The following is a 144179-nucleotide window of genomic DNA, read 5'->3' as shown; positions in this document are numbered from 1 at the left end:
GCAAATTAAGACAACACTAAGATACCACCTCACTCCTGTAAGAATGGCATTCATCAAAAAGGACAGCAGCAACAAATGCTGGAGAGGCTGTGGGGACAGAGGAAACCTTTTGCATTGCTGGTGGGAATGTAACTTGGTCCAGCCTCTGTGGAGAGCAGTATGGAAAACTCTCAGAAGGCTAGACATGGACCTTCCATATGATCCAGTAATTCCTCTCCTGGGGTTATACCCCAAGGACTCCATAACACCCAACCAAAAAGAGGTGTGTACTCCTATGTTCATAGCAGCACAATTCATAATAGCTAAAACCTGCAAGCAACCCAGGTGCCCAACAACAGATGAGTGGCTGAGAAAGCTGTGGTACATATACACAATGGAATACTATGCGCTATCAAGAACCTTCTCTGACCCATCTTGGACAGAGCTAGAAGGAATTATGTAAGTGAGCTAAGTCAGAAAGATAAAGATGAGTATGGGATGATCCCACTCATCAACAGAAGTTGAGTAAGAAGATCTGAAAGGGAAACTAAAAGCAGGACCTGACCAAATTGTAAGTAGGGCACCAAAGTAAAAACCCCGTGGTGACGGGTAGACATGTAGCTTCCTGGGCCAGTGGGGGGGGGGGGTGGGAGTGGGTGGGAGAGATAGGTCACAGTCTTTTGGTGGTGGAAATGGTGTTTATGTACACTCCTAGTAAAATGTAGTTATATAAATCACTAGTTAATTAATATGAGAGGGGGAAAATTAATTGTATGTCTCGAAGTTTTTCAAAACAAAAACTGAATCTTTTTAATATATATGCTTTGTAATTGATATGCAGACTCTCTCAAAAGCCTAGACCAAGTAGATCAGAAGCAACCAATAGCACAGCTATATACAAGATTCTGGGTGCTGTACAGCAAACCCTAACAAAAGGACTTTTCAAAGTTAACCCAATTACCAATTAATGTGATGATAACATTAACTATCGATTGTCTTTTTGAACCCTAAGACAGCAGGAACCTCACATCTCCACTATAGAGCCTCTACTTTTCCCAGTCCCGGAACCCTTGGACAGGGCCCACTTTCCCGTATGCCTCTCCCAGTCCATATCAAATAATATTGCATCTGCCGATCACAACCTAACCAACACAACGATTGCCACCTCAACATGCTTCACTTCAGACTGTGTCCAGAGACTTCACATGTGGAATGACAACCCTTCAGCTTCATTACTCCGTTGAGACCGTTCCTTTCATAGTATACTCTAATTCCATCTCATGTGGTTCACTTTCTAACAAAGTCCCAAAAAACAGTTTCTGTGAGAGAGAGCATATGTTCACATGTATCTGTAAACTACTGCAAAATATATACCTGAAAGCAGAAGTACACTAGAGTTTGCAGCGAGTACCCCCCTAACACTTCCTCTCCACTATTCCAAGCTTTGGGTCCATGATTGCTCAACAATTTGTTTGGCTTTGTATTTTAACTCTCTTTTCAGTCACCAGGTTTCAGATGCCATCAGGATGCCGGCCAGGCTTCCCTGGACTGAAGACCCCACTATTGTGCCCTGGCTCTCTGCTTCCCCAGAGACACACCTTACTAGGGAAAGAGAGAGGCAGACTGGGAGTATGGACCAATCAGTCAACGCCCATGTTCAGCGGGGAAGCTATTACAGAAGCCAGACCTTCTACCTTCTGCAACCCACAATGACCCTGAGTCCATGCTCCCAGAGGGATAGAGAATGGGAAAGCTATCAGGGGAGGGAGTGGTATATGGAGATTGGGTGTGGGAATTGTGTGGAGTTGTACCCCTCCTACCCTATGGTTTTGTTAATTAGTTATTTCTTAAATAAAAATAAAAAAATTAAATTAAATTAAATTAAAAAAATAATTAAATAAAATACATTACAGAGTTAAATCTAATTAAAAAATAAATAGAACAGCCCAAACCTGATATTTTGGTGCCAAAACAGAGAGGTAGGAAACTAGAACAGGCATTATTTTCTCTATAGTGTGAGATACTGGCTCAGTTTCTTGTGTGTGTGTGTGTGTGTGTGTGTGTGTGTGTGTGTGTGTGTTCTTTTATATATCCCTCCCCCAGCCCCCATTTTATGGTCCTGAGACCTTTTCTTTTTTTATTTATTCCTTTTTGTTGCCCTTTTTTAAAATTATTGTTGTAGTTATTGTTGTTGATGATGTTGTTTTTGGATAGGACACAGAGAAATGGAGAGAGGAGGGGAAGACAGAGAGGGGGAGAGAAAGATAGACACCTGCAGACCAGCTTCATGGCCTGTGAAGAGACCCCCCCTGCAGGTGGGGACCCAGGGGCTCTAACCGGGATCCTTATGCCCTTGGGCTTTGTGCCACGTATGCTTAACAAACTGGGCTACTGCCTGACCCCCCCTGAGACCTTTTATTTAACTTTACATTCTATAGACATGAAGATTTATCTCCAGACACTCAATTTTTTCCCACTGATCATTGTACTTTGCCCTATTCCAATATTCTCCACTTTTTTGATTAGCTTTGCAGTATAATTTGAATTTGAGGAGAATGAAATTTGCTTCTTTTACTCAATATTTCTTTGAATATTCAAAGTCTTTTATGATTTTACACAAATTTCAGTAACATCTGTTTCATTTCTGATGCTACTAGGATTTTGATAAGAATTGCACTGAATTTGTGTATAACTTTGTGTAAATAGTGCAAACAAACCTTTGCAACCACAAGTATCTTACCACTTTTCTGTGAAGTCTGTGACATGTGGGTTCCTTTTTTTGGTATTCAGGTAATCTCAACCTCAAAAAAGGAAAATAATTCCTCATTTTAAAAATAATCTTAGGATTGATGACAGGTCATGTCTGAAGGTGATGCCAGTCCATTGCTGTGGTCATCTTGTTCTGGACCTTTGTTTTAGTGTGAACTTTTGGTTGCTATTTCAATTTCCCTGCTTTTCATTGGTCTACTCAGATTTCTGATTTACTCTTGATTCATTCTTGGATAATTGTGACTCTAAGAATTTGTTCCTTTATGCTTGATTACCATATGAAGATTGAAAGCAATCTCTTGTCATTTTTAGTATTTCTGTGTAGCTCTTATAACTTTTCTTTGATATTTAATTCTATATATTGTTTCTCTTTTTAAAATATATAAAAAAAATACACTCAGTTTGAAGTAGAAGCTGAACTGAGCCCAGAGATTTGGAACCTTGGGGTGTGAGAGTTTCTTTGCATAACCACTGTATTATCTTAACAATTATTAACATCTATGCACCTAAAGAGAAGCCATCTAAATACATCAAACATCATTGAACATCTACTGAAAGAGCTACAGCAATATATTATCTATCTCTTTATTTAGCTGTCTCACTTCTTTATTGATTTTCTGCCTGGATGTTCTGTCAAGTTGAGAGAGTGGAGTGTTGAAGTCCCCTACTATTACTGTGTTGCTGTTAATATATTGCTGTAGCTCTTTTAGTAGTTGTTCAGTGATGTTTGATGTATTTAGATGACTTCTTATTGGGAGCATAGAGGTTAATAATTGTTAAGTCCTCTTGATTGACTGATCCTCTGAGCATTAAGTATAAGTAATGTCCAATATATTAAAAGCAACACGGTAATAGTAGGGGACTTCAACATCCTACTCTCTCAACTTGACAGAACATCCAGGCAGAAAATCAATAAAGAAGTGAGGGAGCTAAATGAGGAGATAGATAAAATAGAACTATTGGACATTTTCAGAGTCATTCACCTCAAGAAACTGGAATACACATTCTACTCAAGTCCACATTCTTAAAGATAGGCCATATGTTAGGCCACAAAGACAGCATCAGCAAATTCAAGAACATTAAAATCATCCCAAGCATCTTCTCAGACCACAGTGGAATTAAACTAATACATAACAACCAACAAAAGATTATTAATAGTCCCAAAATGTGGAAGCTCAACAGTACATTACTTAAGAACTACTGATTCAAAGAGGAAATAAAGAAAGACATGCAAATGTTTTAAGAGTTCAATGAAAATGAAGACAAAAGCTATTAAAATATTGGGGACACAGCTAAGGCAGTACTGAGAAAGAATTTCATAGCCATACAATCACACTTTAGGAAACAGGAAAAAGCACAAATGAACAGCCTGATTGCACACCTTAAAGACCTAGAAGAAGATCAAAGGAACTCTACAGCAACCAGAAGGGCAGAAATAACTAAAGTTAGGGCAGAAATCAATAACACTGAAAATAAGAAAACCATATAAAAGATCAAAGAAAGTAAATGCTGGTTCTTTGAAAAAGTGAACAAAATCTTTAGCCAGACTCACAAAACAAAAAAGGGACAAGACTCAAATAAATTGGTCATAAATGAAAAAGAAGATATCACAACAGACACCACAGAAATTTAACATATCATGTGAGGCTTCTATGAACAACTATATGCCACCATGCTAGAGAACCTGGAAGAAGTGGACAGTTTCCTAATTACCTATGAACTTCCAAAATTAAGTAAAGAGGAAGTGGATAACATGAACAGGTCCATCATAACAAATGAAATTGAAGTAGTTATCAAAAATCTTCCCAAGAATAAAAGTCTTGGACCAGATGGTTTTACAAATGAATTCTACAAAACCTTCAAGGAAGAGTTAATACCTCTACTTTTAAAAGTCTTCCAGAAGATTGAAGACACAGAAATACTCCCTTCCAGCTTCTATGAAGCCAACATCACTCTGATACAAAAAGCAGACAGGGACACAACCAAAAAAGAAAACTACAGACCAATATCTCTGATGAACATAGATGCTAAAACATTGAACAAAAATCTAGCCAATCAAATACAGCAGCATATTAAAAAGATTGTTCATCATGAACAAGTGGGGTTTATCCCAGGCATGCAAGGTTGGTTTAATATCTGTAAATCAATCAGTGTGATCCACCACATCAATAAAAGCAAGACCAAAAACCAGATGGTCATATCAATAGATGCAGAGAAAGCCTTTGACAAAATACAACATCCCTTTATAATCAAAACACTATAAAAATGGGAATAGATGGAAAATTCCTCAAGATAGTGGAGTCTATATATAGCAAACCTACAGCCAACATCATACTCAATGGTGAAAAACTGGAAGCATTTCCCCTCAGATCAGGTACTAGACAGGGTTGCTCACTATCATCATTACTATTCAACATGTTGGAAGTTCTTGCCATAGCAATCAGGCAGGAGCAAGGCATTAAAGGGCCATTGTAATCAATCAATTTTGATTCCTTAATTTCCATAGAAGAGATCCAAAAGGCTGAGAAACACATAAAAAAATGCTCCAATATAAATATCGCTCTCCACCACTTATTATTGGATAGAGATAGAAATTGAGAGTGAAGAGGTAGAGAGGGAGAGAGACATAGTGAGAGAAAAAAAGTGAAATTAATTAGAAACAGAAGGATGAATATGGGATGATCTCACTCTCAGGCAGAAACTGAAAAACAAGATCAAAAAAGAAAACACAAGTAGAACCTGTACTGGAAATGTATTAAAGTAAGACTCTGGTGTGGGTTGGGGGCAGTGAGGGGGTGGGGAGAATACAGGTCCGAAAAGCATGACAGAGGACCTAGTGGGGGTTGTATTATTATGTGGAAAACTGGGAAATGTTATGCATGTACAAACTATCTTATGTACTGTCGAATGTAACACATTAATTCCACAATAAAGAAATTTAAAAAAAGAAATTAATAGTAATTATACTGCAGAACATTTTTGTGCTTCTACTATGAGAACAGAAAGCTAGTAATACTGTTATTTAGAACCCTAATAATCTATTTCTATTTCTTAGGTGAATTGAAAAATTTGAATGAAGGTGGAGTATGAATAGTCTTCAATTTGAAATTATTTTACTTATACCTTTTTTTAAGCAAATTTTCTGTTTTTTTAATTTTTTTTTTAGTTTTCCTGTCATTATATCCATATATTTTGGACAAAAGTACAAGGAGGCAGATATTAGAGTGTTTTGCTTCCTGTGTTGGTACCTGTATCTTTTAAAGGAATCTGTCTTCAGAACAGTACAAACTAAGAGGATACTTCAACAAACTAGAAATTATTACTGAAATTATTACTCCATCCCTGCAAATGTGGTTACTTAATTTTACATGAGCTTTTGCACCACAACTTTATTAGAAATGATATTTGTTGCTTTTAAAAGAAGTCTGTCTTTCTGAAATTGCTTCTGATGAGAAATGAATGCAAAAAGCACACTTATCCTACCCATATTCTACTCTAGATTCTAGAGATTGATAAAAGCTGGAGAATGCAAGATTCCAAATTTGCCTCTGTGGCTGGAAGACTGGAATGTACTATTTTCAGGGCCACACAAACTTGAAATCCAACAGACTCCAGCGGCAATGGCTTTCCTAATGAGCTCTAAAATAAAGGAGAGGGACTGTGAATAATTTCGATACTGAAAGACAAAGGTCTTTCACCAGTTGCTGCTAATCTTTTGAAATATTTCTTATTTTTGCCCTACATAAAGATAAATCCTGCTGTTCCACAAAGCTTGCTTTCAATTCTGATTCACAAGAGCATCGCAGGGACTCTAAGACTTGGAGGTAATTCTCCTAGAAATACAAAAGTTCCCGTTGAATAATTAACCACTGCCACAAGAAACTTCAAATACCTAGAAATCCCTACTTTCCAGGAAGTCATGACTCTATTGGGAGAGTGGAGGAAACAAAGCCTTTATCCCAGCATGCTCTTCACTGGAAGCTGAAGTCAGCAGCCAGTGATACAGAATCAATGGATCTTGTGGGGCACAAGACAGCAGACAGACTCTGGGAAACAAGATGCAATTACCCCGTGCCCAAACTAACCTCAAATACTGAGCTGCTGAGGCTTCAGTTAAATTTGTAAACAGTTTTTGTTTTTTCACCTTCCTACTGTTGTAAAAGGATAGGCTTATGACCTGAATGATTGATTGCTTAAGATTACTACATCAGGAGTGTTCCTGAGTGGCCATGCTTTGATTCCTGTCTAGTGTCACTGAGTATATACAGACGATTCCTTTTGGGAGTTTTTCCTTGATGATTTCCCATTCCAAATCATCATTTGAGTAGACCACTCAAATATGAATGGTATATCTTACCCTATTGTATGCTATTATAATTATTTGTGGGTACCAACAGATTATTTTATTGACAGAAAACAGAAAAAAATCATGTTTACTAAGTCACACACATGAAATTATACCATGTTCAGTGTAAGACCAGGACATTGGTACTGATGTTCTTTATTTCATGAGCCATGTTAAAAACGCCTCCTGGATCTCCTCTCTCTTGGTTTCCAAGGAGATGTTTTATGTTGGAAGAGCTCTGGTTAACAACCAGATTTAATATTTCCACCAGAAAAAGGCTATTTCCTCATTTATTAAAGTATTTTTACCTGAGATTTCTTTGAAATACATCTTCTGCTCCTCAAACGGAAAAGAATAAAGTCATCTAAATGCTCCACTTGCAAGTATCTATAATTCTTTTAATAGTTTCAACTGAAAATTGTTTTAATTCCTTCTATTTCCTTCAGTTTTCTACTATGTCACATCCTGGATTACAAGTGTGGCTATTTATTTACTTATTTATTTATCTATTTATTTATTTATTTTAGTTTTAGATATTTTACCATCAATACTCTCTTTAGGAGATAGGATTCATGTCAGTGTTACACTAGAGTATGATTAATATACTGGTCAGGATTGTTATTCAGGGATAAAATGAATCTGTAGTCATTAGCAAAGACAAAAAGGAAACCCAGGCTAACAAATAGGTAGTGACTACACAAAACAACTACCAAATCTAGGTCTGTTGACACGAAGAGAAGTTAGACTTGTGAGAAGTTTGGAGGAGGGGATGCATAGCACTGACCTCCTCTTGGGGGAGTGGGGGTGAGTAAAAGGTCCATAAAGTCTTACAATAAATTTACCTCTGTAATTAATGGTGAAACTATAAATTCAATGAAACTGAGATAATAGACTGTGTTCAATCTCATCCTACTATATAAAAAGCTGATTTAGTTTAAAATATTTTCTACCTCTATTCTTCTGCCTACTTCCAATCAAATATATCAACTTCTAAGCCCTTTCTCCATGCACAACAAGCAAAAATAGACTTGTATTGTTATCTTAATTTAACCCAGCATTCCTGAGTTTGCATTACTTTACAGATATTAACAGCCCATCCACATAGTGGGTTGTGGTTGGATTATGCATCATCCATAGCATCTGCAGTTAATAATTTCTTGGATGTTTTGTTTATTTAATGACTTGCTTTCCTCCTCAAATCTTTCTTACTTGCTTTTTGGTGTCTGTAAGGAGATAAACTCATTCAGTGAGATAGCTTTCTCTTCTCCAGTGCATCCTGAAGAGACCCTCCCCTCTATCTGGGCGGGTACATCCTTTCCCAGGTTCCATTCCCCTTTAAAAACCTGAATGCTGGACCTACACCAACATGTCTTTTTCCCTAAATGATAAAGGCACAAATCCAGTGTTCTCTCCTGAATAGTACACTCCTATGAATTGTACTAGCTTGTGGTCGACTTGTTCTGCCTATCCATTCCGGTAAGACTCTTCTCTTTTTGTTTTCCTGAAATGCTGTAACTGCCTAACTAGATTTCAGGATGTCCTAAATATTTAGGAGGGGACTGTGTATATATCATTATAAAACCAATGTTTCTTTTTTTTTAATTGCATTTATTTATTGGATAGAGACAGTCAGAAATCCAGAGGGAAGGTGGAGATAGAGAGGGAGAGAGACAAAAAGACCTGTAGCATGGCTTCACCACTTGTGAAGCTGTCCCTCTGCAGGTGGGGACTGGGACTCAAACCTGAGTCCCTGCACACTGCAACATGTGCGTTCAACTAGGTGCACCACCACCCAGCCCCTAAAATTAGTATTTCTATAGAAGCCCAAAGCCTAGGCCTTTCATTACACCGTCTTGCTGCTATTACTCTTTTCAATGATTTCATATTATATTTGGCATATTTAATTTATATCAGTGATAACTGATGTCCTTATTTTTAATATTTTTACATTTAAATTCATGTTTACTATAGTTTTTGTTGCTTTTCTTTACCTTCAGCTGGATTAAATAATTTCTTTCTTTTTTTTTTTTGCCCCCAAGGTTATTGCTGGGGCTCGGTGCCTGCACCATGAATCCACTGCTCCTGTAGGCCATTTCTCCCCCTTTTTGTTGCCCTTGTTGTTGTAGCCCTGTTGTGGTTATTATTGTTGCTGTTGATGTTGTTCATTGTTGGATAGGAGAGAGACAAATGGAGAGAGGAGGGGAAGACAGAGAGGGGGAGAGAAAGACACCTGCAGTCCTTCTTCACCGCCCATGAAGCAACTCCCCTGCAGGTGGGGAGCTGGGGGCTCGAACCGGAATCCATGTGTGCTTAATCCGCTGCACTATTGCCCGACCCCCTCTTTGTTTAATTTCCTTATTAGGGAATTAATGTTTTATATTCGACAGTAATCACAATAGTTTGTACATGTATAACATTTCTCAGCTTTCCATATAAGAATACAACCCCCACTAGGTCCTCTGAAGGACCTGTATTCTCCTCCCACACCCACCTAGAGTCTTTTACTTTGGTGCAATACGCCATGGATTGAATAATTTCTTTAACATTTTTTCCTTAATTGAATTGAAGACTATATATTATTTTCAACAATTTTAATTATGATTACGTTCTAACCCAATGTCAAGTATCACTTTATTGAGAAAATGTTAATTTACAGACTAGTTGTCACATAGGAACAGCCACATATTTCCCCAAGATCAGGATCAGTGCTTGTCACTCATTAAAATGAAATGTATCACTTTATCTTAGTAAGCACTCTGAACTGTTAAATTTCAAGCTATCATCATCATTATTATTGCTATACTTAAGATTAAATTTGGGGTCAGCTTTCATCAAGCAATAGTTTTCCTTTTGTTCATATACCTCGTGTTAGTGATTTCTCAGACATCCTTCACTCACATTTGTGTTTCTAGTGTGTGACCAAGAGGTCTGGCTGCAGTGCCATGTGGGAAGTTGTGTGGAAACTACTCCACCCTGGTGAGTTTTCTGTCCAGTTTCTGGTCACAGGTGCTCTTTATTTTCTCATCTCTTTAGTTCCAGTGTGCCAGCACAAAACCCCTGTGGGTTTTTGTTTAGCTGAATACTTCTGACTTGAGAAAGTGGTACTTGTTCTTCATCTTCTGGAGCTCATTTTAGTTTCCTTTTTATCACAAGTTCCAATCCCGGGGTTGGGGCTAAGCACTCACAGTACAGTGTGCAAGTGGGTCAAGCCCAGGCGCCAGTGGTGAAGCAGGGCTGTGGGTGTGTCTCTGTCTCACTCCCTTCTCCCTTCCCTTTCCTCTCAGTTCCTGGTTGTCTTTACCAAATAAATACATAAAAAATTAAAACAATAAGTTAAAGTGACAAACTCTGACTTCCAATTACTGTGACTTTTTGTCCCTTTTCTGATCTTAGTGTGACAGGTCCTGGTGACACCTTTAAAAATTCCTGGTTTTATTGTTTCATACTTCAGGAAGAGTAGAAATGTGGCTTCAAATATGATCATACTGGACCTAATGAAGGAATGTTTCGCCTGCCTTTTCAGTGCAACTTTTTTGCAAATCCCATTTATCTGAATTTGAATTGGAATGATACACTTCACTACATGTTAGCTATTTTCATTCATCTTCAAATATATCAACAGTGCTGAAAAAAATGGGTACTAAAATTTTAAGCTCCTGACTTTTTTCCAGAACATATATTTATTTCCTCATTTTAATCCTCTTCCCAAGTAGATAAGTTACAAAATTAAATGCCTATAGGGCTAGAAAAATTATACAGTACAGGTCAATTTGATGCCTGTAATAGGATTCAATATAGCTACAATAAGATGATTTATCTAGATAAAGTCTTTATAAAACCTCTGCAAAAATCGATATTACCAAAAACATATCATTAAGTAAGGACCAATATGACTTTTATGTAGAGTCTATATACAATTTATTTGCCAATAAAGTTTTTATGACATCTTTTAAGTAATGAAAACTATGTCTTCAACTCAAGCTAATTATTGCTAGGACTGGAATTAGAGTTCTAGTTTATATAATTCCACACTGCAAGATCCTATTTACATGACTTCTACTACATTAACTTGTGTACTATTTTGAATTATTTTGATGTTGACAAAAATTCCCTGTCCATAACTCTGTGTGTGTGTGTGTGTGTGTGTGTGTGTGTGTGTGTGTGTGTAGATTCTTATATCTGGGGAATATTATAATAATCTGCCCTTAGAAATGACTTTATTTTTTGAAATGTTTTATTATATTTATTTATTTATTTATTGGATAGAGACAGCCAGAAATTGAGAGGGAAAGGGTAGGGGAGGGTGGGAGGGAGAGAGAGAAAGAGAGAGAGAGAGAGAGACCTGCAGTCCTGCTTCACCATTTGCAAAGCTTTCCCCCGTAGGTGGCGAACAGGGCCTCAAATGCTGGTCCTTGAATATTGTAATGTGCACTCAACCATGTGTGCCACCACCTGGCTCCAGGAATGGCTTTCTTTAGGTTCAAGTAGCATTACTTGGAATGTGGTTTCTCTCTATTCTTGCTTAGGGGCTCTATGAATTGGCTTTATTCTATGGATTTGTGTGGTAGCAGATTGGCTACAGTAACCATTGCTTCACATAATCTCAGGCTCTTTTCTCAAGAAGAATTGCTCTCTTCCCAGCAGCTCTCGTCTCTAATGAGAGTCAGTAGAATTGTGAGCTCAACTACTTACTAGTCACTGAAGTCAGGCAGATGATGTAAGCCTGGCTAAAATCTGTCACTCTTATGAAAAAGAAGAAATCACACCCAAGGGGGCAGATGATAACTCCCAATGATTAGCAATTAGACAGTAGACAATGTATGGAATTATATGATATATATCATGCAATATATATATATATATATATATATATCACTTACCATTAATAATTGAAATGATATTTAAAATTAAAACACACTATCCAAGGGGTGAGGAGCTTGTTCAAATTGTTGGAGCACAGAATTTGAATGCCTGAAGCCCAGAGACATAAGCTTATGTGTAGGACCAACTTATGCCAGAGTCAAGCATGGCCTGGTCCTCTCCCATTCTCTTCTGTCTTATCATAAATAAATGAATAATTCTTAAAGTGACTATTCATTGCCATTGAATGACTTTTCCTTCTGCAAGAAGAAATAGTTTTTAAAATAGTTTTGGAGTTGGGGAAAATCTCAGTTTTGAAAATATTCTTGGGGTGACATTTGTAAGGAAACAGCATGAGGCAGCATCATGAGTCTAAACTGATATCTGCCTTTCATTCACATGAAAGAAGAGACTTAGATGTGCAGCAGTTGAAAAGGAGTTGTGAGGGATGCTTAGCTTGATTGAGAAAGGTTAATTACATGTGAAATGAGGCTGAGATTCAGAGGATGTTTGCTCTAGAATTTGTGTAATTTTATATTAACATTGGGATTCTCTTTATTCTATTAACAAAATAAACTCATTTTGTTTAGTTTCATTTTACAGTTGCTTTAATCCTGCTGAACACTTATATTATTATTGAATTTTACCAAGCATTTGTGGATAGTGAAAAACCTATAGAATTAAGCAAGAGCAGGATATTAAAGACATCCAGTTCTTACAGAGATTTGACCTGCTAATTAGCCACACCAATTTTATGGATCATTGCATCTCACTTAAAATGTATTGTTATACGTTTATAATCTTTCCATAATGAGCTTTTATTGAGTGCATGGACCAACTTCTGTGTGAAGTACAAGACTAACTTCCCAGCCCTCAATCTAAAAATGTAATGCTTCTGTAGAGTAACTCACAGTAATGTTTCAATGAAGATGGTTAAATTGGCTTTATTAAGTGTAATACAGATCTAGGTGTAAATAGCAGGAGCTGTACCCAAAGAAAGCTAACAAAAGGAAACCAAGTGTGGTGACGCTATATGCCCTGACACAGTGCTGATGCCAGCCTTGGCGACAGAAGGCTGACAGTATGCAATGATCTGAGAAGGCTCTTGGTGGACTGTCGGTGAATCCAGACTGTGCTGGTGTTCAAAGCATTGTGGGTAGGCTGAATAGACTTAAAATGACAGCAGCCAGAACTCTCTCTCTCTTTGGCTGCTGCTTCTTCTCCTGGTCAGATGCCTCACAGTGGAGGTGCTCCAGGCATCCATCCACCATGTCTACTTCTCCTGGGAACTGAACACGTGTGACTCTGCTAGCCAGTAAACTTTTAGACCCCTCTACAGCCATGAGCAACCTTTACCAGAGCTGATAATTGTTTATCTTATGGGACTAAACTTTTGATGACTATACTCAGACTTTATAGACAGAGCGTACGCTTAACCCTTGATGATAATTGCTTATTTTGCCTTTTACCTGTTTCACCCTAATAAACCGTGTATTGATTAAACCAGTTCCCAGCTCCTGCTGTGAATTCTTCTATATGTGCCACAAGCAGCCCCAACCCCCACACCTCTTTTTAAGTTAATTTACAACAACCAAAGAGAGGAGGAAGCCCAACCATTAACTGGTCAATATGAATTTATCCAAAGACATTTGAGGGGCGAATTTTATTTCACTATAACAGTGATCTTATTGAATCTTTTAATTTCAGGCTTCCTGCTACTTAGATGGGACAAAAAGAACCTTCTAGATTTTCCCCAAGTAATTAATTTAAAAATTTAATTATTGACTTTGAAAAATCACTTTTAAAACCTTATATTAAGTGCTTCTTGAAAAAAATTGTTAAGCTGAGATATTACTGACAAGGCTAAACCTCAGTAAAGACCCCCCCTTTTTGTCAAAAAATGACTAGGGTGGTGCACATGCACAGGGCACATGGTACACTGCACAAAGAACCAGGTTCAAGTTCCTAGTCACCAGCTACAGGAGGGAAGCTGCAGATCTGGTGAAGCAATGTTGCAGGTGTCTCTCTTCTCTCTTCCTCTACATCTCCCCCTCCCCTTTCAGCGCACACACACACACACACACACACACACACACACACACACACACACACACACACACATAACTTAAAAAAGCTACCTTTTCTTTTTTTTTTTTTAGATATATTTATTTATTGGATAGAAACAGCCAGAAATTGAGAGGGAAGGGGGAGAAACAGAGGAGAGAGAGAGGCAGAGAGACACCTGCAGCCCTGCTTCACCACTCATGAAGCTTTCCCCTTGCAGGTGGGGACCAGGGGCTTGAACCTGGGTCCTTGTGCACTGTAACATATACACTCATATACCTGATCCCAAAAGCTACCTTTTCTCATGGGACTTTGATAAGACTCATAAATTTACCTATGATAAGATAGATACAGACTCTACAAAATTTTATTCTTTGACTCACAAATACATCATTTATTATAACTGACCCTTCTGCGTGCAATACAGACCAACTAAATTTGGCTAAACTGTCGTCAGATTTTCTTTTCTTTTTCTTTTCTGTTCTTATTTTCTTTTCTTCTGGCTGCCAAACTCAGAACCATCATCCAGCATGAGGATAGAACAACCTCTCCTTACTGGTCTGTTTGGAGACTAGCCTTATTTACTCCTTCTTTAAAAAAAAAAAAAGAAGAAGAAGAAGAAGACAAAGAAAAAGGAGAAGTAAAAAGAGAATGTTTGCCTGATCTATGACTCAGATGAAATGGTGTGGTCACTCTTCTACTGCAATAAATCCTCTTCTGTTTCACAATAGTCCCACACATGTTGTAATTTTTTTTTTCATTTTTAGTAATTACTTTTCTTACTTAGTTTAGATTTATTATTTTATTTGACACTAAAAATATTTAGATGAGCTATAATATTTTCAGAAATTATTTTCTAGAGGAAAAAAGCATAGCATGTGTTTCTTTTAAAAAATATTTATTTATTAGTACAAGTTAAGGAGAAAGAGAGAGAGAGAACTAGAGCATCACTCTGACATGTGGGATGCTAGGAATTGAACACAGGACCTCGTGTTTCCAAGCCCAGCACCTTAGTGTACATCACATCCACTTGTTTCCTCTTATCTTAATAAACATTTGGTAGTGTATTTTTATTTTATTTTTTAAAATACTTATTTATTTCCTTTTTGTTGCCCTTGCTGTTCTTATTGTTGTAGTTATTATTGTTGTTGTTGTCCTTGTTGGATAGGACAGAGAGAAATGGAGAGAGGAAGGGAAGACAGAGGGGGGAGAGAAAGATAGACACCTGCAGACCTGCTTCACCACCTGTGAATCGACTCTCCAGCAGGTGGGGAGCTGGGGACAGGCATCCTTAAGCAGGTACTTGAGCTTTGTGCCATCTGCCCTTAACCTGCTGTGCTACCTCCCCACCCCGGATTCCCCAGTAGTGTATTTTTAAAGATACCAGTACTGCAAGTAAACTTAGTGACAGAAAAACATGCTTCCTGTATGCTTAAATATTGAACAGCATTTTTTGTCACAGACTGAACAACTCAGTCTCACACTACTTTCTTTCTTACTGTTATTCATGAGCCCCCACCCCCTCAAGCACCATGCTGGAAATTATAAGACCAGTTCTGAATCTTCCCTCAGCCCATTCTCCATAATTAGTCACCAGGTCTGTTGACACTAGCTCTAATCAATGTTCCTCAATTTCTCTCCCCTCTAATCTAATATTTCACAGTCACCATCTTTCTTTCAAGCACTCTTTGATTCTTTATGCAAAACAACTGTACTACTTGCATCATCTTTGTTTTTTTTCTTTAAGGTTTTTATTTAAGAAAGCATTAGTGAACAAAAGAGTAAGGTAGGAGGGGTACAACTCCACACAATTCCCAACACCCAATCCCCATAACCCACCCCCTCCCATGGTAGCTTTCCCATTCTCTATCCCTCTGGGAGCATGGACCCAGGGTCGTTGAGGGTTGCAGAAGGTAGAAGGTCTGGCTTCTGTAATTGCTTCCTCGCTGAACATGGGCGTTGACTGGTCGGTCCATACCCCCAGTCTGCCTCTCTCTTTCCCTAGTAGGGTGTGACTCTGGGGAAGCTGAGCTCCAGGACACATTGGTGGGGTCTTCAATCCAGGGAAGCCTAGCCAGCATCCTGGTGGCATCTGGAACCTGGTGATTGAAAAGAGAGTTAACATATGAAGCCAAACAATTTGTTGAGCAATCATGGATCCCAAGCTTGGAATAGTGGAGAGGAAGTGTTAGGGAGGTACTCACAGCAAACTCTAGTGTAGTCCTGCTTTCAGGTATATATTTTGCAGTAGTTTATGGATACGTGTGCACATAAGCTCTCTCTCACAGAAACTGGTGTATATCTAGGTTATGGGACTTTGTTAGAAAGTGAACTACCTGAGATGAAATTAGAGTGTACTATTAAAGGAAAGGTCTCACCCGAGTAATGAAGCTGAAGGGTTGTCATTCCACAAGTGAAGTCTCTGGATACATTCTGAGGTGAAGCATGTTGAGGTGGCAATCGTTGCGTTGGTTAGGCTGTGATCGGTGGATGCAATATTATTTGGTATGGATTGGGAGATGCATACGGGAAAGTGGGCCCTATCCAAGGGTTCCAGGACTGGGGGAAGTAGGGGCTCTATAGTGAAGATGTGAGGTTCCTGCTGTCTTAGGGTTCAAAAAGACAATTAATAGTTAATATTATCATCACATTATTTGTTAATTGGGTTAACTTTGAAAAGTCCCTTTGTTATGGTTTGCTGTACAGTATCCAGTATCTTGTATATAGCTGTGCTATTGGAAGCTTCTAATCTACTTGGTCTAGGCTTTTGAGAGAGTCCGCATATCAAATACATAGCCTATATATCAAAAAGATTCAGTTTGTCTTTTGAGAAACTTTGAGACATACAATTGATTTCCCCCTCTCATATTAATTAACTACTGATTTATATTTCTACATTTTGCAAGGAGTGTACATAAACACCATTCCCACCACCAAAGGACTGTGACCCATCCCTCCCGCCCACTACCACCCCCCACTGGCCCAGGAAGCTACATGTCTACCCCTCACCACTGGGTTTTTACTTTGGTGCCCTACTTACAATTTGATCAGGTCCTGCTTTTAGTTTCCCTTTCAGATCTTCTTAGTCAGCTTCTGTTGATGAGTAGGATCATCCCATACTCATCTTTATCTTTCTGACTTAGTTCACTTAACATAATTCCTTCTAGCTCTGTCTAAGATGGGTCAGAGAAGGTGGGTTCATTGTTCTTGATAGCTGCATAGTATTCCATTGTGTATATATACCACAGCTTTCTCAGCCACTCATCTGGTGTTGGGCACCTGGGTTGCTTGCAGGTTTTAGCTATTATGAATTGTGCCGCTATGAACATAGGAGTACACACCTCTTTTTGGTTGGGTGTTATGGAGGCCTTAGGGTATAACCCCAGGAGAGGAATTATTGGGTCATATGGAAGGTCCATGTCTAGCCTTCTGAGAGTTTTCCAGACTGCTCTCCACAGAGGCTGTACCAATTTACATTCCCACCAGCAATGTAAAAGGGTTCCTCTGTCCCCACATCCTCTCCAGCATTTGTTGCTGCTGTCCTTTTTGATGTATGCCATTCTTACAGGAGTGAAGTGGTATCTTAGTGTTGTCTTGATTTGCATTTCTCTGATAATCATTGACCTAGAGCAGTTTTTCATATGTTTGTTAGCCTTTTGGATCTCCTCTGTGGTGAATGTTTTGTTCATTTCCTCTGCCCATTTTTGGATGGGGTCATTTGCTTTTTTGCGGCTAAGTTTGCTGAGCTCTTTATATATTTTGGTGATGAGTTTCTTGTCTGATGTCTGGCATGTGAAGATCTTCTCCCATTCTGTGAGGGGTCTCTCTGTTTGTTTAATAGTTTCTTTGGATGTGCAGAAGCTTTTCAATTTGATGTATTCCCATTGGTTTGTTTCTGCTTTGGTCTTCCTTGCAATTGGGTTTGATTCATCAAAGATGTCCTTGAGGTGTATGTGGGAAAGTGTTTTACCAATGTTTTCCTCTAAGTATTTGATTGTTTCTGGTCTGACATCTAGGTCTTTGATCCATTTGGAGTTGATTTTTGTTTCTGGTGAGATAAAGTGGTTCAATTTCATTCTTCTGCATGTTTCAACCTAGTTTTCCCAGCACCATTTATTGAAGAGAGCCTCCTTTTTCCATTTAATCCTTTGGGCCCCTTATCAAAGATTAGATGCCCATAGGTGTTGGGATTTACTTCTGGGCTTTCAATTCTGTTCCACTGGTCTGTATGCCTATTTTTGCTCCAGTACCATGCTGTTTTGACGATGATGTCTTTATAATATAGTTTAAGGTCTGGGAGTGTGATGCCTCCATTTCTGTTTCTTTTCCTTAAGATGGTTTTGGCAATTCTAGGTGTTTTCAGGTTCCAGATAAATGATTGTAGTGTTTGTTCTATTCTCTTAAAGAAGCCTGGTGGAACTTTGATGGGTATTGCATTAAATTTGTATATGGCTCTGGGGAGAATATTCATTTTGATGATAATTATTCTTCCAATCCATGAGCATGGGATATCTTTCCATTTCTTGGTATCAGTTTCTATCTCCTTGAGTAGCGACTCATAGTTTTCAGTATACAAGTCTTTCACTTCTTTGGTCAACTTTATTCCTAGGTATTTGATTGATTTTGCTGAAACAGTAAATGGGAGTGATTTCTGGATGTCTTCTTCTTCAGATTTAGTGTTTGCATAAAGAAATGCCACTGATTTTTGTACATTGATTTTGTAGCCTGATACCTTGCTATATTGCCTAACAACTTCCAGTAATTTTCTACTGGATTCTTTAGGTCTTTCTCTGTATACTATCATATCATCTGCAAATAGTGAGAGCTTGACTTCTTCCCTTCCAATCTGTATTCCTTTGATTTCTTTCTCTTGCCTGATTGCTATGGCAAGAATTTCCAATACTATGTTGAAGAGTAACGGTGACAGTGGACAGCCCTGTCTAGTCCCCGATCTGAGGGGGAATGCTTTCAGCTTCTCTCCATTGAGTATGATGTTGGCTGTAGGTTTGCTATATATAGACTCCACTATCTTGAGGAATTTCCCATCTATTCCCATTTTTTGTATAGTTTTGAGCATGAATGGGTGTTGGATTTTGTCAAAGGCTTTCTCTGCATCTATTGAGATAATCATGTGGTTTTTGGCTTTGCTTTTATTGATGTGATGAATGACATTGTTTGATTTACGGATGTTGAACCAGCCTTGCATTCCTGGGATGAATCCCACTTGGTCATGATGAACAATCTTTTTGATGTGTTGCTGTATCTGGTTGGCCAAGATCTTGTTTAATATTTTGGCATCTATGTTCATCAGAGATATTGGTCTGTAGTTTTCCTTTTTTGTTCTGTCCCTATCAGCTTTTGGTATCAGGGTGATGTTGGCTTCATAAAAGGTGGAAGGGAGTATTCCTGTTTCTTCAATCTTAGGGAATAGCTTAAGAAGTATGGGTATTAACTGTTTCCTGAAAGTTTTATAGAATTCATTTGTGAAGCCATCTGGTCCAGGACTTTTGTTTTTGGGGAGATTCTTAATAACGGTTTCAATTTCTTTGTCTGTGATTGGTGCATTTAGATTTTGTAGTTCTTCTTGGTTCAGTTTTGGAAGTGCATAGGTTTCTAGGAATTGTTCCATTTCTTCCAGATTCTCTAGCTTGGTGGCATATAGTTCTTTATAGAAGTTTCGCAGAATTCTCTGGATTTCTGTGGTGTCAGTTGTGATATCTCCTGCATCGTTTACAATTCTATTAATTTGAGTCTTCTCTCTTTTTTGTTTGGTGAATCTGGCTAGGGGTTTGTCAATTTTGTTTAATCTTTCAAAGAACCAACATTTGGCTTCATTGATCTTTTGTATGGTTCTTTTATTTTCGATGTTGTTTATTTCTGCTCTAACTTTAGTGATTTCTGTCCTTCTGGTTGCTTTAGGGTTCCTTTGTTCCTCTTCCTCTAAGTCCTTGAGGTGTGTAGTAAGGTCGTTCATTTGGGCTTCTTCTTGGTGTTTAATATGTGATTGTATGGCTATAAGTTTCCCTCTCAGTACTGCTTTCGCTGTGTCCCAAATATTTTGATAGGTTGTGTCTTCATTTTCATTAGTTTCAGGAACATTTGAATTTCCTGTTTGAGTGAGTCTCTGACCCAGTGGTTCTTAAGGAGCATGTTGTTTAGTTTCCAAATTCTATGTCTTTTAATAATTTTCCGTTTGTTGTTAAATGTTAGTTTTACTCCACTGTGGTCTGAGAAGATACTTGGGATGATTTCAATGCTCTTGAATTTATTGATGCTGTCTTTGTGGCCTAACATGTGGTCTATCCTTGCGTATGTGTTGTGTGGATTTGAAAAGAAGGTGTATTCCAGTTTTTTGGTGTGGAGGAGTCTGAAAGTGTCCAAGAGGTCTAGTCTGTCAATCTCTTCATTCAATTCTCTTGTATCTTTATTGGTTCTCTGCTTTGTTGATCTGTCTAAGTGTGAGAGTGGGGTATTGAAGTCTCCCACTATTATTGTATTACTATTGATGTATTTTTGAAATTCTTTCAATAGGTGTTTAATGTATTTAGATGGTCCCTCGTTGGATGCATAGATGTTAATAATTGTTAAGTCTTCTTGGCTGATTGATCCTCTAATCATTATGTAATGTCCTTGCCTATCTTTTATTACTTTATTTAATTTAAAATCTATCGTGTCTGAGATGAGAATGGCTGTTCCTGCCCTTTTTTGTGAACCGTTAGACTGTATGATAGTTTTCCATCCTTTCACTTTAAGTCTGTGTTTATCTTGTTGTGACAGATGGGATTCTTGCAAGCAGCATATGGTTGGGTTATGTTTTCTGATCCATCCCCCCACCCTGTGCCTTTTGATGGATGAGTTTAAGCCATTGACATTTATTGATATTATGGATTTAATGTATTGTAGTGCCATTGTTCTAAAAAACAATTTGTTTACTCTGATATATTACAAGTATTATAGTGATTTTCTTGTTTATAAGAGGTCTTTTAGTACCTCTTTCAGGGCCCGCTTGGTGGTAGTTGCCTCCTTTAATTGTTGTTTGTCTAAGAAGGTTTTGATCCCTCCATCTAGCTTGAATGAAAATCTAGCAGGATATATTATCCTTGGTTGAAACCCTTTTTCATTCAGGGCTCGATAGATATCTTGCCACTCCCTTCTGGCTTTTAGAGTTTGAGTGGAGAAGTCTGCAGAAAGTCTTATGGGTTTTCCCCTGTATGTGACTTTTTGTTTCTCTCATGCAGCCTTTAGGATCCTTTCTTTATCCTTACTTCTCATTGTGACTATGATGTGTCTTGGTGTTTTCAGGTCATTGTTGATTCTGTTTGGTACTCTCTGGGCCTCTTGCACCTTGATATCCTTTCTGTTATTCAGGTCTGGGAAATTTTCTTGTATTATTTCCTCTAGAATGTTTGCTTCCCCTTCCTCTCTTTTTTCCTCTGGCAGGCCAATTATACGAATGTTACTTCTTTTGAGATCATCCCATATGTCTCTGTTGTTGTTTTCAGTGTCTCTCAATCTCTTTTTAAGCTCTTTCACCTCTTTATTAGTTTTCTGTAACTCATCCTCTGTCTGACTAATTCTGTTTTCTGCTTCTGTTAGTCTGCTTTCCCTTGCCTCAGCTTCTTTCTTCATTACAGCTATTTCAGCTTTCAGTTCTCTAATTACCTCAAGATAATCAGCATTTTCCTTGGGGGTCTCAACTGTTGTTTCCCTAATACTGCCGTTCCTTTCCTCTAATGTTGTTTTCATTTTTGTGATTAATAAGTTTATTATTGCTTGCATACTTTTCTTATCTATGGTTACTTCTGGCTGATTTGTAGTTTCTTCTGGGCTCTTGTCTTCATTCATTGGAGTAGCAGTTTTATTTGTTTTTGATCAACCCATTTTTTTATTTATGTGTTTCTTTTTTTTATGCTCTGTTGTTCCTCAGTTGTTGTGTCCTGAGTAAAAGTAACACTGTACTAAATACCTTTATGACAATTGCACTCACCAACCTCCGGAATTACAGTAGCAACTGAAGTAAGTATTGAAGTAGTTTAATCATTACCAGTTAGCCAAACAATTTCTCCAGCCCATTAAAAAATAGTAACCAAATCCCAGTGAAGAAAGAGAAAAGAATGAAAGGATAGCAAGAATAGACAGTTATGCAAATCTACTATCCACTGTATATTCTAGGGGTAACAAGAGGGGAAAGGGAACTAGAGCAGAGATACACACATAGAGAGTCCACTCTGAGTCAGATTTCTTCCCCAAAATAATTCACAAATTCAGAAAGGCAAAGAAGAAGGAAGAAGTGTATGACAAGATTAAAGGAAAAAAAGAGAGAGAGAGAGAGACAAGAGAGAGAAAAGGGAGAAGATAAGAAAAAGAGTTGTAATTAAAGAGCAGTGCAAGGAAATTCCCAAATGTGTATCAATGAATTCAAAAAAGCTCCCTGTTTGGTGGTGTGGGGTATCCTGCTAGGAGCTGGTCCCCAGGGACTGCTTATGGGGGAGGGGGAAAGGAGGTATGCTTGAAAATTAAAAGGAAGAAAAAAGAATTTTTCCCCCTACTCTAATTCTTAACCCAAATTAAGTTATATTCACTTCCTTGGTGTCACCGCTATGGCCCCTTATTGGCTGGCCTGCTAAAGGCAGAAAATCCTATTGTTTACACGAGATGTGTCCGGAGCTCCAAGGCTAGCCGCTTCTCAGTCCGCCATCTTCTGGGAAACCCCCCGCTCCAGACTTTTTTAAAGGATTTCTCAAAAATGAAAACTAGCTCCAAATCCTTTGATCCAATGAGAGCTATACTCAAGAAGTCTTTGGATCCACTCTCAGGGTCGCGGTGGACCCTGGAGACTCCCAAGAGGAAGCCCCTGAGCTAAAGTGCTCTCTCCGGGTCCTCTTTCCACCACGCTCTGCAACAGGCAGAGGAGCCGCCTTCCTGGGCGGGCGGAGGACAATGCCCGGCGCACTCGCCTTGCCTGGCGCCCTGCGAATTCTGGAGCCCCGCTAGTCCATGTCACCTTTACTCTAATTCTTAACCCAAATTAAATTGTACTCACTTTTTGGTGTCACCCCTTATTTACTGGCCTGCTAAAGGCAGAAAATCCTACCGTTGCCGACGATGCGATCAGAGTGCTCGCTGTTAGCAACTTCTCAGTCCGCCATCTTCCTCTCCCCCCCCTTGCATCATCTTTGTTAACAAGTATCTTTTGTGATTTGTTTATTTTTATTTTACCACTCCTCTACTCTGGTTTATGGTGGTGCAGAGGATTGACCCTGAGGCCTTTTGTGCCTCAGGGATGAGAGTCTCTTTGCATAACCATTATACTGTTCATCCCTGCTGTTTTAACTAATGCCACCCTCTCTCATACTTTGAAGACTGAACTCTGGGAGTGTTTGAGGGCAGATATTGGATCTTTAAGGTCAGAAGTTTCTCTCAGAGCTCCAGAGTGACTGGGAAAAGACTGAAATTCCTTTTTTCAATGTCTTTGTTTTTAAATTTTCAATGAAGGGAAATATTAAATGACTCATATAAAGGAAACAAACTTAAGAATGCAATCAAGACCTGAACGTTAAGAATAATTAACAGCAGCAAATGCTGGAGAGGGTGTGGGGTCAAAGGAACCCTCCTACACTGCTGGTGGGAATGTAAATTGGTCCAACCTCTGTGGAGAACAGTCTGGAGAACTCTCAGAAGGCTAGAAATGGACCTACCCTATGACCATGCAATTCCTCTCCTGGGGATATATCCTAAGGAACCCAACACATCCATCCAAAAAGATCTGTGTACACGTATATTCTTGGCAGCACAATTTGTAATAGCCAAAACCTGGAAGCTACCCAGGTGTCCAACAACAGATGAGTGGCTGAGTAAGTTGTGGTATATATACACAATGAAATACTACTCAGCTGTAAAAAATGGTGACTTCACCGTTTTCAGCCGATCTTGGATGGACCTTGAAAAATTCATGTTAAGTAAAATAAGTCAGAAACAGAATGATGAATATGGGATGATCTCACTCTCAGGCAGAAGTTTAAAAACAAGATCAGAAAAGAAAACACAAGTAGAACCTGAAATGGAATTGGCGTATCGCACCAAAGTAAAAGACTCTTTGGTGGGTGGGTGGAGAGAATACAGATCCATGAAGGATGATAGAGGACCTGGGGGGGGGGTTGTATTGTTATATGGGAAATTGGGGACCGTTATGCATGTACAAACTATTGTATTTACTGTTGAATGTAAAACATTAATTCCCCAATAAAGAAATAAAAAAATAAATAAATAAAAAATAAAAAAATAATTTTTTTTAAATTAAAAAAATAAAATAAAAGGAGAAGTTGTTTTAAAAAAAAGAATAATTAAACAAATCAAGGGAAAATAAACTAGGGAAAAAAACTACCTTTATGTTAGAAGAAAATATCAAGAAGTGTATGACTGTTCCTCTGTCCTTGTCTCCAGTGAACCAACATTTTAAAGTCTTGGGGGTCAGTGTGGCTTTTCTTGAGTTAAATAGTGAGTCTGGTTACCAGGTGGGAAATTACCTTCTGCTGGTTCTTTGTCACCACACTGTTTTTAAAACATCAAATATTGTGGTTAGTTTTAATACTATGATGGGACACTTTCCCTTTCTTCCATCCCTTCCTTCCATTCTTCTATCCTTCCTTCCTTCCTTCCTTCCTTCCTTCCTTCCTTCCTTCCTTCCATTATTTATTTATTTTTAAAACACTGCTTAGCTCTGGCTTATGGTAGTGGGCAGTGAGGTCACTGAACCTGTGACTTTATAGCCTCAGGCATGAGAGTCTCTTTGCATAACCATTATGCTCTCTGCCCCACTCCACCCCACAGTTCTTTTTTTTTAAGGCACTTTGTTTCCTTAGGGTTGCAGACTCAGTTGGGGGGTCATCCTGGAGAGGAGCAGAGAGCATATTTATGAGTTAGAAAGTTGTTCTACTTGTGGTCTCTTATTCACAAAGTAGCTAATCCTGATGAAATAGATGGCCCATATTCTTAGCCTGGCAATAGTCTCTGAAGCTGGTGCAGTTCAGGAATCAGAGGTCAGTTTCTGTGTGTCTCTCTGTGCTACAGAGTTCTCATTTCTCATGCCTCAGTTGCCATTATGCTAAGAAGGACAATGAGCCAGACTTCAGACATCACAGGAAGAGCTGCTGCTTTGCACTAAATTTCTCCCAGACTTATGCCTGACCCACAGAACATTAAAGACAGCTGTGATGCTATGTCTTCTCTGTTCCTCTGCTTCTCTGTATCTTTCTATCTGAAAAAGTCAGCTGATAAGGAATCCCCAAGATGAGGAAAAAAAAAACATGAAATACAACATACTTCAGTATTTATTTATTTACTCACAGTGCTCAATTTTCTTAGACAAAGTCCTGCTTCGTGAATATTAGCTCTAGAGAATTTTAAATGACTTGAGATATAAAACACACAACTATATAAAATATAAAAGTATTATATATAATATAATATAATAAATATAATATAATATAATATAATATAATATAATATAATATAATATAATATAGCATTAAAGTACAAAGCAGGACACATTGTTTAAAAATCTGGAGGCCAAAGGTAAGAATAGAGCAGCTAGAACTAAGGGTCTTGGTGTGGGAGGAAATTTGAAGTCCATTTTAGGTATGCTCCAAGGGGCCCATGACTTTAGTCAGTTTTGTCCACCTGACAGCTAACATGCAGGTGGACTAAAAGCATTGTATGGGAAGATGGTGTCAGACTTGAGGATGGGACTAGAAAGCTGGATCAGGGTGGAAAGAAGCTCCCACCAAACATGAGGAAAGTATATAAATACCATTTACTGTTTACCCTGTGGATCTGACCTAGGACCCATGTCTATTCATATTTAGCACAGGAGTATAGCTTGACTAGACCTTCCAAGCTGGAGAAATTGAGGCCAGACTAGTTCCATGAACACATGTCATTGTTCTACAACATGCTTAAAATAAAAATGATTACATTTGTACCATAGCAGATTCCACATAGACTTTCCTGGTATCAGACCTCTTTACATAGCTCACTCATCAACACACAGCCCCCATGGCAGGTGTCAGCCATGACTCAGAATGGTGTGTTTGCTGTCCTGTGTTCCTGTGTTCCAACAGCTCCACTCCTCTGTGTGTGCCTACCCGTGGGACCGAGGGGCAGAGGGGCTGAGTGAGTTTCTGACCACCCATGTAGCATTCTAATAAAAATAAAACCTATACTCCTGATGGGCACATGCTGCTACATGCACACTAAGGAATAGTCCAAAGTAAAGCTGTTTTACTGCAGTTCCTTCTCTGATGAGTTTTGCAGGGTGGGAGCTAATTACCCTTTGCTCTTTGTCTTTTAAGCTGACTCTGGTGCAAGCCACAATTCTCAGCTGTTTTATGGTCTCTAGTCTAATTGAAGGCAGGGACAGGGATGCCACACCTACACAGGTTTCATCTCTCAGACCCAGCTCTCAGCATGAGCTCAGCATAAAATGGCAGGTGACCTCTGACTGGCTCTCCTCAAGTCATTTTTCCTAGAGACATGCTAATTGCCTTTTACGCACAATAGATAAATGCTGTTAATAGTTAGAATCCACCTCCAGTCTGTTATGATGCTCATAACCAGATCAAACCCTAGGAACAACCAGGATCTTCAGTTGGCTTAAAAGTTCTTTCTTGACACTACAAATACTGACACTTGGAGTATAAATTCTGGATGTATCATTGAGGAAGAGTTACTAGAAACAAGTTAAGGTGGAATCAATGTTCTTTCTTTTAACTGGAAAGAGTCACTGACACCTGGGTAGGGGTGAGGGGGGTGATGATAAGAGGGTCTGACCATATCTCACTTCCTGAGATGCTTACCCAAAGTATTGTCCTTGCGTGAAGATACCTGCACAAATACAGACACCTCATGAGGAGACTTCTGATTCTTTAATATTTGCTTAAGTTAAAAAGAAAAAAAAAAACTAGCAAGGAATTATACTTAAGATTCATTATGAAATAACCACAGTAATTTATATAATAATTTATGGGGTTCTATTTAACTAACCAAATTCTTTTTTCTCATACATACATATGCCTGTATCAGATAACTGAAAATGAAATAGATAGCAAAAGCAAGGGGTAACAATGAGGAGAGAACAAGGGCAAGAGATAAGAAGATTATCACGTGTGTAGTTACTATTTGTCTGTGTTTTTACCAGAGTCCTGTTCAGCTCTGGCTTATGGTGGTGTAGGGAATGGAATCTGGAACCCCAGAGACTCAGGCATGAGAGTCTGTTTGAAGAACCACTGTGCTATTTCCCCTGCCTTGCACATTTCTTTTTTACTACCTGCTTTAGAGTCATGCACGTTGCCTTCATGCACTTTTACAAATAATGAAAAAATAAACGTAGTCATTAATTGCATCTGATGATCCAGTACCAGATATGTTTTAGTTGTTAAGTTATTTAAAAATATTATACATACAGATATTAAAATATTTTGTTTTCAAAAAACTAAAATTAACTTAAAAATCTAATTGTAAGACACACCCTCATTATGACAGTTTGATAAACTTCAATGTTGCAGAGTTGTCAGAAATCATTATTTCCAGGATTATGTAGTATCATAGAATCTTGTGGGACAAGTGATGGAGCACATGGCTGGGCTCACACATCCCAATTGCAGGGTCTCGGGTTCAAGCTTCTCTCCCTTCTGAAGTGGAGAAGCTTCCTGAGTGATGAAGTAGTGCTGCAGGTGTCCTCTTTGTCTCTTCCTGTATTCACTTCCTCTTTCAGTTCTCTCTATCTTATCAAAGAAATAAATTAACATAAACAATAACAAAATTAAAAAATATATTTTTATTTGTTAATGAAGGGCTATACCTTCTTTAATTGCAAACATAATTACAGCCAATATCCCATTAAGTGACTTTCATTTCTTGGTCTACCAGTGAATAGTTTTCTTTTCCTCGTTGTTCCTTTTTTCTCATTCAATTTTTATAAATTTTATTTTATTTGTTAGTAAGAAAGATGAGAGGAGAGAAAGAAAGAGCCAGAGGTCACTCTGGTACATGTGCGGATGTGCTGGCAGGGATTGAACTCATGCTTTAGAGTCCAGTGCTTTATCTATTGCACCACCTCCTGGACCACCACTTATTTGTGTGTGTTTTAAGCATTTATTTTCTTTTCTCTTGCTATTTTTCTATTATACCAGTAAGGCAAGTGTGCATTTCAGATTATTAACAACTTTCTGAAAAATTCAAATAAACAAGATTTTATCTTCAAGTTTCCTCAAATCACCTTTGCCATGGAAAATTTTCATTTCTCAGTTTTCTAGTTTACTTCTTCATAATATTCAGTTACCTAGAAAAACATGTCTGGGAAATCCCACAGTGCACAGGAAATCTCTCCTGGTCACTCACCACTTGCCTAGGGTCTTGTCTCTGGTGTTCTCATCTCTCCCTGTACAAGGTGAGACCCTCACTTCTCTTTTTTCTACATACAACATTTGAGTCACCATGAAGTGGAATTTGAATGATAAGTGATAAACTATAAATTCTTGCATTCAACCCCAGGTAGAAACCCCACAATTTTATGCCAGTCCTTTTTATGCCTTCAGAGTTTAGTTTCTTTACTCTTTTTAATACTTTTGTTACAAAACATGTTATTGTCTTTTGTACAGCTATGTACTGTTTAGCAGATTTTCATAGTGCAAACTAAGCTATATGTTACAACACCCAATGATGGGTGTTTAGACTTTTATTAGGAAAGTTGATTCGAACTGTCAGCATCTCTTTATGGGTTTATAATCAGACCCTATGAGTTACCAGGTGATTACATTTTTTGTATTATTGATTATTAAATTGAATTATCCTTGTAAAAAATGGAGGTGAGAAACTGAAAGAGAAGGAGGGCAGGGGAAAGAGAGAGAGAGAGAGAGAGAGAGAGAGAGAGAGAGAGAGAGAGAGACACCTATAGCACTGCTTCATGCCTATCATGCTTCTCATCTGCAGTGGAAACCAGGGGCTTGAACCGGGGTCTTCATGCATGAGCAGGTGTGCACATTACAGCTGTCCCACCAGGCTAGACCTTCAACTGTTCTCCTTTTTATAGACAGACCTACATTTCAGTTTATTGCTAGATGACTAAATCACATTCTAATTTTACAGAAATAATTTTGACTCAAATTATTATAGCATAGCATTCTTTCTTCTAATATGGGATGATCTCACTCATAGGTGAAGTTGAAAAATAAGATCAGAAGGGAAAACAAAAAGCAGAACTTGGACTGGAGTTGGTGTATTGCACCAAAGTAAAGGGCTCTGGGGTGGGGAGGAGGGTTCGGGTCCTGGAACATGATGCCAGAAGAGGACCTGGTGGGGATTGCATTGTTACATGGAAATGTTATGCATGTACAAACTGGTATATTTTACTGTTGACTGTAAATCATTAAAAATTAAAAAAAAATTAATTCTTCTATGAGCATTATAAATGTGTACACTGACTTTATTGCCACTTCTGTTTTCTTGCTTAGTTTCCATTTCCTTTTCAAATGCACTAGGCTGGGCATATATGAACATTACACTGCTTCCTCAATATAATCAACTCAATATATTTTGACTTGACTTCTATATGAACATTACACTGCTTCCTCAATATAAATCAACTCAATACATTTTGACTTGACTTCTATAGCTGACAAGCAATGATTTGTTCATTTCTTATTTAAGTATATTCTGTAGGGACATTTTCAAAGCTAGGCTTATTTATCACCTTAGCCATCTATGTCTTCTTGATTGTGTAAAATAAATGTCTTAAGACAAAAAAGCAATTAGTTGGAAATCAAATCACATTACTTACCAAATAATTAATAAAAGTATTTGACTCCTAGTGTGAGGAATAGTAGAAACACAATGCATTCATTGGGTAGTGTTATTTTATGTGTGTTGGACGTGACTACTGCCTTTTCCTTCAGAAAATGACTACCTAGAAAAGCTATAATAACATTCATGTTACCTTAAAGAACATTTTCTACAAAATGAAAGATTTCCTGGACATACAGGAAGTTACACACACACACACACACACACACACACACACACACACACACACACACACACACACCATATTGTTTTAGGGTCATACTTTTAATAACCCCAGCTCAAAGTGAAGCATCATGACAGTTTCCATCCACAGTGAGTCCCTGTTTCAGCATATTCCATTCTTTTTATTGGAGGGATTCATGGTTTACAGTCGACAGCAAAACACAATAGTTGGTACATGGGTAACACTTCTAAGTTTTCCACATGACACTCTAACCCCCACCCAAGTTCTCCTCTGCCATCATGTTCCAGGACTTGAACATACCGCCCCTCCCCAGAGTCAAGGACTTTGGTGCAATCCACCAAAGGAGTGTTCTATTCTTGATTCAAACCGTCTAAGCTTTCTTCCATTGCAAAACTTGCAAAACTTCAAGCAAGCCAAGAAAAACTCTAGTCCTATCCACTTAAGTTTTTCTTTCTGAGAAAAACATTATACTATCTGAAAAATTGGATGCATGTAGTGATACATGACATAAGAGTATATGTATGTTCATGCACACAATATTCATGTGAGAGTTTTAGAAAGATCACCAGTCAATATGCTTGAAATTAAAAGACTTGCTTTTATGATGTAGAGGGTGAGCTTCGTATCCACAGTCTGCGGAGGGGAGCAAGTAGGGCAGTGTCCAGGTGCTCGACTAACAGGAATTCTCCATTCGCTGCTCTCTGGGGGACTTATATTTGATAGGAGAAAAATATCAAGCCAAGATGTTTAGTAGGTGCTTTGCCTATTCGTACAAGTTAAGAGGACTGCACTTCGAAAAAAAAAAAATGAGTAGGAGGGGATAGAATTTACTCCTCCAGAAGCACACTAAGGTGTCTCCCATGTAGATGGTGTTAAATGAATTTACATAAGGTAGAATTAAAGCATTTCTTAACTACTCTTTGGAGACAGAATGAAAATATATGTAGAGAGTCCGCTATGGTTGTTTTAAAGTTTGCTTTTAATGACGTAAGAGCAATATGTTAATATCTAACACAGTATTAAGCACTAAACACTACTATAAGTAGTATAACAATATTACTAATATAAGATTTATGCTATTGAATTCACATTTTTGTACAGAAAAGAATTCCATAATGCCCTATTCAGAAATCTTTTCAGATGCAAAGATGCAAAGGAGGCATTTTTTTTCTTTCAGTGAAAAAAGTCATTAATATATTCAAGGTTTAACTTCCCTTTTACAAGTATTCTGGGTGTGCCATATGGAACCAGTTAGATTTGAAGGTTTTCATTTGCTTTTAACAAACCGGAGAGATTCCGTTCTTAAGCTCATACATACTGGTTATTTTTTAATAAGCATAAAACTTCTATAACACAAAATACATGATTTAATAGGAAGGGATAATGAATACATGGGGATATAATAATTGGCTCATTCTGTGAAGAGCTGTTCTGAACCCTGATAGAAAACGATAAGCAGTCATTAGCTTATTAGCTCAAATTGGATCCAGCATTTATTTTTATAGACAAGTGCTGGAATGCATATTTTGACAAAATGTAAAATGCCTCTCCTCTCTCTGAGCTCCCTTCCCTCACTCTATATTCACAAAGAAAAATGAGCTTGTTGCTGCCAACAAAGTCAGTTGGGATGGAGACAAGATTGCCTTGAGCAGACGTGTGTCAACAATACTATACAGGAAACAAAGTTGCCTGCATTCTGCATCCAAAAAAGTAAAAGCCAGCAAGACTGTGAACTCCCGTTAGGACTCTCTTGTGAACATACAAGTTAAGGCTGCTATACAGAAAATGACAAGACTGGAATACTTGTGTCCAAATCCTTCACAAGTAGGCCCTGCTAACAGCAGTGGGAGAAGTTCAGAGATATCCTCAGAACACTCCTTAGGCAAAGAGAGAAGCCTTGTAACTAATTGTTAAGCAAAACTGTCTTTATCTTTGACAAGACTTAGTGTCACAGTCTACTGTAAAGCAAGGCATTTAGTTAATTTACTTCCTTTTTGAATGGGGAGTTCCAAATTCCTGTCTATTCAATTTTCAATTCCATTTGTATTAACTGGCAAAAAAAAAAAAAAAGCTCCTACTCAGCTGTGGAGAAACTGTGCCTATTTTTCCTGCATACTTTACCCAGCAAAATCAGTGGGATGAAATTAAATGTAGTAAGACTATTAGAACATTAAAACATTGGGTGTGTAAGGCAAAATGGCTTCTTTCATCCCCCAGTGCCAGACACAGAAGTCCTTGAAGAGTTACATTCAAATGAGTAAAGCTGACTTTCAAAGAGCAAATGTAGTGTTTAATGTTCATTTGACTTTTATGATCTTATCTATCTGTATATTCAATAAATATTAACTGAACAACTATTATTTGCTATGTATCATTTGGAACTTTTGTAACTGGTGTGAATGTTAGGATTCATAGTCTCAAGAGAAAAGGAAGAGGCAAGAGGCAGCAACAATTAGAAAGAAAACTGTATCGCACCAAAGTAAAAGACTCTGAGGTGGGTGGGTGGGGAGAATACAGGTCCAAGAAGGATGACAGAGGACCTAGTGGGGCTTGTATTGTTATATGGGGAACTAGGGAATGTTATGCATGTACAAACTATTGTATTTACTATTGACTGTAAAACATTAATTCCACAATAAAGAAATTAAAAAATAAAAAAAGAAAACTAAACTAGAGATTAGTAAGCAGATGTCTGGTTATTCAAAAGATGTCACTTTTAAAAATCTATTGGGAGAGTTTAATGAACCACAGCACATTTGTGAGTGCCTGCGTGTGCTTCCCAGTTCTGTGTAACAGTGTCTGCTATGTACGCATGTTTCTCGCCAAGGTCCACAGCCTCTCTTTCCCCCAGAACCTTTCCCCCTTCTTTCCCTCTCCCCAATGTCCCTCACTTTGGTGAGAGTACCCCAGCCTCAGTCTAAGTTTCATCCCGAGTTCTCCCTTCCCAACTCTATCTCCTAAGTTGCACCTGCAAGTAGAACCTTCCCTCATTGCATTCCTCTCTCCCCTCTTGACTAACCCCTGCAACACTCCCCCTTCTGTTTCCAGTGAAGCTGAGGCAAAGACTGAGATTTTTAGAGTTTCTGTTCTGCTGCCTAGGTCTTTGAGACTTGGTCATGGTTCACCCACAGTGGTCATATCCCTCTGTCCTTTTCTGCCTTTTCTGCCCTCTCTTTTCCTGTTTGCTTCTTTTGTTGCTGTTTGAGATTCCATTTGTATTCTACCAAAGATCACCTCATATGAGTGAGAATTCCTTTTACAGGGTTTTTGGTAGTGGATTCCTTCAGTTTCTATATGCTTGGGCAGCTTTTGATTTTTCTCCTTCGCATTTGAAGGAAAGTTTGGCAAGGTAGAGTGCACATGACTAATGATTTTTATTTCTTAATACTGAACATGCTCTCTGCCCTTCCTTCTCTTCATCAGCAGGCATCCTAATGACTTTCTTTTTTCTTCTGATGGAGTCTGCTATTTCACAGATAATTGTTTGATTTTTCACAAACATTTCCTCTTTGCCAGCAGCTTTGCACTCTGAGAGGGTGGTTGGTTTACCTTATGGCCCTGCTATACTTTCCTCAAGATGACTTATTCTAGATACAAGGTCCTTTAACTGCTGTATTTCCTTTCAGGGCTCTCTTTGTGAATTTCCTAGCTCTTTGATGAAGAGATCTCTGGAATCCTTAATTTGAATTTGTGTGCTAAGATTGGTGTCTCCCATTGTCTTCATAATTAGCTTTGTGAATTCAACCTCAGACAATTTTTTTGCCCTTTTTTTCATTTTGCTCCCAATTTCTTTTATTTTTTATTAGTGATTCAATAATGATCAACAAGATTGTAAGATCACAGGGGTACACATCCATACAGTTCCTAAGACCGGAGTTCCCTGTTCCATCCCCTCCTGTGGAAACTTCCCTATTCTTTATCCCTTTGGGATGATGAACCAAAGATCTTTATGGGGAGCAGAAGGTAGGAGTTCTGGCTTCTATAATTGCTTCTCCACTGGGTATTGGTAGGTGGATCCACACACCCAGGCTGTTTCTATCTTTCCTTAGTGGGGCACGGCTCTGGGAGGTGGGGTTCCAGGGCTCAGTGGTTGACAGGCATTAAGCCAGCTCCCCCTGCTCCACCCTGCAATGCTGATACTATGGCCTATTTACACAATCATTGTTTTGCCTGAAAGATCCCCACCCATTCCATTCCTCTGATCTATCTTCTTCAAGACCTGCCCTGCCTGCAGGGTAGCATTAAACCCACCAGTTAAAACCATCACAACAGTTGCTAAGGAACTTCCCAGCCCACTTTCGCCTTTCTCCACCCCCTTTCCTATCCATTTCCATTTCCGACTTGCCACTTCTGGTTCTATCCTATAAAAGTGTTGTCTCTGATCAATAAAGGCTGCATTAACTCACACCACGTGTTTGGTTCCTGAGTCATCTATCTCCTGTGTCGCTGAGGGAGTAGCAGCCCAGGTTGGCTCCAATCGAGTTCTCTCCAAGCCAGAGAGTAAGCACCTGGGAAGAAGCACCCCCACGCTAGCCTGGCAAATGGTGAGGTTGTCTGCTCAGGGAGGTCAGGATGGAATCATAGTGGCATCTGCAACTTGGTGGCTGAATGGCAGTAAGATATAAATCAAGAAAAATTATTTAATAAACAGGTAGGAAGGACTAGGTAGGGAAAGAACAGATGAAATTAGGTGTGTTCATGTAGGAAGAAGCTAGGAAGTCTATTTTAGGTATTTTCCTAGAGGTCCATGACTTTAGCAATTTTTGTTTGAGCTTATTAGCTAACATGCAAGTGGATTAAAAGTACTGTCTGGGAAGATGGTGTCAGAGTTGAGAATAGGACTGAAAAGCTGGATTAGGGCAGAGAGTGTCTCCAAAACATGAGGAAAATAGATAAATACCACTGACTGTTTACCCCATAGATCTGAACTAGGGCCCATGTATATATAGCTATTTAGCACAGAAGCCTGTGTGGCCTCTCAGAGATGTTTTCTTTTCTTTTTTTTTTTAAATTTTTTTAATATTTATTTTATTTATTCCCTTTTGTTGCCCTTGTTGTTTTATTGTTGTAGTTATTATTGTTGTTGTCATTGTTGGATAGGACAGAGAGAAATGGAGAGAGGAGGGGAAGACAGAGAGGAGGAGAGAAAGATAGACACCTGCAGACCTGCTTCACCGCCTGTGAAGCAGGGGTGCAGGTGGGGAGCCGGGGTTCGAACCGGGATTCTTATGCTGATCCTTGTGCTTTGCGCCACCTGCGCTTAACCCGCTGCGCTACAGCCCGACTCCCTCAGAGATGTTTTCTAAGTGACGCTGAACTTTGGAGTTGTCAGCCATGTTCCAGTTGGGTGTGGCTTGTGCTGTTTAGTGGCAAGTGAGTCTGTTACTGTTTTGTTTACTGCGATGGTGAGGCAGGGCTGGGCATTTGTTTCAATAGGCTTCATCTGTTTCTGCTTTTCCAGTGTCTGAATCAAGACAGGTGGCATGAAAGCTGCAGCCCACAGCCTGGGGCTGGGCAGGACTTGTCCTCTTCAGACAGACAGAGCTCTGGCCTCCGGCTCCCTGTTTCACTGTCTCTGCTGTCACAGATCAGAGTGGCTCTAGTGCCACTCTGGCCTCAAAGCCCCTCTGTCCCAGTTGCTCTCCCCTGCACCTGCCTCTCAGCGAGCTTCCTCTGACTTTGTAGAATGTGTTCTTGGCCAGTGGGTTCCATTTTTATTGTTAATTTGGTTTTCTCTCAGCGTGATCTTTCAGTCTGTCATTCCAAGAGATGTAACTTTAGAGTATTTATTGTTGAAAGTTTAGCCAAGTGTTATTCTGATGGGGTCGAAGTAATGGCTCATCCAGTAGAATGTACATGTTACAATGCACAAGGAACTGAGTTCAAGCCCTTAGTCCCTAGCAGGGAAGCTTTCGGAGCAGCAAAGCAGGCTTGCAGATATCTTCCTCTCTATCTACCCCTCCCTCTTGATTTCTCCCTTTCCATAAATAAATAAATACATAACTAAACGTTTTAAGGAAGTTATCCTGGTAAAGTAAAGAAGGGAAGAATAATGAGAGAAAGCTGAAGGTAGTAAGAGAACATATTACAGACAAGAGAATTGATGGGCCTGAATCTTAGTAGAGGAGAAAAATTGCAGCCAGTAAAGGTTGCACATCTCACATTTATATAGTCAATCTTTATTGACCAACAGCACCAGGGGATTTCAATAATTGAAGAGATACATTAAGAAGGCGGGAATAGATAAGGTAGATTAGCAAAAGGAGAAGTTCCAGGTAACTTCCCATTCTTGTCTAGAGATTGACTAGGTGCTAATACTAGGTGATTTTGTTAATCTTTCCTTTATTAAATAAATAAATAAATTTTAAAAAGAAAGAAAAAAATACTAGATGATTAGTACTAGAGGAATGAAATAAGGTCATGCTTTGTTGTAGACCCACTTTTGGTAATGAGGATGCAGGTTTTCAATTAGTAAAGAGGATCTGGATAGAGGGTTATAAGAGATGGGGCCAGGTGCTGGTGCACCCAGTTTAGCACACATATTGCAATGCTCATGGATTGGCTTCAAGCCCATGCTCCATACCTGCAGGGGGGACACTTCATGAGTGGTGAAGCAGGTTTGCAGGTCTCTCTCTCTCCTACTTCTCTATCAGTTTCTTCTGTCCTGTCAAATGAAAATAAAATAGAAGGAAAAACAATAAAGGAAAAAGTGGCTGCAGGGAGTCATAGATTCATAGAGCTGGCATCGAGCCTCAGCAATAATCCTGGCGACAATAAGAAAGGGTAAGAGAGAGAGAGAGAGAGAGAAAGAGAGAGGGGGTATGGATATTTATAAGAGGGAAAAGGTAGGGTATTCAATTCTGAAATTTTACTTCATTTTAGTTTTTAAAATATTTTATTTATTTTAATGAGCGATATAGATAGATGATAGAGAGCATAGATCAGCTCTGGCTTATGCTGGTGCTGGTGCTGGGGATTGAACCTGGGGCCTTTAGTGTCTCAGGCATGAGAATTTTTGGCATAATCTTTCTTCTGTCTCCCCAGCCCTCAATTCTGGGGTTTTACAAGTTGAGTATTAGCTCAGCAGCATAGACTCAAAGGCATGAGACCTTGAATTCAGTTCCTGAGACACACATAGGAACACTGTGAACAATAGTGCATGGATGGAAGAACAGTGCTTTGTATGTCCTATCTATCATCTATCTATCTATCATCTATCTATCTATCTATCTATCTATCAATCATCTATCTATCTACCTATCATCATCATCATCTATCATCTACCACCTATCTTCTTTCTCCCTCTTTCTTTTAAAATTTTATACATTATTTTTTTTTATTTTACAAAATTACATGTCAACAGGGGTTTAAATCCATACCATTCCCACCACCATAGTTCTGAATCTTCAGTCTCCCCACTGCAATCAACTGCAGTTCCCTGAAGGTTGTAGACATGGGCTAACCATCATCTTTACAACTATTTGTCTACATTTATACATTGTTGCCCCCTTTTTTTCCCTTATTCAGTCCTCTCTCCCCTCCAAGCCACTCATGGCAACATTAGTACCTCCATGTGTTCCTTTCCTTTTCCTCTTAACTCTCCCAGTGCTGATGGAGCTGTAGTTGAGAGCACCCTTTTCTTCATCCTGTCTCTTATCTTCCACTGGAAGTATGGATCAAGGTTGTTTTTGGGGTGCAGAAAGTAGAAGGTCTGGCTTCTGTAATTGCTTTTCCACTGGACAAGGGTGTTGGCAGGTGGATCCACACCCCCAGCCTATTTCTGTCTTTCCCTAGTGGGATAGGGCTCTGGAGATGCGAGGGTTCAGGACACATTGTTGAGATCATCTGCCCAGAGAAGTCAGGAATCATGGTAGCAACCGCAACTTGGTATCTGGAAGGTGGCATGACCTAAATTGAGACAAAATAGTTAATTAATGGGAACCAAAAAGTAGGATTAGAGCAGATGATATTATCTCCCTCTATTTATTTACCTCTTTCTGTCCCTATAAAATAAAAAAAGTTTTTTTCATCAAGGAGGCTGTTCTGTGATATTGCACATATCCAAGGCACTCGGTCCATTACACAGAACCAAAAAAAAAATGTTCCTCAAATATTTAGTACGAACATTCAGTATATGTGTAATTAACTCAAGAAAGACCTCAGGTATCTGGGATTATCTCTGACATATCAGTGGTAATGACAGCTCACAGATATTAGGACTCATGGAAGAGCATGTGTTGAGAAGGAAAGAAGACCAAGGGCAAGCTGCTTGGAAGATTGCTATTCAGAGAGAAAGTGGACAAAGAGCACAGGGGAGTAAGGGGGAGGAAGACAAGGAAAAGGAAGAACAGACTTTGTGGAGGCCAGTGTGGGTAAAATCAAGATGGAGAGACTGATGGCATTCATTCAATACCAGACAAAAGCAAAAAGTCAGGAGTAGAGGACATAGAGAGGAACTGAAAGGTTCCGTTTAAGATTTCAAAAGCAATTGTGGTCCGGGAGGTGGTGCAGTGGGTAAAGCGCTGAACTCTCAAGCATGAGGTCCTGAGTTCAAGCCCCGGCAGCACATGTACCAGAGTGATGTCTGGTTCTTTCTCTCTCTCCTCCTATCTTTATCATCAATAAATAAATAAAATCTAAAAAAAAAAGACTTCAAAAGCAAATATTGTCTTTCAGGTAAAGAATATAAGGCAGAATTGGATACATAATGCAGAATTGGAAAATGGTATTTTCCTTGTAAAGTTGAATAATGGTGACTTGCCGCTGCCTCATTCAGACTTTTAGAGAAATGTCTAAAGCAGGATATTCTGCTATCAGAATCTGATATCAGATTTGATTCTGATATCAGAGTTCTCAGTTTTGGGATAGTTAACAATAAGATAAACAAATGACCAAGGTAAATAGATTTAGTAGAAGTAAAAGGAGACCAAGGAAGTTCATGGTTTGAATAAAAAACAAGAGGAATTTCATTCCTCTTCTTCTGAAGAGGAATGAAATAAGACACTGGTTTTATTGGAGATCCACATTCTGTTAAATTGCAAATGGGGGAAGAAGGTTCTGTGTTGTGTATAGGAATTTTTTACAAAGAAAGAGTAATCAAGATTTTATCAACTAATATAAAAAATAAATCAAATAGCTATATTGCATTTTTTGTCATCTCTGGGGCTTTAATACTCTCGGCTAACATTTCAGATAATCATAGAGAGAGAAATCCTAGTGCGGGAGCTCCCTTCAGTATTGTGGGCACCAGGCTAAACCTGGGCCCTGCCCGTGGCAAAGCAGCAAAGTCCTCTGCTAAAGCACATCACCAGTCCTAGCTACATTTTAAAGGTTCTCTAGTAAGTATTTGAGTTATTTCTGATTACTGCAAATAAACTTAGTACTGCTTTCATTCTGATAATAGGCACTGAACACATACTCATTACTCCAGTGAATTTTGGTCAATTAAATGTTAAACTTCAATCCTAACTATTCTTTATTCAGATTTGACTCTCAGAACTTGGGGTTCCAGGTGACCTAACTCATCACAGGGCCCATTCAGATAGTAGACTGCCTTCCGAAGACTTGGAAATGCATTTTTTTAATTTATTTAAAAAAGGAGACATTAACAAAACCATAGGATAAGAGGGGTACTCCACACAATTCCCAACACCAGATCTCCATAGCCCATCCCCTCCCCTGATAGCTTTCCTATTCTTTATCCCTCTGGGAGTATGGACCCAAGGCCATTGTGGCATGCATAAGGTGGAAGGTCTGGCTTCTATAATTGCTTCCCAGCTGAACATGGGTGTTGACTGGTCGATCCATACTCCCAGCCTGCCTCTCTCTTTCCCTAGTAGGGTGGGGCTCTGAGGAAGTGGAGCTCCAGGACACATTGGTGGGGTCATCTGCCCATGGAAGTCTGGTCAACATCATGCTAGCATCTGGAACCTGGTGGCTGAAAAGAGAGTTAACATACAAAGCCAAAAACATTGTTGATCAATCATGGACCTAAAGGCTGGAATAGTGCAGATGAAGTGTTGGGGAGTCCTCCATTTTGTAGATAGCTAGTAGGCATATTTCAGTTATATTCCAAAGGGTCTATAGCTATACTAGGTTGTTTTTTTTTTCCCTGAGCCTGAAATCTGATATGCAGGTGGATCCTAGTTATTTTCTGAGGAGGTGATGTCATGAATGGAAATGCATTATTTTACAACAGTTATTGTTGAGAGTAATCACCAAATTTGTTCTTAGAATGGATAAGAATTAACTATAAACTGATGCTGCAGCTAACAGTTAAGAGAACTGTTCTGGAAACCATTAATGAACTATTCATCAATCTGTGTAACTGGGCTTTTAACTGTTTGTACATGTAGACATCTTCTGTAGGTTCAGCCCTTAAAAAATTCCCTCTTTTGAGGCAGACATACCAGTATGCTATTCAGTTTTTAAGCTATGCTTTGCCATCTGCCTAGTTCAAATTGTTGTATGGATTCATCTTGTGTTAAGTTTTATTAAGTTTTCACTAACATAACATTTTAACCTCTAAACACAGGAAAAGAAACAAACAGGTGAGGATCAACAAACACTGAAGGAAGATTTTAAATGACTGATCCGATGGAAGAAATGTCTAAAAAAAGTAGGCAGGGAAGGGGAATGCAGTTGTAACCACAAGCTTGAGAAGATGAGAATAGGTGGCTGCCTGCCACCTAAGGAGACCTCAGGTCCTGTAAACTCAATGTATTATTACAAATAGAAGCACTGGGTGCATGTTCCTGCACCCTCGAACACACACACACACACACACACACACACACACACACACACACACACACACACACGGGTGGTGGAGAGAGATGAAGGAGCAAAATCTAACAAGGACCTGTGAAAACTAAGAGTTTTTCTGGAGAAACTTCCACAACCAAGGTTTTGTTTCACAAGGAGGCATTATCAAGAATATTCTATAAAGGTAAATTTTTAGAGGAATTCTCACTAACTGGCCCATTCCCTTACACAAATTCTTTAACGTTTTTAACTGCTACGTCCTCAACTTTAAAACAGAGACTTGGGAGTTGGGCTGTAGCACAGCGGGTTAAGCGCAGGTGGCACAAAGCGCAAGGACCTGTCTAAGGATCCTGGTTCCAGTCCAGGCTCCCCACCTGCAGGGGAGTCACTTTACAAGCAGTGAAACAGGTCTGCAGGTGTCTTTCTCTCCCCCTCCCTGTCTTCCCCTTCTCTCTCTATTTCTCTCTGTCTTACCCAACAATGATGACAACAATAGTAACTACAATAATAAAACAACAAGGGCAACAAAAAGGGAATAAATAAATATTAAAACAATTTTTTAAAAGAGACCTAAAAATGTCCCTATGTCTAGGACTTTAATGGAGGTTGAATGTGGGGATACAGGAAAGATTTTGAACTAAGTCTTAGAGTAAGCACTTCATATACTGGCAATGATCAACTAATAGGACTCTTTCTGTACATTCTGCCCTTCTACAGTGTTCTTCTTTCTCCTTTAGAGTGGTCATAGTTCCACATGGGTTTGTCTTGTCTTTCAAATACTGCTCTGACTATGCAAAGTGAAATAACTAAATAGGTGGACAGCTATAAAATATTTTTGTTCATATTTGGAATATAGAAGAGTAAAACTAATAAATTTGCAAAAACAATGTTAACCCAACTGTGTCCTGGTCCTAGTAGCATCAGGTCTATAGGGGGGTGGTGTCACACAGGAAATTATACCTGGACACGTTCTTTGAAGTGAAACTATTTTATTTAATGGTGATTAAATTATTTTGACATTGATTCTGGAGATAGGGATGAGGAGAGATAATATTTTAAGACAAACATAACATATTCACTTTAAAAAAACATTCATTTTTATAACAATATTTAATTAAATTTATCAATTTTTTCTCTTCTTAAAGAGCTGCTAAGAATCTCTAAACATGGTATATTGCACAAAAGATAAGGACTATAGGGAAGGGGAGAGAGGGACAAAACTTGGGAGCTGTTACATAATGAAAGTAAGTGTATGATGCCTATGTCGGTGAATCCACAGTAAAGCATTAACCCCCCCAATAAAAAGAAAAAGAAATGCTTCTCTAGTTTTTCCTTCCATAAAACCCAAATGTTCATGTCACTGAGAGTCTTCCATCTCAATTTAGAAAGTTATATCTCCCCCACCTCTTCTTCTTACAAGAATTATCTTCCTCTCTTTCCTTTCCGCAGTATCTTCTGAGTCACAACTGGAATCCAAGCACCTCCCTTTACTGAACTTTCATGTTGGTCATTTGTTTAATCCTTTTTAAAATTCCCCGAATACCTAAATACATGTGTCAGATAGCACACTACTAGTCATATGACTGTTTATCCTTTTTCCTTAGAGTTTTAGAAAGCTTGTGTGGTTTAGTGGACATAGTACATATGTTTTATTTTTCACTAGTGATTTCTGAAGTTAAAGAATGGGAAAACATATTTTTGAAAATGATTCTTCAGTGACAGATGTCTGTAGAAAGACATGTTTAAATTGAGAGAAAAATCTAAGATTATCAGGTAAAGAAAGGACTACAGAAGTTGGATAAGGGCAAGAGACTGGCCCACTTAATAATGGCCTGTTTGGTCAACATCACATCATCTGATCATCTGGGATGCTAGTTAGGGAATCCTTGGATTCCCATACACATATAATGGGCCTTGACCTCTAAAGAGTCCCTCTCTCCACTACCACTGGTCACTTCCATAAGGAACAGCATCTTGTGGGCCTTCTGAGGACCTTGGCTCTACCATAAAGCAATGATGGTAGGGATAGCCCCAGTTTCTGAAGGGAGGCTAGGGGTATCCTGCCCTGCCACTTGAAAAAGACTGGTCCTGAAATGAGTGTGGTCTGCAGTGTTCCTCAGATGTGACCATGAGCTATAAACTCAGACTAGTAGGGACTTAGAAGTTACACAGGCTCTGGCACTAAATATAAACATGCATTTACATATGGGCCCTGGAGCAGGTGGATGGAGGTAAATAGTTAATTTTAGCCACATTTTTTTAAAGGGAGCTACTCCCTTCCATAATCCAACTTTCTAGCCCCTTTCTCCACTCTTACACCATTCTCTCAGACAATATTCCCATCCAAACTCACGTTAGCTACCAAACTCAAGCAAAACTACTATAGTTGTATGCCCCCAGGAACATGCCTAAAATGGTTTCCCTAGCTTTCCTCTACCCTACAATCCCTAATCTAATCTGCTCTGATCCTACTTTCTGGTTCCTGTTCATTAACCATCTTGTCTCAAGTTAGATCATGCCACCTTCCAGACACCAGGCTATATAGATGCTGCCATGACTTTTCTGGGAAGATGACCTCACCAATGTGTCCTAGTTCGAGGATCCTGGTTCGAGCCCCTGGCTCCCCACATGCAGGGAAGTCACTTCACAGGCGGTGAAGCAGGTCTGCAGGTGTCTTTCTCTCCCCCTCTCTGTCTTCCCTTCCTCTCTCCATTTCTCTCTGTCCTATCCAACAATAATAAAACAACAAGGGCAACAAGAGGGAATAAATAAATATTAAAATAATAAAAAAAGAAAAGTTGTTTGTGATTTAAATACAAGTGCCTGATTCTTTCATGTTTAGTGACCATTTGTATCTCTTTACTTGATATCTGCTTTGGCAACTTAATTTGTTTTTTCCAAAGATAACATCAAGTTTCTCTTTTGTAAACAAAGTTGCTTATAAACTGTTCTAGATCTGTCCTTTATATGAAATATTTATAGTTTGTGCTTATTGACTTTTTATTCTTATTTATTGTTTAAAAATATTTCTGTACTATCATGGAACAAAAAGGAGAGAGAGAGAGATGGAGAGAGAGAGATGGAGAGAGAGAAACAGTAGAGCACCATTCTGGCACATGTGATGCCAAGGACTTAAACCATTTTTGTCCAACATAATAGCCACTTGGTGCTTCCCCTTTTTTTTTTCTCCCTTCATTTTCTTTATTCATTTTTTTTTTTGCAAAAAGAAAATTTTTAATTACTAAAAGTAATTTCATAGGCATTTTGACAAAAATTATTTATTGTCTATGAGAAAGAGAGTCTCATGTAAGACATATAAACAGAGAAAACTAGGGCAGGAGTAGATAGTATAATAGTTACACAAAGACACTCTTATGCCTTTAACTCCAAAGTGCCAGGTTCAATTTCCTACATCAGCATAAATCAGAGCTGAATAGTGCTCTGGTTAAAAAAAAAAAAATGAGACTAACCAAAACTTCCTCTGGTCTTTGCTCTGCTAAATTTTGGGACAGGAATTTGAGGCATGCAAGTCTGAGGTTCTACTAGTGAGGCTGGGTTTCCAGTCTCTCTATTTATTCATGGTTTCTCATTTTAATAGACCTCTAGTTACCTTACTTATGTTCTAGGAAAAATGCTGGCTGCTATAACTTAAGACTTAGAATGAATACAGCTATTTTCAGAGTGGATTTACAATATAATTTTTGCAAGGTCTGTTGGCAATAACAATCTAAGCCCCAACTTTTCTCAGTCCTGGTTGTTGTTCATCTTGCAATAGTTGCTATGCTCAGTCACAGCTTTTGGTTTCCATTGTCTTTCTGGTTTTTCAGGCTAGTTCTCTCTTGAAGATACATGAGGGTGGAATTGGGGAAATAGTGATCTAATTATCCACTATGGAAAACAGATTTCAGTGCTTTACTTTAACCATTGAAGGCCTTACCTGCTTGTTATAAAATTAAGTGGGGGCCCCAATGTGGTTGTGCGGAGAGACATTCATGCTTGAGGCTTCCAGGTCCCACATTCAATCCCTGGCAGAACCACAAGCCAGAGCTGAGCAGAACTCTGGGGAAAACAAAACAAAACAAATCAAACAGCAAACAAAAGATCTAAGTGGCAGTATTTAGAGGGTACTTGGATACATGAATTTGAAAGATTAAAGCAGAGTACAGTATTAGTATTAAAACTGATGAAGACATGGATATATGGGTGTCACAGACAGAGAGCTGATGAGGTCACCTAAGATATTAACATAAGTAGAGAAGAAGATCAAAAGCCAAGAGCCTAGTAACCTGAAGTACAGAAAGCAGAGTGAGAAAGACTACTATGAAAAAACAGTAGAAACCAGCCTTCTTTGAGGGAAACCAGAATGTCATGATGTAATGAAGTGAAGAGGAGAAAGAATTTCAAAAAGGGAAGATAACCTCTATCCATTATACTGTGTTCAGTAGTCCTGATAGAGAAGAGGAGGAAAAACAAAACAAAACAAAAACAGAAACCACTGATTTTCACAATATGGAACTCAAAGATGAGAGAGAAAGAGAGAGAGAGAGAGAGAGGAAATGGAGGAAGTATGACTTTGGCTTCATAGTAGTCTATGGAGGTAATAGGACAAAAAACAAAGACTCTGAGTACTGAGAGCCTAATACTAGTTTTCCATGAAAGACAGTAACAGTAAGTAGAAAAAGATTTATCAAGGTGGGCTGATTTCAAATCACAATTAAAAAAGTATTTAGTAACCAAAAATCCACAGTAATGATGTCTAAAAGTTCTTGTCACTAAAAAATGTCTCAAGTGGCTGCTGTCCTTGAGGCCTCTGTGGAGGCAATGCATATATTGTGGTGAGACATTATCCTAGACAATGTCAATCTGTATCTGAACGTGCACCCTTCATCTATTCAAATATTTTTATCAGCAGTATCTTTTTCTTCCATATGCTTTGCTCTCAACTGTATCATTTCAGGATCTCAATAGAGTTTTTTTAAGGTTTTGCAAAACAGTTTTGGTGAGATGGAAAATACAGATCCACTCACTTCTTGCAGTCAAATTTTGAAAAATTTTGAAAATTCTACAGACAAAGCACTTGGTAACAGAATTCCTCTAAGCCTGGATTATCCAAGAAACTGGAGGACTCACATAGCTAATTTCAAATTCATCCTTCTCCTTTTTATGTTTTTTTAACTTGAGTCTATGCATAAGATACTTCAGTGGGGTTATTACTTAATTAATTAAAGACAAGAGACAGATAAAAATTTAAAGAGAGAATTGTAGATTACAGAGTCTGCTGTTCAGCATTGACATGGACTAATTTGACAATTGAAGGGTCAGTACCTGCAGAAGTAAGGACACAGCTTACAAGTATTCGCACCCAACCAGCAGCAATGTGCATGCCGGGATAATGAACTTAAAACAATAGTAATTAGGAGGCTAAGACAAAGGATTAAAATTAAAAATGAATAGTGCAGGGCTTTCTGCTTGCTTGTAAAACAGCGTTAAGCCAACTTAATCCATTTTAATTCATTGTGAAGCCAGTAGTGCAAATGAGATGTATTCAAGGGTCAGGTTCAGCTCCTGAGAAAGTGCGATACATTCACCTGTGACAATTCTTTCTGGAATGATAAAGTAAGGGAAGTCTCTGAAGAACTCTGAGTTCCACAAGGTCCCCAGAGATCAGGTGTCAAAGTTGTCTATCAGACGCCTGAAAAGAAGAAAGGGAAGCATTACTCAATGCTATTGTGAGACAGTTGTCATTGACTGATCAGGCCTTTGAAGCCTGCTTTCACAGCCCATGAAGCCACCTGAATAGATGGAAACAGACAGTTTCTGACAAACAAGAGTCCATGGAATATTCATTGTGCATCTGGGAGGGAAAGATTAATGTATTAGAAATTAAAATGGGACCAGAATGTATGATCTTGCTCTAACACTTGGCCAGACCTGTGTCACCCACTGCTGGAGTCTGAAGTCGACAGACAATTCTGCCAAGGTAACTGAGAATCATTAAGCATCCTGCTATTGTGCGTGGTGAATAATAAAACTTTTTCCTATTCTTTGCCTGGAGCTGACAATGAATAATTCTGGAGCGATTTGCAATGTTAACAGCACCTATCTTGCCCATCCATTCCTTTATGATAAGGGTAGAAATATGCATTTCAACAGTCTGTACAGATACTGATTCATAGCAGTTTCAAAGGACAGCTGTCACTCAAGTGAAGGGCCTGTCAGTCTCCACTGTATGACAGTGCCAAGGAAATGGCCAAAGAGATTATCTGTATTTTATTTCTCCTCTTTTTCAGATTAAAACACTGTTACATTTACCATGAACTGACAAGTGATTTACACTGGCAACTGTAATGTGTTTAAAATTAGGGTAAAAAAAAAAAAGCTATTCTCTTAGACAGGCATATTCTTCCAAAGTTTACAACTGTATCAAATAGACTATCACAAATGTGATCTAGACCATACAGAATGTCATTGTGCTGGGTATTACAGACATCAAATCTGTTTGCTGACATGAAGGTGGTATTGATAGAGTTGTACATTTGATGTCAGCACCCATCCAGCTTGTGAGAGTCCTCGGAGTGCTCCCCAGTATGTCCTGGAGATCTCCTGTGGTGAGCACCTCACTGAATGTGCAACCTGAGTCAGAGCTGCAGCTTCTGTAATCAGGAAAAATTCATGGCACATATTTGAAAAGTTAAGATCTGACTTCCAAAGAATTCCTTAAAAAATGTGTTTCTCTAGATAAACTTTATGACCACACTATATATTCTTGAGGATGTTTAAAAACTTACTCCCCATAACTAACATGCCAGTTGTCCTACTGAATAAACTCTGCTACCCGGTTCAGTTACAGAGAAGTGAGTAGTTGTGCTGTAACACAGTCAACTTTAGTGACGTCCTGATTCCTCGTTCCTGCTAAACGTCACAAGAATTCTTCTGACCAGTGCAGGTGTCCTCACTATTTTTCTGATAGTATGAGCCTGTATACCAGAAAGTAGTTCCTCTCCTTCTCCTTCTACTCCTTCTCCTCTTTCCTCTCCTTACTCCCTCCCACCCCCTTTCCTTCCCCCCTTCCTCCTCCTTCTCTTCTTCCTCTTCTTTTTCTTTTCTTCTTTGCTGAGTTGGGTAAATGATAAACTACCCACCGAGTGATCTATCTTTTGGAACTCAACCACAAGGTCTTTTTTTAGAAGACGTTGCTCAAAAGGACATCACATTTTGAAAATTAATCTTAAGCAATAAGCAGGTTGACATTCTTTTTCTTGGAGAATGCTGCTGAATTGAAAGTCCTAGGACTTTGGGATGAGAATTTGGAGGAATTTATTAGCAAGTGACTTATACCTATAACAGAGCTTAATAATAACAGAATGAGTGCTTGGGTTTTAATGGGATCATGGTTAAGTGGAAATGTTAATCCTGCATTCTTTCCTTGTTTCTGCACAATCCATATTATTTTTTCAGTGCTACTGTGAATTATCTGATTCAAATTATATTTATGCATCTGCTGCTTAAGTTAAGTAGATGTGACTTGGTTTGCATATAGACTTCTCTAGCTCATCTTTAAAACTATAAAAGAATGAGAAAACTGGATGTACCCATTACTGAATGAGGTAGTTTTTAGTGCTATCTGTTACACAGTTGCACAAATATATATTTCTTGAAGTCTATTTTTAATATGGATTAAGCGGTTTGTGATATGCACATCTGGCAATGTTTTCCTTTTGGAGATATGTCCCAAGAACTGTGAGAAAATTATAAATTTGTTAATTATCACCTTGTTTAGTTTTGTGAAAAAAAATAGTAATGATTTAAGTCTTTATCATCTAACTATAGATTTTGTAGTCAGCAGTATTGGCACCCAACATGTTCTTGAAATAAAGTGTAAATAGTATATCATAAAACTTATTAAACTTAAAAAATAATATCCCAACTACACTGTGATAGTTATTCTTAAAGATGCCACCACTCAGAGTTTCTTACTTTTTTTTTCCTTTATTTCTCCATTTGCATCTAAGGACTGAGGAAATCCACGTTTCTCTTAAAACCTTCTCCAGAGAAGCTGGTCTGCTCTTTCTTTCTCCACATGAAACACACAAAACTCAAAGCAAAACAACAACAACATTAGACCAAAGATTCTTAATTGAAATATAAATAGAAAATTCTATCAATCAAAATTTCAATAAATTTCATAATAATCTAGTATGTTTCATCAAAAGTAATCCTATCTGTAGTGACCTTATTTCCAAGGTGACAAGTTTGTGTTCTTCAACATAGTTTTAAGGAAACAAACTGTTTTTAGGTGTGCCTCACTTTTTAATGTTATATAGAGGCTGAGAGGCAAAGAGAGTGTGTAAGAAAGGTCACAGTACCTTCAAGGTGATGGTGGCTGGACTCAGAGCTGGGTTGTGCACTTGGCAAAGTAGCACAGAGTTCCAAGGAGCTATTTCATGGCCCCTCACCCCCCATTCCTATTGACAGACTTTTCATTTTAAACATTTTTAAAATTTTTATTATCTTTTTTTATTGAATAGAGACAGCCTGGAGTCAAGAGGGAAAGGGGTGATCGAGAGGGAGAGAGACAGAGAGACGCCAGCAGCCCTGCTTCACCACTTGCAACACTTTCCCCTTACACATGGGGACTGGGGGCTTGAACCCGAATCCTTGCATATTGTAACAGGTGCACTCAACCAGGCGCATCACTACCACTGACACCCCCCCCTTTATTTTTTAATCAGAACACAGCTGGATGATGGTGGTGCAGGTGATTGAACCTGGGACTCCAGAGCCTCAGGCAGAAGAGTCTGTCTGCATAATCATTATACTATCTACCTTAGTAATATGTTGTCTCCCCCACCTCAACTGACTAGCTTTTGACTTTTTGTTTCTCTGCATTATATCTTTGACAGTAATTAATTCAGCCTCAAATTTAACTTTATTATTATTATTTCTTGTCTAATTTATTTGGTATTAATTTACTGATTTTTTAAGCTTTACTTAATATATAACTTTAGAACATTAAGTTCCTCTTTCTTCTTTTACAGTATATGATTACAGGGTAATATGGCATTCTGCATGTTGTAATATGTCATGATTGTGTTCAACTGAACATCTTTTGAGTCTCTGTTAAAGTTTTTCACTTTAGCCATGTGATTTTACACTATAACAGCTTGTATGGTAAGCATTTAGTTTGATATGTGTTGCTCTCACATGTCCACTTGATCCTTAGACACACTCAAAATGAGTCTTAGGTAGAATCAAGCTTGACTTCTTCTCAAAGGAGGAAAAGACTCAGGATAAACACTTGAAACTCCAGCTCCTCAGACAGTTTTCAAGCTGAGACCTCATTGGGAGTTGGGATTACAATGACTAACTTTGTGAACTCAGTGAGCAAGCTGGGGCTGTTGAGCTCTGGGCTCTCTTAGCTTTCATATTTCATTAGTCACTTGGCCAGGAGGATGTGACTAATCCCCACTTCCCAGGACAGCAGTGACCTGCTTGTCCAGAATATAGGCATTTTGTGATGAAAACATTTTTCAGATCAAAAACCACACACATGAAAACCTCTTTTAAAAATATCCTTTTTTATATAGATAATAAATTCTGCCTGTTAACAATTAGTTGAGGGGGGCAGGCTGTGGCACAATGAGTTAAGAGCACATAGTGTGAAATGCAAGGACCCTCACAAGCATCCTGGTTCAAGCCCCTGCTCCCCACTTGCAGGGGGGTTGCTTCTCAAGCAGTGAAGCAGGTCTGCAGCTGTCTGTCTTTCTCTCTCCACTCTCTCTTTCCCTCCTATCTCAATTTCTTTTTGTCATATATTTAAAAAAAAAAAAAAAACACTGTACCAGTGGATTTGTGGTGCATGCTCAGAGCCCCAGTGATAACCCTGGAGCCAAAACAAAGAAACAAAAAAACAATTAGTCTAAATTTGGTTAAGGTCAAAATCCACCCCCAGCTTCTTGACAATAAAGGAGTTGGGTATAGACCCACTCCTAGTTCTTTTTCACTCAGTTCCACTGAGGTCAGGTGGCGCAATTTCATTTCTGTTTAAATTGCTAATATAAATGTATTTCTTTTATTGCTGGGAGCAGAATTACATTTATACAGTTGGATTAAGTCTATTAGTGATGCTTAGCTTTTTTGTATCTCAGTTATATCTTGCTTGCTTGCATCCTCTGTTTCCTGTCCAACTTGTTAATTCTTTTAATTTCAGGTGCAGAGACAGGCTGAGACATAACTACAGAGAACTTCCCTGAGGCCCATGGTTGTTACCTACCTACCCTGTGGTGCAAGGGTGTCTAACTAGTCAGGGTCCCCAAACGGCAAGATTGACGCCTTAATAAGTGATCTCCCTCAGGCCCAGGAGATAATCACGTTAAAAAGTAATTCACATTAATGCCCCAATAAAATAAAACAGGAGGGACAACGGCCTGTGCCTGTGTGAGATAATGTAAGTACTAAGATATTGCCAAATCCCGAGTACATTTGGAAGGGTGAGAATATCCAGTAAATTGTATTAGAGGACAGATTCAAAGATGCAGGGACTCACAAGCAAATGAACAATGGAAACTGCCTTTGTTGAGATGAAGAGGTCTGGGGAAGACAAGGCAGAGACCCATCAACACAGTCTCTGATTGTCCTCATCAGGACTAGCAGGATGAAGTTTCTACCCATACCAACTAAATAAAGAAAATCTTTTACTTATTTATTTTTATTAAAGACTTAATACTGATTCACATGATTGCATGTCAGCAGGGGTATAGTTCTGTCCCCTCATTGCAAACCACCCTGTTCTCCCAAGGTTGCAGAAATGGGTTAACCATCATCGCTACAACTATCTGTCTACATTTGTACATAATTGCCCCCATTTTCTTCCATGTCCAGTCCATTTTTCCCCTCCATGCCACTCATGACCCTATTACTACCTCTAGATGTTCCTCCCTTTTTCCTCCTCTCTCTCTCTGGGTCCTGATGGAGCTGAAGTTCAGAGCCCTCTTATCTTCTTCCTCCTATTGCTTCTTCCTCACTGGGAGTATGGATCCAAGTAGTTTCTGGCTTCTGTGATTGTTTCTCTGCTGGACATGGGCATTGGCAGGTTGATCCAAACCCCTAGCCTGTTAAGAAAGAAAATCCTTTTCTTTCTTTTTTTTTTAAAGAAAAAAAATCTTAACTAAAGTGTTCACAGGCAACTGGACCCCTGCATATAGCTTCTTTCTTGTTTTCATAAGACAGATATCAATAAATGAGCAGGAGGGGAGAGAAATAGATAAACAAATGTTGATAAGAAAATCAAATCATGTGGCCTCACTTGTTTAAAAAAGTGATCTACATATTTTCCCCATGCCATTAAAGCAACACTGTAATGTCAAGTCTGGCTTTTCAAAGTGTCAGCCAGGGCAGGCTTTATTTTCAGGAACCCTGGGATGCTTTGCATTTACTTGATTGTGTGTTCACTCCTATGTAAGAAAGACATGTTCTGTGACAATTCCATTTCTTGCACACCCACATGAAATGAGAATAGGAATGAATGACCAACTGCTGGCTTATTTCAAATATTTTCCAGATATTTGATGCAAATCCTTTTTCTACAATATCTTATTGTCATTTTTAAATGACCTTGGCAAAGCTAGGAACAGTGACTCATGAATGTTCACTTTCTTCCTAGATCAAGTGGGTTGTCACAGGCAAAGATGTCCAGTGACTAAAAGTTTCTATGAGTGTGTTCAACAACTATTTTTTTCTCTTTTAGAAATCTCTCTGTGTACAAGGGAAATAAATGATGGATGATGTGCTTTCTGTACTTTCTGTTTCCACTCTGTCATTCCTATCCAAACAGTAGATTTTTCAGGACTTGTCTTTTTTAAAAAAAATTTTTTATTTAAGAAAGGATTAATGAACAAAAACATAAGGTAGGAGGGGTACAACTCCACACAATTCCCACTACCCAATCTCCATAACCCACCCCCTCCCATAATAGCTTTCCCATTCTCTAGCCCTCTGGGAGCATGGACCCAGGGTCGTTGAGGGTTGCAGAAGGTAGAAGGTCTGGCTTCTGTAATTGCTTCCCTGATGAACATGGGCATTGACTGGTCAGATCATACTCCCAGTCTGCCTCTATCTTTCCCTAGTAAGGTGTGTCTCTGGGGAAGCTGAGCTCCAGGACACATTGGTGGGGTCTTCAATCCAGGGAAGCCTGGCCAGCATCCTGGTGGCATCTGGAACCTGGTGATTGAAAAGAGAGTTAACATATGAAGCCAAACAATTTGTTGAGCAATCATGGATCCCAAGCTTGGAATAGTGGAGAGGAAGTGTTAGGGAGGTACTCACTGCAAACTCTACTGTACTTCTGCTTTCAGGTATATATTTTGCAGTAGTTTATGGGTACGTGTGAACATAAGCTCTCTCTCACAGAAACTGGTGTATATCTAGGTTATGGGACTTTATTAGAAAGTGAACTACCTGAGATGAAATTAGAGTGTACTATAAAAGGAAAGGTCTCACCCGAGTAATGAAGCTGAAGGGTTGTCATTCCACATGTGAAGTCTCTGGACACAGTCTGAGGTGAAGCATGTTGAGGTGGCAATCGTTGCGTTGGTTAGGTTGTGATCGGCGAATGCAATATTATTTGGTTTGGATTGGGAGATGCATACTGGAAAGAGGGCCCTATCCAAGGGTTCCAGGACTGGGGGAAGTAGGGGATCTATAGTGGAGATGTGAGGTTCCTGCTGTAATTTGATCAGGTCCTGCTTTTAGTTTCCCTTTCAGATCTTCTTACTCAACTTCTGTTGATGAGTGGAATCATCCCATACTCATTTTTATCTTTCTGACTCAGTTCACTTAACATAATTCCTTCTAGCTCTGTCCAAGATGGGTCAGAGAAGGTGGGTTCATTGTTCTTGATAGCTGCGTAGTATTCCATTGTGTATATATACCACAGCTTTCTCAGCCACTCATCTGTAGTTGGGCACCTGGGTAGCTTCCAGGTTTTAGCTATTATGAATTGTGCTGCTATGAACATAGGAGTACACACCTCTTTTTGGTTGGGTGTTATGGAGTCCTTGGGGTATAACCCCAGGAGAGGAATTACTGGATCATATGGAAGGTCCATGTCTAGCCTTCTGAGAGTTTTCCAGACTGCTCTCCACAGAGGCTGGACCAAGTTACATTCCCACCAGCAATGCAGAAGGGTTCCTCTGTCCCCACATCCTCTCCAGCATTTGTTGCTGCTGTCCTTTTTGATGTATGCAATTCTTACAGGAGTGAGATGGTATCTTAGTGTTGTCTTAATTTGCATTTCTCTGACAATCAGTGACCTAGAGCACTTTTTAATATGTTTGTTAGCCTTCTGGATCTCCTGTGAGGTGAATGTTTTGTTCATATCCACTGCCCATTTTTGGATGGGGTCATTTGATTTTTTGGTGCTAAGTTTGCTGAGCTCTTTATATATTTTGGTGATTAGTTTCTTGTCTGATATCTGGCATGTGAAGATCTTCTCCCATTCTGTGAGGGGTCTCTCTGTTTGTTTAATAGTTTCTTTGGATGTGCAGAAACATTTCAATTTGATGTAGTCCCATTGGTTTGTTTCTGCTTTAGTCTTCCTTGCAATTGGGTTTGATTCATCAAAGATGTCCTTGAGGTGTATGTGGGAAAGTGTTTTACCAATGTTTTCCTCTAAGTATTTGATTGTTTCTGGTCTGACATCTAGGTCTTTGATCCATTTGGAGTTGATTTTTGCTTCTGGTGAGATAAAGTGGTTCAATTTCATTCTTCTGCAAGTTTCAACCCAGTTTTCCCAGCACCATTTATTGAAGAAAGCCTCCTTTTTCCATTTAATGCTTTGGGCCCCCTTATCAAAGATTAGATGCCCATAGATTTTGGGATTTATTTCTGGGCTTCAATTCTGTTCCACTGGTCTGTGTGCCTATTTTTGTTCCAGTACCATGCTGTTTTGATGATGATGGCTTTATAATATAGTTTAAGGTCTGGGAGTGTGATACCTCCATTTCTGTTTCTTTTCCTTAAGATGGTTTTGGCAATTCTAGGTGTTTTCAGGTTCCAGATAAATGATTGTAGTGTTTGTTCTATTCTCTTAAAGAAGCTTGGTGGAACTTTGATGGGTATTGCATTAAATTTGTATATGGCTTTGGGGAGAATATTCATTTTGATGATATTTATTCTTCCAATCCATGAACATGGGATATCTTTCCATTTCTTGGTATCAGTTTCTATTTCCTTGAGTAGCGACTCATAGTTTTCAGCATACAAGTCTTTCACTTCTTTGGTCAACTTGATTCCTAGGTATTTGATTGATTTTGCTGAAACAGTAAATGGGAGTGATTTCTGGATGTCTTCTTCTTCAGATTTAGTGTTTGCATAAAGAAATGCCACTGATTTTTGTACATTGATTTTGTAGCCTGATACCTTGCTATATTGCCTAACAACTTCCAGTAATTTTCTACTGGATTCTTTAGGTCTTTCTATGTATACTATCATATCATATGCAAATATTGAGAGCTTGACTTCTTCCCTTCCAATCTGTATTCCTTTGATTTCTTTCTCTTGCCTGACTGCTATGGCAAGAACTTCCAATACTATGTTGAAGAGTAATGGTGACAGTGGACAGCCCTGTCTAGTCCCTGATCTGAGGGGGAATGCTTTCAGCTTCTGTCCATTGAGTGTGATGTTGGCTGTAGGTTTGCTATATATAGACTCCACTATCTTGAGGAATTTCCCATCTATTCCCATTTTTTGTAGAGTTTTGAGCATGAATGGGTGTTGGATTTTGTCAAAGGCTTTCTCTACATCTATTGAGATAATCATGTGGTTTTTGGCTTTCTTTTATTGATGTGGTGAATGACATTGATTGACTTACGGATGTTGAACCAGCCTTGCATACCTGGGATGAATCCCACTTGGTCATGATGAACAATCTTTTTGATGTGTTGCTGTATCCGGTTGGCCAAGATCTTGTTTAATATTTTGGCATCTATGTTCATCAGAGATATTGGTCTGTAGTTTTCCTTTTTTGTTGTGTCCCTATCAGCTTTTGGTATCAGGGTGATGTTGGCTTCATAAATGGTGGAAGGGAGTATTCCTGTTTCTTCAATCTTATGGAATAGCTTAAGAAGTATGGGTATTAACTGTTTCCTGAAAGTTTTGTAGAATTCGTTTGTGAACCTATCTGGTCCAGGACTTTTGTTGTTGGGTAGATTCTTAATAATGGTTTTAATTTCTTTGTCTGTGATTGGTGCATTTAGATTTTGTAGTTCTTCTTGGTTCAGTTTTGGAAGTGCATATGTTTCTAGGAATTGTTCCATTTCTTGCAGATTCTCTAGATTGATGGCATATAGTTCTTTATAGAAGTTTCACAGGATTCTCTGGATTTCTGTGGTGTCAGTCGTGATATCTTCTGCATCGTTTACAATTCTATTAATTTGAGTCTTCTCTCTTTTTTGTTTGGTGAGTCTGGCTAGGGGTTTGTCAATTTTGTTTAATCTTTCAAAGAACCAACATTTGGCTTCATTGATCTTTTGTATGGTTCTTTTATTTTCGATGTTGTTTATTTCTGCTCTAACTTTAGTGATTTCTGTCCTTCTGGTTGCTTTAGGGTTCCTTTGTTCCTCTTCCTCTAAGTCCTTGAGGTGTGCAGTAAGGTCGTTCATTTGAGCTTCTTCTTGGTGTTTAATATGTGATTGTATGGCTATAAGCTTCCCTCTCAGTACTGCTTTAGCTGTGTCCCAAATATTTTGATAGGTTGTGTCTTCATTTTCATTAGTTTCCAGGAACATTTGAATTTCCTGTTTGAGTGAGTCTCTGACCCAGTGGTTCTTAAGGAACATGTTGTTTAGTTTCCAAATTCTGTGACTTTTAATAATTTTCTGTTTGTTGTTAAATGTTAGTTTTACTCCACTGTGGTCTGAGAAGATACTTGGGATGATTTCAATGCTCTTGAATTTATTGATGCTGTCTTTGTGGCCTAACATGTGGTCTATCCTTGAGTATGTGTTATGTGGATTTGAAAAGAAGGTGTATTCCAGTTTTTTGGGGTGGAAGAGTCTGAAAATGTCCAAGAGGTCTAGTCTGTCCATCTCTTCATTCAATTCTCTTGTATCTTTATTGGTTCTCTACTTTGTTGATGTGTTTAAGTGTGAGAGTGGGGTATTGATGTCTCCCACTATTATCATATTACTATTGATGTATTTTTGAAATTCATTCAGTAGATGCTTAATGTATTTAGATGGTCCCTCGTTGGGTGAATAGATGTTAATAATTGTTAAGTCTTCTTTGCTGATTGATCCTCTAATCATTGTGTAATGTCCTTGCCTATCTTTTATTACTTTATTTAATTTAAAATCTATCGCATCTGAGATGAGAATGGCTGTTCCTGCCCTTTTTTGTGGTCCGTTAGCCTGTATGATAGTTTTCCATCCTTTCACTTTAAGTCTGTGTTTATCTTGTTGTGACAGATGGGATTCTTGCAAGCAGCATATGGTTGGGTTATGTTTTCTGATCCATCCCCCCACCCTGTGCCTTTTGATGGGTGAGTTTATGCCACTGACATTTATTGATATTATGGATTTAATGTATTGTCGTGCCACTGTTCTAAAAAAAATTTTGTTTGCTCTGATATATTGGAAGTATTATAGTGATGTTCTTGTTTATAAGAGGTCTTTTAGTACCTCTTTCAGGGCCGGCTTGGTGATGGTTGCCTCCTTTAACTGTTGTTTATCTAAGAAGGTTTTGATCCCTCCATCTAGTTTGAATGAAAGTCTAGCAGGATATATTATCCTTAGTTGAAACCCTTTTTCATTCAGGGCTCGATAGATATCTTGCCACTCCCTTCTGTCTTTTAGAGTTTGAGTGGAGAAGTCTGCAGATAATCTTATGGGTTTTCCCTTGTATGTGACTTTTTATTTCTCTCTTGCAGCCTTTAGGATCCTTTCTTTATCCTTACTTCTTCTCATTGTGACTATGATGTGTGTTGGTGTCTTCAGGTCTGGGTTGATTCTGTTTGGTACTCTATGGGCCTCTTGCACCTTGATATCCTTTCTGTTATTCAGGTCTGAGAAGTTTTCTTGTATTATTTCCTCTAGAATGTTTGCTTCCCCTTACTCTCTTTCTTCCTCTGGCAGGCCAATTATACGAATGTTACTTCTTTTGAGATCATCCCATATGTCTCTGTTGTTGTTTTCAGTGTCTCTCAATCTCTTTTTAAGTTCTTTCACCTCTTTCTTTGTTTTCTCTAACTCATCCTCTGTCTGACTAATTCTGTTTTCTGATTCTGTTAGTCTGCTTTCCCTTGCCTCAGCTTCTTTCTTCATTACAGCTCTTTCAGCATTCAGTTCTCTAATTGCCTCAAGATAATCAGTATTTTCCTTGGGGGTCTCAACTGTTGTTTCCCTAATACTGCCATTCCTTTCCTCCAATATTGTTTTCATTTCTGTGATTAATAAGTTTATTATTGCTTGCATACTTTTCTTATCTATGGTTACTTCTGGCTGATTTGTAGTTTCTTCTGGGCTCTTGCCTTCATTCATTGGAGTAGCAGTTTTATTTGTTTTTGACCTACCCATTTTTTTATTTATGTGTTTCTTTTTTTTATGCTCTGTTGTTCCTAGTTGTTGTGTCTTGAGTACAGTAACACTGTACTAAATACCTTTATGACAATTGCACTCACCAACCTCAGGAATTACAGTAGCAACTGAAGTAAGTATTGAAGTAGTTTAATCGTTACCAGTTAGCCAAACAATTTCTCCTGTCCATGAAAAAATAGTAACCAAATCCCAGTGAAGAAAGAGAAAAGAAAGAGAGGATAGCAAGAATAGACAGTTATACAAATCTACTATCCAATGTATATTCTATGGGTAACAAGAGTGTAAAGGGAACTAGAGCAGAGATACACACATAGAGAGTCCACTCTGAGTCAGATTTCTTCCCCAAAATAATTCACAAATTCAGAAAGGCAAAGAAGAAGGAAGAAGTGTATGACAAGATCAAAAGAGAGAGAGAGAGAGAGAGAGAGAGAGAGAGAGAGAGACAAGAGAGAGAAAAGGGAGAAGATAAGAAAAAGAATTATAATTAAAGATCAGTGCAATGAAATTCCAAAATGTGTATCAGTGAATTCAAAAAAGCACCCTGTTTGGTGGTGTGGGGTATCCAGCTAGAAGCTGGTCCCCAGGGACTGCTTATGGGGGGTAGGGGGGCGGGAAGGAGGTATTCTTGAAAATTAAAAAGAAGAAAAAAGAATTTTTTCCCCTACTCTAATTCTTAACCCAAATTAAGTTATAGTCACCTCCTTGGTGTAACCACTATGGCCCCTTATTGGCTGGCCTGCTAAAGGCAGAAAATCCTACTGTTCCAGGAGATGTGTTCGGAGCTCAGCAGCTAGCAGCTTCTCAGTCTGTCATCTTCCGGGAAACCCCCCTTGTTTGTCTTTAGACCTGATCCTAGACTATGAAGTTCCTATGGCTCAGTCATTTTAAAAAAAGTAATAAGTATTTTTTCAAGGAACTAACCTTAAAAAAGTATATTCTAAATAATTCAAATTAAGCAGGATAATTATCATTCAAATTAGAAAAGAATTAGGTCAATAAAGTAAGTGCAAATTGCTTCTTACCTTAAACTGACTATATGCAGTTATCGTTTATCAAGCTAAATATGACCTGATGAATGTCTAATTCAGAGGGTGGAACAGTCTTATTATCAGCAGATAGATAATAAGCAGATAGATAGACTACTAGGGGTGGAATAGCCTTATCATCAGCAGCTAAACTAGTCTGTTTACTAAAAAAGGAGGGAATAAGAATAAGTTTACTTTTCTTTTCTTAGCATTAAAACTTAAAATTTGTCAGATATAAAAATGAAAAAAATAATATCTAACTCCTTCAATAAAGTCACTTTTCCTCCTTTGAATCATAAGCCTCCTAACTAATGGATTTATTTTTTCATTTCCCAAATGTCCAGCCACTCAAATTGAGAATTGGCTGTACACTGTGTTTAACCCAGAGAGAGGATTTTTACTATTTTTACTTAGATATTTCCATGGATTATCACAAATGCAATGGAAAGTGATGGAACTCCAAACTTAAAGCTGATCAGAGCCACTGAACATTAATTTCACCAAAACATAAATAGTAATGAGTTGAACATTTTAGTCTGTATGTTAATAGACATTAACTATAGATGAAATCTTGGGGCCAGAGAGTGGGTGGAGCATCTGCTTAAGTGCACACCTATGCCTAATGACCCCTGGTTGAACCAGAGTTCCAGCTCCTGGTCTCCACCTGCAAGAGGAAAGCTTCATGAGTGGTGAAGCAAAGCTGCAGGTGTCTATCTCCCCTTCTCAGTATCCTCTGTCTCAATCCAGTAGTAAATTTAAAAAACTGAAAAAGTGGGGGCAGAGCCAAGATGGCGACTTGGAAACAACAGCTGCCATGAATTCCAAACAGAAGCAGCTTACAACCTGGGGTTCTCTTTATAAAGTAAAGTACTGGGTTGTCTATAGGAGGGTGAACAAGGGGTGGTCAGTATGACACCAAAATAGAGTCCTATAACTCACTCTTGGGCTGGCAAACAGAGGCCAAAAGGACAAACAAAGGAAAATCTTTTTGGCTTGATTATTTATTAACTCACCCCTCCCCCACTCCCAGAAACAGCTCCCAGAGGCTGAGCAGCCTCTCTTAGCAGGCTTCCCTCTGAGCTATTTTCTTTACCAAGATCCCTGGCTCATCAGGGGTGTCATTCCAAGCCTTTTCCTTTTTGTTTTCCTCCTTTTTTTTTTTTTTTTTTTTTTAGGTGGCTGGAACTCTATTTGAGTGACAAAATACTTGACCAGAGCCTCAGCCCTGTCTGGGAAAGTCTACCTGGAGGTTTTTTTTTTTTTTTCTTTTGATACTTCATATAATTGGATGACTTTTGTCAGGCTACCTGCAGCCAATCCGGAGCAGTCCAAGCAGCAGACTATTAGGATTTTTTACTGTATTTTATTATTATTACCATAATTATATACATGTGTCCCTTTTCCCTCATCCTTCTTCAGGTTGAGCAAAATTAGCTGGTTTTTTTTTCAAATGATAGGTGACTGGGTGTCCTATCCATTGTGAGAGGAAGGTATTTCTCTCCCACTTCCCTCCACTTTCCTTTTTCTATCTTCCTAGCTAATTAAAAAAATAGATAAATAAATAACTCTTTCCTTTCACTGCTCTTTTTTTTTCACTTTTTATTTTCTTCTTTCACTTTCTGAATTCACTGTTACTCATTTGGGAATTATTTTGTGGAATAAATCTGACTCAGAGTGGAGTGTGTGTGTGTGTGTGTATGTTTTTCTCTCTCTTTTCTACTTTCCTCTTTCCTCTTGCAATCCCTAGAATTTACAGTGGACAGTAGATTTACATGATTGTCTATTCTTGCTCTCATTTTTTCCTTTCCCTTTCTTTTTCTTTTGGTTTTGGTTGCTATTATTTTCTTGGACTGGTGGTGCTGTTTTTATATTGTAATTTGTGAGGATTCTGACTGCATTTGTGAAAGGGATTTAGTATAGCATGGCTTGTACTCAAAACACAACAACTGAAGAACAACAGAACAGGAAAATAAAAAACACATCAACCAAAAAAATGGTTAAATCAAGATCAAATAAAACTGCTACCATAATGAATCAGGACAGGAGCCCAGAAGAAACTCCAAATCAGACAGAAGTAACCATAGATAAAAAAGTAATTAGAGAACTGAAAGCTGAAATAGCTGAGCTAAAAGGCCAATTAGCAGAACAAGCTAATACTATAACTGAACTAAAGAAAGAAGCTGAGGGAAGGGAAAGCAGACTAACAGAATCAGAAAACAGAATTATCCAGACAGAGGATAAGCTAAAGAAAACTAATAAAGAGGTAAAAGAGCTCAAAAACAGATTTAGAGACACTGAAAACAACAAAAGAGATGTATGTTATGATCTCAAAAGAAGTAATATTCATATAATTATTCTACCAGAGGAAGAAAGAGAGGATGGGGAAGTAAACATCTTAGAGGAAAAATAGAAGAAAACTTCCTAGATCTAAACAACAGAAAGGACATTAAAATCCAAGAGGCCCAGAGAGTCCCAAACAGAATTAGCCCATACCTGAAGACACTAAGACACATTATAGTTACAATGAAAAGAAGTAAGGAGGTGATTTCCAGAGGCAGGGCTACGGAGCAGCAGCAGCTGTGTTTCTCTCCTCTCCTCAGTCAACTAGGAATACCAAAGGAGACCCCTGGGACCTCAACAAGACAGGACTAGAATGACTTCACGAACCTACCAAATCACCAGTGAGTGCAAACACGTGTGGCTCATGGACTGAGAGGAGCCTAGGGAGAGATTAAGTGGCTGGTGACAGTCTGGCAGTTTACCAGTTGAGACACCACTTTGAGCCAGCCCCCAATCATTCTCCATTGGCAGACACTGCCCTCCCTTCCAGCCCTCAAGTGTAGATAGAAGGACCCCCTCGATGGCCTTTGGAAAAAAACCAGACACACTGCTAACCATGGGAAGCAGATTTGCATGTGTTTCTTTCACAGGAATCCCCAGAAACCCATTTGAACCCCTGCCCTCTGACATTGCCCACAAGATGGCACAACTACAAAGCCCTCCAAAACCCATGATGCAACCTGGCAGGATCTGAAGAACCTGATTCCCAGAGTCCAAGGACAAAAACTTTCTCATCACCCTAGTTCCCAAAAACTTTCCTACTGCCCTTCTCTCACCCATCGCTGTCTGCCCTTCTTGCTTCTGCTTCACCTGTCACCTTTTGGCAGTTTCAACTCACTCTACAGAAAAGCAAAATTCCAGTGGCTGTCCTCCCCTATCAAGAGAAGATGTGTGGTGTTTCTTCTCCTGCTCATTGTCATTGGACTGACACTTCTATCGGACTTGCTGGTGGAGCTCTTGGGCACTCCCTTTACACTGCTTGACTTCTCGAGGATCGATCGACTGCAGCAGTCTATGGACTTTGTAGCTGGAAGCCTCGGGGTCCCTTCACCTGTCAGGCCCTGTGCCCCATCGACTGACAGGATATGCCCCTTGCATGCCAGGCCATGCCCCTCGTCGGCAGGCCAAGCCCCTCACCACCAGGCCAAGCCCCTTGCCTGCAGGCCAAGACACTTAATCTGCCAGGCCAAGCACCTGGCTTGCCAGGTCAGGTGCCCTTTGCCATAAGGCCCCAACCCTTCGCCATCAAACCCTGGCCATGGGCCCACCAGCCCCCTTCATCTCAGCACACCAGGCTTCCCCTTGGCCTCACAATGGCTCTTACTGCTCTCCTACTTGTCGCTTCCTGTCTTATTCCAGTTCTTTAAAAAAATCCTGCATGATATCATTCAGGTTTATGCCTAGAAGGTTTCTGTTAACCCCATACACTGCTATTCCTCTGATAGAAATGGAGTCTTGCAGACATTGACCCATTTAAATATGGCCATTAGATAAAAAGAAAGAGGCAGATGTAGGGAAATTGTGAGGATGTGGTAGAGCCTGGCAGGGCTTGACCTGAGGGGTGTGTCTGTCCTGTGAGTTTCTCTCTATCAAGAGGTTAAGCAAGGGGACACAGGTACCACAAAAGGTTGCCCCATCTGTCAGAGTCCCTATCTCACAAAACACCCTGCATTTTTCTGCCAGGCATTCCTTAAAACAATAAAACGGCTCCCCCTGCTCCACCCTATATTCCTTGACACTATGACCAGGCCTTTTATTATCTACGTATCAATCTTCTGCTTTGTCTTACAAATAACTAAAGGTCTCCTTCCTAATTCCTCGCCGGGCATTATTAATCCTACCAGTTAAATCCCTAGCATCAGTTGTTAAGGAAGTCCCCTACCATTCTAAGCCCCACAAAAAAGGACAGGAATAGGTATTTTCATATCTGACATGCTAGAATTTAAAATAAAATTTAAAAAGATAGGGATGGACACTACTTAATGCTCAGTGTATCAGTCAGTCAAGAGGACTTAACAATTATTTACATCTACACAACCACTGAGAAGCCATCTAAATACATCAAATGTATACTGAAAGAGCTACAGCAATATATTAACAGCAACACAGTCATTGTATGGGACTTCAACACCCAACTCTCTCAACTTGACAGATCATCCAGGCAGAAAATCAATAAAGACATGAGGGAACTGAATGAAGAGATAGATAAACTAGAACTATTGGACATTTTCAGAGTCATTCATCCAAAGAAACTGGAATACACATTCTACTCAAGTCCACATGGGTCATTCTCAAGGATAGACCATATAGGCTATAGGCCACAAAGACAACATCAGCAAATTCAAGAGCATTGATGTCATCCCAAGCATCTTCTCACACTACAGTGCAATTAAACTAACACTTAACAATCAACAAAAGATTAGTAATAGTCCCAAAATGTGGAAGCTCAATATTACACTACTTAACAACTACTGTATCAAAGAGGAAATTAAGGAAGAAATCAAAATGTTTTGAGAGTTCAGTGAAAATGAAGACACAAGCTATCAAAATATTTGGGACACAGCTAAGGCAGTACTGAAAGGGAAGTTCATAGCCATAAAAGTACACATTAGGAAACAAGAAACAGCACAAGCAAACAGCATTATTGCAAACCTTAAAGACCTAGAAGAAGAAGAACAAAGGAATCCTAAAGCAACCAGAAGGACAGAAATCACTAAAGTCAGAACAGAAATAAATAACATATAAATAAATATAAATAAATAACCATATAAAAGATCAATGAAAGTAAATATTGGTTCTTTGAAAGAGTGAACAAAATCAACAAACCTTTAGCCAGACTAATAAAATAAAAAAAGACCCAAATAAATCAGATCATAAATGAAAGAGAAGATATCACAACAGACACTGCAGAAATTCAACATATAATGCGAGACATCGATGAACAACTCTATGACACCAAGCTAGAGAACCTGGAATAAATGAACAATTTTCTAGATACCTATTAACTCCAAAACTAAGTAAAGAGGAACTAGATAACATGAACAGGCCCATCACAGCAAATGAAATTAAAACAGTTATCAAAAACCTTCCCAAGAATGAAAGTCCTGGACCAGATGGTTTTACAAATGAATACAACAAAACCTTTAAGGAAGAGTTAATACCTCTACTTTTCAAAGTCTTACAGAAGGTTGAATACTCCCTTCCAGCTTCTATGAAGGCAACATCACTCTGATACAAAAATCAGACAGGGACACAACCAAAAAAAGAAAACTATAGACCAATCTCTGATGAAAATAGATGCTAAAATATTGAACAAAAATCTAGCCAATCAGATACAGCAGCATATTAAAAAGATTGTTCATCATGAACAAGTGGGGTTTATCCCAGGCATGCAAGGTTGGTTTAATATACGTAAATCAATCAGTGTGATCCACCACATCAATTAAAGCAAGACCAAAAACCATATGGTCATATCAATAGATGCAGAGAAAGCCTTTGACAATATACAATATCCCTTTATGATCAAAACACTATAAAAAATGGGAATAGATGGAAAATTCCTGAAGATAGTGGAGTCTATATATAGCAAACCTACAGCCAACATCATACTAAATGGGGAAAAACTAGAAGCATTTCCCCTCAGATTGGGTGCTAGACAGGGCTGCTCACTATCACCATTACTATTCAACATAGTGTTGGAAGTTCTTGCCATAGCAATCAGGCAGGAGCAAGGAATTAAAGGCATACAGATTGGAAGAGAAGAAGTCAAACTCTCCCTACTTGCAGATGACATGATAGTATACATGGAAAAACCTAAAGAATCCAGCAAGAAGATTTTGGAAATCATCAAGCAATACAGTAAGGTGTCAGCCTACAAAATTAACATTCAAAAGTCAGTGACATTCCTCTATGCAAACACTAAGTTAGAATAATTGAAATCCAGAAATCAATTCCTTTTAACTATAGCAACAAAAACAATAAAGTACCTAGGAATAAACCTAACGAAAAAGTGAAAGACTTGTATACTGAAAATTATGAGTCACTACTCAAGGAAATTGAAAAAGACACGAAGTGGAAAGATATTCGATGTTCATGGGTTGGAAGAATGAACATCATCAAAATGAATATACTCTCCAGAGCCATATACAAATTTAATGATATCCCCATCAAGATCCCAAACACATTTTTTAGTAGAATAGAACAAATGCTACAAATGTTTATCCAGAACTAGAGAATTGCCAAAACAATCTTGAGAAGAAAGAACAGAACTGGAGGCTTCACACTCCCATATCTCAAATTGTATTATAGGGCCATTGGCATAAAAACTGCTTGATACTGGAACATGAATAGACACACAGACAAGTGGAATAGAATTGAGATCCCAGAAGTAAGCCCCTACACCTATGGACATCTAATAGTTTAAAAATGTATCCAAACTATTAAATGGGGAAACCAGAGTCTCTTCAACAAATGGTATTGGAAAAAATGGGTTGAAACATGCAGAAGAATTAAACTAAACCACTGATTTCACCAAATACAAAAGTAAATTCCAAGTGGATCAAGGACTTGGATGTTAGACCAGAAACTGTCATGTACTTAGAGAAAAATATTGGCAGAACTCTTTTCTGCATAAATTTTAAAGACATCTTCAATGAAACAAATCCAATTACAAAGAAGACCAAGGCAAGCATAAAACTATGGGACTACATGAAATTAAAAAGCTTCTTCACAGGAGAAATCACTACCCAAACCAAGAGCCCCCTCATGAAATGGGAGAAGATCATTACATGCCATACATCAGACAAGACGCTAATAACCAGAATATATAAAGAACTTGTCAAACTCAAGAACAAGAAAACAAATAACCCCATTCACAAGTGGGGGCAGGACATGGACAGAATATTCACTACAGAATAGATCCAAAAGGCTGAAAAACAAATGAAAATATGCTCCAAGTCTTTGATTGTCAGAGAAATGCAAATAAAAACAACAATGAGATACCACTTCAACCCCAGTGTCCAACAACAGATGAGTGGCGGAGCAAATTGTGGTATATATACACAATGGAATACTACTCAGCTATAAATAATGGTGACTTCACTCTTTTCAGCCGATCTTGGATGGAGTTTCAAAAAATCCTGTTAAGTGAAATAAGTCAGAAACAGGGTTGCATTGGATCGACCTTCTCGTGGTGCATTCCGTGAGTACCCATTCATTGGGGAAACTGACGATCCTTCCTAGCTGACTGAATCCACATGGATCCCAGTCACTTTCAAAGCCAGCAACAAGCAGCTCCTGACAGCTTTCAACCTGACGCTGTTGACTGGCTATGGAAGAAGGGCAAACGCTAGAAGAAGAAGAAGTCAGAAACAGAAGGATGAATATAGGATGACCTCACTTTCCAGCAGAAGTTGAAAAACAAGATCAGAAGAGAAATCACAAGTAGAACATGAACTGGAATTGGAGTATTGCACCAAAGTAAAAGACTCTGGGGTGGGTGCGGGAGAATACAGGTCCAAGAAGGATGGGGGTTGTATTGTTATATGGAAAACTGAAAAATTTTATGCATGTAAAAGTTCTTGTATTTACTGTCTAATGTAAAATATTAATTCCCCAATAAAAAAACTAAACAAAAAAAAAAGAAAGAAAAATGAAAAGAAGGATAAAGAACGGATCCTAAAGGCTGCAAGAGAAAAACTAAAAGTCAGATACAGGGGAAAACCTATAAGACTCATCAGACTTCTTCACTCAAACTCTAAAAGCCAGAAGAGAATGGAAAGATATTTATCAATTCCTGAATGACAAAGGGTTTCAACCAAAGATCATATATCCTGCTAGACTTTCATTCAAACTAAATGGAGGTATCAAAACCTTCTCAGACAGACAGCTGTTAAATGAGGCGACTATCACCAAGCCTTCCCTGAAAGAGGTTCTACAAAACCTCTTATAAACAAGAACATCACCATACTACTTGCCATATATCAAAGAAAATTTTAAAAAATTGAATAATGGCACTAGAATTTATTAAATTTATAATATCAATAAATGACAATGGCTTTAAGTCACCCATTAAAAGGCACAGAGTGGGAGGATGGATCAGAAAACACAGCCCAATCATATGCTGCATGCAAGAATCCCACCTGACTCAACAACACAAACACAGACTTAAACTGAAAGGATGGAAAACTATCATACAGGCTAATGGACAACAACAACAACAAAAAAAAGGCAGGAACAATCATTCTCATCTCTGATATCACACACTTTAAATAAAGTAATAAAAAATAGTCAAGGCCATTACTTAACGATTAGAGGATCAATCAACCAAGATTTAACAATTATTAACATCTATGCACCCAAGGAGGGACCATCTAAATACAACAAACACCTACTGAAATGCTGGTACTCGCATGGGGAGCCTTGCAGTAGAGGTAAGCCTTGTTACTGCCTAACTCTAGTGGCTAACAACAGAAAAGGACCTGGAGACCACTTTAATCACAAATGATCTACTTTATTGTACAGAAGGCAGGGTTTAAGTAGCAGAAGGGAACAAAGTGTTGTTGAGCCAGATATTGTTGTGCACGGGCCGCGGAGAAGAGAGAGAGGAGGGGTCCAGAGCAAAGAGGAAACACAAATCTTTATTTGCGCTGGCACCTCAGAGTTGGGTGCTAGAGAGGCAGGTTGGGCCACGTGGAGGTAGCAAAAATGGCCACCTCACGCAGTAACCTTTCCTGCGTCTGAACACTGGAGCGGAGTGCTGGCAAGAGAATGAGGTGTGGAAGAAGAAGGCTTTTATAGGAGCAGCTTTAGTGAGAATGGGAAGGGGGAGGAGTAACCATAGCACTCCAGGATAGGATAATAACTCTCATGAAAATGGGAGGGGGGAGGAGTAACCAAAGTACTCCAAATATTGCGGGGATATAGACAATGTCCTGAGGGCACAACATGGCTGAACAGGCACTCCAAGAATGTCCCAACTCTCCAGGGAACTAGCAGTAGCCTGAGGGAACAACATGGCAGATGTGACTGCATCGGCTCAATTTCCTAGCATCTCCCCCTTTCCTTTTATCTAATGCCCAGGGCAACAGTGTGTAAAGTCTATGAACTACTCAGGGTCAGTCTATGAAAAACCAGCAACATGAAGGGAAGGAAGCTGCTGTAAAATTGTCTAAAGTGTCCAAAGGGTATACCAGCAAGTCTGATAGAAGTCTCAGTCCAAAGTAGGAGACTAGGGGGAGAAATGGCAAGGGATGAAATGCTGCATGAGTAAGGTCAGCCTCTGGAATTCTGCTTTTCTGTAGAGAGTGAGCTGGAACTGCCAAAACGTGACAGGTCAAAGCGGAAGCAGGAAAGGCAGACAGGCAGCAAAAAAGTTCTGTCCTTGGAGTCTGTGAATCAGGTTCTTCAGATCGGTCAGGTGACATCTAGGGTTTCGGGGGGGTGTGCCACTGTAGTCATGCCATCTAGTGGGTGATGTCAGGGTGTGCAGGGGTCCAGATTTTTTTGGGGGGGATTCCTGTGGAAGAAACACAAACAATCTGCTTCTCGTGGTTAGCAGGGAATCTGATTTGAATGCTTTATAGAAAAAGAGGTTTGGTGCCTTAGCCAACTGAGTATTGGGGGATGTATCTTTCTTATTCATTTATTATTATATATTCATGGGAAAAAACTTATCTTTTAACAAAGACTCTAAGGTGTAGGGAAGCTATCTTATCCCTTTTTTTTTTTTTGTATCTTGCCTTTTGTTGCCCTAGTTGTTTTATAGTTGTAATTATATTGTTGTTATTGCTGATATTGTGGTTGTTGGATAGAACAGAGAGAAATGGAGAGAGGAGGGGAAGACAGGGGGAGAGAAAGACACCTGTAGACCTGCTTCACTGCCCATAAAGTGATTCCTCTGCAGGTGAGGAGCCGGGTGCTCAAACTGGGATCCTCAAGCCAGTTCTTGCACTTAGCGCCACCTGCGCTAAACCCGCTGCACCACCGCCCGATTCCCAGGAACTATCTTTTAACATAAACTCTATGGCCATGCCCATAGCAACCTTGAGGGAACATGTGGCTCCCCACATGTCTCCCTGTCTTATATCATGTTTTGATGTTCGGCGGGCTTTGTTTTGTGGCAGGGTGGACTGTGCCTGTCTTAGGTTGGGGATCAGCCTTCCGTCTTACCTGTCATTGGAACACCTGGTCATTTTTGCCGAGTAGTACTAGGTGCCCTGTCTTAGGTTGACTGGATAGCACTAGTTTCCTCTTACCCATCATTGGCTAGCCAGCCCTCTACATGGTGGACGTTCTGATGGAGGGGGCAAATCCTCCACAGCAACTCAATATTCTGCCATGTCCAGCCTATGATAGTGAGTTGTATAGGTTGCATCTTTATGGCATCAATCTGTTGCCACAAAAAGGCCATGAGCTTGTTAAGAATTATAGGACCGTGGTCTGGGAGGTGTCGCAGTGGATAAGGCGTTAGACTCTCAAGTGTGAGATCCCAAGTTTGATCCCTGGCAGCACATGTGTACCAGAAAGATATCTGGTTCTTTCTTTCTCCTCCTCTCTTTATCATTAATAAATTAATTAGAATGTTTAAAAAAATTATAGGACCTATTGTGAGCAGAAGAAGTAAAACAAACTAGGGTCCTACATTTTTCACATGAGGCAATAGTGGTGGCCTTTGAAGGTCAGAACCTTCATGGCAAAAGTTCTAAGGAATGAAGAGAATTAATAGTGGTAAAGGGAAGTTCTGGAGTGATTAGTGGCAAGAGAGAAGCAGACAGAAAAGAGCCTTGAAGGCAGAGAGATAAGATAGAGGAGTTAGACCAAAGTGGAGGAGGTAAATGGAATAGAAAGAAAGGCCTTTTAGTCAAGGTGGAATGGAATATATGTGATCAAAAGCTGGTATAGTGAACTTTAAGCAGGCAAACCATTTGGTTTATAACAAGGAAATGAGTTAATTGTTAGGGGGTGTATGTTCTTGTGATGCTTGAGAGACTGACAAGGGGAAACTGAGTCAGGAAAGCTTTTTCTCCTTGCTCAACCCCTGAAAGGGAGAGACTGACAGGTAGGGTGTCTTTTAAGACCTCCATCTTTATAATGGGAGTTCCCCTGTGCTCTTACCATGCTTTAACAATTAACCCTACACTGAAAGAAATACATCCCATCATCATCATCAGAACAGCCTGGTACTGGAGCAAAAATAGGCACACAGACCAATGGAATTGAATTGAAAGCCCAGAACTAAAACCCCACACCTATGGAAATCTAATCATTGCTAACAGGGCCCAAAATATTAAATGGAAGACGGAGGCTCTTTTCAGTAAATGGTGCTGGGAAAACTGAGTTGAAACATGCAGAAGAATGAAACTGAACCATTTTGCCTCACCAGAAACAAAACTTAACTCCAAATGGATCAAAAACCTGTATGTTAGACCAGAAACTATCAAATACTTAGAGGAAGACATTGGAGGAACCCTTCCTACCTAAACCTCAAGGACATCTTTGATGATACAAACCCAATTGCAAGGAAGACTAAAGCAAAAACAAATCAATGAAACTACATCAAATTTAAAAGCTTCTGTACAGCAAAATAAACTATCACACAAACAAGGAGACCCCTCACAGAACTGGAGAAGATCTTCACATGCCATACATCAGACAAGAGACTAATCACCAAAATATACAAAAATCTCGGCAAACTTAGCACCAAAAAAGCAAATGAGCACATCCCAAAATGGGCAGAGGCCATTTTGAACACAACATTTACTACAGAAGAGATCCAAAAGCCTAACAAACACATGAAAAATTGCTTCAGGTCACAAAAAACTTATATAGCCACAGACCCTTTGGAATATAACTAAAATATGACTACTAGCTGTCTATAGAATGGAGACATTCCCTAACTCTTCATCTGCACTACTCCAGCCTTTAGGTTCATGATTAGTCAACAACTTGTTTGGCTTTATATGTTCACTCCCTTTTCAGCCACCAGGTTCTAGATTGTCAGAGAAATGCAAATAAAAACAACATTGAGACACCACCTCACCCCTGAGAGAATAGCATACATCAAAAAGGACAGCAGCAACAAATGCTAGAGAGGCTATGGGGAGAAACTGCTGGTGGCAATATAAATTGGTACTAACCTTTGTGGAGAGCAGTCTGGAAAACAAGGCTAGGCATGGACCTTCCATATGACCGAGTAATTCCTCTCCTGGGGATATACCCCAAGGACTCCATAACACTCAGCCAAAAAGATTTGTGCAGACCTATATTCATAGCAACACAATTTGTAATAGCTAAGATCTGGAAGCAACCCAGGTGCTCAACAACAGATGAGTGGCTGAGAAAGCTGTGGTATATATACACAGTGGATTACTATGCAGATATTAAGAACAGTGATCCCACTTTTTCTGACCCATATGGACGGAACTAGAAGGATTTATGTTAAGTGAGCTATGTCAGAAAGATAAAGATGATTATGGGATGATCCCACTCATAAACAGAAGTTGAGAAAGAAGAACAGAGAGGGAAATCAAAGCAGGATTTGATGGAATTTGGAGTAGGGCACCAAAGTAAAAACCCTGGGTTGAGTGTAAGGGTGTATATTTGACTTCATGGGGTGGGGAGGTTGGTGGTGGTGATATGGGGTGGGCGATGGGACACAGTCTTTTGTCGGTGGGAATGGTGTTTATGTACACTGATATTAATTTGTAGTTATATAAATCACTATTTAATTCAGATGAGAGGGGAAAATTTATTGAGTGGCTCAGACTTTTTAATGCACAGACCATAGTCTTTGATATGTTGACTCTCTTAAAAGCTTAGACCAGGGAGAAGAGAACAGAAGCAACTGGTGGCACCACTATATACAAATAAATGTCAAAAGACACAAATCATGGTGATGTGCTATATAATACAGTAAATCCTAACAAAGGGATTTTTCAAAGTTAACCCAATTGCCAAATAATTTGATTATAGCAATAACTATCTATTGACTTCTTAAACCCTAAGACAGCAAGAACTTCCCACTTTCTCTATAGAGCCTATATTTCCCCAGTCCTGGAACCTCTAGAGTAGGGATCACTTTCCTGCATGCTTCTGTCAATTCATACCAAATGATATCGCATCTGCTGATCCCAACCTAGTCAACTCAGTGAGTACCACCTAGGAATGCTTCACTTCAGACTGTGTCCAGAGACATCAGGCACGGAATGCCAACCTTTCAGCCTCATTACTCATTTGAGACCTTTCCTTTAATAGGATTCTCTATTTCCATTCCAGGTGGTTCACTTGCTAACAAAGTCCCAAAACCTAGCTATAGACCAGGTCCCATAAGATAGGGCATATATTCACATGTATCCATAAGTCAGGGCAAAATATATACCTGAAAGCAAAAGTACATAATAGTCTACAGTGAGTCAGTATAAAGTTCATAATGAAATAGTGTCTACTTAGGCTTAAATACCCTCCTCACCTATTTCCTATTATATTTCCTTCACTCACTCCAAAGCTAACCTTATCAAAGCAAGGACTGCAAAAGCTGAATAAGGGCAAGAGACCGGCATACTTCAATGATGACTCTAGTCACTATCAGGCGACCCCATCAGCTGGTGCCCTAGTCAGGGAGTCCTGAGATTCCCAAATAGACATGATGGGCTTAGACCTTGAATAAATCCCTCTCTCCATTGTTATCGGTCATCTCTATCAGAAACAATAAAATAGACCCCTCTGTGGCCCCTCATTGGACCTTGCCCTCAACTTGGATCAACGACAGTAGAGAATGTTCCTTCCTCTGAAGGAAGGCTGGACAACATACTCTATGCTACACTTGAGGAAGATGGGTTGATATTGGGGCAGCCTGGAATGTTCCTACTCACGACCACAGAATGTGAGCTCAAATCTAGAGGGATGCAGAGGTCACATAGGCTCCTAAGCTGAATATGGGCCCCAGATCACATCAAATTGATGGGGTCTACAGTTAACAATATTTATATACCTTTCCCATATTTGGGAGCTACTCTCTTCCCTGATCCAGTTTTCTAGCCCATTTACCAGCCATGACATCATCTCCCCAGACAATAACTAGGATCCACCTGCATATCAGATTTCAAGCTCAGGGGAAAAGAAAAAAAAAAAAACTTATATAGCCACAGACCCTTGGAATATAACTAAAATATGCCTACTAGCTATCTATAGAATGGAGACCCCCCTAACTCTTCTGCACTACTCCAGCCATTAGGTTCATGATTAGCCAACAACTTGTTTGGCTTTATATGTTAACTCTCTTTTCAACCACCAGGTTTCAGATGCTAGCATGAGGCCAACCAGGCTTCCCTGGACAGACAACCCCACCAATGTGTTCTGGAGCTCCAATTCCCCAGAACCCAGACCCACTAGGGAAAGAGAGAGGCAGGCTGGGAGTATGAATTGACCTGTCAATATCCATGTTTAGCAGGAAAGCAATTACAGAAGCCAGACCTTCCACCTTCTGCATCCCACAGTGACCTTGGGTCCATACTCCCAGAGAGTTAAAGAATAGGAAAGCTATCAAGGGAGGGGATGGGATATGGAGTTCTGTTGGTGGGAATAATGTGGAGTTGTACCCCTCTTATCCTATGGTTTTGTCAATCTTTTCTTTTTGTAAATAAGTAATAAAATGAAATAAAACTGAAAAGTGGAGAAAATCATACATAAAAATCACAATTAATTTTATGCTGACTTAGCTACAAATTGTGATGGTGCTATTTCTGACTGGTCTTCAAATGTGTCTCATTCACTATTTGAAAATACAGAAACACCATCTATTAGACAGCTAGTATTTGTAACAAGCTAACTGCAAATAACTTCTGCATATCTGAATATATATATATATTAAAAGGCACAGAGAGTATAAAAAACCACAGCACCCAAGTTCCCTTGCAGTGGGAGCTGGCTTCAAAAAGCTGCTCACTATCCAAATGAGCTATTTTGCTGGCCCATGAAGCTTATTTTAAATAAATCGGCATTGTTGTTTTAAAAATGGAATTTGCATTGCTATAATCTATCATCTATCTATCTACATCTATCCTCTGCCTGTGCATCACCTATATACCCACTGAGATAGAACACAGCACTGAAGCTTCCTGAAGGAAGCAGTGGTCTTGGCTCCAAACTGGGCCACACAAAGCAAAGCAGCACAACACCCCAGAGAGCTCTTCAGCAAGCCTCCTGTGCTGATTTTTAAGAGCTGTGCAGATACTGAGCATTGCTCTTGTTATTCAGAGCAAAGGGACACAAGATTTTAAAACATTAGTATGTTTTTATCTCATCAAAGCTTCAAAAACAATTTCATCTCACCCCTAGTCTCTGATTTTACTTAAAATCCTTTCATATGTAGTGATGCAGATTTGTATCAGTATTTTAAGTCACTAGCAGTTTGTGGCTTTGTTTTTTTTCTTTCTCTACTTGCAATGACAATTGGCTAATTATCTGATCATTAAAAATTAAAAAGCAAAAACTAGCACTGTAGAAGAGTCAGTTCTGAATATGCAAGTGTTTCTATGTATCAAAAGAGACTATTATTTTTAACACCCTTCACCTGGCTCGGTGTTCTAACTTTTTCCCCCATCTTCACTTCTGAAAGGTCAGCAATGGCACTTTTTTTTTATTAAAAAAAATATATATATATATATTTATTTAAGAAAGGAGACATTAACAAAACCATGGAATAAGGGGGGTACAATTCTGCACAATTCCCATAACCTGATCTCCACATCCCACCCCCTCCCCTGATAGCCTTCCCATTCTCTATCTCTCTGGGAGTATGGATCCAGGGTTGTTGTGGGTTGCAGAGGGTGGAAGGTCTGGCTTCTGTAATTGCTTCCCAGCTGAACATGGGCGTTGACTGGTCGATCCATACTCCCATCTGTCTCTCTCTTTCTCTAGTAGGGTGGGGCTCTGAGGAAGTGGAGCTCCAGTACACATTGATGGGGTCGTCTGTCCAGGGAATTCTGGTCAGCATGTCGCTGGCATCCGGAACCTGGTGGCTGAAAAGAGAGTTAACATACAAAGCCAAACAAATTGTTGAACAATCATGGATCTAAAGACTGTAATAGTGCAGATGAAGTGTTGAGGGTATTCCCTGCATGCTCTTGTGTACTTCTACTTTCAGGTATATATTTTTCCCCTAGTTTATGAGCATGGGTGAATCTATGGTCTATCTCAGGGGACCTGGACTAAATAGGTTTGGGGACTTTATTGGGGAGTGGAACACCTGGAATGGAATTAGAGAATACTATGAAAGGAAAGGTCTCACCTGAGTGATGAAGCTGAAGGGTTGTCATTCCACACCTGAAGTCTCTGGTCACAGTCTGAAGTGAAGCATGCTGGGGTGGCACTCGTTGTGTTGATTAGGTTGCGATCCACGGATGCAATACTATTTGATTTGAATTGAGAGCAGCATGCAGAAAAGTGGGCCACACCCTAAGGTTCCAGGACTGGGGAAAATATAGGCCCTATAGTGGAAATGTGAGATTCCAGTTGTCCTAGGGTTCAAGAAGACAATGGATAGTTATTGTTATCATCACAATATATGGTGATAGGGTTAACTTTGGAAAGTCACTTTGATAGGGTTTGGGGTATAGTACCCAGCATCTTGTATATAGCTGTGCTATTGGTTGCTTCTGTTCTCCCTGGTCTAGGCTTTTGGGAGAGAACATATCAAGGGCAGCCTATGTAGTAAAAAGACTCAGTCTGTGTTTTAAGAAGTTCTAGACATATCATCAGTTTTTCACCTCTCATATTAATTAAATAGTGGTTTATATAAGTTTACACTTTAATAGGAATGTACATAAATACCACTCCCACCACCAAAAGACTGTGTCCCATCCCCACCACCCACCCCCGCCCTCCCACCCTCCGCCATGCCGGGAAGCCCAATGGCCACCCTCCCCTTCACCACAGTGTTTTTACATTGGTGCCCTGCTTTCGATTTAATCAGATCCTGCTTTTAGTTTCCCTTTCTGTTCTTCTTTCTCAACTTCTGTTGATGAGTGGAGACATCCCATACTCATCTTTATCTTTCTGACTTAGTTCACTTAACATAATTCCTTCTAGCTCTGTCCAAGATGGGTCAGATAAGGTGGGCTCATTGTTCTTAATAGCTGCATAGTATTCCATTGTGTATATGTACTACAGCTTTCTCAGCCACTCATCTGTTGTTGGGCACCTGGGTTCTTTCCAGGTTTTAGCTACTGTGAATTGTGCTGCTATGAACATAGATGTACACACATCTTTTTGGTTGGGCATTATGGAATCCTTGGGGTATATGCCCAGGAGAGGAATTACTGGGTCATATGGAAGGTCTATGTCTATCCTTTTGAGAGTTCTCCAGACTGCTCCCCAGAGAGGCTGGACCAATTTACATTCCCACCAGCAGTGTAGAAGGGTTCCTCTGTCCCCACAGTCTCTCCAACATTTGTTGCTGCTGTCCTTTTTGATGTATGCCATTCTCAGTGGAGTGAAGTGGTATATCAATGTTGTCTTTATTTTCATCTCTCTGACAATCAGCAACCTGGAACAGTTTTTCATGTTTGTTAGCCTTTTGGGTCTCCTCTGAAGTGAATGTCTTGTTCATATCCTCTGCCTATTTTTGGATGGGGTCATTTGCTTCTTTGGTGCTAAGTTTGCTGAGTTCCCTGTATATTTTGGTGATTAGTCTCTTGTCTGATGTTTGGCATGTGAAGATCTTCTCCCATTCTGTGTCTCCCATTCTGTGTCTCTTTGTTTGTGTGATAGTTTCTTTGACTGTGCAGAAGCTTTTCAATTTGATGTAGTCCCATTGATTTGTTTCTGCTTTAGTCTTCCTTGCAATTGGGTTTGTTTCATCAAAGATGTCCTTGAGGTTTAGGTGGGAAAGTGTTTCACCAATGTTTTCCTCTAAGTATTTGATAGTTTCTGGTCTGACATCCAGGTCTTTGATCCATTTGGAGTTGATTTTTGTTTCTGGTGAGATAAGGTGGTTCAATTTCATTCTTCTGCATGTTTCAACCAAGTTTTCCCAGCACCGTTTACTGAAGAGAGCCTCCTTCTTCCATTTAATCCTTTGGGCCTCCTTATCAAAGATTAGATTTCCATAGGTGTGGTGGTTTATATCTGGGCTTTCAATTCTGTTCCATTGGTCTGTGTGCCTATTTTTGTTCCAATGCCATGCTGTTTTGATGATGATGGCATTATAATATAGTTTGAGATCTGGGAGTGTGATGCCTCCATTTCTGTTTCTTTTCCTCAAGATGGTTTTGGCAATTCTAGGTGTTTTTTGGTTCCAGAAAAATAAATGTAGTTTTTGTTCTATTTTCTTAAAGAAGCTTGGTGGAACTTTGATGGGTACTGCATTAAATTTGTATATCGCTCTGGGGAGAATATTCATTTTGCTGATATTTATTCTTCTGATCCATGAGCGTGGGATGAGCAATGACACTTTTTAATGTTCCACAGAAATATTTTATGTTTAGATTCAACACAGATTTCCAAGATGAAATGACTTAAGGAGTGTAGTTCCACATTTGATCACCTGTCTGCATGACCCAGAGCGCTTATCACTAGTTTCTGTGTCCTGACCCTCCTGCCATCTGTTAAACACCAAAGTTCCAAGAGACAGTTTATCCACTACTTCTTTTGCCCATTCACTGTCTTACTTACCTGTGGTGCACACACGAGGGAAGCCACCCTGTGCTGGGTCTCACCTCTAATTATTCACTCAGCATCAGAGCCTCCAGTTCCATCCATTCTAATGTCATTTTAAAAACTTGCCAAAAAATAAATAGTGACTCATATGATTTATGAACTTTATATTTTTCAAATTAGTCTATCATTCTATCTATTTCTGAGAGAGGTTTTACAGATATTATTTCATTTGACCCTCCTAGAAGTTCCAGTAAATATTAAGAGCAATTCAGCAAATGTGTTGAAAGAGAGATAGAATTTGAATAACTTGATAAAGTGACACAGACACTAACTGACATGACCTCATGATTCAAAGTCTGTGTTTTCAGTTCTACTATAGTTACCCCCGTGGACCAGTTACTGTGATGAAAAACACAAAGTGAATTTATAGCTGTTAGAGTGAGAGACACAGAGACAAGGGATAGGAAGAGAGATACTACTGCATGAGAGCTTCCTTGGGCGAGGTGGAGGCAGGGCTCACATGACCAAGTAGGTGTGCTACTCAGCTGAGCTGTCTTGCTGGCCCTCATTCAGATTTCCTCCAGACAGAGAGAGGTCAATGTTCCATTGATTTCAGTGCCCAAAACAATACTGTAAAGTTTTCTTTCCTCCTTTGGCCCTATGAAGTAACCTATTTCTATAGAGAAGTCAAGTGACATAGCTCAGTTGGCTTGAGCACAGCTTTTTGAATTGTGGTATCTGAGCTGTAAGATCCAACAAAAAGTGTGAGTTTATCATCTGGAAATACAGTTCAAAGCTTTAACTTACAGGGATGCTGATGGCTACTTGGGCCTGTTCTATAGACTTTTCTAGCAATTTTGAATGGAGAAGTACAGGGAAGTATGGTCACTTAGTGGTTTGAGCAGAAATAGAAGTTTCAAGGAGAAGAAGGTAAAAGGTGAGTGGAGAGAAGCAGAAATAGACAGTACACCCAATGCCATTGTTCAACTATAAGACACATGGATACCTTGCCATGGCAGAAAGGTCTCTTGTGTTTTGAGAAAGTCTCTTACACCTTTGAGATGTTTTAGTTATCTGCGAAATAGAATGGATATACTGTGATAAGGTCATGTAGAAATGTTATTTGCACTCACAGGTGAAACCAGCCACTGTGCACTTGAGCTCCTGCTCAATGGAATGCTGCTTCTGGGACAAAGCCCCCTTCCTGTGCCCGCCTTTTCCCTCTTTTAGCCAGATGGCAGGAGTAGAGGGAGTTCTGATGAATTTCCTTCTGCTAAGTTGTCTTCTGAATTTCCTGCTAGGTTTCTGTGTTCACAATCTATGGTAGAGTGTTCTCTTTTAAAAACAGTAAAAATAGTATGAATACCAGTGCACTTAAGGTATCTCTAGTTTCCTTTAAATATCTGATAAATACTTATATTAATCAGGTTCTCTTTGATTACTTCCATCAGCCTTATTTACTATAAAACACAATTTATATAACCACACTGGTTGAGAAGAGCTTTTTTCTTTATTTTCCATTGGTTCACAACGCCATATAATTCCAAGGGGTATGGATTTATGTGTGTGTGTGTGTGCGCACACGCGTGTATGTGCACACCAATGTTTCACCATAGAAAACTACTTACACTTAAAAATAATGCAGAAAAGGAACAAACAGAATCCACTGTCTAACCATTCATTTCACTGTCCTTCCCCTTCCCTTACAGCACCTGACCAGAGTTTTCTCCATGTTCGGGAGTAAGTCTTGTTTTCTGAAGATAAGATTTCTCTCTGAGGCCAGAAGCAGTATGCCAGATATTTGGTATCTCTATACAGGTAGAACACTGTGCCTGGAACAAAGCTATTCAGTAAATATTTGAGTCGGAATGCAGTATGCTGAGGCTGGGGGAAGCCTTCTGCTTGAACAGAAGCAGTTACCAAATCAAAAGGGTAGGGAACTGCTTGTCTTCTTACACAAGCCTGCAGTGCTTCCTGGAGAGGAAGGATTCACCCCTTTGTGCTGGTAGATTTGCTTTGCCACCGCCCAGAGTGCAGGTGCAGATATTAGCATTGAGCAGATTTGCACAAGCAAGAACTCTTCAATTTGTCATGAAAAGCTCGACTTCCAAGAAGGGAGGTGATAAGCTGAAACATTAGGAGGAAATATGCTGTAAGAAGAATCTGGCACACCCTTCCCCACCTCCATATTAATGAAAGGGAAATGGTGGGGGAGGGAAATGTTATGCTATCCATTGGCAGGAAATTGGTGTGTGTCCTGTGAGCAGATGAACATGGGACTGTGAACAGGAAGCTGATTATTCCGACACGTCACATTTCTCGCTGGAAATATCATCCTGAGGACAAGTCCAATATCTCTACTTTTGGAGCACCTACTACTCAGAACTTTCTACATAGCCTTGGACTGGAGATACTGAGGAGATATGTAATTACCTCTGATGAAAGACCTTAAAAAATAGGTAGATAGGTATTTTTGATATGTTTATGTTCAGTCCAGCACACATTTCCACTTACCCATCACCACAACTTCTGTGTCTCTTTTTCTTTCCCTTCAACCAACTAAAGAATATAACTGAATTTTATAGAATCTCTCTTTTTAAACTGTTTAAAATTATCTTTATTTATTTATTGGATAGAAACAGCCAGAAATTGAGAGGGAAGGGGATGATATAGAGGGAGAGAGACAAAGAGATGCATACAACCCTGCTTCACCACTCATGAAGCTTTCCCCCTGCAGGTGGGAACCTGGGACTTGAACCTGGGTCCTTGAGCATTGTAACATGTGTGCTCAACTAGGTGCACCTGACCCCTGTTTTATATAATCTCTGTCCAATGTGGACACCTTCTCTACCTCCTCTGATGCCTTAGGCACATTTGATTTTTCCAGGAGTAGGAACAGAAAGAATCTAGACCACTTAGCGTATTTTTTCTATAATTGAGAATGATATAATCATCTCCTATAATTGAGGTAGGACCTAGCCTTTAATATGAAGCTGGTGCTCTTCTTTCAGTATCATTCTCTACCTTATGGACAACAGACAAAGAGGAAACTAAGATGATGGAGAGATTAAACGTATGCATGGAATATCTACAAAGACAGGGAAATCATATTTGAATCCTTGATTCTGAACTCTACCCTAGAATTGCTTGTTTTCCATTTCTTGCTTCATGAAATACTAGTATATCTTTAAAAATGACTCTTGTTACTTTTTTTTAAAGTTAAAATGTACATTTCACGTTTATCCAATAGAAAAGCACAATCGACTTCAGCATTAAAAGCAACCTCATAAAGGTTTAGAGTTTAGTCACTGAAAAGAAAGCCAAAGGTAACAGTCTCAATGGCTGTTTCAAACAAGAAATAGTATTTAATAAGTCACAGAACAAAACCAGCACCTAGTCAGTGAAAACAGCCACCTTTCTTAATCAGTAAAATGTTTTGGGTTTTGTTGTTGGATTCTGTGAGGCCAGCTTCAATATTGTGTTCAAACTCTGATGTGTAATGATGTCCCTAGTTCCCGTGGTTAGGGGTGGTATTTTGGAGAACTGCAGACACAGGTATGTATACTCTGGAACAGGACTCAAGGATAGTTTGCACTGTTTTACTCAAACGCCATAGTCCATGGACATCAGGCACAGGAAGCACAAAAGCAATTTTCAAATGAAAGGGCCGTGGGCTTGAGAACATAGGCAATATGGCCCTTGCTGGCTGATTTTCCCCGTGGGACAAAAGAAACAATGATCTTTTCCTCATTTCAGTCTATTTCTGGTGTCATGGAGGATCTAATCTGGTGACAGACCAAATTACCTGGTGAGGGATCAACTCTCTTTTTCTTTGGAGGGGAAAATAAAAAGCCCCAGAAAAATAAAATGATTTCTAGTTCTGGGTTTCTAATATACAACAATTCTGACCACTTAAAGCAGTTTTTTTTCAGGAAATATTTTATAGTTAGAGAAATAGTTTTTGACATTTTGGGGGGTAAGAACAATGGGCCATTTACAGGTCTACACAGCAGATTAATGAATCTAATTGAGTCTGTAGGGAAATGTTTCAGTTTAACTACTGGAACTAATTTATACATTCACTCCATCGTAATAAGTCAATTTAAGTTTCTGGAAATAAAACTGGATATCCTGGGTATAGATTTGAACTATAAATTTCTGCAAGGAGAGAGTCTGTGTGTTCATTATACATTGTAAAATTACCATATGGACCTGTCAACACTTCTTAGCACAGCTTTGTAATAATGTCATTTAGTTTAACATTGTAATGTGCCAACTGAATTAATGTGTATGACACAAAGCGTACCTCCCTCCCAACCTCTGCTTCTGGGGAGCTGTGCAACTTTTAAAGATTTTTTCTCAAGGCAAGAACCTCCTACATTTGCATAGAGAACTTCAATCTGAAGATTGAGTGTAATCACATTTACCAGAAGCTGTTGAAAAACATGCTACAGGGCTCTGGTGCCTAAACTTTCCAGAAATATGTGCTTTCTACAAATGGGAATAAATCTTTACCTGGCAAGCTTTCCTTTACAACCAACAGTAATTTACATCTCGATAGCAATAGCTTTCCTCATTAATTTATTTTCTAACTCTGTAAAACTCTTAAGAAGGAGAGCAGAGAAAGCATTCTACATCTAACACTTGGCATGATTTTGTTACTCAGAATGTTCAATCTGGTTATTTATGGCCTGGTGTGAAAACATCTTCTATTCAAATATCATTAGATCATGACATGATATAACCCTGCAGGAAAACAGCACAGCAAAATGGGGAAAGTGAAAAGCAAATAGCAACATCATGTGTCATCCTCTGCATGTATGTTCTGATTAAATTCTGTACCCCATTTTGTAGATGAGAAAATTGAGAATTGGGTAGATCAGGCAGTTGCTCTAACTTTCTATACTTACCAGAACTTGGATTTGAATACACATAAACCTAATGAAAAAGGCAGAACTCCTGATCAGTATAGCTCTCCCTCTTTCCCTCCCTCTCCCCCTCTTCCTCTCTCTCTCTCTCTCTCTCTCTCTCTCTCTCTCTTTTTCTCTCTCCAGAATAATATCTATTAACTCTTATACAGACCTGTCACTGTCTCAGGTAATTTAAACAAAAATTTTATCTTCAGAACAACCACATAAACCCTCTCTTTAATGCCAATTTAATGGATGGAGAATCTAAGGCCTGGAGAGAATGTATAACTGGTTCAAAGGCACACAGCTAATAAATGACAGAGCAGGGACTCGCACCAAAGCAAACTGACTGTAGGATTTTGATGTCTACCACAGCTATGACATAGAGATATTCTTTCCTCAATGTCTTAGTGAAAAGAGTGGATTTCACCCCTTTTAGATGACAATGTTACCTTTACATGTCCTCACATACATAACTTTGCCCCAGTGCATCTTTGGGTTAAACATACTCTCTTATAAATCCTTGTAAGACACAAGACACTCTTGCACAGAGAACCACATCTAAATGAAGGAAACATATATTAAGTATTTTTAAAAAACAAAACAAGTTTCAGGACATGTCTAGCTGCTCAATATATAGCACCTGACAGGGGATGCAGTGACACAAGGTCCTACATAAATATATTTTGTACTAAGAGAAGAAAGTGATTTTACAGAAGTAGGAAAACAGTGTTGGCCTCAGATTTGGAACTTTGACATAGTGTGACACACCCAGAAGTACAAAGAAAATGACTTTAAAAAAAAAAGAATTGAATTTTTCACAGAAAATTTCCTGGTTCCAGACCAAACTTTCACCACCTTCTTATTGCTTTCTTCCCACTCTGTTCCTTGATTTGACTGTTTTAGTAACTTAGGCTTTCTTATTTTTAATCACTGGTGCTCTAAGAATATGCTGCATGACTTACTCTCTATATCTGGTCTCCAGGAAATAACCAGTAGTGTAACTGATGACTAATATCTCAGAAGTGAATATTACAGGCCTTGTGATGAAGACCGGAGGCCTTAGAGTCAGCTTCATATTTTGCTGTTGGAATTCTCTTGTTTTGCAGTGCAGTACTAGATGAGGAACCTAGGACCCTGCCCATGGGACATTCTGCTAGGTGACCGTCTTAACCAACTTTCATGTCCTTAGAATAGAAGGAAAGAGGGTAAGACAGAAGAAGAGAAAGAGAGATGTATAAAAGAAAGTGTGGGAGACACCCAAGTATTACTCTACTGCCCAAGGAGTTCCTGTGGTGCTGTCTTTGGCACTCTTGGTTCACTTAGTGTTAGAGACTGAACCCAGGGGTTCACGCATGGCTCTGCCTGTGAAATCATCCCCCAGTCCACTGTTTCTGAAGTTCTGGTTTGCATAGTTGGCTCTGACCAAGATGAATGTAGCATGAAGAACAAAAACAATAGTGGTCCCCTTGCTATCACCAACTTTACCACAAACACCGCCATTGATACTTGTCCTCTATACAACTGTCCTGAAAACTGTTTGTCATTTATAAAGGATTACCCGCCACTCATTCACTAGTGATAATTCTTTTCTTTCTCATAGGAAGAAGATGGAATAAACATCCTATGAAACAAGTTTAATCAGAATATATGGACGTTTTTCAGCAACAAAACTTATCTTTCTAAGAATTTCCTAGATAGGTCTCCATTTTTTCCAGAAATCATGCTCTTAGATTTTTCTCACCTAGACTGTAGAGAAAGCCAATCCTGAGGAGGTGGCCAAAGTGAGATGATGCCATTTACTTCACCTCAAGAGGAGTTGTGACTCTACAAGAAAACATTTTTGTCTGAGGCCCCAGAAAATGCAACATTGCACACAGCATTATCTGTGGTGAGCAGTCCCTTGGCAAAGTCCACAGTGGTTGAGGGCGAGTTAAAATAAAGCCCCTTTAGCCAAGTAAATAGAGTGGGTCAGATATATTTCTTGGACATTTACAGGGAAAACAATTTATGACCAGCTGTGAAAACAATAGGTATACCACCAGAGTTGTGAAGTGTGATGCTTTCTAATTGATTTTTCTGTCTTGCATTTTGGAATGTTTGTCTCTTTATTTTATTTTATTATTTTATTTATTTTTAAAAACTTTTATTTGTAACTATAGTTGGATAAGATTGTAAGATTCATAGGGTATAGTTTCTCCTTGGAGGTGATTATGTGTTTTTATTTTATTATTATAATGTTTAAGATAGAGGGAGGGAGAGAGAGAGCGAGAGAGAGAGAGAGAGAGCAGCATGATAGCTTCCTTCTTTGTGGTGAGTCAGGGCTTCAACCTGGGTTGCACATGTGGCAAAGCAGCACTCAGGTGAGCTTGTGACACACTGTCCAGTGAGCCTTTCAGCAGCCTGTCTACTGACATTGAAAGATAGCGAAAGAAGGAAGAGACTTCAAGATTGCCACTGTCACCCTGGACAAGCAGATATGATCCCAGGAGAGTTGAATTTCCTATATGACCCATTTTGAAGAAGCTACTTATGGAATTAATAAATTACTTGAGTACTTTTCCCAAGTTCAGAAATCATTAGATCAGAAAATTCACGTTGCACCATACATGTTCTGGCGCAGATTTCTACACTGATCTGTGTGAGGCACTGAGCTTGATTCCTCTCTTGGTCTTTCCTGTTGTACTTGTACGCTCTCAGGTCACAAAGTCATGGTGAGGGAGTTGCGCTGTAGGGCAGTGGGTTAAGCGCAGGTGGTGCAAAGTGCAAGGACCAGCATAAGGATACTGGTTCCAGCCCCTGGCTCCCCACCTGTAGGGGAGTGGCTTCATGGGCGGTGAAGCCGGTTTGGAGGTGTCTATCTTTCTCTCCCCCTCTCTGTCTTCCCCTCCTCTCTCCATTTCTCTCTGTCCTATCCACCAACAATGACATCAATAATAACTACAACAATAAAAGGGCAACAAAAGGGAATAAATATTTTTTTTTTAAAGTAAATAAATAAATATATTTAAAAAAAGTAATGGTGAAGGAACTGTTCAGTCATCACGTGAGTTTAATCATCACATACCTAGACCATGTGATGCAGATACCGAACTGAATGTTTTAACTTTGGAATTACAGTGCAAGTGACCTCTACTGTATTGTCCTAACTCAATTCACTTACAGAAGTATAAGAAAGAATAAGAAACAGGGGAGAGGATAGGATACGGAGCTCTGGTGGTGGGAATTCTACTCCTCTTATCCTATGGTCTTGTCAGTGTTTCTTTTTTATAAATAAATAAATTTAAATTTAAAAAGAATATAATCCTTTATCATTCTGCATAGATGTATTCTCCTTCAGCAGTTTCACCAGTAGTACCCATGCCTTTCATTTTTATGGTGATGAGCACTGGAGAGAAAAGTAAACAATCACTCTGTTTTTCCATTACATTTGGACTTTTCTTTTTAGCTTCTCCTACTAACTCTTGCCCTTCTCTGTTTCATTTAGATGAAATGTAGTTTGTTTAAATTGTGCTTTACAAACTTTAAGAAATTCTTTCTGGTATACAAGGCAACACGTGGCTTTAAAGTACTTAGCATTTCTATGACACAACTTCTCTTCCATGCATTTTAGAACTATTAGCTAATTAATTAATTAGTTCCTGATTATACAGGGGTATAAGTTCAAGGAGGAAAGTGACAACATTTCTTCACGATTATAAAGAAAAGATTGCTTATTTTACAGAACACTACTTCTCCTTTCCAGTAATCTATACTGTCATAAAAAGTGTTATAAATGCTCTTTGCTGGGAGTAGGTGTAATAATCATTAAAAATGAGGAATAGTCATAATAATACTAGTACAAAGTCGACAATACTTTGTAGATTCATATTTGTTAAATTCTGTAGTCTGTAAGAGCAAGAGCTATGATTTGTTCTCCTTTGTACTCTGACATCTGACATAGTACCTGACACAGAAACAATAAACACATTAATTTTTTGATGATGATGTCTAAGTCATAAGTATTTATTTCAAACAGTGATTAGAAAGATGAGAGTCAACACAAACAGAATACCCATGTAAAGTGGAGAGTGTAGAACTCAACACTCCACAGAGTACTGTTAATTTTCTGACAAAAATATGTGTACATGTCATTAAAACTCAGGAGAAAAACTAAAAGGAGAAAATACCAAATATGAGAATAATCTGTCAGAATGTAAAGGATAGGTTTAGCTTGTGATGCCATTTCATGCAAAGAGCAAGATATTTCATTCTGACATAGACTCAAAAAAACATTTTCTTGGAATAGGTTCTTTTGTATCTTAATAGTTGAATTGGGTGAAAGCATGAGCCACCCATATCCATTAATTGTCAAAGCAGCTAGATATTTCAAATTTACTATTTTGTTTTATATACAAGTTCCTGAATTGAGATAGAATCAAAACTAGCCTTCTGCATCTATAAATAATACCATTCTTATGGCAAGATTACACACTAGGCAATATACATATTCTTATTTATATTATATTTAATATAAATGTGAAGTCAGCTTCATAATATTGTGAACTAAATCATGATGTATGCATGTATTCTTTTGGGAGAGTGAAAGATTTTCATTTTCTCTAGGCCTGAGCAAAATCAAACCAATAGTTAGTATATATCCTGGTATATAATGACAACTAAGAAATGTAGACATTGCAAAGCAATCTAAATTTTTGGACTTGTGGACCTCTTTTAACATTTACATGTATTTTAATTTGTCCTTACTTTTTGGTCAGGACAGAGAGGAAAATAATATTAAGACATCAAAAGGGAAAAATGTGACTGGAAAATCTGCCCATTGGGGAAAAGAAAGTCTCTTTAACAAATGGTGTTGGCAGAATTGGACACCCACATGTAGAAAAATGAATCATGTCATCTGCAAATAGGGAGAGTTTGACTTCTTCTCTTCCAATCTGTATCCCTTTAATTCCTTGCTCCTGCCTGATTGCTATGGCAAGAACTTCCAATCCTATGTTGAATAGTAATGGTAATAGTGGGCAGCCCTGTCTAGTACCTGATCTGAGTGGAAATGCTTCCAGTTTTTCACCATTGAGTGTGATGTTGGCTGTAGGTTTGCTATATATAGACTCTACTATCTTCAGGAATTTTCCATCTATTCCCATTTTTTTTAGTGTTTTGATCATAAAGGGATGTTGTATTTTGTCAAAGGCTTTCTATGCAGCTATTGATATGACCGTGTGGTTTTTGGTCTTACTTTTGTTGATGTGGTGGATCACATTGATTCATTTACATATATTAAACCAACCTTGCATGCCTGGGATAAACCCCAATGGTCATGATGAACAATCTTTTTAATATACTGCTGTATCCGGTTAGCTAGAATTTTGTTCAGTATTTTAGCATCTATGTTCATCAGAGATATTGGTCTGTAGTTTTCTTTTTTGGTTGTGTCCCTGTCTCCCTGTCTGCTTTTGGTATCAGAGTGATGTTGGCTTCATAGAAGCTGGCATGGAGTATTTCAGGGTCTTCAATCTTCTGGAAGTCTTTTAAAAGTGGAGTTACTAGTTCTTCTTTGAAGGCTTTGTAGAATTCATTTGTAAAACCATCTGGTCCAGGACTTTTATTTTTGGGGAGGTTTTTGATAAGTGCTTCAATTTCATTTGTTATGATGGGCCTGTTCATGTTATCTACTTCCTCTTTACTTAGTTTTGGAAGTTGGTAGGTATCTAGGAAATCGTCCATTTCTTCCAGGTTCTCTAGCTTGGTCGCATATAGTTGTAGCAGATGATATGATAGTATGCACAGAAAAACCTAAGGAATCCAGCAAGAAGTTTTTGGAAATCATCAGGAAATACAGTAAGGTGTCAGGCTACAAAATTAACATTCAAAAGTCAGTGGCATTCCTCTATGCAAACACTAAGCTAGAATAAATTGAAATCCAGAAATCAATTCCTTTTACAATAGCAACAAAACAATAAAATATCTAGGAATAAAGCTAACCAAAGAATTGAAAGACTTGTATACTGAAAATTATGAGTCACTACTCAAGGAAATTGAAAAAGACACAAAGAAGTGGAAAGATTTTCCATGTTCATGGGTTGGTAGAATTAATATCATCAAAATAAATATACTACCCAGAACCATTTTTTACAAATTTAATACTATCCCCATCAAGATCCCAACACATTTTTTAGGGGAATAGAACAAATGCTACAAATGTTTATCTGGAACCAGAAAAGACCTAGAATTGCCAAAACAATATTGAGAAAAAAGAACAGAACTGGAGGCATCACACTCCCAGATCTCAAATTATATTATAAGGCCATTGTCATCAAAACTGCTTGGTACTGGAACATGAATAAACACACTGACCAGTGGAATAGAATTGAGAGCCCAGAAGTGAGCCCCCACATCTATGGACCTCTATCTTTGACAAAGGGGCTCAGACTATTAAATGTGGAAAGTAGAGTCTCTTCAACAAATGGTGTTGGAAACAATGGGTTGATACATGCAGAAGAATGAAACTGAACCACTGTATTTCACCAAATACAAAAGTAAATTCCAAGTGGATCAAGACTTGGATGTTAGACCAGAAACTATCAGATACTTAGAATAAAATATTGGCAGAACTCTTTTCCGCATAAATTTTAAAGACATCTTCAATGAAACTAATCCGATTACAAAGAAGACTAAGGCAAGTATAAACCTATGAGACTACATCAAATTAAAAAGCTTCTTCACAGCAAAAGAAACCACTACCCAAACCAAGAGACCTCTAAAAGAATGGGAGAAGATCTTTACATGCCATACATCAGACAAGAGTTTAATAACCAACATATATAAAGAGCTTGCCAAACTCAACAACAAGACAACAAATAACCCCATCCAAAAATGGGGGGAGAACATGGACAGAATATTCACCACAGAAGAGATCCAAAAGACCAATAAACACATGAAAAAATGCTCCAAGCCTCTGATTGTCAGAGAAATGCAAATCAAGACAACAAGATACCACTTCACTCCTGTGAGAATGTCATACATCAGAAAAGGTAACAGCAGAAAATGCTGGAGAGGGTGTAGGGTCAAAGGAACCCTCCTACACTGCTGGTGGGAATGTAAATTGGTCCAACCTCTGTGGAGAACAGCCTGGAGAACTCTCAGAAGGCTAGAAATGAACCTACCTTATGATCTTGCAATTCCTCTCCTGGGGATATATCTTAAGGAACCCAACATATCCATCCAAAAAGATCTGTGTATACATATATTCTTGGCAGCACAATTTGTAATAGCCAAAACCTGGAAGCAACCCAGGTGTCAAACAACAGATGAGTGGCTGAGCAAGTTGTGGTCTATATACACAATGGAATACTACTCAGCTGTAAAAAAAAAAAAATGGTGATCTCACTGTTTTCAGCCGATCTTGGATGAACCTTGAAAAAGTCATGTTGAGTAAAATAAGTCAGAAACAGAAGAATGAATATGGGATGATCTCACTCTCAGGCCGAAGTTGAAAAACAAGATCAGAAAAGAAAGCACAAATAGAACCTGAAATGGAATTGGCGTATCACTCCAAAGTAAAAGGCTGTGGGGTGGGTGGGTGGGGAGAATACAGGTCCAAGAAGGATTCAGAGGACCTAGTTGGGGGTTGTATTGTTATATAGGAAACTGGGGAATGTTATGCATATACAAACTATTGTACTTACTGTTGAATGTAAAACATTAATTCCTCAATAAAAAAAGAAAAAAGAAACTAGACTACCAATTAACACCATACAGCAAAATTAACTCAAAATGGATCAAAGATCTGGATATCAGACCTGAAAGTATATAATACATAGAAGAACATATCAGTGAAACATTTCCTGACATTAACACTAAAGACATATTTGGAGACTTCACCCCATGGGCAAGGAAAACAAAAGCAAGATTGAACAGTGGGACTATATCAAATTAAAAAGCTTCCATACAGGAGTCAGGCTGTAGAGCAGCAGGTTAAGTGCAGGCCGTGTAAAGACTGGCATAAGAAACCCGGTTCAAGCCCCTAGCTCCCTACCTGCAGGGGAGTCGCTTCACAAGCGGTGAAGCATGTCTGCAGGTGTCTATCTTTCTCTTCCCCTCTCTGTCTCCCCTCCTCTCTCCATTTCTCTCTGTCCTATTCAACAACAAGGGCAACAAAAGGAAATAAATAAATAAATATTAAAAAAAAACTTTAGAAAAAAAGAGCTTCCATACATCAAAAGAAAACTCCATAAAGATGGTTCCAGATGCTATCAGGATGCTGGTCAGGCTTCCCTGGATTGAAGACCCCACCAATGTGTCCTGGAGCTCAGCTTCCCCAGAGACACACCCTACTAGGGAAAGAGAGAGGCAGACTGGGAGTATGGACCGACCAGTCAATGCCTATATTCAGCGGGGAGGCAATTAAAGAAGCCAGACCTTCTACTTTCTGCAACCCACAATGACCCTGAGTCCATGCTCCCAGAGGGATGGAGAATGAGAAAGCTATCAGGGGAGGGGGTAGGATATGGAGATTGGGTGGTGGGAATTGTGTGGAGTTGTACCCCTCCTACCCTATGGCTTTGTTAATTAATCCTTTCTTAAATAAAAAAAAAAAAAAGGAAATAACCCTGGAGGAAAAAAAAAAAAAAGACTGATACCTGAGTTCAACCCCTAGCACCACATAAGCCAGGACTGATCGACGCTCTGATAAATAAAATAAATAAATAAATAAAATAAAAATTAAAAAAAAAGATAAATAGGAAACCCAGCAAATGGGAGAACACATTCTCATATCATTTTTCAGACAAGCACTTGATATCAAACATCTGTAAATAACTCATTCAACTCAACAAAACGAAAAAGAACAACCCAATAAAAAAGTGGGCAGAGGACATGCATAGACAGTTCTCCAAAGAAGATATATTCATGGCCCACAGACACATGCAGAAATGCTCTAATTCACTCATGACCAGAGAAATACAAATTAAAACCACACTGAGATACCACCTCACACATGTAAGAATGGCCTTCATCAACAAAACAGGAGAAAATATATGTTGGAAAGGATGTGGGGAAAAAGAACTCTAATATACTGCTGGTGGGAATGCAAAATGGTACAACCATTATGGAGAACAGTATGGATAATCCTTAAGCAAATACAGATGGAAATACCTTACTACCCAGCAATTCCACTCCTTGGCATTTATCCAAAAGAGTTAATATCACTAAATCAAAGAGATATATGCACCCCCATGTCTATAGCCGCATTATCTACAATAGCAAAAATTTGGAAGCAACCAAAATGTCCCTTCACAGATGAATGTTTAAAAAAATTTATGGGACATATACTCAATGAAATACTACTTGGCAATAAAAAAGATGATTTTACATCCTTTGGGATAAAATGGATGAAAATTGAGAACATTATGTTTAGTGAAATAAGCAAGGAGGTAAAGGAAAACTACAGGATGGTCTCCCTCATATGTGGAATTTAGAGAACTAAACACACATACATAAAATCAACAACCAGACACAACACAACCCATATTTAAAATGAGAAAACTATAGTGGTTACCTAGGGAGAAAGAGAGGAGGGCACAGATTTTCAGTGGTGGGGAAGATGTGAAATTCTAGTCCTAACAATAGTCGTATCAATAGCAATATGACATGTGAGAGGGGTGGATAGACTTAATATCTCAAGTTCCCCAACTTCCTAGACCATAGCCCTAAGCACAAATACTAGCTCTTGCTAATATTTATCTTAGATTTGCAAAATGATCAAACTCTGATAAGATGATTGTTTATGGATCTCTAAAAATGTATCTGAAAATAAAGCTCTTCAGATATCTAAATCAACTATAGCTTTAGGCCAGATAGGTCAAGACCTTTTGACCTTGTAAGTATTTAAAATACAAAGAGGCTCAGATACCACTGAAAAGCATTCAGATCATTGTGAAGTCAAATATACTAATACAGATACTAACTCCCCCAACTAACCTGCCTATAATAATTAATTATTGATATTTTAACTCTCTCTAAGACTGTAAGAAATCTCTTGCATCCTTTTTTAAAATTTTCACTCTTTTTATGTTTATTTATTTCCTTTTTGTTGTCCTTGTTGATTTTATTGTTGTAGTTATAATTGTTATTGTTGTTGTTGGATAGGGCAGAGAGAAATGGAGAGAGGAGGGGAAGATATAGAGGGGGAGAGAAAGATAGACACCTACAGACCTGCTTCACTGCCTGTGAAGTGACCTCCCTGCAAGTGGGGATCCTTATGCCAGTCCTTGAGCTTTGCGGCATATGCGCTTAACCACTGCTCTACTGCCCGACTCCCTGGATCCTCTTTAAGACCTGCATTTCTCCTAGACTTGGTACCTCTATGATATGCCTATACTCCTTGAAATTCCTTTTCTATGATTCCTTACATCCATACCAACTCTGTCAACTTCAACCAAATTGCTACTGGTGCTGTCACCCCGCATTATGCTGCTGTTGAAATCCTAATGTGGACTGTAACCTGAGATATCAGCCTGAGAAGTCAATCTCGCAACTCTTCAAATCTGGTAAGACCTTTCCTAACACATGGGACTACCTACATCTATGTTAGATGGCAAGTCATTTAACTAAGTAACAGATTCCAGATTAGGCTAGGGTTTAGGTTACCAGATACAGGCGTATACATAGCCATAAACAAGGGGCAATCATTCAACTCAAAGTGTTTACTAATGATTGAAGTGCCTAAAGAAGGCATCATAATTCTGTAATTGATTGGATTTAGACCAAATTAGCAGGACAACCTATCAGAAAGGCCCAAAGAAGACAGATCCCCAAAACCTAACTCTGGTTGGGCTCAACAAATAATACTCAATGCCTAAACAACAGAGAGAAAATCTAAGATTATCAGGTAAAGAAAGGACTACAGAAGTTGGATAAGGGCAAGAGACTGGCCCACTTAATAATGGCCTGTTTGGTCAACATCACATCATCTGATCATCTGGGATGCTAGTTAGGGAATCCTTGGATTCCCATACACATATAATGGGCCTTGACCTCTAAAGAGTCCCTCTCTCCACTACCACTGGTCACTTCCATAAGAACAGCATCTTGTGGGCCTTCTGAGGACCTTGGCTCTACCATAAAGCAATGATGGTAGGGATAGCCCCAGTTTCTGAAGGGAGGCTAGGGGTATCCTGCCCTGCCACTTGAAGAAGACTGGTCCTGAAATGAGTGTGGTCTGCAGTGTTCCTCAGATGTGACCATGAGCTATAAACTCAGACTAGTAGGGACTTAGAAGTTACACAGGCTCTGGCAAAGGGTGATCTTGTGTGGGAAAAATCTGGTAAGAACATTGACATTCAGACTCAGTCAGTTCCTCTTTTCTTTTTTTTTAATTTCTTTATTGAAGGATTAATGGTTTAGAGTCGACAGTAAATACAATAGTTTGTACACGTATAACATTTCCCAGTTTTTTTACTTAACAATTCAACCCCCAGTAGGTTCTCCTCTCCCATATTGGTGAAGACCTAAACACTTCCCCCACCCCAGAGATTTTGACTTTGGTGCAATACACCATCTCCAGCCCAAGTTCTGCCTTGTGTTTCCCCTTCTGATATTGTTTTCAACTTCTGTTGATGAGTGAGATCATCCCATAGCCATTCTTCTTAAAAATGGCGATTCCACTGTTTTCAGCCCATCTTGGTTGGAGCTTGGAGATATGTTATGTGAGATAAGTCAGAGTGGTTGGGAAGGTGGTGCAGTGGATAAAGCTTTGGATTCTCAACCATGAGGTCCTGAGTTCAGTCCTGGCAGCATGAGTACCAGAGTGAAGTCTGGTTCTTTCTCTCTGTTTCTCCCCTTTTTCATGAATAAATAAATAAATAATGTAAGTCAGAAACAGAAGGATGAATATGGGATGATCTATCTTTCATAAATAGCTTCAGTAAATATTTGATTGTTTGGCTTGGTACTTTCTGAGATGTCATATGATTTGTTGTATTTTTTCAGACATAACAAACAAATGTATAGAGGTTCAACCTGAAGATATTAATCTAGGTCTGACTACTAGAGGTGTTTCTTTTCTCAGATAGAAATGATTTATTGGTTTCAAATTCATGTTGTAGAGATAAAACATTCTTGGTAATATATCTACCCTGGTATAATTCTTGGTGGACTAGTTAGTACAAGACTGTGCCAAGAGCACTGATTTTTTTTGTTTTGTTTTTGTGATGTGCCATTTTCAGTTTAAATCTCCATTGTAATGCTAACAACTTTTTTTGTGATGTGTAACACATGATATTCCTTGCTAAGAATTACACACTGGGTTATGAAGCACAAAGACCCATGCAAGGATTACGGTTCGAGTCCCTGACTCCCCCACGTGAGGAGGGAGTCACTTTGCAAGTAGTGAAGCAGGTCTGCAGGTGTCTTTCTGTCCATCTCTATCTTCTCCTCCTCTCTCAGTTTCTCTCTGTCCTATACAACAACAACAACAACAATAAGCACAACAACAACAATGGGGAAAAAAAGGCCTCCATGAGCAGTGAATTTGTACTGCAGGCACCTAGCCCCAGGGATAACCCTGGAGGCAAAAAAAAAGATAGGAAGATCAAAAGTTCATGTGGGTGATATTTTTCCAGCATGCTACAGTCATGCCTGTGGGTCTTCTGCTTGGATATCTTCTAGCTCACTAAGTGTTTTCCTCAGATAATATAATTTCAAGATCATTCTGTGAAATATTCTATAAGCTGCAATGAGACTGTTTTGTGAGCCTGTGGCTGAAAGTTCTATTTTGCTTTTCCTTTCTACTTGTGAGTCTCTTTAATTGAAATTTCTCTTTACTGATGCTAACCAGATCAGCTCAAGTTAAACACTTGACAGGTCTATCTGTGTCCATAGTCACACACAAACATGGGGAACTGTCACCCATCTGTCTCCCTGTGCTCGAGTTTTGTTCTTTCCCTGGTTATTTCCTACTCTTGTAGGTACAGGGGACAGTAGTACCTTCAGACCTTTAAGAAGTACTAGTAAGAATGCATTGTCTACTAGTCTGTTCTTCTGAGGAAGGGTACTGTGAAAGTGTCACACGCCATAGTCCTGTTGTTTACTTGTCTTCGGTTTCTCTAGCAATATTCTGTTGACCATATTCCTTCACTTGAATTCCAATTAGTATTTCAGTTCAAATATATCCATTAAATGTTTTGTGCTTTCTCCAAATAGATTGTTCTCTATCTTTTAAAAAATATTTTGTGTATGTATTTATTGGATAGAGATAGAAATAGAGAAACCATGGGAGATAGAGAGGGAGAAAGAGAGACTTTGCAGCTTGACTGATGGTGAAGTTCCCCTGCAGCAAGATAAGGAGGTTTTGAGCATTTTAACATGTGCATGCAAGCCATCCTACCAGTGCTTGGCTTCTAGATTCTTCTTCTTTAGTGACTGTACACATTATAGATTGGGGAACACTTTTATATTTAGTGAATTCCTGTTCTATAGCCAGACTTGTATAATATTAGTAACTAATGTTAACCAAGAGTTCAATATTTGGCTAGTTCCTTTTTGGTTTTTGAGGAAAACAATTACTCTGGTATAAGCAATGCCAGAATAATTTTAAAACAAGTAAACTGAAGAAAAACATCTTGCTGATGTAAAACAACTTGATTTGTTCTCTTTATTGCATTCCAAAAGACATTATTTATGAAACCTCAATAGTAACTAATGAGTCTAAAAATAACACCAATGATTCAAATTCTGTAAATATGATAAGAATTCATAATAGCTGTCAAAATGCAAAACAAAACAAATATGTCACTGTATTTCAAAAAAGATAATTTCAATCAATTTTAGTCACTTATTTTTTCAGATGTAGTGCAAGGAATGAACCCAGTCTTACTCATGTGTAGTGGCTTCCCTCAAACAATTTATTACTCTTTATTTTTTAAAGAAAGAGGAAGAGAAAGACAGGAAAGGGAGCCGCAGAGGTCTAGTTCAGTTTCTAATGTGCTCCTGTGATGTAGTGTTAGGGCTGGAACCTCAGGCTCATGGACAGAAATCAGACGCTCTTTGCTCTCTCAAGGTAAGCAATTTCCTAGCCCTGATCCCTACTTAAAAATGTGAGTTTTAATAGACAGCCACAGGTTATATCTTATTATATAACCTCTCAACCTTGTCATATGAATGAACAGTTCTGTATGGTATTCATACACTCACCATTGTCCTGAAGTTTTGGAGCAAGCACTGTAGTGAGTCACTTCATCCACCATCTGCCAACCATTTTCTCTAAGCTTGTTCTCCACAGTAAGTAATGCTATACACACTGTAAGAAGATGTATTAAAATGCAGATTATGATAGTGCAGATATTTTTAAATCTAATTTCTGTTTAAAATTTTATTTATTTGTAATTGGTAATATATTATGAGGATAATTTCTGGAACCATCCGTTCCACCCCGGTTCCATGGCTGCCAGTTCTTAGCAACATCGCCCCGCCAGATATTCGTTGGGATGCGGCATCATCTAAGTTCATTTCCCACGTCTACGCTCGACCGGACCTGCCAATATACGCGGATATCTTCGCCCACCCTGTCCAACGCTTGACGTCTCGTCACCCAATCTGGTCCCCTACGCCTACACTGAACTTCTCTGTTCCAGACTCTTGGAAACAGAGTTGGCAGTCAGCTGAGGTAAAGAACAAACACCTCATCACAGACCCCTGCAAGGGTCAACCCGGCTTTGACCTAGCACGTTATGATTGGGACCTCCTCAATCAGTATCGAACAGGCCATGGCCGGTGCGCCGCTATGTTCCATCGCTGGGGAGCCAGAGACGACTTGAACTGCCCCTGCGGCTACAGACAGACTATGACCCACATAGTCAACGACTGCCACCTCTCCAGATTCAAAAGAGGTCTCAAAACTTTACATCAGGCTCAACCTGACGCTGTTGACTGGCTACGGAAGAAGGGCAAACACTAGAAGAATTGGATAGACTTCTTAACAAAGTCCCAAAACCTAAATATAGACCAGGTCCCATAAGATAGAGCATATGTTCACATGTATCTATAAATTAGGGCAAAATATATACCTGAAAGAAAAAATACACAATAGTCTATAGTGATTCAGTATCAAGTTCATAATGAAATAGTGTCTACTTAGACTTAGATACCCTCCTCACCTACTTCCTATTACAGTTCTCTCACTCACTCCAAAGCTAACCTTATCAAAGCAAGGACTGCAAAAGCTGAATAAGGGCAAGAGACTGGCATACTTTAAGGATGACTCTTTAGTCACTATCAGGCCACCCCATCAGCTGGTGCCCTAGTCAGGGAGTCCTGAAATTCCCAAACAGACATGATGGGCCTAGAACTTGAATAAATCCCTCTCTCCATTGTTACCGGTCATCTCTATCAGGAACAACAAAATAGAACCCTTTGTGGGCCCCCATAGGGCATTGCCCTCAACTTGATCAACAATGGTAGAGAGTGTTCCATCCTTCAAAGGGAGGATGGACAACATACTCTATGCTACACCTGAGGAAGATGGGTCGATATTGGGGCAGCATGGAATGTTCCTACTCATGACCACAGAATGTGAGCTCAAATCTAGAGGGATGCAGAGGTCACATAGGCTCCTAAGCTGAATATGGGCCCCAGATCACATCAAATTGATGGGGTCTACAGTCAACAATATTTATACCCCTTTCCCATATTAGGGAGCTACTCTCTTCCCTGATTTGGCTTTCTGGTCCTTTTTCAAGCGTTCATATGATCTCCCCAGACAATAACTTGGATCCACTGGGATATAAGATTTCAGGCTCAGGGGAAAAAATAAAAAGGAAAAAAAAAAAACTAGTATAGCCACAGGCCCTTTGGAATTTAACTAACATATGCCTACTAGCTATCTACAAAATGGAGGACCCCCCAACTCTTCATCTGCACTATTCTAGCCCTTAGGTCCATGATTGGTCAACAATTTGTTTGCCTTTGTATGTCAACTCACTTGTCAACCACCAGGTTCCAGATGCTAGCATGATGCCAACTAGACTTCCCTGGACAGACAACCCCACCAATGTGTTCTGGAGCTCTGATTCCCCAGAGCCCTTCTCCACTAGGGAAAGAGAAAGACAGGCTGGGAGTATGGATTGACCCGTCAACGCCCATGTTCAGCAGGGAAGCAATTACAGAAGCTAGACCTTCAACCTTCTACATCCCACAATGACCTTGGGTCCATACTCCCAGAGGGTTAAAGAATAGGAAAACTATCAGAGGAGGGGATAAGATACAGAGTTCTGGTGCTGGGAATTGTGTGGAGTTGTATCCCTCTTATCCTATGGTTTTATCAATGTTTCCTTTTTATAAATAAAAAATTTATTTATTTATTTGTAATTGGATAGATGAGGATAAGCTAATGGGGGGAGGGAGAGAGAGAGAGGAAGAGACAGAGAGACATTTACAGACCTGCTTCACCACTGGTGAAACTTCCCCCCTGCAGGTGGGGACCAGGGGATTGAACCTGTATCCTTGAGTACTGTAATGTGTGCTCTTAATCAGGTGTGCCACCGCCTGGCCCCCAGTCCAAATATTTTTATGTTTGGTGAAGACCTTATTTTTATTTTTTAAAATCTGCAACTTTTCTTAAAAAGAGGTTTTGGTTATGGTTTCTTCCTTCCTTCCTTCCTTCCTTCCTTCCTTCCTTCCTTCCTTCCTTTCTTTCTTTCTTTCTTTCTCTCTTTATTTCATCTGTTTCTCTATCTCCTCCTTTTTATTGCTCAAAAATCTTTGAAATATCTAAAAACCTGCATAAGTTTTTGAACACACAGTTAATTTAACATATACAACTAATGCAAAGTTAATTTTTCTCCAATGAAATTCAATTTGCATTGTTTCAAATGGTAATTGTCATTCTTTACTGGAAAACTGATCTTTAGGTTTCAAAAGTAAGTTTGCTATGTAAGATAGCTTTAATTAATCTTTTAGAGGATAAATTACTGTTGTAGTCATTGAGTCCTTCCTTGTTTTATGTAAAAAAATTAGGAGATATTCAAAATTCTCATTTTTTAATTTCTGCATATGCATAATTAACTCTATTTCTGTGTAAATGCAATAGCACCCTCTGGAGGTCTGAATAAGTTCTATAAATCAATGTCTTCTTTGTTAATACTATATATTTTTGTTAATGTTTAATATTCTGATAATAATGTATCTGTTAAAATAATTAAAAGTTTTAATCTCTTCCAAGTAAGCAATTTTCTGGCTCTAGTCTGTACTTAAAGAAAAACATGTGATTTTAAATAAGTATCTACAAGTTAGAACTGAGGATTCAACTTCTCCACCTTGTCATACGAATTCACAGTTCTGTAAGGTCACATCCACCCACCATTACTGTGTAACTTTGGACAAATATAAATATTATTAATATAATTATTACTTCCTATCATGCTTTCAAGATTTGTGTGTCATCTTATTTGTAGTGACACACTGTAACAAGAAAACACACAATTCTGATGTTTTAGTAATGTCTCCAAAACATGTCTGTTTTTAACCATGCAAAAATATTTTCCAAACAAGAAATGACTAATTGTATTTCCAAAATCCCTTAGTATCTGGTCACATGTAGACAATGGGGAACTCATTTTACCTCCTTTGAAGATTCTTCATAGAAACAATTACTTTCATTCTTCAGGCTCTTGATCAACAAACACAGCTGTGGTTTTGAAGCAAATTTGTAGAATATAGAAGGAGCAGAGGTCAAAAAACATCAGAAAAATATCATGAGTCACTGCAACACATTCAAGGACCAAAGTGAGTCCTATTGTGCGGAAATAATATCAATAAATGATCCCATAAGCAATGGACTCTCTGTAGCAGCTCTGCGCACAAAGATCTTTTTGAAGTTTGGGAGATGCAGAAAAAGTTGTTCACTATTAAGAAGAAGAAGAAGAAGAAGAAGAAGAAGAAGAAGAAGAAGAAGAAGAAGAAGAAGAAGAAGAAGAGGAGGAGGAGGAGGAGGAGGAGGAGGAGGAGGAGGAGGAGGAGGAGGAAGAGGAGGAGGAGGAGGAGGAGGAGGAGGAAGAGGAAGGAGAAGGAGAAGGAGAAGGAGAAGGAGAAGGAGGAGAAGGAGAAGGAGAAGAAGAAGAAGAAGAAGAAGAAGAAGAAGAAGAAGAAGAAGAAGAAGAAGAAGAAGAAGAAGAAGAAGAAGAAGAAGAAGGAGAAGAGGAAGAAGAAGAAGAGGGAGTGGGCATATGACTGGGGTGGGACAAGAGGAAATAATGCCATTCGATGCTGAATGAAATCCAGAATGTTGCTTAAGAGGCCACATCTCAACTTGGTGGGGGAGGGGAGAAGTTGAAGACAGACTCAGTGAGGCGTGGGACATGCTTGGGCTGATCTGTGGAGAACTTATCTCCCTGGATTCTAGTCAGGGGACCATTCATCACAGAATTTCTGAAGGCAAGAGGAATGACTAAGACAAAAACTACTCATAATCTTGGTACATGCAAAAATAAGAAACATAAAGATAAATGTAGTTCTAATGCTAGTCCCAAGTACCTGAATACATTCAGCATAACACAAGGATGTATGGAAAATCATAATCACAAAAGAAACCATACAAAATAATGAGTTACTGAAATATTAAATTATATCTAGTAAACAGAAATGAGATAAGAGGAATCTGAATTCCTCTGATTAATATCTCCTCAGTATACTCTGTTTCTTTGTTCTTCCCCCCCTCCCCTATTAAATAATATCTCATCGTTTAAAAGAGGGTTAGAATTTTGATAACAAAACTTGAAATCTTAACCATACTAATAACTATAGAAGGTGTGTGCATGTCACCTTATATGGACTTTGCCACTGTTTTTTTTTTTTTTCTTTCTTTCTTTCTTTCTTTCTTTCTTTCTTTCTTTCTTTCTTTCTTTCTTTCTTTCTTTCTTTCTTTCTGAAAGAGAAAGAGACAGGAATAGAGAGGCAGAGAGGCTGGTGTGCACCTGGTGGAGCACACCTGTTATAATGTGCAAGGACCTGGGTTCAACCTCCCAGGTACCCACCTGTAGGGGGAAAGCTTTGTGAGTGGTGAAGCAGGGTTGTGGGTGTCTGTCTCTTCAGGGTCATTTCTGTAGTGAAGAAGTCATATACCACCTTTTGGGATTCTTCTTTTTTTTATTTTTTAAAGCTTTTTAAAAAAATATTTATTTTATTTATTTATTCCCTTTTGTTGTCCTTGTTGTTTATTGTTGTAGTTATTATTGTTGTTGTTGTTGGATAGGACAGAGAGAAATGGAGAGAGAAGGGGAAGACAGAGAGGAGGAGAGAAAGACACCTGCAGACCTGCTTCACCGCCTGTGAAGCGAGTCCCCTGCAGGTGGGGAGCCGGGGTTCGAATCGGGATCCTTATGCCGGTCCTTGTGCTTTGCGCCACCTGCGCTTAACCCGCTGTGGAACAGCCCGACTCCCCTGGGATTCTTCTTTAAGTTATGCTTCAGTAATTTATTTTAAACACTGGGATTTCACACTGTGTGCTTTTGGTGGCAGAGTGTTAGAGAGGGACTATGGAGAATGAAAGGGAAATTATTCTAAAATTTTACCTCCCAGATCAATATCAAGGGATCCACTGAGGTTCTCAGTTACTTTTGATTCTTGTGAATCAGTTTTGTACCAATTTCTGCTTCTTCTTCTGCAGACAAAAGGTGTTACTTCAGGGAGTGTCTTAAATCATGGCGTCTCTGAATCTGGGTGTTGATGAGAGGGATGCAGGAATCTGGTAATTTTATTTTACGTCCACTACCTGACTTGAACAAAGAAATACTTTTAATTTCATGATTATAAAAATTCTGTGGAATCATGAAAGTCAATAAGCTGACAGATAAATCCATAAGTTCATTAATGTGCTATTTCTACTCAGCTATTCACATGCAGAAAAAGGAAATAGGTTGATTTATTCTCTCAAAATCTCTAAATTAGCCTGTGAGTTGAACTGAATATTCTATTTACTTCTGTTTGCAAAATGACAAGGTTGCCATTGGACCAAGAAAAATGTTTCTGCTGTGATTATTAATATCTCCTAACAACCCAAGGTCTGGACTGTGACCATAAAATTTATAATAGGAAATTGATAGTCTGTCAAATATTAAAGTAAACAAACTAAAACAGGAAACAAACTAAATGTAAAAATATAAGTAAACTAGAGAAACAGAGTTCACCACTTTCTTGACAAATTGTATTCTTTTACTTTTAAGGCTTTTTGACTTGAATAGGATTACCTTGGAGCTTAACATCCATGAACTGAAGTAACTTGAAGAGGAGACTTATAGTCAGAACTTCTTGTTGTGACACACAGGTAATGGCTATCATTGATCAAGTAGGCTGGGAAGATTCAAATCCACTTAGACCAAGTCTGGCCATTCTTCTCCTCCATTTTACTTCCTTCTCATAGGAAGTTGAAATATTTGATATGAACTTCATATACTTTATTTCCTTCTCTTTCTATAGTGAAAAAAAAAAAGCATAGATTAAAAAAAAAAGCAGGGACACATCTCAAAGTTAGAACCTAAACAGAGAAATAATACAAGAAAATGTGCTGTACTGAAGTCAGAGTGTTTTAAAGCTTCAGAAGTTTTATATTTGAATGTTCTGTTGAGTATCATTGTCTCTCCACCATGTGCCTGGCATGCAGAGGCAGAGATGAGTAAGAGGCAGTTCTTCATCACACAAGAGAATGCATCTGATCAGGAAAGGTAGATTTTTAAGTTGTGAAATCAGTCTATCGGGTCATAACCAACAACTGAAAAATGAAAGCAGAAAATATCAAGTATATTGTTAATAGTAAGAAAATATATTCTTTAATGGAACTTGTATTTGAGTCTGTGTGCATGTGTGAATGTATATATATGTATGTGTTTATAAGCATGTGATTTTATTAGAGTGTTTGTATACCAGTGAGGCTGTAAAACAGGGTAGGGAAAGATAAAGCATGTGACAAAAAATGGGGAAATGAATATAGACAAGAATGAACTTTGAAGACGTGAAACCAAATAAATAAAATAAAATAAAATAAAATGAGAGCAAAGGAAATGTGTTTCCAACAGATCTTGGTAACTGGATGAATTTGAATTAAAAATAAAACAGACAAAAGTCATAAAGAACTTTAGTTTGGGCACAGTCTCAGAGTCCCCAGGTGGAGAGCAAAGACAAAGGGAGTACTTTGACTCTTCTTTTTAGAAAGGGTTTATTTGAAAATGCCTCTAAAAGTGGCGGGCTGTGTCCTTTTCATTAAAACATGCCTTCTCTTGTTCACCAGAAAATGTTGATTTTATAGTTTCAGGCTTGTCTAAAAATGATCAATAATACTTACTTGCTTCCTAATCTGAATGTAGATGGGGAATACAGGACAAACTAAAACTCCTTCTTTCACATTTTCCATATGCAGAATTTCTTAAACTTTTGAAAGCCATTAGCCAATGATGGGGGACATTGTCTTTGGGGATGTGTACAGCCTAGTCTTCACCAACTGAGTGAAAACTAGATAAATGTGAATAAGATACACTTGTGGGCATTTACCCATTTTCTCCAAGGAAGTAAACACACACTCACTGAAGTGTAAGGTGAGGTTCCTCTATTGACATACTTGGAATCTTGGGGCTTGGGATATAGTTTTCTTTTCTGGATTTTCATTTTTTTAAAAAAAAATTATATGGATCCAATTATTGTCTGGGGAGATGATGTTATGGCTGGAAAAGGCACAGAAAGCTGGAACAGGAAATAGAGTAGCTCCCTAATATGGGAAAGGGGTATAAATATTGTTGACTGTAAACTCCATCGATTTGATTTGGTCTGGGGATCATATTCAGCTTAGGAGCCTATGTGACCTCTGCATCCCTGTAGATCTGAGCTCACATTCTGTAATCATGAGTAGGAATATTCCATGCTGCCCCAATACTGACCCATCTTCCTCAGGTGTAGGATAGAGTATGTTGTCTGTCCATCCTCCATTTGGAGGATGGAACATTCTCTATCATTGTTGATCCAAGTTAAGGGCAAGGTCCTATGGGGGCCCACAAAGGGGTCTATTTTGTTGTTCCTGATAGAGATGACCAATAACAATGGAGGGATTAATTATTGTTCAACAATTTGTTTGGCTTTGTATGTTAACTCTCTTTTCAGCCACCAAGTTCCTGAGCTAGCATGATGCCAACCAGACTTCCCTGGACAGACAACCCCACCAATGTGTCCTGGAGCTCCACTTCCCCAGAGCCCCACCCTACTAGGGAAAGAGAGAGGCAGACTGGGAGTATGGATCGACCAGTCAACACCCATGTTCAGTGGGGATGCAGTTACAGAAGCCAGACCTTCCACCTTTTGCATTCCACAATGACCTTGGGTCCATACTCCCAGGGGGATCAAGAATAGGAAAGCTATCAGGGGAGGGAATAGGATACGGAGGTCTGGTGGTTTGAATTGTGTGGAGTTGTACCCCTCTTATCCTATGGTTTTACCAATGTTTCCTTTTTATAAATTAAAAAAAAAGAAAAGAAAAATAAAAATGAAAGAAAAAATTCTATGGACAGTAAAAGTTTATAGATCAGTCCAGAAAACTTAGTATTAATATTTGTGCTGAATAATTCTCAGTATGTGGCCATATAAGATTTTTCCAGCCTGAAATATAGCTACAGTTCTTTTTTCAGCTTTAATCTGATAGTTAATAGTAATATGATTCTGTTAACTCTTCAATAAGAAATTAACAAGGCAAAATGAAAATGCTATTGCTCTGAATTATTTTTTCTTTTAATTCTTTTCTGGGATGTTAATGATTTACTGTAAGATTAATTTCTCATCTCACCAAGATAGATATCTACAGAACACTGTCACTTCCAAATTAGGTTCTTCATCCTCTATCAGAACCTGAAAGCCCCATCCCTACTTGCCCCCCCTTCTGCATTCTTTCCCCCAGAGTTCTTTGCTTTGGTGCAATAAACTATCAGTCTAATTTTTATTTTATATTTCCCCTTTCTGTTCTTGTTTCTTAAGTTTGCTTTAAGATGATCTCAAAGTTTCCTTCTCTGACTCATCTCACTTAACATGATTTCTTTAAGTCCCATCCAAGATGAGGTGAAGAATATGACTTCATCATTTTTGTCAGCTGAGTAGTATTCCATTCTCTATACAGACCACAACTTTCTCAGGCACTATTCTGTTGTTGGACACCTGGGTCACTTCCAGGTTTTGGCTATTACACATTGTGCTGCTATGAACATAGGTGTACACAGATCTCTTTGCATGGGTGTGTTTGGTGTGAAATCTCCCATCCTACTTTGGTTTGGGCATATAAAAAACACCATTTTGAGCTTTCAGTGGCATTTCATTGCTTATCATTTTACTTTTGCTAGAAGGAGTGTATTTTGTTGTTTAAAGAAAGGGGGTTTTATTTTCAGGGGATGTGGGGGAACCTGCCACAAAGTATGTGATTGATTTTGAATATGTGTCCCTCTTTGGTGGAACTCTGTAATATGGTACTCACAGCCACTGACATTTGACATGAATGTGAAAGACTGGCCATGATACTGAGCTATTGTTTATATGTCAAGGAACAGAATAGCTTTTCAACTTTCAAGGCTTTCAGAACTAATATACATTACCTGTTAGATATTTCATGCTTACATGATACCAGAACTGACTTTTGTTCAATTTTTCCTCTACCGGCATTGCTAAGGAACCATACATAGCTAAGGGTTATTGTACGGGGCAGTGTAGACCTAGAGTGTTGCACTGGACAGTGGAGAACTGTACTTTGACATGAAAATAATCCTGTAGTTTTGGTCAGTGGCCACCCAGATCCAGAAAAGCTCAAGAATTGATCCTGACTATCTGCCATTCTTTGGCTGCTGAAAGAGTTCTTTTTGTCTTGGGTAGTATAACTCAATGTCAAGGGGGTTTATGTAATATTTAGACTTGTAATACATGAAATTAATCTTAACATGAAAAATCTTATGATTACAAAGTATGTGTTGTCAGTGATTTATTGACTAACTCATTTATTCATATAATAATGTCACCATTTTCTTCTATTTATATTCTTGAGCTTAAACAGAAAGTTTCTGTGTTATGCCAGTAGGTGGGTTACACAACAACCATAACCTCTTCACCTGCTTTACTAAACTTCCCAGAAGTGACCTCTCATTTTGTTTGTTAATTAACCTCAAATTTCTTTTGATCATACAGATTCAAAATATAGGGAAATGATGATGTCACCTGTAAGGATTCCTATTCTTTCTCCAGTTTGAGCCTTTACTTCTTCTTCATCACCATGGCAATGACCTTTATTCTCCATGCCGTCTTCCTTAATATCCGTATTTTGAAGACAAAAGACATGCAAAGCTTGTATATAATGTATAGTAATAACACATATGCATACAGCAAACTTACAGTTAGAAGACAGTTGCCAATTCATCTCAGGCATTCTCTTACTGCCTTTCAGCCACCAACTTGCAGTCACTACCATGATGCCATCCTCACCTCCCTGGGCAGAAGACTTCAGTGTATCCTGGAACCTCCCCTCCCGAGACCCCTCCCCCACCAGAGAAAGATAGAAACAGGATGGGGGCATGGATCCACCTGCCAATGTCCATGTCCATCAGAGAAGCAATTGAAGAAGCCAGAACTCCCACCACCTGCTCCCCATAAAGAATTTTTGTCCAACCTCCCAGAGAGATAAAGAATAGAGAAATTTACAATGGAGGGGATGGGACACAGACCTCTGGTGGTGAGAACTGTGTGGAATTGTACCCCTGTTTATATTACAATATTGTTAATCATTACTAAATCACCAATAAAAATTTTAAGAAACAAATAAAGTTACATACCTGCTTGCTAGTGAAAGTCCTTAATTATGGTCTTTACTTGCTGACAGACAGGTAAAAATAATAAAGCTTTGTAGTTTGACTCGATAGCTTCGGTTATACACTGTGTGAGGAAGAGTCTCATCTCTATGCAGTTCGGACTCTGGATCTTGATCCTAGTGCTTTGCATGGTCCTTTCCTGACTTCCCTCGGTGCACAGAATGAAGTGAGTATGATACTGATGCCTTCTGATTTTATTTTCTAATGGGATAAGTAATGGATGTGCAGTAAGTTCATGAACCCCAGATGTTGGTTTCTTTGTTGGCAAAGATCCTTAAGGAAAGAAGCCAAGAACATATCCATTCATAAAATAACTAATCAGCATTTGTTCATTGTCTGCTGAGTACTCTGAATTAATAAATATATAAATAAAGACAGATTGCAAGTTCTGAAAAAAAAACTGCATGTAGTTTTTAAGAATATTAAAAAAAAGAGTACTACCTAAAGAGCTATTGTGGACTGAAATAATATGCCAATACTCACTGCATTTGCATCGAGCACCTAAAAGTATTGTATTCATTGTGGCTATAATATGACTTTAGAAATCAGGTTGGTTAAGCCAGAAGTATGGGGGCCAGTTGGTGGTGCACCTGACTGAGTGAACACAGGTTGTTAAACTATGATACTGTTGAACCAAGCACAAAGATTGCCCCACCATGTATCTGCTGCACTTGCAGTTAGCATCTACTCCCCAGTCTTCTGTCCAAGGTTTCCTCCCAAGCTGATCCTCTTGGCCAACATCGCCTTTGTCCAGACATTGCATTTAGAATCTCTGTATCTCGCTCTACCTTAATCTCTTTCTGGAGGTCATCAATATTCCTCGTGCCCACATAAAATTTTATTTGCAGGGGTCTGGGCAGTAGCGCAGTGGGTTAAGCACATGTAGTACAAAGTGTAAGAACTGGTGTAAGGATCCCGGTTTGATCTCTGACTCCCCACCTGTGGGGTCACTTCACAAGTGGTGTAAGGCTAGGTTCCAACCCACACTCCTCACCTGCGGAGGGAAAGCTTCACAGTGCAGGTCTACTATTTCTTTCTCTCCCTCCCCCTCCCCCTCTCAATTTCTCTCTACCCTATCAAATAAAACAGCAAGGAGTAAAAGGAAAAAAAATAGCTGCAAGAAGTTGTGGATTCTCATTGTTGGCACCAAGCCTCAGCAGTAAAAAAAAATGTTTTTTATGGAATACGTCGTATTTTTTTAAATGCAGCACCAAACACTAAAATGAGAGCCTTCACACTATTCATATTTTCTCAGGATAGGGTACGGAAGATACAGTCCTTAATATCATTCTTATTATTTACGTATTACTAAACCTATACCTTTATACGGAAACATAATGAATATTTCACAAAAAAAGACTAAAGTATGACATACCAGCTGTGCCTTGGTCAGCAATTTTTTTTTTTGCCTCCAGGGTTATTGCTGGGGCTCAGTGCCTGCACTACTAATCTACTGCTACTGAAGGCTATTTTTTCCTTTTTTGTTGTTGTTGTCCTTATTGTCGTTGTTGGATAGGACAGAGAGAAATTCAGAGAGGAAGGGAAGACAAAGATAGGGAGAGAAAGATAGACACCTGCAGACCTGCTTCACCACTTGTGAAGTAACCCCACAGGTGAGGAGTCAGGGATCAAACCGGGATCCTTACACCAGTTCTTACACTTTGTACTACATGTGCTTAACCCACTGCACTACTGCCCGGACCCCTGCAAATAAAATTTTAGGTGGGCATGAGGAATATTGATGACTCCAGAAAGAGATTAAGGTAGAGCGAGATACAGAGATTCCAAGTGCAATGTCTGGACAAAGGCGATGTTGGCCAAGAGGATCAGCTTGGGAAGAAACCTTGGACAGAAGACTGGGGAGTAGATGCTAACTGCAAGTGCAGCAGATACATGGTGGGCAATCTTTGTGCTTGGTTCAACAGTACCATAGTTTAACAAATATAAAGATATTTTTTGGATCCATAGAGCTTCACAGAAACACCAAGTGGTAGAAGCAGCTTCTCACCTGTCTTTAGTTTCTGTACTTAAGTTTTATTCATGCACTGTATGTCATAAGCCACTTGATATCAGAGGATTCACTTAGTACTTTTTTTTCTTTCAACACAATTTTTATTGGGGGGGAATAATGGCTTACAGTAAATATCATTGTTGATACATGAGTAAAATTTCTCTGTTTTGTGCAAAACACTCTCCCCCCAGCCTAGGTCCTCCTCCACCATCAGGCACCAGGGCTTGAAAGACCCCCACCCCACAGTCCTTTACTTTGGTGCAATACTCCAAACCCAGTCTACATTCTGCTTTGTGTTTCCTCTTCTATTCTGATTTCTCAACTTCTGTCCATGAGCTGGGTCATCCCATGTTCATCCTTCTCTTTGTGGCTGATCTCTTTTAGTCAGACAGTGCTTTTACACAGAGTTGATCAGAAAGCAAGCTGGTGTTGAGAACAGAGAAGCAATGACCCAGAAAGGCTTCACAATTTGGGTTCTGGCCCTCAGCAATTCTTTAAGCACAGTCTGCAAAACAAATGTCTCCTAGAACTGGACAAATATGGAGGCTAAAAAAATCCAAAATATGGAACTCTACCCAAATTATGTTTGACATCAATCTATAGCCAAATGTCACCATGCCATTTATGTGATTAGTCTCTTACCATAAGTAGGAAGATCAATGCATACATCACTGTAGAAACATAATTCTCTTTATAATTAGATTATTTAGGATAGCTGAAGATCTCAAGGAAGAAAAAATTGAAAGTTAAGTATTATTTTTTTGCCTCATGACTTTCTTTGGGGAGTTGCAACTTCAGTTCAGTCATTTTCAGTACTTGTTGGTCATATTTTTTCCAACTTGAAAAAAAATAAAACCTAAAACTCTTCTACAAACACACTGTTCATATACAAAGACATATGGAAGATGTATGGGTAACACAGGATAACTGTGTGCCCAGAAGCCAATGATATGTAGGTTTTGCTGTAACTTACTTTCACCACTTGTCAGCATGCCAGCAAAATAGTAGCTACCCTAGACTGATAATAATAAAACTTTGATGAATAAAATAATAATAGAGTATCTTTATCCTGCTTTTGTAAAAGGAATATGGATGAATTAAGCTAACATCACTATTGTTATTAGAAACCACTTAATTATAAGTTAAAAACCTAAAGAAAATAAGTAGATTTCTATTTTCCAAAGCATTTGGATGGCAGATTTGAAAGCAAGATATATAAGAACATGGGAACAATCTGACCCATCACTTAAAGTTAAACTGTAGCTTCTGAATTATCTTCATTGTTAACCTTTTAACTAATTTCATAACTTTCTTATCATAGTTTGTCCCTCCTTGATTATTATAGAATCAGTTCAGACTGAAATTGATTTTAGCTATGTAAGCACTCATAACAGTTTCCCATCAAATTCTAAGAACTATACACTCCTGTAGATGATTCCAGTACATGGCAGCTTAGGTGTGTTGTGGGTGTAAAAGCATGTAATTGCTTCTTCTGCTACAGTGAATAATGTTGTAGAATCACATGGAGACCCACCCTTCCTAACAGGCCTGTTACAGATGTTCTGTCAGTTCCTAAGTCAGCTTGGACCTAGGGAATGAAAGGGGTGCATGCCAGTTTAGGAAATACTTTTCAGTAGTAGAGTTAAGAAATAGTCTTGGTATAAAATGTAAAAACTGCCACTTTCTCAACTAGTAAACTTAAGATTCTTAATAATTATCTTGGTTAGCTATCTATTTGGCAACAGTGTTTAGGTCACTGATGTCCATTTAGAATCATCATGATAAAGAACAACTTTTTCTGAGAGAACCCTAGTCCTTTATGATATTGTACTGTGCAGAAACATTTATTGGTGAACTTTTAATATGAGAGTTTATACTGTGATATAAAAATATCAGAAATATATCAGGAAAAAATATTCAAGGAAAGAGAGAGAATAAAGAAAATGTGTTAAATTGAACAAGATATATTTCTGGCACTAATATTAATATGATTGAGCCCTGACCTTTGGAATATTGCATGCATTATTAATCCATCGAAGATAGTAGGTAATATGACTTTATTGCTTTTTAGGTTATAATTTGCATTATAATTTGGATGTAGTTTATTTTTCAGTACCTTGAAGGCTATGAGTGGCCAATAAATACTAAACAAGAATAAGATGGCCTGGAGTGTATGCCTAAGCCTTCACTTACAGGCCATCTGGCAGGCTCTCGTGCTATAAACACTAGTTTTATTTTGAGTAAAGATGAAATGATTGCACAAGTTGTTTAGAATTCTTGATTCCCACATCTCCCCCCAACTTTTTACTCTCTCATTTGATATAATATGTGAATGAGACCAGAGAGTGCAGACTTTTTGATGTAAGAAGTAAAAGATTCAGATAGGTTCTACATATGTGGTAGCAGGTAATTCATTAAATTAGAGTTTGATGATTCTTTAGCAATGAATATGCTTTTTGTTTTTATAATTCCATTTTGCTTTAATATATCCTTCAGCTGACCAGTGATATATTTATATATATTTAAGCTACACATATTTACTAAATAGAGGCTTATTGACCTAGTCATCCATGTATCTTTATTTTTATAATTGAGATATAACTCATATGTTAGAAAATTCACCGTTTAAAATGTGCAATTTAACTATATATATATATATATATTCACAGAGTTGTACAATAATCACCCACCAACTTTAAAATATCTTTATTTTTCCCCCAAACAGACACATAAATGCCTACTAGTAGCAACTCCCCATTGTTCTCCAACTATCTCCCAGTCCTAGTCACTAGCCATTCATCTACATTTTGTTTCTGGAGATGAATCTATCCTTATTATTTCTTATTAACAGAATTGTATAAATGTGGTATTTCATGACTGTTTTCTTTTATTTAACATTCTTAAAAGGTCATTTATAATACAGCAAGCATCAACACTTTTTAAATACTTTATAACAGATACCATTCCACTGTATGGATATAGCATTGTTTATTTATCCAGTAACCAGTGAATGGATGGTGGGTTGGTCCCACTCCCAGGCAGTTGTGAATGATGCATTAGTTTTAAAGTATACACAGATGAAATTCTCTTGGAAATATGTGCAGAAGTAGAATTGTGGGCCACGTGCTAAATTTATATTTGAATTTCTGAAGAACTTCAGACTAGTGCCATACCATCTCATGTCCTTGCCAGCTGTTCTTGAGACACTCACATTTTAGACATGTAAGACCAGGCCAGTGGGCCAGGCACATGTGTCACCATGTTTGAAGCCCATACCACATGGACATATTAGGGGGAGCATATACTGTTTTTCCTTTTGTCTCTCTCCCTCTGTGTATTTCTCTCTCTGTGTGTCTTTCTCTTTCTGAATTAAAATAAAAAGAATCCTGAACAGTGAAATTGTACATGAAGCGAGACATAAGTGATGAACACACACACACACACACACACTCATATACTCACAGATGTACACACACATACACTCACACACATACAATTCAAGTATCTTTAGTGGTTAATAGTTTTGTAAATATTTGATATTTTCTGTTTTATTTATTATAGTCAATGAAGAACAGGCAAGATGGTATTTCAGTTAATTTTATTTGAATAGTAATTATCCTTACTCTGCTGAATTACTGATAAAGTCAAAAAGTTGTTAGAAGGGGAAGAACAGTTTGTATAAGAAGTAGAGAAGTCAGTTGAGAGGTAAAGGAAAAGGTGTCTTTCTTCCTCCTAACAACTTGAACTAGAGTTAAAAATCACCTTTAACAGGTAGGGTGACTAAGGAAACAACAATGAAAAAGAAAATAAGTAAGATCCAAGGTCCAAAATTCCCAGGAGAGCAGAAATACATTAGTAGGCCAAGTTTTAATAGTAGTTGTTACTATCAGGAAGAGAGAGTTTTTGTGTTCAGATATCATCAGCCAGAGTCCTGGTAAGAAACAGCTATCATATTGCAAGAGGACAGCCAGAAAGATTGTATCACAGGTATCATTTACAAAGATATAGACTGAGGTAAGGAAACCAGCTGTGAAGATTACAGCTGCACTGAGCCATTAGATTATATATAAACCATTAGCTTATATCTGAAGGGTCAGAGGCAGGATACAGTATTACTCAAAACTATAAAGGCTCTAATTGTGGAAGGTAAGCCACACCCTACAGGAACAGTGGTCTTGTATGTTCAGATGAAGGTGCCACTGAAGTCCTGTCCCAGAATGAATGTAGGGAACAGTGAATGCCTTTGCTTTGCTCTTTCCTAATCTTACAATAGCGCCTCCTACTGGTCAAGCCAAGCAAAAAAGTCATCAGTGTATGAAACTTATTATCTTTTTCTTTTAAAGGTAGAGGCAGACAAGACAGAGGTAAAGTGAGAAAGAGATGGAGGGGAGGGAGAAGGGGAGAGAGGAAAGTGGCAAGAGGGAGAGGAAGAGAGAGAGAGATGATAACACCAAAGCTGCCTTGATTTTGGTGGGCACCCTGTCCAAGTGAACTCATTCACCAGCCATACATGCATTCTCACCAGGCATGGGACACATTAGAAAGCTGGGTCTGCAGACACAATGAGGTAATTCACTCAGGGAGGAAACAATGGAAATGTGTCCTACATTCTAGCAACAGCAACAGAGACAAGAAGAGGGATGTTTCAAGCTACACATTAGTTCTGACTTTCTCTAATCTCTGGAGCTTTGATAGTGGCAGTGGCAACATAAAACCCTTCCCCCACATCCACAACTAGTTAAGTTCAACTCTAAGTGAACATCAGAAGGCTCTATACAAAGAGAGAAAGAGAAACAGATTATTTAGCCAATTTTCAGCACAAATGTGAAATTGAGAATTGAGCTTGAATCCTTTGGATTTCATCTGTGACCATCTGATCTAGGGCACAAGATATGTCAACAAAGGTGGGAAAATTCACTTCAAGAAAATACCTCCAGGTTACAAGGATAGATTATTTCTAATGCAAGGAGCATGTCTGCACCTATAAATGGGGGGGGGGATGTCTGGTCTTGGGAACTTAAAATGCTCTTATAGTTTTATTTCAGCTGTGACATGAATGAGGGCCCACACAAGGATCTTATTTGAGCCCCCACTCCCTACCTGCAAGGCAGAATCTTCACAAGCAGCGAAGCAGGTGTTCATCTTTCTCTCTCCCTCCCTATCTTCCCACTCCCTCTCAATTTCTGTCTCTATCCAATAAAATGGAAAAAAGTGGCTTTCAGGAGCAGTGGATTTTTAGTGCTGGCACCAAGTCCAATAACCCTGGATGCAAAAAAAGAGAGAGAGAGACAGAGAGAAGAAAAAGATGAAGATGAAGAAGGACGAGGAGGAGAAGTGAATGTGAATGACCCACAGAAGAAGAGAATTAATGGAATCCATGCCATTTACTTTGGTAGGACCTTCAACTGTACAGAAGATTGCTATGACTGAGCATCTAGTTACACATCTACAATGAGTATCTATAGCTTATATGATATGATAACAAAATGTTGCTGCATTTAAAATAAGTTACTCACTGCTTTAATAAATCATGTATCTTTTATTAGCTCTTTGTACAAAAGTGAAAAATAACAACCTAGTCTATGTATTTGCTTATAACAATGACAATGAATCTTGGCTATGAACATAATTTAAAATTTTACTTTCTCTCACACATACTGTAACAATTAGGTATAGTTTATGTAAAAAAAAGATCATAGTTTCAAATCCAGCCCTCATCACACTGGAAGAAGTTCTGGTGCTATGGTGACTTTTCTCTCTCCCTCTGTCTGTTGCTCTTTCTATCTGAGAAAGTCAGCCAGGTGGTGGTGTACCTGGTTAAGCACACACATTACATGCGCAAGGACACAGGTTAGAGTCCCTGGTCCCCATCTGCAGAGGGGAAGCTTCACTAGTGGTGAAGCAGGGCTGCAGGTGTCTCTCTGTCTCTTTACCTCTCTATCTCCCCCACGCCTCTCAACTTCACTCTGTCTCTATTCAGTAATAAATAAATAATTTAAAAAAAGTCGTCCTGGAGTGGTCAGTCCCAGCAATGAGAAAACATGAAATGAACACATTTCCAACCAGAATTATAGAATACATGCAAAGATATTATACAAACCAATGAACTAGAACAAAGATCAAAGTCTTAAGGAAAGAGTTCTACTTAAACAAGTTAATTGTTTTGATCTATATCATGAGGGAGGGGCTATTTCCTGGAAGTAAGACATAAGGAGAAACATAACATAAGGAGAAACTTGAAGGCAAGTTCAGGTTGAGAAACAAAACAGGAAAGAAATAAACAAAAACTAACATTACATTTACTTTTACTTATCTTTATGACATAAATGTTTATTGTTATAGGAATCTCCTCTTCCTGTAAGTAGATCTGAACTGAGAAAGTTCAATTTTCAGAAGAATTGAAGCTCACATTATTCATCTTGGAGACTTCCTGTTCAGTAAAATGGCAGGGCTCTTTGGGTTGCTTCCCTCTCCATGGATAATTTGTTTCCTAATTTTCACCCCTCCTTTCACCTTAAGCACAAAATGCCAAACCGTGTCTTGTAATTAGTTATTTCCATAATCTAATATCTAACTGACTGGCACTCTACAATGTCTCACTTCTTCAGAGCATGGATGTGCCAAGAAACCAGATCATTCTAGCATGGCCCCAGCCTATCAACACATTCCCTAATTGGTGGCAAATATGTGTATGTGTTTATGACGCCTGGAATGTTTTCATTTAGAAGAACTGTATCTTGTGGGTGGTCTATTTATTATTTTGCACACACACACACACAGAAATACACACACACATAGGTGATCCTATTAATCAACACTTTGCACAGCACGTGTACTGTTCCTTCATTTTTATGCAAATTCTTTTTGCAACCAGACAGGTGCATTGTCTGCTTTCTATTCACCATCAAGAAATCCAATAACTTGGCTGTGTACCTACATCTGGTTAGGGTTTGACCCAATATGTACTTGACTATGGATTTCAAATACAAGCAGGTGCTGAGACCATCAGAACTACCAGTAGTGGGAATCTCATTAGCCCTTACATAAGCAACTGGTGATTTGGAAAAAAAAAAAAATCACAATTTCGAGTTTGATGTTTAGGTTCTTCTATTCGTTTTTCTTTTTGGAAGGGGCATAAGGTCTGTTTTTTTAAATTACTAGAGTACTACTGAGTACTAGGTCCTCCACAATTTTGTTATGCCAGGACATGTAGCTGCACACAGTTTGAGAGGACTGAAACCAAATTTTTAAAAATTAATTGTACTTCAAAATCAAAGCAAAAGAAGCAGTGGTTTCTGGAGTGTATTTTAATTTACTTTTACTGTGTATGCTTATAAAAGTGGCTTTCTCAGTATAGCTGAGAAGTCAGAAAGGTGCTGGGCTGGTGATGAAGACAAGTCATCCATTAAAAATAGTGGAGTTGCAGCCTGCTTCCCCTGCCTCCCCTGCTTCCCCTGCCTAGCAGCCACCCCTGCCCCCACACCAACAGTGTCCTGCAAAGCAGGAGACCGATGCTACCACATACAGGCAGCTATTAATCAGAGCCCCTTTCAGACCCTCACATGTTAGAAGATTAGGGGCTATTTTTAGTTCTCAGGGAACAGAACTGTTAACACATAAGGTCAGATCAGTTGCTCTATAGCAGTGAAGACTTAAATTCCCTCAAGAGAGGAAGTAGAAAACAAGAAAGACCAAGAATGCTTTGAAAACTCTTTTGTTCCAAACCCATGCAACAAACTTAAAAGTCTGGGAGAAAAAAACAAAATAGATAAAAAAAATGTGATAACTCATGTATCAATGACCAATCTATACTCTATTTATAAACTTGTGCATTTCCTTTATTTCTGAAGGCAGATTCCTTGAGCAGAACAAGACTTGGGGAAGGGAAGAAGCTAGTTTGTGTCTGAAACAAAAACAGAGGGAAGGAATAAGGGGATAGGGTTCAAGAAGGAGTGGCAGGCAAGGGTTTAAGAATGTCTGAAAATATGAGAGAAGAGGACAAAGCAAAGCAAGAAACAGATTTGACATATTTTATAAAAAGGCAGAAGAGGGAGGGGGAAAAGAGAGAGAGAGAGAGAGAGAGAGAGAAAGAATAACTCGCTATTGTAGAGGATTACTTCTAGCAGACCAGACAGGGTATTATTTCTAGAATCAATCAAGACAGAAGTCAGAATCCCTTTATTACGACTACATGACTCATAGCTGATACCTCTTTGGCCAAAGACTTAATAAATAAATCAAGACTTAATAAACCAAGATCGATGAAAGGCTACCTTGTTTGGGTAGAATGTTCTAAATGATGAACAAAATTTAGCTATTCATTTTTTATTAAATATTTTATTTATTTATTAATGGTAAAGATAGCAGGAGAGAGAGAAAGAACCAGGCATCACTCCAGTACATGTGCTGCCGGAGACTGAACTCTGGACCTCATACTTGAGGGTTTAGTGCTTTATCCACTGTGCCACCTCCTGGACCACTAAAGTTTAGCTATTCCTTCATGGCAAAAAAATCACTGCTCAGACAATGATTGTGAATTAGGCATGACTGACCTAAACTGGAAAAGGAAACAAAATTGACTGAATGCCATTGCTATTTAAGTGTTGTCTTGACTACTCGAGAGTAGTCTACTTAGAGTGCTGAGTGGATGCACTAATTTAAACCCAGAAAGTCTGCCTGCAGGGGGTAGTAGTTAGTCTGGTCCATCAGTGCCCACAATCAAGACATTAAACCTATGAGTGAAATAAGTAAGGAAAAAGCTTAGCTCAATAGCCAAAGGTGGCTAATTCCACTCAGAAAGACATTGACTGCAGTGCAGGAGTGGGATGCTGGCTTAAGAAATTTCAACTCACTCTGCTTTATTTTTGGGTCAGTAGTGACTCTGCCCATTATTATGTAGCTTATTTCATCAATAGGTATATAATACAAGTGTCCTGAAATCATTGATTAATCTTAAAAGTTTTTTTTAATTGAACCTAGAGATGTATAATATGAGCAGAACTGACACTCTAGGTATATCCACAGTCCCTTCAAATTATTGATGAATCATCACAATTTAGTGTGTCTATGGAATGCAGAGTATATATCATATATCCTATATGTTTTAATACTAAACAAATGTTTATAGAAACATTATTTACATCATTTTAAGCAAATATAGTAATAAAGTGATCTCTCCCCAGGAGTTAGGACCAAAACAAAACAACAGAGTTAAAAAAACAAAACAAAACAAAACAACAACAAAACAGGGCTTGGGTTGGGGTTGGATTGTAGCACACCTGACTAAGTGCACAACTACACAAGGACCCTGGATCAAGCCCCTGGTCCCCACCTGCAAGGGGAAAGCTACGAAATGGTAAAGCTGATCTGTCTTTGTCTTTCTCTCTCTCTCCCTCTCTATCTCCCCTCCTCTCTCATTTTCTATCTGTTAAATAAAAGAGAGAGAGAGAGAGAGAGAGAGAGAGAAACTATCAACCCCCTAGTTTAATGGTTAACAGTATTTGAATTAAAAACAAATCCTCAAAATTATACCTTTTTCTGACTTTTCCTAGGGGTGAGGTAAATATTTAAGTATATTATAAAAGATCACATTCTCTGTACTATATATTTTTTTCTTTTTTACATCTGAGAGTTCCCATCAGCATAGCAACTGGAAACAAGTTTGTGGTTTCTCAAAAATATCACTGACATCAGCATGCTTAAAAGAACCCCAAAAGGCATATATGTTTTTCATTTATGCACCTTCTAAACTCTCTCTCCCCTGCTCCTGCACAGAAAAAAAAAATCTTATAGCTATAAACTGGTCTCCTGCTTGGATTAATTTTCTTCCCCCAAACAGTGACCATTGTCAAATGCCTTCCATCTCCATGGATACTGTTTCCTCGGTCATAGACAAAGGTCTGCCTATAATACATTGCCACCAGAGTGTCTGAGCTATAGCCCTTGCTAAACGCCACAGTATGAGGGTAGAATGTATATTCTATATTATTTCTTCCTGTCCATTGCAGCTGGTAGGCCTTCATACCAAAAAATTTTTTTCAGATGAAGTAGCTGAACACAGCTTTACATTTTTGTTATCCCTTCCAGCATAAAATAAAAAAAATGCCGGTGCAGCCACTACCTGATTCAATCAAGTGAAGTCCATTCGATCCCCACAGGCTACAATGCTGGGAAAGCTGACTTGTATTTTAATTAATAATGTGCTACGCTTTCTCAACAGCTAGGCCGCTGGCGATGGGATTTGCTTTGTTCATTATTTGCTGTAAACAATTTTCAAACAACATGTAGGCAGCTCTACTTCTGAATATCTCCTGCTAATTCATAACATTAACAAAAATGCAGAGATTTCTTTCCCTTCTCCTTTCAAAATAATATCCATTAAATTTTGATCATTTCTAATAGAGGCTTTTGGAGGAGAATACTGGAGTCTGCAGGTCCAGGAGATCAGATCAAGTGTAAAATAAACAGTAAATATAATATATGCATATACCTAGGTACAGGGACAGGCATACCTGTGCACAGACAGATGTCCGCCAGTTCACAAAGACATTTGTCACCAGAGTCAGAGATGGTGTCCACCAAAGGACACTTGGTGGAGAAACTCCAGGATAGACATTGTGGTGCACTGTACTGACCTGGGCCCTTCCACCCCAAATGTATACACTGACACCTTAACACAAAATAAGGTAGTATTTAACCATAGCCTTTACAGAAGTGATTATATTATAGGTAATTATATTATGGGACCTACCCATAAGGGTAGGACCTTCATCTAATGGGACTTGTGCTCTTATAAGAATACTAGAGAAATGTCTGTTTTCTTACAATGGAAGTTCAACGTGAGATGGTAGCATTCTATATTCTGGGAAGAGAACTGTCATCAGTAATCAGTTGGTCAGCATTTTAATGCTAGACTTCTCTACCTCTGCAAAAATGAAAGTTGAAATTTCCTTGTTTATGGTGTCCTATCTATGATATTGTGCATATGTGTGTGAGAGACACAAGTCAAGATGGTTTATACATTATATATATGGAGAGAGAGAGAGAGAAGAGGAAATGTCTTACGTAGCTCTATATTCAATATCCCCACTCCCCCACATGGAAGTAAATGGCTAATCTTCTTTTTCATAAGATAGAACCTACATAAAGTAATATTAAAGTGTTGATTCAGGGGACCAGGCAGTGGCACACCTGATTAAGTGCACACATTATGGTGCAAAAGGACCGGGGTTCAAGCTCCTTTTCCCCACCTGCAGGTGGAAAACTTCACTAGTGGTGAGGCGGGCCTGCAGGGGTCTGTCTCCTTCTCAGTCTCACCCTCCCTTCTCAATTTATCTCTATTTCTATCCAATAATAAATAAATATTTAAAAGGATAGTGATTCAGTTACAAAGAGTAACTTTAGGGATTCAAGGTGAGCATGGCATGTTTTTCTGTGACACTCAGTGAATAGCATAACAGGTTCCAGCTTATTGCTTTATATCATCCCTGCAAAGTCAATGTGAATTACCTGTCAAATAAAGAAGCTGATCAAAATGAAGCAAATCATAAGTGGTAGCATAAGGAGAAGGTAATAAAGCACATATATGGCAGGACAAGGATTAAAATTCTTCTGACTTTGAATTCAGTCATAGCAAGAGGCATAAAGAATGATATTGAACCTCATTTTTTTCCCTTTTTTATTTAATGTGGCACCAGAAAATTAACCCAGAGTCTTGTCTGAATGAAATTACTGAGGACTTTACCCAGATCAATTTTCTATTTTTCTAGAAAGAGAAGAGAGAGGTAGAGATACCGGAAGCACCACCCTCAGAACCCATGGTGATCCCTGGAACTCCCTTGATGCTGTGATGTGGTGTCAGGGCTCACCCCTCACACAAGCAGCCCCCACACGATACACTATAGGGTGAACACTCTGCTGGTCCTCAAGTTCATTCTCTATTTACACATTACTTAAGAGAAAGGCTTCAGTTTTCAGCTTCATGTTCCCCCTTTCAAAGTGAATCAATAACATTTCAAAGTAAGTCACCATTTCTTTCATGATTACTCCATCTGCTAATTCATGAGTGAGATCATCCCATGTTCCTCCTTCTCTCTGGCTGATCTCACATCACAGGATTCCTTCTTTGCCTCATCTTGAATGGAGATTGACGTAGTCCCTGTCCTTATAAGAGGAGCACTTGGCAGGACTGGAGCCTCTTCTGAGTCTGAAAGTTTACTTCAGAGCTACAAAATAAATAAATAAATAAATAAATAAATAAATAAATAAATAAATAAATAAAACTATTTTGGATAATTCTAAATTACTGCATGGAGTGCTATTTTTCTATTCCACTAAATCTTGTCTTTCCAATAAATACTTTTGCAATTTAATCTAAATTGCATCTGATTCTCACAGAACAGAATAGTAACTCAGTTCTACATATTGGCATTGTTAGAATTCAAAACATTAATCTGCACTGAGTAGACTTAGTAACAGAGAGCAATAGAGGATTTATGTACACATAAAATCCAGTTGCTCAATCTGCTGAGTTTAAAGATACTACTTGTACTTGTTCTACTGTGAGAACAGAATTGTACTTTCAAATTTCTAAGACATTTAACTTTTATTCTTTTATAATACAAACTTAGAGTCCCTGCTAACTATCTTGGCCAAGAATTCTTGAAGTTATGTTACTACAGTAATTTTCACGACTCTTTATATAATAATGATGATTGACTTTAATATGAGTGATATCAGATATTCTATGTTAACAGAAGACACAATAAAATAATTTTTTGTTCTGGTTCTGACACCAGTGATAATAAGCTGACTTTCTTTTCTGTCTAAGTGCTTCGAAGTTTTCCAAGTTCTTTTTTTTTTTTTCCTATGGAAAGGGAAAGTTTTAGTGTTTATTGTTAGGTAAATGGAGTATAGAGCCAAGATCCCTGATCTTCTTATAGTATATTCACCTTCCACAAGAAAAAAAAGTAGACAAGTTTGATTTTTTTTTTTCCTTACAAAAACACAGTGTTTTTCTGAGACATTTGAGTGGTAGTTATGACCAAAGTTAAATGACCTACTCACTAGTCCAAATCAGATAATCATTTGGTACCTTTGTAGTCAGAAAGTATTACGAGTAGTTGCAGTGGATGTTAGAAAAAGTTTTTCAATGTCAGGCTAGGCTTGTCCTCCTCAGCTTCTTCCGTGTTCTTTAATTGACGCTGTGAATATAAAAAAGTGTTTAATATAAACAATTAAGTCTGGCATTACTTACAAAGAACTGTATGCTACAGGCCATATTTGAACACTGAGAAATGCCAGTGACTATTATCAGGTGCTATTTGCACAAAGTAACATACTGGTTTACCAGCCGTGTTAAAGGCACTGCACAGAATCACATGTCAAAATCTCTAATGTGAGGACTTACTTTGCTTCCAAAACTTGTTTTTTTTTTGTTTATTTGTTTGTATGTTTTACCTCCAAGGTTATCACTGGGGCGTGGTGCCTACACTATGAATCACTGCTCCTGGCAGGCCATTTCTTGCCATTTTATTGGCTAGGACAGAGAAAACTTGAGGGAGGAGGGGGTGATGAAGAGACACCTACAGAGCTGCTTCATCAGTTGTGAAGCATCCCCACTTCAGGTGGAGAGCTGGGGCTGGAACCCAGCTCTCCTTGAGGCTCCTTGTGTTTAGTGTTATGTGCACTTAACCCAGTGCACTACCACCCAGCTCCCAACTTTTTAATTATTCAAGTAAGACTCTTTATATATATTATAAAATATATATATAAATATAAATATTTATATATATAAATATATATATATTTATATATAAATATATATATATTTATATATATATTTATATAAATATATTATATATATTATATAAGTGAGGTACCGGCATCAGAAAGACATTTCTTCTCTGTGTTGCTGCCTCGGTCCCAGGAAATGTAACCTTTATTCATGTCCTCCACACATCAACATTCCCTGAACTTTCAGCTGGAGTTTGTCCCAGAATAGTTTCTGTATTGACTGTTTAATGTTAACATCTATAGAAAAAATGTTTTTTTTTAATTCTTTACAGTTTCTGATCTGGGTACTTGTAGGATTAGTAATTCACAAAAAACATAATTCTTGTGAGAAGTATCAGGAAAAAAATGCCTGTGGCAGAATGTCTTGGCAACCTGGACTAAAACAGACACAGTCCTCATAGCAGTAAACCCTGGCTTTGAGGTGGCAGCACGTGATCTGAGGTTCCCAGTTTTCACGTATGCAGAAACCCAAGGTCTAAACTTAACTCTTAAGTATAATTCTCAATTTTAATTAAACATATTTTTATCCCAATAGCACATTATATAACTAGGGGAGCAATTATTTCAACATTTTTTATTCCTTATTTTGGAATCAAGACATCAATAGATACCTATGATGTTATTTGTCTTAGGGTCTGAAAGGAAAAAACCAACTTGTCAAGTCATTCTTTTACTAACATTATAGTAAGCCAGAATTATATCACATTCTTATGGAAATTTCATAATCTTTCATAACTAGAAAATACAGAGATAAATAGAAATTATCAGAGGATTCCAGTTGCTCTAAAGAAATTAGTTGACAGGATTTTAAAAAAATTATTGTTAAAAAAATCCAAACAAAGTCTGTAACCTCATTGTTAGTATAATTCTTACACTATTTTTGGGCATTTTCCATGGTTCTGTACACAAGAATAGACATCAGAGACTCGGCACAATTCTTTGACATGACACTGTGACATATGACTAAATGAAGAAAAGGGAATATCTTATTCAGCTTCTCTGCTATCTGATCAACGGCAAGACATTCATTACAGCTCAGCAGCAGGCCACACCTCTGTGTAACAAAATCTTAACTATTAGTCTTGGAACTAGAGTTCAAGGAACGTGAGAAAGAGAAGGGACAGAGAACAAAGCAAAAAGATTCAGATGGAACAAGAGGAGATGGATTTACAGGTGCAAGTGGTTAACAACAGTAATAATAGCTCCTAGAAAAAGCACATACTTGAGAGAAATAGAATACTATTGGAATGACTAGATTAAGTAAAAGTATTTTAAATATCAGTGAGACAGCACACTGTGGTCATTTCAAGGTACTCAGGCAAATGCCACATGCACTTACAAGAATGATCATAGAGAAATCCGTGGAAAACCTGAAGAAAATGGAAGCAGACAAAGAGATTTAGACTTATTATTATTATCATTATTTTGTCCTCCAGAGTTATTGCTGGGATGCTGTGCCATCACTATGAATCCATTGCTGCTGGTGGACATTTTTCATTTTGATTAGCTAGGACAGAGAGAAATTGAGAGGGTAGGGGGAAATAGAGGGGGAGAGAGAAAGAGAGAAACCTGCAAAGCTGCTTCAACCCTTGTGAACGGATCCCCTGCAAGTGGGAAGCAGGGACTCAAACCTGGATCCTTGTGTGGGTACTTGCGCTTAGTACTGTGTGCACACTTAACCTGGTGTCCCCAACTTCTTTCTTAACTTTCTTCTCACATCTCTCTCAAATGGCTAGAGTCTTGATAGCTAAGCCAATGGTAAGATATGAGACAATACCACATGCTCTGCAGAATGGCCTCTTCTGAGATAGAATAAACCTCAGGGCCACCCGAAAGCCAGACTCCACTGCAGCACCAGGCTTCTGGAGGACTTTATCTTCACTGCCACCCTTCCCTGCATGGGCACAGCAGCCCTTCAAGTGGGCTGGTACTCCACCATGTTTTCTTCTGAAACTGTGTGCATCATTTCAGACATTTCAAAGAGCAGCAGTTTGAACCTCTTACTTTGAAATAAGTAAACTCAGTGCTTCTAGTAGTTACTGTGTGAGCTCTCGCATCAGCCATGACTCTTAACACTGAAGATAAAGTGACAAGGTGTCACTTTAAGGTAGTTTAGCTATCCCATATGATGTCTAGTTTTTCACAAAATTATATATATACTTTCCCTTAGACTGAGCTATAGTGCATTTTTCTCCCTTCTTTGGAGTTCACTGGGATTACTTAGTAAACTCTGGCAAATGATTTCTGCAAAATCTCTTACATAAGGACCCCCATGCTTTCTTCCTTTCACTCTAGGAGTGGGGTGTTTGGGTACCATGTTGGAAGAATGCAAAAGTCACAAAAAGAAAGTAGTGTGGTGAATCCTGCAGTTAGCAGAAGGTACTCATAGCAGATAGCAGTAGAGTACAGCTGATAAAAGGTGAGTATCACTTATTGAAAAATATAGTTACACACACATCCAAAAGGATAAACACATACAAAGACATCTCAGTTAATTCAATCCCAAATAAAGATAATACAGGCACATATATCTTTAAAAATTCTACAACTTTTGTTTAAAGACTAAAAAGATATAAATAGTTGGAAGCCTTTCGAGACTATAAAGTCATTTTAAGTGGTAGCTAACATAGGAGGAAGGCACAAAGATCTTTTTTCAACAAGGAGAAAGTTGAACTAGGACAGAGATGGATGATTTACAGGTCATTCCTGCTGTCAGTTAGCAGAATACAATTGACTGGCTAATCTCTATTCTTTCTTCTGCTATCTCCTTTCCTTCATTGTTTTGTTGAGAAAGAGAAATGTTATGGAAACTGTCTTTCCCTTCTCTAGTGAATATCTATAAGTCACATGTGTTATAATACATTTGGATTCTTAAACAAACAGAACCCAGACAAACAAATTAAAAATGATTATTTATGCCCTAAGAAGTCACATCACCCTGGAGTGCCATTCCAAGGTCAAACATTGCCTGCAACTCTGTTTTGTACACCCTGACCTGGAAGTACCAGTGATGATGACCCCTTGGCTGCAGGGTTTGAAGACTTCATCATCTGACATATGAGTAGCCCTGGGCATTCAGAGCTGGCATTTCCCTTTCTGGGATGTACACAAACAATATGCATTTTAAACAATTCAAAGCCCTGGTGCCTAAAATAGATCTGGCACAGCTCTCTTCCTCAGGAGCTGCTTCTCACCATCTCTGCTCTCATTCAGAGGAGGAGGCACAAGCCTGGGGATGTGAGGCTGGCTGAGGCAGCATGATTGGCAAGTCCCCCACTTCTGGGGTGCGCTTGGCATCTGCATCATTGGAAACGCAATTACAGGTTGATAGCACCCCAACCACTTGGGGGAGGAGTTTTGACACCTCGTTCAGAAAAAGAAAACTCTTTGATGAGAAAGCTACCTTTTTTTTCCCCATTGATGGATACGGAGAAGGCAGAGGGAGATGAAGATGGAGAAAGAGAGGGAGAAGGAGGTAGAGAGGGAGGTGGAGAGGGGGAAGGAGAGGGAGAGGGAGAGAGAAGAGACCCACAGCCTGGAATTTTCCTTCACTGTATTGGGGGTGGGCTTGAACCTGGGTTGTATGCATGGCAAAGCAACACAACTAATTAAGTGAGGTAGTTTGCTGGCTCTATGGCTTCTTTTTCTAGGTAGCCCCTTCATTGAATGCACTTATATAATATCTTGAGTACAGTCGTCCTTTGTTGTATCACTATGTCACTAATTCTAAATATTAAGAGAAATGACTTCAAGCTGATCAGTTGGAAATCTGTACCTTAAAGAAAAAGCATGTGTCTTCAACCCGAAAATGAAAGTGGCCAGGGATGCTTCTGCTTTAGTTGCCATCTTGTCTTTTTTGTGTATCCAGAGCAATAGAAACCCACCTATCACTTTTTTAAGACAGTGTGAAATCTCACTTGTATTAGCTAACATTTTTAACTGAGTGTACTTACTCTGTGATTCCAGTCTTTCATGGGTAAAATGATATACCACCACTCCTTATTGTCTGCAGATGCCTGGGAAGTAAGACCTGACTTTTGAGTACAGTGAGATGACAGGAATCAGTATCAGCTCTAAGGATGTTTGGCAGCAAATCCCTAGCATTCGACACTAATTCAGCTGTTTATTCATTCAGTAAATGTTTATTAAACTTTAACAAAGGTGCTGTGTTTAGGAAGGAGTTGACTCCAGGGGAACAGAGCCAATCACATATGCTACTTTGTAAGAACTTGCCATGATGCCCATACTATTTATCTATCTGCCTATCTGTCTGTCTGTCTATCATCAGTCTGCCTATCTATCTATCTATCTATCTATCTATCTATCTATCTATCTATCATCTAATGCCAAGGTCATTGGCCACAGGTGTTTGATTATTTTTTGTTATGTAATCCCCTTGATTATTTGTTTCAACCATTGAAGGGTTTAATCTTCATCAAAAGAAGGAGAGAGAAAATAAAAACAAATCACACAGAGCTTAGCACCATGAAATGTGATCTTTCTCCCATTTTTCCCCTTGCTCAACACCAAAGCAATGCAGCCTTTCTCTTACCAAGTGTTGTGTTTTAATAAACTGTACATTAGTTTCATTCAACTGCTCCAGCCCCTGGCTATCCACTTTTCTGTATATTAGTTTTAAATACACATGACTTGCAATCACTCTGTAGCTGGAGCTTGTGCCTCAAGTCACGAAATGGTTAGAACTAGTGTACATTCATGGTCCCATTGAAAACATTTATTCAATCAAAGGGAAAATAAATGTGGTCCCTCAGCTCTGTCAAGTATAAACTGTTATTGATCCCCTAAATGAAATTTGTTCATGCTGATCGATCAAACACATTATCTTTGTTTCCAGTCTATTACCAGTAATCGGAAATTCTCTGGCATCAATAGTTATTTGACCACATACAGCTGTAAACTGAGATGATTGCTTTCCAATTTGGATTACTTCTCCCTATCCACCTCTCCCCAGAAGTGACATCAACAGAGATGTGGTTTCTCTCTGAGCTGATGGGTTAAAAAAATAATAATCAAATAAAATTTTGACTGTAGTTTGTGTCTTTCCCTCAAACATTCCATAGTAGGAAATAGTGAAGCCATGAAATAGGGTGTGAGCCTCACAGACAGAAGGTGAAAAACAAGGTCAGAAGGGAAAACACAGAGCAGAACTGGGACTAGAGTTGGTGTATTGCACCAAAGTAAAGACTCTGGTGTGGGGGGAGGAATCAGGTCCTGGAACATGATGGTAGAGGAACTAGTGGGGGTTGTACTGTTATGTGGAAAACTGGGAAATTTTATGCATGTACAAACTATTGTATTTCACTGTTTACTATAAACCATTAATCCCCCGATAAGGAAAAAAATGTTATGAGGGACAACAAATGCAGGAGTCTCCCCTGCTTGGTTTCCTTAACTGAAGGCCCTCTACATCTTCATACATGGCCAACTAGGTTGGACACAAATTTATTCTTTCTTGAACTTCCCTCCTGAGTCTTGGGAACATTAGGTGGTTAGCTGGTTCACATTGCAGGCACCTCACAATAGGCTAAACAGCTTCTCTCTAGAGCACTCAATATTCACATCAGCAATCAACACCAGAGGCAGGGTAGAGTACACACATTGCTATACACTAAGATCTGGGTCTAAGCCCCCCATCGACACATGCAGAGGGAAAACTTTACAAGCAGTGGAGCATTACTACAGCTATCTTGGAATCCTCAGGACTTGAAGGGTGTTTTATGGAGAATCTTTCTAGTTGCTGCCTTCAAGCTACCATCTTGACTCTGCCCCCCCCCCCATTCTTTACCTCTCTGTCTCTATCAAAACAGAAAGAAAAAAGAAATATATATATATAGTCATCAGAAATGATGGGCATGTGCAGACACCAAGTTCCAGTGATAATCCTGGTTGGAAAAAAAGGAATGCAAGGAGGCCTATACTTTGAGAGACATCAGAAACAAATCTGACCCGATAAAGGTAGTGGGTCCATTCATTTATTTACTAGTTGATCCAGAAACTTGCCTTTTATTCACTCATTCTAGATTTATAAAATATGTCTTATATTTCTACTTACTTGCCTACAGAATGACCTACCGAATCATAACATCAACTGCACTGTAAGTTGGATTGCATACTTATCCCAAGTGAAGCAGATAGAAGAACTGGCTGAGTGCATGGGTGGTGAGCTTGCCTTTAGTGCTTGTGCTATGGAACATGCCCTACAGCCATAGTTGTACACATCTGATAATCCCGTGAAATCACTAGAGATAACTAGAAGGAGAAAAGCATTTGCTTGAAAGAAGACAATGGGGGCTGGGCAGTGGCACACTCAATTGAGTGCATATATCACCATGAGCAAGTACCTAAGTTCAAACCCCCTCTTCCCATATGCAGGGGGATTGCTTCACAGGGGGTAAAGCAGGTCTGCAGGTGTCTTATCTTTATCTGTCCCTTTTTGTCCCCCCCCCCAATTTCTCTCTGTCCTATAAAAAAAAAAGAATAAAAAAGGAAAAATGGTCACTAGGAGCACTGAGCCCCAGGGATAACTCTGGTGGCAAGAAAGGAAGGAAGGAAGGAAGGAAGGAAGGAAGGAAGGAAGGAAGGAAGGAAGGAAAGAAGGAAGGAAGGAAAGAAGGAAGGAGAGGGAACTGCCACTCATCAGGGGGAATTCTAGTGTTTATTGATAATGATTCATCTCCATTTTATGACACAAAATCATTGCTAAGGAGAATTCTATAAGGGAATTTATGCATGTACTGCATTAATTTAAATATTGAAGCCTTCCCTCCCAGTTCACAATTTAATAATTCATGAAAGCAAGACTTCTGCAGTTATGTTACATTGCAAAATCAGTTTCTTACTACTGGTTTCAGTTGTCAGTTCTCAAGAACTCAGTTTCTATTTAATTTAGGTTTGACTGTATTTTTAAAAAAGTAACTTTCACCTCCTAATTGCCATCATTGGAGACCCCCATTCTACTGCTGTCAATACCATAGATGTTTCTCTTTTGTCTTGCTGATAGGTAATAATTTTCCATACATGCTTAGTGAGTGGAGGCTCTTTATTAAAACTTATAAAAGAAGGAATCACACATTTTTAAAAATCACTCTGGAAATGATTCCTGACAAGTGTATCTTAAATTTCTAAGAAGGAAAAGGAGCAGTAAAACGTTAACATGGTCTGTCCCCACAGCAAAGCTGGCGGCCTCTTTGCCTTGTGTCGCCACGTATACAAAGTCCTTTTTAGTAAAAAGCATTCACCTATTGTCGACAGTTCTAATTCTACTTTTGAAAACAACAAAATGTTGCTTATGAATTTTGAGTTGATGATCTCTTATATGTTGATAAAGTAGGGCCAGGTGGGGCTCACTCTGCTTGTATTTTCTGGTCTTGTTTTTCAACTTCTGCCTGAGAGTGAGATCATCCCATGGTGGCTCACTTTGTAGAGTGCTCATGTTATCAGACATAAGGACCTAGGTTCTACTCCCTGGTCCCCAAATTCAGGGTGAGGCTCTACAAGGTGGAGTACTATGACACATGTCCCTCCCTCTCTTTGTTTCTCTCCCTTTTCCTTATTAAAATATCATTGTATTTTATCTGTTGATGAATTTTTTTTTAAAAAAATTTTGGGACAGAGAGTAAGACAGTCAGAAACAGAAGGGAGAGACACCTGCAGCTCTGCTCCATTGCTCAGGAAGCTTCCTCTCAGGAGGTGGAAATTGTGGGTTTGAATTCTGGTTTTGATACATTGAATTTGTGAACTCTACCAGCTAAATCACCACCTGTCCTTTCTCTCTCTTCTGTATCTCAACCTTTAGGAAAAAGAAAAGAAAATGGCACCAGAAGCAGTGAGGTTGTGGGGGCAACAAGGGAGTTTGTCAAATGCACAACACCTAAAAGCAGACTTCAATAATTTTTAGTGAATATAAATATTAGCACTCCATAGGTGAACTTGAGAAGTAATAGTTATGTGCAGCAAGATTCAAATTGAAAACATTTTAATCTATCCATAAGAAAAGGCATTGGTACATGATAAAGAACACAAAAGGAAGTATCTGAACTAAATTAGAAGTTTAATGGAGACAAGACAGGATTGTAACTACTAGAGAGAATTTTTTTTTCCCTCAGCTCAATTTATCTTTGCATTTGTGCCCTTCTTCAATTTTGGAAAATCTCAACAGTTAGATAAAATATGATTGCTGGAAGTGGGGATCTTTAAGACAAATACCAATGTTTCTGTGCTGTTTACTATCTGTCAAGGTCTGAAAAAAAATGTTCTTTTCCTTGCCTAGTTAATCCACAGAAAAATAAACTTCACATTAACTCTATTAAATCAATTGGTAGCCAATAAATATTTCTTAAGTTAATTCCCATAACTTAAGGAATTATATAAAACTTCATCTTAGGAAAGAAGCAATTGATGTGATATGTAGAGCAATTTTAGAAGTGGCTTTATATATAATTCAATGGGAATAGGGAACTTTAAAATTAATATTGACAAACAGTACTGAGGGTTTCTATAATGTTAGAAAATACACATTTCAGAAAGTCAAACATAATTCTCATTTTCTCCTCATATGAGAATCAATACAACTCAAAGAAAGTCCAAATTAGTCGGAGCTGGTTTTCCTCATGTAGAAGTGGAAATTTAAAAAAAGGATCCCTAGATTACACAATTCATTCAACCTTTTTTCTATATACTTAATATGACCATTTTATTCCAGTTTGTGGTTATAAGTCTGGGGCATCTTAAAGACAACCACCAAAAAAGGTGAATTTTAATAAGGTCAATGTTATCAGCAAATGTGTACATCATTCTCTCATAGTCATTACTCACAAAAATCTTAGTTTGAAGAATAAGCCATTTAAACTTAATTATAACTGTACATACATCAATTAATAATAATTTGTCATCTAATTACATATAAGAATTTGCTCTTCAGTCTTGCTATCTTGAAACAGTTTTGATAAGGGTGTAAAAGAATGTGTTGTATTAATGTTTAAGTCAAACTACATTTGCATAGTAACTCAGTGTGGAGAACTGATAATTGATGCAAGACACCTCTCATTTTTGTTAGAGATAAAATAATGCAGTGGTTTAATTGTAATATTTATCTTACTGTTCTTATAAATAAAACAATATGTTTATCTAAGTCAACACCAAACTGCCCACCTTGAAGTCACTATATTTAATTTTTTGCAACAACAGTAATAGCTAGTGCTTATTATAGCAGTCATAAACACTGCAAATAAGTTAGCTTTTTCTGTCTTCACAGCAATACTAACTTGCACAATCACTTTTAGTGAGTCATACGCCTTGTTAGAGATGAAACCCAGACTGAATCCAGAAAGACTTGTTTCAGATGCCATTTTCTCTATATTATTTTAATTCTTAAAATAAGACAACAACAAATTGTGGATGTCATGTTTCTTTGCTTTTTACAGAGAAGATTAGAAAAACATCTTGAGCAAGTATAAGAAAAACTGGAGATTTATCTGTTCTTTTTGAGAATACGAACAATCTTCCAGAGTAATTGTACAAGTCTGCCCAACAACATTTCTTCCTTTCTTACAATTTTGCAGTGAAGGACATTTTATGATTTATATTTCAGATAAACATAGAAGAGAGAGACATGTGGAGAGACCCCAACATGGTGCTTCCTCTGAGCCTGAACAGGCTCACACCTAGACCTTGCACACGACAAAACTCCATACTGCTCAGTGAGCTACAATCTTTTCCCTAGTCTCTGAAAGTACACCAGCTAAGTTCTCCTCTGAGAGTAAATTCAAGTATATAAACTCAGTAATAGGAGAATGGTAAGGAACCCTGATACCCACCTGCTGATTAGAAATTGCCATCAAATATTACATGATAGACTATGAGAAATTTGAGACCATGGATATGATCATGCTTATTGATGGCTCAGCAGGAATAAACAGTGTTTCACTGCTATGTTGACAGGCCACAGTGTTCTGGAGGCTAATCTTGGAAATCTGTTGCAATAATAATTCATTAAGGTGCAATTTTGTTTTGTTGTATGTTGTATAGTCTTCCACAAAAAAGTAATAACACACAAATCAGAACTTATATCACTTTGCTTGAGACTAGTCAAGCCACAGATAAATCTTCATGTGAGAGCTGCCTATTATTTCTGAGTTGTAAACCATGATATTCCATGGGAACTAAAGGAAAATTTTCTGCAAAGTCTTTTTAGTCTGTGAGATGGGTTAAGTTGTCAGAGAATAACTATTAGAGTAAACCCTCACAGTAACAGGTGCACAGGAAAGGTACAGAAAACTTTACATGTGGATAGTTATCATCTCAGTGAGAAGGCAGTGGCCACAGCAGCAGGTGAATGTGTTTCAACTAGTGTCTACAGATTACTACTAGTGAACATGTTTCAACCAACAGTGTTATTAATTCTTATTGCCTTAAAGTTAGTGGGATAAGCAATCGTCTCTCCTACTCAGGTGAATACAGAGAGAGGGCTTCACAGCATAATAAAGACATAGGTGACTCAATAGAAGAAAATTCAACTCTGCTCTAGGACAAGCTTGAATAGGTCAAGGATGGAAACTACAGACATTTTGCATTATTTTTGTTGGGTGTGGGCATCACAGTACATACCCTGAACATTTTATGTTCTACCTAAAATTAAAATTGTACCAATCCATGCAAATGATGGAAAAATTACAAGAATCCCTGTCCTTCTACCCATATATTTTAATGTTAAATGTGTAAATTACAATTCTTATAAAATCATATAATCATTTTTTGATTTGTGTATATTTTTAAGAAATTAAGAAAAAATATTTAAGATAGATACTATGTACCATTTCTGATGCTTCTCCTCCCCTCTGAAAGAAATACCTCTTCATGTCATATTAGTTCTTTTTTTTTTAATTTTTTATTTAAGAAAGGATTAACGAACAAAACCATAAGGTTGGAGGGGTACAACTCCACACAATTCCCAACACCCAATCTCCTTAACCCACCCCCTCCCATGATAGCTTTCCCATTCTCTAGCCCTCTGGGAGCATGGACCCAGGGTCATTGAGGGTTGCAGAAGGTAGAAGGTCTGGCTTCTGTAATTGCTTCCCCACTGAACATGGGCGTTGACTGGTCGGTCCATACTCCCAGTCTGCCTCTCTCTTTCCCTAATAAGGTGTGTCTCTGGGGAAGCTGAGCTCCAGGACACATTGGTGGGGTCTTCAATCCAGGGAAGCCTGGCCAGCATCCTGGTGGCACCTGGAACCTGGTGATTGAAAAGAGAGTTAAAATATGAAGCCAAACAAATTGTAGAGCAAACATGGATCCCAAGCTTGGAATAGTGGAGAGGAAGTGTTAGGGAGGTACTCAGTGCAAACTCTAGTGTACTTCTGCTTTCAGGTATATATTTTGCAGTAGTTTGTGGATACGTGTGAACATAAGCTCTCTCTCACAGAAACTGGTGTATATCTAGGTTATGGGACTTTGTTAAAAGGTGAACCACCTGAGATGAAATTAGAGTGTACTATAAAAGGAAAGGTCTCACCCGAGTAATGAAGCTGAAGGGTTGTCATTCCACACGTGAAGTCTCTGGACACAGTGAGGTGAAGCATGTTGAGGTGGCAATCATTGCGTTGGTTAGGCTGTGATCGGTGGATGCAATATTATTTGGTAAGGATTGGGAGACGCATACGGGAAAGTGGGCCCTATCCAAGGGTTCTAGGACTAGGGGAAGTAGGGGCTCTATAGTGGAGATGTGAGGTTCCTGCTGTCTTAGGGTTCAAAAAGACAATCGATAGTTAATGTTATCATCACATTATTTGGTAATTGGGTTAACTTTGAAAAGTCCTTTTGTTGTGGTTTGCTGTACCGTATCAAGTATCTTGTATATAGCTGTGCTATTGGATGCTTCTAATCTACTTGGTCTAGGCTTTTGAGAGAGTCTGCATATCAAATACACAGCCTATATATTAAAAAGATTCAGATTGTGTTTTGAGAAACTTTGAGACGTACAACTGATTTTCCCCTTCTCATATTAATTAACTTCTGATTTATATGTGTACATTTTGCTAGAAGAGTACATAAACACCAATCCCACCACCAAAAGACTGTGACCCATCCCTCCCACCCACTCCCACCCCCCACTGTCCCAGGAAGCTGCATGTCTACCCCTCACCACAGGGTTTTTACGTTGGTGCCCTACTTACAATTTGATCAGGTCCTGCTTTTAGTTTCCTTTCAGATCTTCTTACTCAACTTCCGTTGATAAGTGGGATCATCCCATGCTCATCTTTATCTTTCTGACTTAGTTCACTTAACATAATTCCTTCTAGCTCTGTCCAAGATGGGTCAGAGAAGGTGGGTGCATTGTTCTTCATAGCTGCATAGTATTCCATTGTGTATATATACCACAGCTTTCTCAGCCACTCATCTGGTGTTGGGCACCTGGGTTGCTTCCAGGTTTTAGCTATTATGAATTGTGCTGCTATGAAGATAGGAATACACACCTCTTTTTGGTTGGGTGTCATGGAGTCCTTGGGGTATAACCCCAGGAGAGGAATTACTGGATCATATGGAAGGTCCATGTCTAGCCTTCTGAGAGTTTTCCAGACTGCTCTCCAAAGAGGCTGGACCAAGTTACATTCCCATCAGCAATGTAAAAGGGTTCCTCTGTCTGCACAGACTCTCCAGGATTTGTTGCTGCTGTCCTTTTTGATGTATGGCATTCTTACAGGAGTGAGGTGGTATCTTAGTGTTGTCTTGATTTACATTTCTCTGACAATCAGTGACCTTGAGCAGTTTTTCATATGTTGTTAGCCTTTTGGATCTCCTCTGAGGTGAATGCTTTGTTCATATCCTCAGCCCATTTTTGGATGGGGTCATTTGCTTTTTTGGTGCTAAGTTTGCTGAGCTCTTTATATATTTTGGTGATTAGTTTCTTGTCTGATGTCTGGCATGTGAAGATCTTCTCCCATTCTGTGAGGGGTCTCATTGTTTGTTTAATAGTTTCTTTGGATGTGCAGAAGCTTTTCAATTTGATGTAGTCCCATTGGTTTGTTTCTGCTTTAGTCTTCCTTGCAATTGGGTTTGATTCATCAAAGATGTCCAAAGGTGTATGTGGGAAAGTGTTTTACCAATGTTTTCCTCTAAGTATTTGATTGTTTCTGGCCTGACATCTAGGTCTTTGATCCATTTGGAGTTGATTTTTGTTTCTGGTGAGATAAAGTGGTTCAATTTCATTCTTCTGCATGTTTCAACCAAGTTTTCCCAGCACCATTTATTGAAGAGAGCCTCCTTTTTCCATTTAATCCTTTGTGCCCCCTTATCAAAGATTAGATGCATATAGGTGTTGGTATTTACTTCTGGGCTTTCAATTCTGTTCCACTGGTCTGTGTGCCTATTTTTGTTCCAGTACCATGCTGTTTTGATGATGATGGCTTTATAATATAGTTTAAGGTCTGGGAGTGTGATGCCTCCATTTCTGTTTCTTTTCCTCAAGATGGTTTTGGCAATTCTAGGTGTTTTCAGGTTCCAGATAAATGATTGTAGTGTTTGTTCTATTCTCTTAAAGAAGCTTGGTGGAACTTTGATGGGTATTGCATTAAATTTGTATATGGCTCTGGGGAGAATATTCATTTTGATGATATTTATTCTTCCAATCCATGAGCATGGGATATCTTTCCATTTCTTGGTATCAGTTTCTATTTCCTTGAGTGGCGACTCATAGTTTTCAGCATACAAGTCTTTCACTTCTTTGGTCAACTTTATTCCTAGGTATTTGATTGATTTTGCTGAAACAGTAATTGGGAGTGATTTCTGGATGTCTTCTTCTTCAGATTTAGTGTTTGCATAAAGAAATGCCACTGATTTTTGTACATTGATTTTGTAGCTTGATACCTTGCTATATTGCCTAATAACTTCCAGTAATTTTCTACTGGATTCTTTATGTCTTTCTATGTATACTATCATATCATCTGCAAATAGTGAGAGCTTGACTTCTTCCCTTCCAATCTGTATTCCTTTGATTTCTTTCTCTTGCCTGATTGCTATGGCAAGAACTTCCAATACTATGTTGAAGAGTAACGGTGACAGTGGACAGCCCTGTCTAGTCCCCGATCTGAGGGGGAATGCTTTCAGCTTCTGTCCATTGAGTATGATGTTGGCTGTAGGTTTGCTATATATAGACTCCACTATCTTGAGGAATTTCCCATCTATTCCCATTTTTTGTAGAGTTTTGATCATGAATGGGTGTTGGATTTTGTCAAAGGCTTTCTCTGCATCTATTGAGATAATCATGTGGTTTTTGGCTTTCTTTTATTGATGTGGTGAATGACATTGATTGACTTACGGATGTTGAACCAGCCTTGCATTCCTGGGATGAATCCCACTTGGTCATGATGAACAATCTTTTTGATATGTTGCTGTATCCGTTTGGCCAAGAACTTGTTTAATATTTTGGCATCTATGTTCATCAGAGATATTGGTCTGTAGATTTCCTTTTTTGCTCTGTCCCTATCAGCTTTTGGTATTAGGGTGATGTTGGCTTCATAAAAGGTGGAAGGGAGTATTCCTGTTTCTTCAATCTTAGGGAAAAGCTTAAGAAGTATGGGTATTAACTGTTTCCTGAAAGTTTTGTAGAATTCGTTTGTGAAGCCATCTGGTCCAGGACTTTTGTTGTTGGGGAGATTCTTAATAACTGTTTCAATTTCTTTGTCTGTGATTGGTGCATTTAGATTTTGTAGTTCTTCTTGGTTCAGTTTTGGAAGGGAATCTGTTTCTAGGAATTGTTCCATTTCTTGCAGATTCTCTATCTTGGTGGCATATAGTTCTTTATAGAAGTTTCGCAGGATTCTCTGGATTTCTGTGGTGTCAGTTGAGATATCTCCTGCATCATAATTCTATTAATTTGAGTCTTCTCTCTTTTTTGTTTGGTGAGTCTGGCTAGGGGTTTGTCAATTTTGTTTAATCTTTCAAAGAACCAACATTTGGCTTCATTGATCTTTTGTATGGTTCTTTTATTTTCGATGTTGTTTATTTCTGCTCTAACTTTAGTGATTTCTGTCCTTCTGGTTGCTTTAGGGTTCCGTTGTTCCTCTTCCTCTAAGTCCTTGAGGTGTGCAGTAAGGTCATTAATTTGAGCTTCTTCTTGGTGTTTAATATGTGATTGTATGGCTATAAGCTTCCCTCTCAGTACTGCTTTAGCTGTGTCCCAAATATTTTGATAGGTTGTGTCTTCATTTTCATTAGTTTCCAGGAACATTTGAATTTCCTGCTTGAGTGAGTCTCTGACCCAGTGGTTCTTAAGGAGCATGTTGTTTAGTTTCCAAATTCTGTGTCTTTTAGTAATTTTCTGTTTGTTGTTAAATGTTAGTTTTCTTCCACTGTGGTCTGAGAAGATACTTGGGATGATTTCAATGCTCTTGAATTTATTGATGCTGTCTTTGTGGCCTAACATGTGGTCTATCCTTGAGTATGTGTTATGTGGATTTGAAAAGAAGGTATATTCCAGTTTTTTGGGGTGGAGGAGTCTGAAAATGTGCAAGAGGTCTAGTCTGTCGATCTCTTCATTCAATTCTCTTGTATCTTTGTTGTTTCTCTGCTTTGTTGATCTGTCTAAGTGTGAGAGTGGGGTATTGAAGTCTCCCACTATTATTGTATCAGTATTGATATATTTTTGAAATTCTTTCAGTAGATACTTAATGTATTTAGATGGTCCCTTGTTGGTTGCATAGATGTTAATAATTGTTAAGACTTCTTGGCTAATTGATCCTCTAATCATTATGTAATGTCCTTGCCTATCTTTTATTACTTTATTTAATTTAAAATCTATCGTGTCTGAGATGAGAATGGCTGTTCCTGCCCTTTTTTGTGGTCTGTTAGCCTGTATGATAGTTTTCCATCCTTTCACTTTAAGTCTGTGTTTATCTTGTTGTGACAGATGGGATTCTTGCAAGCAGCATATGGTTGGGTTATGTTTTCTGATCCATCCCCCCACCCTGTGCCTTTTGATGGGTGAGTTTAAGCCATTGACATTTATTGATATTATGAATTTAATGTATTGTAGTGCCATTGTTCTAAAAAAAAATTATTTGCTCTGATATATTGGAAGTATTATAGTGATGTTCTTGTTTATAAGAGGTCTTTTAGTACCTCTTTCAGGGCCGGCTTGGTGATGGTTGCCTCCTTTAACTGTTGTTTGTCTAAGAAGGTTTTGATCCCTCCATCTAGCTTGAATGAAAGTCTAGCAGGATATATTATCCTTGGTTGAAACCCTTTTTCATTCAGGGCTCCATAGATATCTTGCCACTCCATTCTGGCTTTTAGAGTTTGAGTGGAGAAGTCTGCAGATAATCTTATGGTTTTTCCCTTGTATGTGACTTTTTGTTTCTCTCTTGCAGCCTTTAGGATCCTTTCTTTATCCTTACTTCTTTCATTGTGACTATGATGTGTCTTGGTGTCTTCAGGTCTGGGTTGATTCTGTTTGGTACTCTCTGGGCCTCTTGCACCTTGATATCCTTTCTGTTATTCAGGTCTGGGAAGTTTTCTTGTATTATTTCCTCTAGAATGTTTGCTTCCCCTTCCTCTCTTTATTCCTCTGGCAGGCCAATTATATGAATGTTACTTCTTTTGAGATCATCCCATATGTCTCTGTTGTTGTTTTCAGTGTCTCTCAATCTCTTTTTAAGCTCTTTCACCTCTTTCTTAGTTTTCTCTAACTCATCCTCTGTCTGACTAATTCTGTTTTCTGCTTCTGTTAGTCTGCTTTCCCTTGCCTCAGCTTCTTTCTTCATTACAGCTATTTCAGCTTTCAGTTCTCTAATTGCCTCAAGATAATCAGTATTTTCCTTGGGGTCTCAACTGTTGTTTCCCTAATACTGCCATTCCTTTCCTCCGATGTTGTTCTCATTTCTGTGATTAATAAGTTTATTATTGCTTGCATACTTTTCTTATCTATGGTTACTTCTGGCTGATTTGTTGTTTCTTCTGGGCTCTTGTCTTCATTCATTGGAGTAGCAGTTTTATTTGTTTTTGACCTACCCATTTTTTTTTATTTATGTGTTTCTTTTTTTTATTCTCTGTTGTTCCTCAGTTGTTGTGTCTTGAGTACAAGTAATAATGTATTAAATACCTTTATGACAATTGCACTCACCAACCTCAGGAATTACAGTAGCAACTGAAGTAAGTATTGAAGTAGTTTAATCCTTACCAGTTAGCCACACAATTTCTCCAATCCGTGAAAAAATAGTAACCAAATCCCAGTGAGGAAAGAGAAAAGAAAGAAAGGATAGCAAGAATAGACAGTTATGCAAATCTACTCTCCACTGTATATTCTAGGGGTAATAAGAGGGGAAAGGGAACTAGAGCAGAGATACACACATAGAGAGTCCACTCTGAGTCTGATTTCTTCCCCAAAATAATTCACAAATTCAGAAAGGCAAAGAAGACGGAAGAAGTGTATGACAAGATTGAAAAAGAGAGAGAGAGACAAGAGAGAGGAAAGGTAGAAGATAAGAAAAAGAGTTGCAATTAAAGAGCAGTGAAAGGAAATTCCTGAATGTGTATCAGTGAATTCAAAAAAACACCCTGTTTGGTGGTGTGGGGGATCCTGCTAGGAGCTGGTCCCCAGGGACTGCTTGGGGGGCAGGGGCGGGAAGGAGGTATGCTTGAAAATTAAAAGGAAGAAAAAAAAAGGTTTTTTTTTCCCCTTTTTTCCCTACTCTAATTCTTAACCCAAATTAAGTTATAGTCACCTCCTTGGTGTCACCGCTAGGACCCCTTATTGGCTGTCCTGCTAAAGGCAGAAAATCCTACCGTTTCCAGGAGATGTGGTCGGAACTCAGCTGCTAGCAGCTTCTCAGTCAGCCATCTTCCGGGAAACCCCCCCCTCCAGACTTTTTTAAAGGAGTTCTCGAAAATGAAAACTAGCTCCAAGTCCTTTGATCCAATGAGAGCTATACTCAAGAAGTCTTCGGATCTGCCCTCAGGGTCGCGGTGGTCTCCGGAGACTCCCAAGAGAAAGCCCCCGAACTACAGTGCTCCCTCCCGGTCCTCTGCCGGCCGCCCAGCAGAGCTCTGCAACCGGCGGAGGAGCCGCCTTCCCGGGCAGAGGACAGTGCTGGCGCACCTGCCTTGCCCGCCGCTGCCTGGGAAGTCTGGAGCAGCCATCCGTTAGTCCGTGCCACCTTTACTCTAATTCTTAACCCAAATTAAGTTATAGTAACCTCCTTGGTTTCGCCGCTAGGACCCCTTATTGGCTGGCCTGCTAAAGGCAGAAAATCCTACCGTTTCCAGGAGATGTGGTCGGAGCTCAGCCACTAGCGGCTTCTCAGTCCGCCATCTTCCTGCAGTCCCTTGTCATATTAGTTCTAACCCACAGTGGAAACAAACTCTCCTTAGCACATTTTTACAGGGCAGATATGCTGGCAAATAATCTTTTTTTTTCCCTTTCACTGACTTAGTATACATGTATGCAGCCGCTTTCTTTTTCTATTATCTCTATAAGTCTATCCAGTAGTTGATTAATTATTGTTATTGTGTTTTTCCTATTCTAGAATTTCCATTTGGTTGCTTCTGTAGCTTTGCACTTACTGCTGACGTTTCTTGACTTTTATTTCATTCTGAACAAATATTACTTTACTACTCTGAGCATTGTTTTAAACTGCTCTCCAAATAAAAACATTTGGACCATCTCAAGTTTAGTTTCCATTGATTGCCATGTATTTTACAACACTTTTAAAGTCTATCCTGGGTATTGTGAATATTCAGTCATAGGAATTCTGGATTCAATTATATTCTTCCAAAGAATATTAAAGCTTTTGCTTCACAAGACCATTAACTTGATTAGATGTAAACAGCAAAACCCACCCCTTGGGTAGGTAGTTTTCAGTCAGTTGTGATATCTTTATTTAGGATACTTAGATTTCTCTCCCCACGTGTTTTATCAGTTAATGGTAGACCTGGCAGCATATGTTTACAGAACTGGAACTCTTCCTTTCTTGATGGCTCCCCTGCAGGATTCCACCCTTGTTCCACTGCTAGCCTCTAATTCTACTGTTTGACTCTGTAGACAGAAGAGCTGAGTTTCCTTTTAAAGATTCTATATTTTCCAGACTTTGATCTGGTCTATACCTAAAGTCTGTTTATTTTTTTTCTTACATTTCCTTTAAGCTCTTCTAATTGTCTTCTTCCTTTCAGAATTTGCTTCCTTGATAATTTTCAGGAATTTTCAGGATAGTGTGTGTGTGTGTGTGTGTGTGTGTTTGTCTGTGTGTTTCACAGCTTATAATTGTCACCTATAGCTATGTTATGTTAAATGGAAACACACACACATATCTATGCTATAACTGACTTCTCTATTTTTATTATTTATTTATTTATTTTCACCATTCCCATCACTAAAATTCTGTATCCCCATCTGAACCCCCACAGATAGCCATTATAATTCTCACACAGTCTTGAAAATAGGTTGACATCTTTTTTTCACATTTGGACATTCAATTATCTATATTCCGCATATGAGTGAAACCATTCTGTAGCTACCCTTCACCTCTTGCTTCACTGAGCATCATCTTCTCCAGTTCCATCCACTTTATCCCAAAAGTATCATCTTTTTTATTGCTACATAATACTTTGCTGAGTGTATGTCCCATAACTTTCTTATCCAGCCATTTGTCAAAGGGCATGTTGGTTGTTTCCAGGATTTTGTTGTTGTGAATGAAGCTGCTATGAACATGGGGTGCATACATCTCTTCAAATTGTACTGTCATCTATACTTAGCAGTGGAATTGCAGGATCATACAGCATTTCCGTTTGTATTTGCTTAAGAATTCTTCATACTGTTCTCCAGAGTGATTGGTGGAAACTTATTTGATCATAACTTGAGTGAAAGTCCCAAGTAAATTATAGATAGTACTGCTAGATATTCTCTAAAAACAGAAATATTAATAATATTAAAGAAAATTGCAGAACTTCTAAATTGAAGATGTACACAAACATTCTTCTTTTAAAAACTTCTTCCACTTCTTCTCCTTCTCCTTCTCCTTCTTCTTCTTCTTCTTCTCCTCCTCCTCCTCCTTCTTCTCCTTCTCCTCCTTCTTCTCCTTCTCCTCCTTCTTCTCCTTCTCCTCCTCCTCCTCCTCCTCTCCTCCTCCTCCTCCTCCTCCTCCTCCTCCT

The sequence above is a fragment of the Erinaceus europaeus genome, chromosome 18 (genome assembly GCF_950295315.1).
Source record: "Erinaceus europaeus chromosome 18, mEriEur2.1, whole genome shotgun sequence".
Taxonomy (NCBI): Eukaryota; Metazoa; Chordata; class Mammalia; order Eulipotyphla; family Erinaceidae; genus Erinaceus; species Erinaceus europaeus.
The sequence above is the reverse complement of the archived record's forward strand: the minus strand, read 5'-3'. Positions refer to the sequence as shown.